Genomic DNA, 121,870 nt, shown 5'->3' with positions numbered 1-121,870 from the left:
GATCCCAGAAGAGAGGTCTGAGCGAGCCACATGGACTGCTGGGTACTGAGGTGGGCTATTTAAAAGGCCTGCCTCATGTGCTGAGGAAAATCATCGCCAAGGGTTAAAAAAACACAGCACACCAAAAACAGCTCTTAAGCCGTCATTCTCTCTCACCTTGTAGACACTCACTGGGTTCCATACACATCATCTCATTGTCCAGTATGCTAGGATATGCACACCCATCCACTCCTCAGGGACACCTGACCCCTGTACCAAACTAAAAATCCGAATCACCAACCCCCTCCCACCACCCCCACCCCCGTATCCACTTTACCAGGCTATGCCTACCATCCTTCCTCACCCCTCACATAGCCCCCAATGCTGCCCATACCAATATATGACATTTCCTGCCTTGCTTTTCTTTATTATTTCATGGGATATGGGCATCATTGATTTGGCCATCAATTGTTGTCCATCCCTGTTTTCCCATGAATGCTGAGTGGCTTGCTTGGCCATTGTAGAAGGCAGGTAAAAATCAATTCCATTTCAATGGGTCTGAAGTCACATGTAGGCCAGACCAGAGAAGGACTGCAGATTCCTTCCTTCTTCAGAAGATTCGTGAAGCAGATAAGTTTTTACAAAAATTGATAATAGTTTCATGACCACAGTTAGATAATCTAGCTTTATATTTCAGATTTATTAATTGAATTTAAATTCAATTAGCTGCCGTGGTGGGCCTTGAGTAATTATCCACAGAGCCTTAGTCTCTATTATTATTCAGTGACATTGCAACTACTGTCCCCCCACCTACCCACATTATACATGGTGCAGAACAAATGAATCCTGGCAATAATTGGATGTGTTTGAAGAAAGCTTTTAAAAAGTCATTCATTACTTGCAACAATGTTTAAAAATCTTTTTAAACATGTTAAACAATAAACCAACAAAGGTAACAATCATCTAAATTCTTTAAAGTATCAATAGTAAAAACTGGAAGGTTTGAAACCTCTCAAATGAAATTGACAACAGAGATTAGAAACCCAGAGCTGTCAATTAAGCAGGTGTTCAGGTAGTTCAATACTGCATGTCTGAACTTTCCATCAAGAATGTTCAATACGAATTGAGTCACTCCTGAGATGCACTGCCCAAAACTGAACACGGTACTCCTGATGAGATCTGACTGAGACTTATATACCGAAACTTGCCCTCCTTATTTTTGCATTCTACTTTTGCTGAGATAAAGGCAATATTGTGTTATTCTTTTAGATTACTTTTTATACCTGTTTAGAAACTTGTATGATGACATAACACCCCAATCTCTCCTTGGAGCAACACCTAATACAATGATAATAAAATGTGAGGCTGGATGAACACAGCAGGCCAAGCAGCATCTCAGGAGCACAAAAGCTGACGTTTCGGGCCTAGACCCTCTGATGAAGGGTCTAGGCCCGAAACGTCAGCTTTTGTGCTCCTGAGATGCTGCTTGGCCTGCTGTGTTCATCCAGCCTCACATTTTATTATCTTGGATTCTCCAGCATCTGCAGTTCCCATTATCACCTAATACAATGATATTAGTTTGTTTTTATTCAGAGCTTGAAAGACAGGTACATTTTGTTGTTTAAGAATTTTTCTAAATTTAATTGATCATCAATAAAAATCCTAGTGATGCATATCAATCTGTGAAATGGAAATTTGATAATAAAATGGTAAATGGTGGCACTTTTGTAAGAACACAACTCCTGTGTGAAACAATACATAGGGTATAACAATAACAATAAGAAATGTTCACAATCATTCTTAAGCAGTTTTCATTGCTCACTTCACCCATTTATGCCCATTTCAGGCTATGAATAAAACAGAGCTTGATGATAGTAACAGAGTAAAAGATAGTTTAGGTAAATCTACCTTTTTATTACAATTCGCTTCAGCAGTAATATTTTACATATGAATGTTCGAACAGATGCAGTTCATTTAGCTGCTTGAGCTTGTTCTTACTTTTAATGGCTACATAGCTGATCACTGACTTAACACCACACCATTCCTCCATATCCCAGAACATTACCTGGGTCTTTGGATTAATAGTCCAGGGATAATACCACAAGGCCTGGCCTCAATATGAAACAAAGTTTTAAAAAAGGCAAGTGTGAAAATTTGAATGTAAAGTTGAGGGCTATATCATCTGAAATGTGTGAATGATATTTAAACAAATAATGATGTGGCTGCAAGTTTGCATGAGTGTAATATGCAAGCCCTTTACTGTCTGAAACCAATCCAAGGTTGAAAGGGAAGTTATACAGGCAGTTCTCAACTGTATTATAAGTATCAATTAGAAGTAATTTATGTGCTCAAAATTAGATTTTAGTCACCTATTTCATAACAATAATGCAGATTACAGAATAGGGTGTAACCTTGTTATAGAATGGAGTGGACAAACAGGTCTAAGTAAAATTACAAATCCATGAACTAGGCACCATATCATGGAAACATAAAGTAACAAGATTTTGGCTTGTTTTGTGTTTGGTACTCTTGTTCTGCTTTCCCTTTTAGGTTTATGGTGAATGGTTTACTTCTTACATGCAGATACAATGTACACACTCTTAAATGATTTAACCTTTAAATTAATATATGATAGGCTACCATCTTTGTGATGTGTCATATTGAGTTCTGAGTATCTACCACCAGCAGCCTGTATAGGGAACAGGCCTGTGCTCCCAATCTCCCTTTATTTGCTGAGTCTAAGGGCCAACTAATTATCAGTGGTAGAAGATGAACAACTAGAGAGTCTCAACATGGAGCAGCGTTATCTTTCATAACAATGTATAGTTTATTTTCTGATAGCAGCAAGTTGAAATTGCATTACCTAGTTAGGCATAATTAAATACAGGGTGGAACAGGCAAACAAATATGTGGTGTGGAAAAAGAAGAAAATTACAAATGTAAATCGCCACAGTTCTCTCTCTCTCTCCATCTCTCTCTCTCTCTCTCTCTCTTTCTCTAATGAGAGACTAGCCCTATGGTCTGGCAAGACTATGGCGACTTTATTTTACTACAGTATACAAAGAATTTTCTAGGTTTCAAATAAGAATGTATGATATTAGTTACATGCTTATCTCTACTTATAGTTATGGATGGAGTGAATTGGAATTAGATTTTCTTTGGGATTTATGTTTTAAAATGCTAGGAACCCACATGCTGAATCCAAAGCCACACCGAGATCTTAAGTTTTCAATTGCTGCGAACACCAAACACAATGGGCAAGTAGAACATAGAATAGTACACTACAGGAACAGGCCCTTCAGCCCACCATGTCTGCGCTGACCATGATGCTATTCTAAACTAATCACATTTGCCTGTACAGTCTGTATCTCCCTATTCCCTGCCTATTCATGTGCGTGTCTAAAGGCCTCTTAAATGATGCTATCGTGTCTGCTTCTACCACTTCCCCTGGCAGCATGTTCCAGGCAGCTAGTATCCTCTGTGAGAAATACTTGCCTCACACATCTTTAAACTTTCACGCCTCAAGTTAAATTGATATTGCCCAGTATTTGACATTTCCACCCTCAAGAAAAGACTCTAGCTATTCACCCTATCCGTTCCTCTTGTAATTTTGCATACCTCTATCATGTTGCCCCTCAGCCTGTAACAATTAACTGATCACTTACCAGCTACACACAAGACAGTAACATGTCCTTTTGAGGTTGACATCTTAATAGATACACGTACATGGAAATGAGTGCAGGGTGAGGTTGAAAGTGCAGCACAAGGTATCACAGAAGCCCTTGTGATAAAGGTGTCGAAGTTATGGTATTAATAAGGGATATGGCCATGTTAAAGCATATCAAGTGCCCATCTGAGTTGTTTTCCTGTTTAACTCCTCTTGTGTTTGCTTTACAATAGAAGGTTTTGGAATCTAAACTCAATGCTGTGTGGTCACAGTGGCTTCAATTGATGAAGAGAATGGCAAAAAGCAGTTATATTGAGGAGGAATTTCAAGATCTGAGAGATTCATACAGATCAACAAACTGTAGGAGACGCTCTCCTGCGAAGTGATAAATGGATTAGCAGCATAGTAGCTGGTAGCTAAACTTCTCAGTAGCAGTTATGTACCATCAGGTAAGCATACAAAAGATAGAAAGTATCTGGTATCTATTTATATCCTTTAAATTGGTGATGACAGTTTAACATCTTCCTATTCAATAAACTTGCTAATACTAAGTCAAATGTGGTGTATCCAGACATCTCAGAATGATCCTCCTGCATTGAAATTAAAGTAAAGAGCAAAGGCCGGTGAAAATGATATCTATGATCCTTTCACAGTGGTAAGAGAGCCTGATTGGACAGTGTTAATGCAGGGCACCTATGCACAAGCAGTAAGTCTGTTCCTGTGGGAAATCAGGAGATATCCTGTATTTTTTTGTATCAACTCTGCAATATTGGCACTCTATTTTTCCTTCAACAATCTGAAAGGATATTACGTCCCTTCCTGAAACCAGTCAATTTCTGACCTTAATCATTGCTTTCTTAGAAATCAAACTAAATAAATCCAATGACAAAAAGCACCAAAATTACTAATTGTTTTGGAGATAGTAGGAACTGCAGATGCTGGAGAATCTGAGATAACAAGGTGTAGAGCTGGATGAACACAGCAGGCCAAGCAGCATCAGAGGAGCAGGAAAGCTGACATTTTGGGCCTGGACTCTTCTTCAGAAAAGAAAATGTACACAGAAATTTTTTTTCTGAAGAAGGGTCTAGGCCCGAAATGTCAGCTTTCCTGCTCCTCTGATGCTGCTTGGCCTGCTGTGTTCATCCAGCTCTACACCTTGCTATGTAAAATTACTAATTTCCTGAATTGGCTGTGCAATTACATTATTATCAAAGGTTTCTCACTAATGAGCTTCAAAAGAGAAAAGCAATATTTTTCTTACTTTTCATGACGTTGTAGATCTTTTTCTTGAAGGTGTATTTATGCTTGCAGCAAAGATACATTTGACAAATAAACTACCGGCACATGCGGGAACAGTCTACAATAATCATGCTAAAGATAGGTTCAGGTGATCAAATCCTGAATAGCCTACAATGACTGCGCTGTTGGGGGTAGGGAGTTGTATTTGAAGGCAACCAGACAGGATTTAATGAAGGATTTTGGGGATGGTTGAATATAAAGCAATTTCATTTCTTTCCTTTGGGGATCAGGGAACAGAGGTTTTTGTCAAGGGAGAGGTGTATAGAGCCAAAATGGGCTTGATTACAAAATAAGTAGATAGACCAAATATATGCTTGCTGTTTTATGATAATTTAGTCAGCTTTTCTCTGCTTAGAGGATTTCACATTGCCTTGATTTCCAAAGAAGCTGTAAAGTTTCTTCAACAGCAGGTCTACTATTTCCTGATCGTCAGATGGCTGGAACAAAAAACAAATCAGGAGTAAGATGATCAGATTTTTAAAAATGTGAAATGCTAACAATATATGTATAATGTAATGAAAATTTCAATTCTTCAGAAAATTATAAACTGGTATGATGGTAAATAATGCAGCCCATCCCTATTATATTGACAGATCTAAGGACCGTACAATACAAGTCAGCTTTTTCTATGCTATAATCAGAATCTTCCTAAATCCTCCAAGTAGAATATTGGTTGACTGATGGGAAACCACTTGCCATGTCTTCCCATGGATGTACCATGGCTACATTTATCATTACAAGCAACTGCATGAAATAACCACTAAATGTTCATTGCTGTCCTGGTCTTTTTTTATTTACTCAAAGGATGTGGGCATCAATGGCTAGCCAGCATTTATTACCAGGAAATATGTAAATGTTGAAAATCTGTGGTCATTCAAGATCATTCTCTACAGTTATGACCCTTACCATCAGACAAAGGCGTGACTTGCAGTATGTCTGTTCACAGTTCAGCTGTGTACATGGGTATGGGTACAGGCAGGGACTGCTTGTGGTGGCACACCCTCTCAGGGTGGGAATTTCTCTAGTCTAACTGAAGAGTCAGAAAAGGGAGACATTGTACCAACTAGTTGACTAGTGCATTGGAATCCCAAGGGTCTGCGCCTGACTTGTAGCTTATCCAATTATGAATTTTCTGTGATTTGCAGCTTTTCCCTCTGGAAGTTGGAAATCTGCCCCCACCTGGGCAATCTCTCATCTGGTTTAGTTATGTGATATCGACTGGAAAGGTTCAGTAGTATGAAAATTACTCAAAGATGGATCCTGTGAGGCTTTAAAGGGGTTTGAGGTTATTTGCAGCTTTTCCTCCCAACAGCTGGAATCAGTTCACTCAGATCCTTTGTGCTCTGTGTAGTCCTACTGTTGCCTCATCTATTCTCGTGGAACCAGTTTTGTTTGTGGCTTGAAAGGAATCCACTCACCCCCTTGTATTTATCTCAGTTTTTTTTTGCTGGAGTAAACCAAAGTAAATCCTACTGTCCTCTTCACCTTGTTACCCTAGCCAGCTGAGTCATAATGGGAATATGCAAAAGGAACTTCAAAGCCACTTGTATGCAGATACATTTAGCCAACTTATTGCAGAACATTTATTTTCTCTCAGGAAATGTGTACATACCATCGGAGAATTGCGCTCTTCTCTGAAGGTCACTAGAATTATTGATAGAAAGAGGTTTAAGATCACAAACGTCATACAGATGGTGGAGGAAGCAATAATAATTGCACCTGAAATGGGATAATGTTCTAATACCTGGGTGCAGATAAACATAAACACATAGTTAGTAAAGCAAGAGACTTCACAACATCATTTGTTCATATGAGCTGGCACCTTTATAACCAATGCAATAAACTAAGGGTCATTGTGAGATTCTGATTTCATTAAATTAACGGGAAACATTTCCTAAACTTAAGGCTACAATTGAAAATGAAGGAAATATCTATGAAAAAAGCTGCAATCTTTGTTCCTTGCAGACTGATTATCATTATCCACTCAGGGAGTAAGAGTAATCTAAGGTAAAAGGATTCCTGTTATGCTGTTGCATGATTGCTATAAATAAAAACTATTTCAAAATTAAACAGATGATATCTCTAAGGTGTGAGAAGTTATAATGAAGAAACATCAACTCAGTTAAACAGACTCTAATCTCTTTTGGAACCATAGTCCCCCACCATTTGAAGCAGCTTTGCATATCTTGGACAAATGGCATAAAATTAAAGTACAAAGCTGTTCCTTCTAACAATTAAAAATGCTGGAAATTTGTTGCATAGAAGGGTGGAGACTTTTCCATGTCATTGCTCACCAGCTGCACTGAATTCCATTTCATGATTTATATTAAGTCTGTAATAAAGACACACAATATTTACTGACTTACTCCACTATATCCAAGCAACAAATCAAAGCCACAGAAAATGCTAAAGTCTGAGCAAAAATCATTCAGAATAGTTGCAACTGGTGAACAGTTACAGCCTTTTTTTGTATGTACAGCAGGGCTAGGAACAGTCCTTATTCAAGGACAAACTAATGGTACATGAAAACTGGACTATTTTACATTGAGAGCTTTGACAAGAGACTGAACAGATGCTTGCAGACCATAGAGAAAGAAACATTAGCAGTTACATGGCGATGTGAAAGGTTCACAAATTACTTTATGGGACTGAAATTTCAGGTCAAGACAAGCCTTTAGTCACTTTATTAGGATTGAAAAGAATCTCGAATATACATCTACATGTTCAAAGATTTGGGTTTCAAGTGATGACATACAAAAATGCCATAATCTGTGTTCCATGCCATGTAAGAGCAGTAAGGGATGGAGGAAAAAATAAAAGATCTTATTCTTGCAGGCGAAGTGCAGTTTTATTCTGCAATTTCATCAGCAATTGAGAGCAAACTCTGACAAACCTGTGCAAGCTCAGAAATATGACAAGGGGTCCACAACTATTGAACTTCAAGGATGCTTGAAATATAGTTCAACAGGCCAAATACAGAAAAAGTACTACAAGCAAAAACAACACTTCACAATAGTAGAAGATTCAGTGTCATTTGTCAATAGAGTGACTTTGCCAAAATCAAAGAGAAATCCTATAGAAACTACACAGGTATCACAAAGAGCAGAGCAAGAGTAGAACAATCTGTGTGGAGGCCAGGTATTTTAAAAGACACAAGATTACATTTTCTCATGTCAAATATGTTCCATACACAGCCAGATACCTAGAGAGTCAATGGTTTAGTTGAAGGTGGTGATAATAGTGCTAATTGTAATACTGATGTTAATGAATACAAAGTCTATAAAAATAAGTAGAGGTAAACTACTAGAATAATGAGGACAAATTAGGGATGAACATGTGGAGAGATGCGGAATAATGGAATTCATGCAAATCATGATGATATCTGATCACATGATTGTGACTTACCAAACAAAAGGAAACCAGTCTAAAATGAGCATTAAAAGGGAGAGATGCTTGGCATTACGCAAGAGTACAGTATTTGATAACCTATGTACAAGGAACATTACAGTACATATGGAGTTGAAAAGCCTAGCTTAGAGAAAAGGAGCAGGAAGCCTCATATGTGCAGAAACCCACAGCCTGTGAAACTTCAGACCTCTATCTCAATGTGCAGCTAACAGTATAGAACAAGCTAAAACATTAAAAGTCCAGACTGTTAGTCTCACTCCACACACAGCTTGTTAAATTAGTTTATCCTTGTGTAAAATTCACTCATAAAATATAAAATGTTTCCCAACCTCGTCATAGTTAAAGCTCCCGAGCTGGAGAAGGAAGATTGTTGTCACAGCCTTGAAGAATGTACTGTAGGACGATAGATTCAGGCCCATAATCACATAGGTCTACAAAATTCAGAAATTACAGGTCATTTAGATAGTCTCCATATTTTGACAATAACTTCCTCTATTATTTACTTGACTAAGTCAAATTAATTAGAGTTTTAGCAATGAGGCATTCTTATGCACTCTGCTGAAATTTAGATAAATAGCTTTATTTGACTTTTTCCTGTTTGGAAGGTCTCTGAAAATGCTGATCTACATCTTTTAAATCTGAATCATAGATACCTCATTCAGCAGCATTGTTTCTCAATTTACGTTAAAACTTCACTCAACAACTGACCTAGAATTGGAACATTTAATTCTCTTTTCCCTTCTCAGGTATGATGAACTGTATTGTTTCTGTTTGTACTCTATTACGTCCATACCACATTGTGATCACTGCATGTATCAGTGATTCATTTTTTTCAACATCAGAAAATGTTGCAATCACTTCTGTAACATTCTACAAGGCCTTCACAGAATAAACTATCTATGTAGTGAACATTAGGTAAATTGTGCCAATCCCAACAACCTGGGTCAAGGTGAGTATTTGATGACTACGTGCACTGTACTGAACAGTATGACAGCTCCACTTCTAATGGTTTCAGAGTGAAGTAGGCCTATGTCCTGGCTCCCTCTCCCTTTGGCATCTTCTTTCTCAGGATTTTAACTTGCACACTAGATCAGACAGCAAGCTGTAAAATCTGTCTAGACTGAAAGCAAAGACAAAAAACACAATTCATTCTGATAAGGGAATTCCTGTACACTGATGATACAGTACTAGTCGCTCACATGGAAAGTACAGGGACTAAGGCTTGACAATCTCTTCCATGCCTGTAATTTAATGTTCCCTGATAAGCATTAAGCAAACCATAGTCATGTGGCAAGGTGTCTCATCTCCACCTCAATCACACTTCGCACACCGTCAAAATGTCAGTTGCACCAGATTCTAGAAGCTGTAATTTTTGCAAGGACATATATAGCAAGAATAATTGGATAAAAAGTGAAAGTTCACAACATATCAGTGTTTCATAACTGAATTCTGTTTATCAGGATTCCAGCAGCACACCCTGTGGAGTAGAGTGGAATGTCTAACAACAACATCCAGATTTCCTCATTTAACTGCTTGTGAGAAGATCAAAGTTGCTGTCAGTTTCACTGGGCAACACCAGTAAACACTTGCAGTTTCACGATTAAAAACGACAAAAATCAGACTCTTTATTTTGTTATCAACTGAAATATGACAGTCGATGACAAATCATTATGTTCTAAGTTAAATATCATGCAGTAGAAAGGTTGTTTCTTCCTTACCACACTGGAGTAGGACACAAGTAGCAGAATGAGGACAACAAATAAACCTCTGAGACACCCCCAGGCTCTCTGCATTGCAGATGTGAATAGATGCAGCTTTGGATCCAGGTGTAGCAGATACCAGAGTTTTATTGTGGTTAGTGCCACCAAAACAGCAATAATGGAGGTAAAAGCTGAGTTTATGCTCATCATCCCATGGAAACTAACAAATCTGTGGAGGTAGAACATAGAACAGTACAGGCCCTTCAGCCCACAATGTTGTGCCGACCTATTATCCTACTCTAAGATCAAACTATCTTGCATACCCTACATTTTACTATTAGCTAACAATATAGCCGAAAGCTTGATGGCTAGCATGGAGGTCTTCCGATGTCTTCTTTCTCATTGGGTGGCACAAGGCCATCTCAAACCAAAAGCATGGTCCCTACCACCTGGCAAAGTTGTCAGCAAGAAGATTTGGGAGAATCTTGTGATGGGAAGGGAGAGGTGTATTTGAGGCAAGGGGAAACCTGAATGCTTTCAGCTTCACCACAAGTAAAACAATGCATCTTATGAGTCATGACTGACACTGACTGCTCATCCCATTTGACTGGGCAACCCCCTGGTTTCTACACAGTCCTCTATTTTGAATTGACAATTGGATCTTAATGACATCAAGTAATTCCAATCAGCATATTTCAAGGAGGTTTCTGGCTGAAGAGTTTCTCTGAAGCAACCAGATTAAAATGAGAAACAGTTGGATCAGAGTAGGGGCTTGGTGCGTAGCTATCTGGGGCAGTTTCAATTACCTATCAGTTTTCTATCTGCTGAACCAGGTTTAAATCACTCAAAGAACTTTTGATAATCATCATTAGCTAGCCTTAGTGCCAGTTTATGTTCAGGTTGTGGAGTTATCAGGCAGAATAAAACACTACCCATACAATGAACCCTTAGCACAAAAACTAGATAGTTAGACCAAGGAAACAAATTTGGAAAGGTGTGGTAAAAGTTAGAGACAAGGGAAGAGAAAAATGAATATGGGAAATGATAAACAGACCATGACAGACAAGAATAGAGAACGTACAAATCCAAGAATTTATCAAAAGATAAGGATATAGATTACAAATATCATATAACATCAGAACTAAAGGTTCTGTATTTAATTACCTGTGGTGCTTGAAACAAAACAGATGAACAGATTGCAAAATAAAAACAAAGAAGTACAGTTGGACAGCTATTGCAGAGGCTGCTGAATAACTCAGATTGGAACATGAGATTAAAGACGAACAGCAAGTTATGAATAGGTGAAGGGATGGCTTTGCTAATTCATGATAGCATTACAATAATAAAGAGAGTTGACCAGGATGTAGAAGCAAGTTGGGAGAAGGTGTGAAATGATAAAGACATCACTTGTGGGTAAGGTTCACAGGTCCACAGAGACAGGAATAAAAGCTGGAAATGCTGGCCAGCTAGTTTAATATCTGTCATGGGGAAAATGTTTGAAGCTATTATGAGGGCACTTAGAAAAACACAAGGTAATTCAGCAATTTGATTTTGTGAAAGATAATCAAGTTAAACCAATATATTGGAGTCTCTAAAAACCTAATATGTACTGTGGATAAAGGGTTAGCAGTGAATGTACTGTAGTTAGATTCTCTGAAGGCTTTGGATAAGGTGCCACATCAAAGGTTATTGTTGAAAATAAAGACACAAGGTAGAGGAGGCAACATATGGCATGGATAATGGTTATTAGCTTATCTTAGTACCAGTTTATGTTCAGGTTGTGAAGTTATCAGGCAGAATAAAACACAACCCATACAATGAACCCTCAGCACAAAAACTAGATAGTTAGACCAAGGAAACAAATTTGGAAAGGTGTGGTAAAAGTTAGAGATAAGGGTTAGCTAAAGGGAAACAAAATAGGTTCACAAGTTATAACAAGTGGTGTGCCAAGGGATCACTGCTAGGGTCTCAACCTTTCACAATTTATATATATGACTCTGATGAAAGAACCAAAGGTATGATTACTAAATTTGTTGATAGTTAGGAAAAATAGTTGGGAAGACAATATTAGGAGGTTGTAAGTATATTGAATGAGTGTGCAAAAATCAGACAAATGGAATAACATGTGGGAAAATGTGAAATTGCCCATATTAGCAGCAAGATTATAACGAAGCATATTATCTAAATGGCGAGAGATGGCAGAACTCTGAGATGCAGAGTCATCTGCAAGTACAGCAAGAAATTAGGAAAACTAATAGAATTATATTGTTTATTGCCAGAGAATTGAGTACAAAAGTAAGGAGGGAACTTTTCAATTATTAAAGGCATTGGTATGACTGCATCTGGAATATTGTCACAGAGCATTGGTCACCTTATTTATGGAAGGACATAAATGCTTTGGAAGCAGTTCAAAAGGGCTTTACTATTCTAATACCTGGAATGGCTGAGCTGTGTTAGGAGGAAAGGCTGGTCACACTAGGCTTATATCTGCTGGAGTTAGAAAAATAAGAAATTGAAACGTATAAGATTCTAAGGGACCTTGACAGGACAGATTTGAAGAAGATGTTTCCTCTTGTGAGAGAATATAGAACAAGGGTCCCTGATTAGAAATAAATGGTCACTTATTTTAATAATGTGGAGAATTTTTTTCTCGCAGACAATCTGAGTTTTTGCAAATCGCATACTGTTGGAAGCACAATTTTTGAATAATGTTAAGGTAGAAGTCAACAAATATTTTAGAAGCGAGAGGGTGTTAGGCAGAACATGGGAACATATGAACTTCAGCAGGTCATTCAGCCTAGAGAGCCTGCTCCAGCATTCAAATAGATCATGCTTAATAGCCACCTCAGTTACTTTCCCATACCTTTGATGACATTAGTCCCCTGAAATCTATTGACTTTTGTCTTGAACATGCTCACTCATTGAACTTCCATAGCCTTCTGCAGCTGAGATTTCAGAAGTTTCACCATGCTCTGAGTGAAGCAATTCCTCCACAGGCTGGAATGTGGAGTAATCTGATCAACCATGATCTTACTGAAGGGTAGAGCAAAGTGAAGGTGCCAAGGGACATGCTAACATACCTAGCCTGCCTGATGCTATGTTTTTTATAACAGTCTATGTGAGGTCACCCCAAATTAGCAGGTTCCCCTACAGCTTTTTAATGATTATCTGGCCATGGATTGACTTGCGACAGGCCCTTCTACTCCCATTGGTCAGGAAGTTCTGCCTCGAAGGAACTGCTGACACACAAATGGCCAACAGCCGCCTTGTCCCAGCAGTGGCCTCATCGAGGATGATACAGCGAGAACTGGGGATGGACCTAACCTTCAAGAGAATCAAAAGTTTCACTGAACTCAGGCTGATGGATCCAGGCAAGGGCAGGGCTGAGCACCAGGGTCAACAGGGTAAAGGTAGGTGGGCACAGGGACAGGCACCTGGGCACAAATTGGATTGGTGAGTAAAGGGACACTGGTGGGCCAAAAAGGGCACAAGAAGGAAGCAGCCTTTTGCTTGCCAGAACTTCGATTTTATTTGACTGGCCCCAGATTGTCCTGGTGCTAAAATTTCATTGGGCCAGCAGGAGGGTGCAATGCCTAGGACTATTGGCATGATGCCCAAATTTACAGCTCTCCCTGCTGCCTGCCACTTCATCTCATTAGGTGGATGTGAGGATCCAGCTGGCCATTTTGTAACAATGTGATGGTGGTGTGTTGGAGTTCACTCAGAAATTCTGAGTTGCTGTGGCAACATGCATTTTTAAACGTACATTGCAACCTACTGCTATGGGTAGTGATGGTAGAGACTCCAATATTCTTTCCACCATGTGGCTGACCAGGTATCTCTCCTGCTCTTACTCCCCACTATTGGTGCATAATGCAAAGAAGCTGTTTGTACACATTATGATTCCTGGGGTGGGACCTGAACCTAGAACCTCCTGCTCTGAGGTAGACTCACTGCACCACAGATGTATGTGGGCTGAATTCATATTAATGTGGAGTTGGATATGTAGTTCAGCTTCTAAATGCACTGTCACAAAATGGGATGTGTTAGTGGGGTTTGGGAGAATGTGTGGTTTGCAGGAGAGACATGCATTGAAACAGGAATTTATCAGCAATTTGAGAAATTAAACACAGAGAAGTTTGCAACAATCGTATATAAAAATAACATCAGTAATAGTTTAAGAAGCAAAACACATGGATCATGTCATAAAATGTCAAGGCTACAGAAATGTCAGAGAAATTAAAGCTTTATCATATCAAAGAAGTACCTTTGAGGATTTTCAAGATAATAATGTAGAGTTCCTCTTTCCAGAGATAGCCGTTTAATAAACAGTACAAAAGCACACCAGCTGCACAGGATGATGCATGTTTCCATCAAGTTACACTTATCCTGGAAATATTTCCAATGCTGCTGTCTGAGGAGCTTTCCCTATGAAAGGAGATGCAACTAATATTATTTTCAGCATTTGATAAACATGCAAATTAACATATCCTTTACGCCTCACAGCGCCAGGGACCTGGGTTCGGTTCCAGCCTCCGGCAACTGTCTGTGAGAAGTTTGCACATTCTCCCTGTGTCTGGATGGGGTTCCTCCAGGCTCTCCAGTTTCCTCCCACAGTCCGAAGATGCACAGAATAGACCATGGGAAATGCAGGATTACAGGGATGGGATGGGTCTGGGTGGGATGCTCTTTGGAAGGATGTTGTGGACTCGATGGTCCAAATGGCCTGCTCCCACACTGTAGAGATTCAATCATTCTATGATTCCTTTGGTTAAGCAACAGTGCAACATCTTTGTCATATTTTCTCCAGTTATTAATTTAAATTTTAGAAAAAGTAATCAATACTCAAGCTAACAAATGATAAACTGTAGCAGATGTTTGGTTATTGTATATACATTATTATGTCCACCAAAAGATGAAAGGACTTTAGAATAAACATGAATTTGTTAACGTGTTGTCAAAAAATATTCCTGAGAAAATCATCCGATTACCTTATTGTGATAGTTTGGCTTTATTCTCAAGAATAATCCCACTGGATCAGAATAATTTGAAAAACTACAATGCGGCCACTTCTCTACATACGTTGTTTTAACACTTAACACTTTACACACTTAACTCCTTAATATGTATTAGAACACAGACTGATTTGACATAGTTGTTTCTGACCGTCGTGTTGTAGGATAGTACTACTGTATAACTATTTTGCACCTACCTGTAGCACCATATAATAAACAACAAAGACCAAATACGTAATCTTTACTGCAGCAAACAGAATTGTAATGTCTCTGTTATGAACCAGTTGTATGCTTTCCAGTTCTGTGGAGGTAATAAAGGCCCCTGTAGAATTAAATAAGGTATATTTGTATGAACACAGTTTGGATTTGATCATTAGATTTCTTTAGTTTGTGCAAAAGGGGAAACTTTCTCATGCAGAGAGCAGTGCACATATGGAATGAGCTGCCAGAGGTAGTGGTGGATAATAAAATGTGAGGCTGGATGAACACAGCAGGCCAAGCAGCATCTCAGGAGCACAAAAGGTGATGTTTCGGGCCTAGACCCTTCATCAGAGAGGGGGATGGGGAGAGGGAACTGGAATAATTGGGAGAGGGGGGAGGCGGAACGAAGATGGAGAGTAAAGAAGATAGGTGGAGAGAGTATAGGTGGGGAGGTAGGGAGGGGATAGGTCAGTCCAGGGAAGACGGACAGGTCAAGGAGGTGGGATGAGGTTAGTAGGTAGATGGGGGTGCGGCTTCGGGTGGGAGGAAGGGATGGGTGAGAGGAAGAACCGGTTAGGGAGGCAGAGACAGGTTGGACTGGTTTTGGGATGTAGTGGGTGGGGGGGAAGAGCTGGGCTGGTTGTGTGGTGCAGTGGGGGGAGGGGACGAACTGGGCTGGTTTAGGGATGCAGTAGGGGAAGGGGAGATTTTGGAACTGGTGAAGTCCACATTGATACCATTAGGCTGCAGGGTTCCCAGGCGGAATATGAGTTGCTGTTCCTGCAACCTTCGGGTGGCATCATTGTGGCACTGCAGGAGGCCCATGATGGACATGTCATCTAGAGAATGGGAGGGGGAGTGGAAATGGTTTGCGACTGGGAGGTGCAGTTGTTTGTTGCGAACTGAGCGGAGGTGTTCTGCAAAGCAGTCCCCAAGCCTCCGCTTGGTTTCCCCAATGTAGAGGAAGCCGCACCGGGTACAGTGGATGCAGTATACCACATTGGCAGATGTGCAGGTGAACCTCTGCTTAATGTGGAATGTCATCTTGGGGCCTGGGATAGGGGTGAGGGAGGAGGTGTGGGGGCAAGTGTAGCATTTCCTGCGGTTGCAGGGGAAGGTGCCGGGTGTGGTGGGGTTGGAGGGCAGTGTGGAGCGAACAAGGGAGTCACGGAGAGAGTGGTCTCTCCAGAAAGCAGACAGGGGTGGGGATGGAAAAATGTCTTGGGTGGTGGGGTCGGATTGTAAATGGCGGAAGTGTCGGAGGATGATGCGTTGTATCCGGAGGTTGGTAGGGTGGTGTGTGAGAACGAGGGGGATGGTGGGGGTACGAATAGGAGGATGGAGCAGAGTAATACCTGGCTGAGGAACTGGTCCAAGGGAGAAAGATTCACATTTTTGGATCATTGGAGTCTCGTCTGGGGTAGAAGTGACCTATATAAGAAGGATGGATTGCACCTGAATTGGAAGGGGACTAAAATACTGGTAGGGAGATTTGCTAGAACTGTTCAAGAAGATTTAAACTCGCAAAGGTGGGATGGTGGTGTGGGACTCAGGGAGACAGTGAGGAAAGATATTAGCCTGAAACTTGTACCGTTGAGGAAAGGAGAAAATCAAACGGTCAGGGCAGGCAAGAACAAAGCAGAGGACTAGGTAAGCCTGATAAATTAAACTGCATTTATTTCAATGTAAGAGGCCCAACAGGTAAGGTAGATGAACTCAGGCCTTGGTTGGGAATTTGGGACTGGGCCATAATAGCGATTATAGAGATATGGCTCAGAGATGGACAGGACTGGCAGCTTAAAGTTCCAGGGTATAGTTGCAATAGGAAGGATAGAAAGGGGGGACAAGAAAAGGGGGGAAGTGACATTTTGGTTTAGGGATAACATTACAACTGTACTTAGGGAGGATATTCCTGGCAATACGTCCAGGCAGGTTATTTGGGTGGAACTGAGAAACAAAAAGGAATAATCACCTTGTTGGGACTGTGCTATAGGTCCCACCAATAGTCAGCAGGAAATAGAGAAACTAATTCATAGGGAGATCTCAGCTAACTGTAAGAATAACAGGGTGGTCATGGTAGGGGATTTTAACTTTCCAAAAATAGACTTGGACTGTCCTAGTGTAAAAGGATTAGATGGGGAGGAATTTGCTAAGTGTGTGCAAGAAAATTTTCGGGCTGAGAATGTGAATGTACCTGCTAGAGAAAGTGCAAAACTTTACCCACTATAGGGAATAAGGCAGGGCAGGTGACTGAGGTGTCACTCAGGGGAGCACTTTGTGGTCCATGAACATAATTCTATTAGTTTTAAAATAGTAATAGAAAAGGATTGATCAGATCTAAAATTTAAAGTTCTTAATTGGAGGAAGGCCAATTTTGACGGTATTAGGCAAGAACTTTCAAAACTTGGTTGGGGTGGATGTTTTGCAGGTAAAGGGATGAGTACGAAGTGGGAAGCCTTCATAAATGAGATAACGAGAGTCCAGGGACAGAATGTAACTGTTAGGGTGAGGGGCAAGGCGTGGGGAATTCTGGATGACTAGAGAAATCAGGGTTTTGGTCAAGAAAAAGAAGGAAGCATATGTCAGGTATAGACAGCAGAGATTGAGTGAATCCTTAGAAGAGCACAAAGGCATTAGGAGTATACTTGAGAGGGAAATCAGGAGGGTAAAGGGGGACTTGAGATAGCCTTGCCAAATAGGGTTAAGGAGAATCCAAAGGGATTCTATAAATACATTAGGGACAGAAGGGTAACTAGGGAGTGAATAGGGCCCCTTAAAGATCAGCAAGGCCACCTACATGTGAAACCGCAGGAGACAGGGGAGATACTAAACGAGTATTTTGCATCATTATGGACTGTGCAGAAGGATATGGAGTATATAGAACATTGGGAAATAGATAGCAACATCTTGAAAAATGTCCATATTACAGAGGAGGTGGTGCTAGGTGCCTTAAAATGCATAAAGATGGATAAATCCGCAGGACCTGATCATGTGTACTCTAGGATTCTGTGGGAAGCTAGGTAAGTGATGTCTGCACCCCTTGCTGAGATATTTGTATCATCAATAGCCACAGTTATGGTGCAAAAAGACTGGAGGTTACCTAATGTGATGCCACTATTTAAGAAAGGTGATAAGGAAAAGCCAGGGATCTATAGACTGGTGAGCCTGACATCGGTGGTGGGCAAGTTGTTGGATGGAATCCTGAGGGACAGAATTTACGTGTACTTGGAAAGGCAAGGACTGATTAGGGATAGTCAATGTGGCTTTGTGCATTGGGAATTGTGTCTCACTAACTTGATTTGAGTTTTTTGAAGAAATAGCAAAGAGGACTGATGAGGACAGAACAGTGGACATGATCCATGTGGACGTCAGTAAGGTGTTCGACAAGGGTCCTCATGGTAGACTGGTTAGCAAGGTTAGATCACATGGAATAGAGGGAGAAGTAGCCATTTGAATACAGAACCGGCTCAAAAGTAGGAGACAGAGGGCGATAGTAGAAGGATCTTTTTCAGACAGGAGGCAGGCAACCAGCGGTGTGCCACAAGGATCAGTGCCAGGTCCACTACTTTTCATCATTTATATAAATGATTTGGATGTGAACATAGGAGGTATGGTTAGTAAGTTCGCAGATGACACCAAAATCAGAGGTGTAATGGACAGCGAAGAAGGTTACCTCAGAAGTCAAAGGGATCTTGATCAGATGGACCAATAGGCTGAGGACTGGCAGATGGAGCTTAATTTAGAAAAATGTGAAGTGCTGCATTTTGGAAAGGCAAATCAGGGCAGGACTAATACATTTAATGGTAAGGTCATTCGGAGTGTTGCTGAACAAAGAGACTTGGAGTGCAGGTTCATAGTTCCTTGAAAGTGGAGTTGCAGGATAGTGTTTGGTGGGCTTGCCAAGCTTGCCTTTATTGTCAGTGCATTGAGTATAGGAGTTGGGAGGTCATGTGGCAGCTGTACAGGACATTGGTTAGGCCACTTTTGAAATATGGCGTGCCCCACGTACCTAGTGCTTGTAGACGGTCAGGTTAACCAGTTAAGGTGTTGTGAGGAACCTTTGCAAATTGTTGCAAAGTATCCTGTAAGTAGCATGCCTTGGTACACTGATGAAAGAGGCAGTGAGTATTTTGGGTCATAAGTAAAGTATTGTGGTTGGAGTTAAACTTACTAAGACATGTTGTAATTGCACCAATCCACACAGATAACCTCAAGCTTTTAATAATAATTAGCAACAATGAAGCTGCATGCCATTTATTTGAAAACCTTTGGAACCCTCTTCAATAATCATGATTTTCAAAAATCATGGACAAGGGTGACAAGGTGTAAAATACAAACTTAACTTCAAAGGATTTTGAGTGAACTCCAGCTTCCTGAAAGACCAATACCTATTTCCCATTTAACATGTGAAATTATACATATGTCTCTGAAAGACCTTTTGAGGTGTATCAGAATGTATAACTGATATCAAAGCATGACCTGAAAGAGGGTCACAACTTGTGGTCAACACAACATTCAGAATATTACTTTCATCCTATTCCTGTTCTTTGTCTGGTTTGCCATAGCAAAAGCTGCAAACTTATGTAGAATATAAGTATAGGAGAAGGTCAATCAGTCCATCCTGCTCAGCCTATCATTCAGGCTTTGACCATAGAAAAAGCAATCGAACAAAGTGATCTCTTACCGATACCATTCGTCTCCAGTGTCAGTGTCGTTGCACAAAACAGATTTACATTTGCATTATAGACTGTGAACTCTACAAAGATTGCTCTGGTGTGGCTGTCTATCCAATTGCTTTCAGCTAAATATTTAACAATCCTGCAGGAAAAATGGGAGGAAATGCAATGTTGAATGAAAAAAAAGGAAATGCTAGAATATGTAATATTGTTATCAGAATGAAATGTGAATGGGCACAGTCATAAAAGCTATTTGACACCTGATAGAATAACTGACCTGGATGCATTCTCTTTTTCTGTTGTCAAGTCAGCCACATAGCCACTCCCTCTGTACAGAGCAAAATTTCTCCAAAAATAGCCCTGTAATCTTGGTTGGTATTGCCAGATGTAACTGAGATTTGAGGAATAATCCGATATGTTGTTTGTCCACTGCTCTCCATAGTTGGACATATCCTCCTCATCAAAAGAATAAGGGACTGCACAATGTTTAATATGTTCCTTTAACATCTTCATTGCAGGACAATCAATATTTTTCACTCTCAGTTGCCGAATGCGGGGGCTGCCAAGCAGCTTTGAGTACCCATCAGTAATGAATCCTAGTGACAAAGTCAGACTTATCATTATTCTAATGGTGTACCTTTGCCTTTTAGGAGCTATTTAAAGGAATAAGCAATTTTGTAAAATGACAATCTATGCCTATGGGACTGAAATCATATAATTAGTAGGGACTATCAGAGGCTACAGACAAGGAGCCATATTGAGCTCCGGCAAATGTCATAAAAGTTCAATATCGCAATCATGCATGTAGAAGCAAAAATTATGACTGAGAGGAAGAGAAAACTAAATTGTGATGACACTAGGCTGCTCCTAGGGACAAGTTCTGGCAGAACCGTAGGGCATTTGAAATCAGCTTCCTGACCTGACTTTCTTGCCATAGAATGAGACATCCATGAAAAATGACTGAAGAAAGTATCTTAAATAAAGGAATTTGTCATTAAAAAGGTAATATGTGCATTGTATCATACATATAAGATTAAATAAATGCATGCTGCTGTTGCATCAATTGTTTATTAATCTACCATTAAAAGAAAGTGCCTAAGTATGCTGTCACTTTGTACTTACAGATAATGTTGTATGTGATGTAATATTCTTTTGACATCTGTATCTGGTAAAAATGTTACTTCTCCAAATATGATATTTCTATTAAAGCCAGCATTTATTTCCCATCCCTGATGAATTTTCAGTGCTCCCTTCATTCTACAATAATTCTGAATGCTTGCTGAATATGGGAACTTGATCCCCAATATTCTCTGTCCTTGGAGATCTTCCTTCTAAAGATTCTAAAACCAAGGACCAGCTCCAATGTTACAGGAGCTTGCTTTCCTAATTTTCCGTGGATCAATAACAAACTCATGGAGTTACCAACTTGAAAAGCCACCTCAAAGTATTGCTAGAACCTATAACATCATCCCAGAACTGTCAGATCCCAGGGCTTTTCCCAATTCTGATAAGTTAATGCTTCAGATAATATCGCATCATTAAACATCCTCGTATTTATAAAACTTTCTCATTAACTGTGAGCATCATCATCTGGAGTGTTTTTTTTTGCTGTAGTTTAGAGAGCAATTGTGTTTCTTTTGTGGTAAGAGTTAAACAGAATGTGTTTACCTTTATGGCTTCCATATAGCTTGGGCAGTAAGAAATTGCTGGTCCAGGTGTAAAACTCCTCAGTACTTTGGATATCATTGAAAGAAGGAGTGAATGTCTGGTTAATGGCTCTATTGAGATAAAATGAGTTGGGATTTTGCTCTCCATAAGCAATGGTTAGCAGTAAGGAAAAAAATAGCAAATGAACTGAAAAAGAGAGAAAATAGGGCATCAGAAAATGAAAAAGTCGAAGTATATTTTCATTTTGTTTCTCAGCCAACAGAACACTCAATAAACTTAATCAAAATGACTATATTAGAAAGGGCATAGGTCCAAAATTAGTCACTGGGGCTGTATTAAGGTATTTATATATAAGTAAGCAAAATGAGATATCATTTACATACCCAGAATCTTCTGGATCTTTTCATGCATTTTCTTCTCTTTTCTTTTCTTCTCTTTCAATTGTTCTACAAATTGAACCGTTGGGGGTTGGTAAATTGTACTACTTCGGTCTATATGTGAAGAATTATCCAGTTTTCCTGGGGGTGATATGGTTTGTTGAAGGACGTAAATGGATTAGAAATGTAACAAAATGAGAAACGGACATTTGACATCAAATCTCTATTCTTTACAGATATGAAACAAAGGACTGCAAATGCTGGATATCTGAAACAAAACCAGAAATTGCTGGTGGAACTCAGCAGGCCTAGCAGCTTCTGTGGAATGAAAGCAGAGCTAACATTTTGAGTCTGATGACTCTTCATCAGAACTGATAGTAGCTGGGAAAAAATGATATTTATGATGTAGCAAAGAGAGAGAGAGATATAGTAGTTTTCAGCTACTGATGGCTAAAACTAAAACCTTGGTTCTGTGGGAGCTTGACTCCACCCATTCAGACTGCTTCTATTGTTCCAACATTAAAAAAAAACAGGCTTCACAAGCTGTTTATTATATTGGCTTGAAGCAGACTGCTCCACGCCTCTGTCTCAAATTCTCCTCATTAAAAAAAGACAAAATAAACCTTTTAAAGCCGTAGTATCATCACACCAAGAATTACTTAAGTGGAGAATGCTTGCAGAATTCCAAAGTGCAGAGGGATTTAAACGTTCGGGTGTGTGAGTCACAAATGTTAGTCTATAGTACATATGTAGCACATAATCAGTAGGCTAATGGGACACTACCTTTCATTACAAGAGGAATTGAATATAGATGTAAAGATATTATTTCTGATTTAAAAGGGCTTCAGCGACACCTTGTCTCAAATACTGTGTGCAGTTTTGTTCTTCTTGCACAAGGAAGGACATAAATGCATGGAAACTGGTTCAAAAGAAGTTTACTAGATTCTTGGAATGAGTGGTATTCCTTATGAGAATAGGCTGGACAGGCTGGGCTTGTTTCCATGAAAGTTTAGATGAGTGAGGGTGACTTAACTGAAGTGTCAAATATCCTGAATGGTCTTGACAAGGAGGACAAGGGAATGATGGAAATGTGGAATGCAAGCAAAAAACAGATCAGCCAGGAACTTAAGGAATGGTGGCGTAGGTGCCAGGACTCTAGATGTTGATGGATGTGAGTTTGCTCGCTGAGCTGGAAGGTTAGTTTTCAGACATTTCGTCACCATTTCTAGGTAACATCATCAGTGAGCCTCCGATGAAGCGCTGGTGTTATGTCCCGCTTTCTATTTATCTGTTTAGGTTTCCTTGGGTTGGTGATGTCATTTCCTGCGTTGGTAATGTCATTTTCTGTTCTTTTTCTCAGAGGATGGTAGATTGGCTCCAATTCCATAAACGTTACAACATTTAGCATGCCTGTCTTCATTGTTCAGACCTTTGAGTGTGGGAATTGGGACGTCATGTTGAGGTTATACAGGATGTTGGTGAGGCCACTTTTGGAGTACTGTATGCAGTTTTGGTTGCCCTGCTATAGGCAGCATATTATTAAGCTGGAGAAGGTTCAGAAAAAAATTACCAGGATGTTGCCGGGAATGGAAAGTTTGAGGTATAAACATAGACTGGAAAGGCTGGGACATCTTACGCTGGAGCATAGGAGGTTGAGGGGTGACCTTATTGAGGTTTATAACATCATGAAGGGCATAGATGAGGAGAATGACAAGGGTGTTTTCCCATGCGTGGGGGAGTGCAAAACTAGGGGGTGTATTTTTAAGGAAAGAGGAGGACGATTTAGAAAGGTCATGAGGGGCAACTTTTTTACATGGAGAGTGGTTTGTGTGTGGAATGAACTGTCAGAGAAAGTGATTGATGCAGGCACAGTAACATGATTTAAAAGACATTTGGATAAGACTTAGAATCCCTACTGTGCAGAAACAGGCCCTTCAGCCCAACAAGTCCACACCAATTCTCACAGCAACCCACCCAGCCCCCTCCCCCTGTAACCCACCTGATCTACATATCCCTGAACACTATGGGCAATTTAGCATCGCCAGTCCACCTAGCCTGCACATCTGTGGACAAGTGCCAAGGACAGGCAAGTGGGACTAATTTAGTTTGGGAGCATGGTCAGTGTGGACTGGTTAGGCCAAGATTTCTGTTTCTGTACCATGTGACTCTATGGAATCTACTCATTTATGACAAATCAATCTGTGGCAGTATTTACTGTCTGCACAGCCTTATAATACTAATCCCATGTATCCATTCAGTTCCCATATCATTTAATGCTTTGTTTCTTTTCTGCTTCAATCAAGTAACCCTAATATTTCAAATGCTCCTTCTACTCCTCTATGCTATTCAACATTTTTCATTCAATCTTCAATCAGATTTTTCATTCAATGTTCAATCATGATTTTTATATATTTAAGAAAAATGGACAAGCTGGCACCAAATTCCATTGGTCACTTTTTCACCAGTTTGACATTTCAGCAATATCAATTTCCAGAAAAAGTGATTTATGATGCGGTATTTGTACCTGAGAAGCTTCATTGAATGATCAGGATGAATATGGTGATATGTTTTGCCTTCTGGTTGCACTTACTGTGAAGTGAAACAGTTTAATAATTGATTTCTCCCCTCTGTTTTATCTCACACTTTTTCAGTCAGTCTTCAAATGAATTAAAATGAAGCACATGCTGAGAACAGATTAATCAGATTATAAGCCTTGGATTTCTCTTTTGTACAGTTAAATATTGGACAGAATGATCACATTTCTAAATGTGAAATACTTAGAGTGGCTGTGGGAGGAACTGATAAAAGTGCAAGCACAGCATTCTTAGGACAAGTTCCTAACAATCTAAAAATTACCAACATGGATTCGCCTCCTCCCTGCACCTTTATCTATAAAGATTGACTGAGAGAGTTAATCCTTTAGTAATAAAATAACTGATCATTCTATGCATGTACCTGCTGTCAGGTGGAAAGTCTGTTCGTCAACATGATGCTGATCGACTTTTTTCACAAACAAAGCGATAAAGGCAGCAGCACAAAAAACCTTCAAAAAAAGGCACAGCAGATGGAAAGAGATCAATACGAGAGAAATAAAACATCATTTGATTGGAAACTTGAATTTGTTCAGTCAATTACTTAATTTGCAATTTTACTTTTGAAACTAGTTGCTACAAATTTTCCAAGTGAAAGAACCTGCTTTCCTTCTCCACAGCGTCACACAAATAGATTGTAATATTATTTGAAACACATATTATACTGTCAAATCATCTGACATTCCTAGAGTAATCATTTCAAAGATTACAATCTGATGAATATAGGTTTAGCAAAAGAGCTGTGACAATTGATCGAGCATTGTTTCTAAAATCTAGCTAGGCTGCTTGTTGAAAGATAGTAGGAACTGCAGATGCTGGAGAATCTGAGATAACAAGGTGTAGAGCCGGATGAACACAGCAGGCCGAGCAGAATCAGAGGAACAGGAAAGCAAACGTTTCGGGTTTTCCCTTCTTCAGAAAAACCCGAAACGTCACCTTTCCTGCTCCTCCGATGCTGCTTGGCGTATTCATCCGGCTCTACACTTTGTTATCGAGGCTGTTGTTGTAATTGTTTACGAACACATAATCAATGACAGAATTTGTGTTATAATGACATAATTCACATTTTAAAATAGTGTTGTGTTGCTTACACGTGGCAGCATTGTAATGTAAATGTTCTCTAATTGCTCCGAACAGGAAAGATTCAACTTTCAGAACATCACAGAAATATAGAATTGTTATGGTGCAGCGGGTGACCTCAAAGCACACAGTGTCTGCTGTATTCCCTTCTCTGAACATTTTTAGATTAGTGCTAAGATCATACCCTTTCACTCTTAAATGCCTGAGGCTGTACATTCCACACCCTAGTTACTGTGGAAAAAGCTTTGATCTATCTCTTATTTGTTTTTTTTCTGCAGAGCACTTTAAATCTGTGCCCTCTGGCTTTCAATAGTGTTGGAAGGAGGAACAGTTTCTCCCTATTTAACCTGTCCAGACCTCTCAGTTTTGAAAGTTTCAAAAAGATCTCCTCTCTAAGGAAAACATTCCCAAATTCTGCAATCTAACCTCATAACTGAAGTGTCTCAATCCTTTAACTATTCTCACAAACTTGTTCTGCACTCTCGCCAATGCATTCACATTCTTCATGTAGTGTGGCATCCAGACTGTACACAATTCCCCAGCTGAGATCCAAGCATGATTAAAATAGAAAGTCCTGGAGAAACTCAGCAAGTCGGGTAGCATCTATGGAGTAACCTGTGATACATCAAACAGCACCCATCTCTGCCTCCAGTTGTCATCTTTACTAAACGCCAATTTGAGAATTGAAAAATGAGAAAACGAAAACCCTTTGGTCCTAACTTATCGTACACATCAGTTGGCTGTGTTACCAAGGCTTCGATTAATCAACTTGCTGCAGCTTGTTATCCAAATCTTGATGCAGTTTAAATTGTTATAGTTAAAGCATTTAATATCTGTGGTCCACATATTTTTCGTTCCATTGATGTTGTTGAGCTGCTGGTTGAGAAATCAGTAATAAAGATCTATATATTACCTTTACTGGCTGCAGAATAAACACACTTTGGAACAATGATGTTGCCATGGAAATTAACCACTTAATAGATTTTTCTTTGCCGTAGGACAGCCCATACAATGTGGTGAAGAAAGCAGATGTAGCACTTGTTAAAATCACCAGAAACCAAGCAATATACACAAACCACCAGGGGAGCCCCTTAAAGCACTGCTGTTGAGTCCTGTTCTGCTGGGGGTTGGTGTCAGCTGAAACTCTGTTCAGGTCCTTGGAGTCTACAGTAGTATTTCTGTGTGAAAAGAAATTGAATAAAAAAGTTAGATTTCATTCTTATTTTGTTCAGTAATAAAGACACAGCAAATGTAAACAAAATCATACGGTACTGTACTTGATAAGTTGAGGTTCTGATGTTTTGGTATCATTTTTATCTGGGTGAAAAAATATCAGCTCAAATCTGTTATAAGACATATTACTTTTGAAGCAAGAGTAAAATCAAGTGTCCTAAAATAGGAGCTAACAAGCTGATGAAGAGTCTAGGCCCAAAACGTCAGCCTTCCCTGCTCCTCTGATGCTGCTGGGCCTGCTGTGTTCATCCAGCTCTACACCTTGTTATCTCAGATTCTTCAGCATCTGTAGCTCCTACTTTTTCAGTCCTAAAATAGGAATATATTTCACATATATTTGAATAGGAAGCTATTCGGTCCCTCCAGCCAAAATATACAAGCATTTGAAATCCTATCCAAAAAGGGGGATGCCTTTCTGTTAGGCATCTTGCACAAGCAATTTCAGTTTCCTTTGCAGAATACTTCTGCCGAGCAAATGAGTAGCCAGTATCTGTCATTCTCCAGTCTTCTCCCTGTACTTAGGTCCAGGGACTGAAATCAAAGGCCACAGTGCTGCTCCTGGCCTGGCCTGGCCTGGGCCCCCAGCTCGAGCACAGCAACACAGCTACTTCCCTGACACTTGAATTTACTCTTGCTTCAAAAGTAATATGTCTTATAACAGATTTGAGCTGATATTTTTTCACCCAGATAAAAATGACACCAGAATATCAGAAACTCGACTTATTCATTACAGTACCATATGATTTTTGTTTACATTTGCTGTGACCAGTAACACATCCACCATTTGAGCCGAGTGGTTCCCATCCTGACCAATGTACATTGCCCTGACCTCTAGGCCCAGCAGCTCCGCCCCTGACCTGTGCACAATGGTCCCAACCTCAACCTGAACACTACAGCCTTGAGCTCCGACCTGTACAATCAAGCCCCATTCCTGATCTCTGATCTGAACACTCCGGCCCCAGCTTCTGACCTGATCACTTCAGCCCCCACCCCCTCCCCGAAATTGAACACTCCGCCCCCACCCACCTCCCCCCCATACCTGAACACACTGGCACCACCCCTGACCTCTGACCTGAACGCTCCGACCCCACTCCCGACTTGAACCACCCCACCCCACTCCCAACCAGAACACACCGTCACACTAGCCCATTTCCAACCCAGGTACAGTGGATCCCCTAGAACATTAGGCCCCAGTTATTAGACCCTGATGTAGCCCTCACCCCTACCAAGACTCTGCCTGTACCTTTGCACATTGATTTTATTCAAAGCATTATCTTCCAATACCACAACTGAAGCTACCTCCACTGCACTTCCAATTGATTTAAAATATTCAATTTTGTGTGTGCTCATGTGTATTTAAATTTCAGTACCTAACCAGCCAGTCGCCGGGTTTTTGAGCAGTCAGGAATTTAGATTTCAAAATATCCATGAGTAAGATCAGAGGAGATCAACTCATGACTATTTTGACATTGTTAAAAAGAGACACTCATTAGGACTGGGACAGCAAACTTAGAAAGGGAACAGCCGTTAATAAAACAGGAGATATTGTTAGTTAACTTTCTTGTTATAACAGTTGGATGATCAGATATCTTTCTTATAATTCATGATTCTTGATATTCATTGAGGTCTGCAGCAGTGGTTCTTTACAAATTTTAGAGTCAACATCTGATTGGTCTTACGATATAGTTTGGAATACGGTTTCCTCTATGTTGTCTTATATTCTGCCTTACATACTAGGTAAGATCTCCATTGATTATTATATCACTAGACAATTACATTTTCACTGTTTTCATCATGATCCTATAAGTTATGACCTTTCCACTACTTTGGTAGCTCCCACCATGATATTTTCTTTGGTGGATATAGACTTGTTGTTTTCTGTAAGATTTCTGTTTGCTTGAACTCTCTGATATTTAGGATTTCATGCCCCTGAAGTAGTTTCTTTGGTAGAATAGGAGCATTCTTCCTATCAGTAATTAGAGTGTTGCTAATCCACATTGTAATAAAATAGCTTTGTCAATCAACAGTGTTGTTTTGAGAACTTTGCTCTTTTTCAAGTGACTTGATTGTCCTGACTCCTTGTTCAGCTTCCTCATTGGGCTGAGGGTATATTTGTGAACTTGTAAGCTATACAAATCTACAAAATGTGTGAAATATTCATTTGCAATCATGCGTGTAGTATTGGCATTTTAGTCACATTCCTCATCTTGCAATCTGCATACGACGAATTTCTTTGTGTTACTCAATCTTGACAACCCTATGGTGCAGTAAACTGAATCTGTAACTTAATCTTTTCAATGACGTTAATGTCTTCTTGTTTCGGGTGATCAAGAGCTACAATAGAGAGTGCATCTGCTGCTGTTTGTAGTTTACCCTGTACTAGTACTGAAATGAATCTCATCATCTCAACAGGAATCTCTGTATCCTAGGAGATATTCTTGTTTGTTCCTCTCATCAGATAAGAAAGGATAATTGATAAGGAGGGGGAGGCAGTCTGGCAACCATCATGAGATCATGGGATGACTGATCATACAGTCACATGATTAATCTGACTGGATGCGTATGTAATCAATTAATAATTTGATTGGTTTATAACAACCAAAGTGGGATAATGAAAATGTTTAAAAGTGTGTGGTTCCCTTTGCTCATGGAGAAGTTCCTGGACTGTCCAGAGTTGTATCCCCACTGATATAAAACAATAAACTCTTTAATACTTGAAGTGGACTTCGGTGTCGAGTGATTCTTTTAGTTGTTCTGTCCCTACAGGAACTAAAGGTTTGTGGTCTGTCTCTATTCTTTTAAAGGAGACATTTGAACAGAAAAAAAACCAAGACCCCTCCCGACACTACCCCCGTTAGAAACTCCTGGGACAGATACAGTTCTGGGTGAAACACAGATCAAAGCCCACCCTGCTCTTTCAAACAGAAAATAAAGCTGCTTCGACTTTGTTAAACCAAAATAAAGTCCACAGTATTCTGAGGGAAAGCAAGAAAAAATAAACCAATAAAAAAATGGCTTCTCCTTGACTCCTTTCCCACAACCTCTTTTGGGCAGCGATCTCAAGGGGCCAAAGTAAAAATGAACTCAAGTAAAACTCAAGAAAACAAATAAATAAATAAACAAACAAATGCACAACAAAATAAATAAATCCCCTCCACTCCATCTCCATCAAACATTCCTGGGGCAGGGACAACAATAGTTTAAAATCCAGAGCAAGTTCCACTGCTCATTTCAACCAAACGTAGAAATCCCATTTCACTGATCCTCATCAATAAAATCTGAGACAGGGACAGGGCTAAAAGAAAACCCCTTTCAAGGGGTTCACAATTGGAACAAAAGAAAATAAAACAGCCACCTTTCTGTCTTTATAACCACTTTCAAACCAATGATCTAGTCTGAGAATTTTTTTGTAAGCCTAATGTGACTTTCTATGATTGCACATGTTGTCAACAGTACTTGATAGTGGTAGAGTCACTTAATAAACTGGTCTCTGACATCCATCTGTCTGTTCTTGAAAGAAGGAATATTCCTAAGCATAAGGTATTTATTGCAATGATGGTTGGTAATGAAGGATTATAATGTTAGATGCTAAGACATCTGGAAAAATCAGCAAATCAATATCTTCTTGATATTTTGACAAGTTAGCTCCAAACATGCATTCCTAGATCATGCTTGTCATTTCATGAGGCGGTATGTGACTTACTGAAAATTTGGTAGAAATTTTGCCAACCATTCCAAGAAGTTGTTAAAAAATATTAGACCTACACAAGAGTGTATTTGCAGATCTTCAATTCTGACCTTGCTACTGAAAATGTGTCCTAAGAAATGCTTTCAAGATTTTATACTTTTCAATAAGAATCATGCCTTTTTCCTGTTAATGACTGAAAACCCTCTAACACAGAAAGTATGATAATTGAGTTAAGTCTACACAAGCACAAAGAGTCTTGTTAGATTTAGGAATTGGAACCATGCCAGAGCACACTTGATCGGTTTCATGGCAAAAGTCATAATTTTCTTTCTTGTCATAGCTTCAAATCAAATTCAATTTGCTTCATTAGTGAGTGTGGTATTTTTCTAGGCTTCAAAAGATAAATAGTCCTAGCATTCTCTCTCAAAATAATGCCATATTCAATTTTTCAGACACTTGAAAACATTTGGGCAGTCCTTTTGGAAGTGACTCCTGGGCTCTTGATAAAAATTTATTCCAATTTCATGATAAAAACTGAAGTCCATCTCTGCTGCTTAAAAGAGACAACCCTTGATTGTGCCACATGTACAATGTGGTCAATGTCTGTTTTTCTCTGTACTGGAGAGTTGTTTGTAGCATTCTTTTGACTTTCAATTCAATTCTTCCTGGGCTATATAACTGGGTTTCTGTTAGTTGCAAGCCAATGCCACGAAAATTCCTGCCTTCTTGAACTCACCCCTCACCTGAGGTATGGTGAGCCTCAGGTTAAGTTCACAACCAGTTGTCCCTCTCTAATGAGACAGCAGACCTATGGTCCTCTGGGCTTATGGCAACTTTACCCTGTTGACAACCAGAATGCCTCTCAGACAATGCCATACGCTAGAACTTCCATTAATGTATATATCTATGTTCCAGAACGACAGATTAATATCACTGACTGCACCAAAGAGGTCGGGTTGTCTTCAGATGAAGATTGTTTACCTTTATTAATAGCTATGTGTGCAAAGAACTCTCCTTTAGGAATATAAAATGTACTTTGACACACCTTTCCAAAGTTCCCAACTATCTCAGAGTGAAGGCTTCTGTTGTGTTTACAGGACATTGTTTGCACCTGTGAATCTTTTTGGTGCCACAGCTTTGGAAAGGTTCAGTGACACCTTGTATAACCCCTCCTAGCTATGCTTTCTTTTGCTGAGTTTCTCTTACTCTCTTCTGTTTAAACAACTGTATTGACTGTTGATCTCTACCACCAAGAATTTTCTTCCCTCTAAATATTACTTTGTTCTACTTCCAAGCCTTTACGTGTCTCACCAAGTACATGCTTTTCCAAGGATGAGGTCTTCTGCAAACTGCAATAAGTTTGATAGCTATTCATCAGCAAAAATTACGACAATGTGGGTTCTGATTAAGAGATAGTAGGAACTGCTGATGCTGGAGTCTGAGATAAAAAGGTGTAGAGCTGGATGAACACAGCAGGCCAAGCAGCATCAGAGGAGCAGGAAAGCTGACGTTTCGGGCCTAGACCCTTCTTCAGAAATGGATTCTGATTAGTTCTGTTTTCAAATTTTAACACCTTAAATTTCCACTGTATTGATTCACTTGGATTCTGGGCTCTATCAAATCCACCTCTTTCTAACATTTTGTTGGTTCTTGGATTGAAGTGGTTATCAAAAGATTTTACAACTTCATCAACATAGTAATGAACATGTTGATACGTTTCAATACTTCCTTATCTGACGAACACCCAATCTATGCCAAGAATAAAGAAATGTATTAATTATTTCAGATTTTCAGTTTGATTTTGATTCAGTTCTATAGTCCATATCTGATCAATCTTCTGTCTCCATTTTCCTGAAGTGACATTTTCATGGGTTCTCTTTGGCTTAATTTTCTTGCTCCTGCTTCATGTTTCCCACATGTGATGGTGTTCTGAATTAGAGCTACAGAAAATTTTCATAGGAAGTTGTCCATTCAGCAAATTATTTTGTGCTAATTCGTAAGCTTTTCTCACCTAATTCTTAATATCTGTTCAGCTCACTAGCACAAAAATGGAACGGGCACTGTTCACAAGACAACCACCTCTTGCAATGCAGCCTGCACCCCCTGTAAGTAAAGCTTCTTGATCTCCACGGCTCACTTTTTTTACAAATCTGTTCTGCAGTTTTCAGTTTGCTGGTGCATCTCTTCAGGTCTGAAGCTGAATTTTTTTAAAGCCAATTTTTGAATTTTTCTCTAGATTCTTCACTGTTGCTTTCACCTTCCACTGGCAGCTACCATGTGTAAGGGTCGAAATGGAGATTGAACTCACTATTAGGCCCTAGCTAGTAGAGTTTAAACAGCCTTCTGAATGTAAACACAAGTTAGTTTATCTCATAAAATCTGAAAGGATGCTAGAAATTAGAAACAAAAAAACAGAAATTGTTGGAAAAACTCAGCAGGTGTAGCAGCACCCATGGAGAGAAATCAGAGTTAACCTTTCGGGTCCAGTGATCCTTCCTCAGAATTCAATGACTCAACAGTTGTGAAAAAAGGTCACTAGATCTGAAATGCTAACCCTGATTTCTCTTCGCAGATACTGCCAGACCTACTGAGATTTTTCAGCAATTTCTATTTTTGTTAGTTTATTGCATACTTGTATATTTTGTATAACATCACAATAATACATCTGAACCAAAGCAAGTCTATGCAAGGTCTCCTTTCCATATTATCACTGACATCATCCCAGTGGGTTGAATTACTAAGAATATTCCAGACATGAAACCTTCAAGAGCCCTTTCAGACATTTGGATTCTTGCGTCCTAATCCTGATGAGTGCAAAATGAAACTCTTTGACTTTGTGTCTTTTTCTTAGCAACGTTTAGGCTCTGTATTTACTAAGTAATTATTTTAATAACTTTTTCAGAGTGATATAATTTAGTGACTACAAGAAATTAAATATCAACTTTGCTGCTCTTTGTTACATACTAAAAGAATATTAATCAATTGACATTTTACATCTATTAACTTGAATAGATACTTCAGTATGTATACACAGATTACATACCAAGCATTTTTGCAGAAAAGTTATTGATAAAGTATTAATTAATAGGAAAAATGTGTCATCGGCCCTTGCTGCATTACAAAGTTTCTAATTATTAATTCTAATTAAACACAAAGCCCATTACATCTTACATTTATCTAATATGAATTAAAGATGCACATTTGGCTGTACTTCTAAAGCTTATAAATTCACAGGGTTCTAAAAGTGCAGCTGTACATATTAAACGTGTAAGTACAGTCATCACTGAATACCAAGCTTTCAGTGAACATTATGCAAATAACATCATGGCTACCTGTACCTTTCATAAACTGTATCGTTGAATTGTGGGGAGCTCCGCAAAAAACATTTCATTTTCTGTACCTGATCGACAGCATGTATTTGACTGTAGGGGTTCTGGAATGCACAAATACCCATCTGATTTAAATTTTCCTCCAGCTGTTCCAGTAACATGTATAAGCAGCATTGTTGCTGCTTAAACTTCTGATTCTTCAAATCTGGGGGATTCTCTGAAAAAATGAATTAAAAATTCTTTTTTTGTTGTTCTATTGAATATTTTGATCTGACAATGCCGTTGACATTAGAGACTAAATGGTGTACATCCAAGCATCCTTAAGCCAGGTCTCAGTGCATGTCCCTCTCAGCATTTAAGCATAAAAAAGACCTGGATCTTTTTAAGATTATAAAATGTGAAGCTGGATGAATACAGCAGGCCAAGCAGCATCTCAGGAGCACAAAAGCTGACGTTTCGGGCCTAGACCCTTCATCAGAGAGGGGGATGGGGAGAGGGAGCTGGAATAAATAGGGAGAGAGGGGGAGGCGGACCGAAGATGGAGAGTAAAGAAGATAGGTGGAGAGAGTATAGGTGGGGAGGTAGGGAGAGGATAGGTCAGTCCAGGGAAGACGGACAGGTCAAGGAGGTGGGATGAGGTTAGTAGGTAGCTGGGGGTGCGGCTTGGTGTGGGAGGAAGGGATGGGTGAGAGGAAGAACCGGTTAGGGAGGCAGAGACAGGTTGGACTGGTTTTGGGATGCAGTGAGTGGGGGGGAAGAGCTGGGCTGGTTGTGTGGTGCAGTAGGGGGAGGGGACGAACTAGGCTGGTTTAGGGATGCAGTGGGGGAAGGGGAGATTTTGAAACTGGTGAAGTCCACATTGATACCATATGGCTGCAGGGTTCCCAGGCGGAATATGAGTTGCTGTTCCTGCAACCTTCGGGTGGCATCATTGTGGCACTGCAGGAGGCCCATGATGGACATGTCATCTAGAGAATGGGAGGGGGAGTGGAAATGGTTTGTGGCTGGGAGGTGCAGTTGTTTGTTGCGAACTGAGCGGAGGCGTTCTGCAAAGCGGTCTCCAAGCCTCCGCTTGGTTTCCCCAATGTAGAGGGAGCCGCACCGGGTACAATGGATGCAGTATACCACATTGGCAGATGTGCAGGTGAACCTCTGCTTAATGTGGAATGTCATCTTGGGGCCTGCGATAGGGGTGAGGGAGGAGGTGTGGGGACAAGTGTAGCATTTCCTGCGGTTGCAGGGGAAGGTGCCGGGTGTGGTGAGGTTGGAGGGCAGTGTGGAGCGAACAAGGGAGTCACGGAGAGAGTGGTCTCTCCGGAAAGCAGACAGGGGAGGGGATGGAAAAATGTCTTGGGTGGTTGGGTCGGATTGTAAATGGCGGAAGTGTCGGAGGATGATGCATTGTATCCGAAGGTTGGTAGGGTGGTGTGTGAGAACGAGGGGGATCCTCTTAGGGCGGTTGTGGCGGGGGCGGGTTGTGAGGGATGTGTTGCCAGAAATACGGGAGACGCGGTCAAGGGCGTTCTCGATCACTGTGGGGGGAAAGTTGCGGTCCTTAAAGAACTTGGACATCTGGGATGTGCGGGAGTGGAATGTCTTATCGTGGGAGCAGATGCGGCGGAGGCGGAGGAATTGGGAATAGGGGATGGAATTTTTGCAGGAGGGTGGGTGGGAGGAGGTGTATTCAAGGTAGCTGTGGGAGTCGGTGGGCTTGAAATGGACATCAGTTACAAGCTGGTTGCCTGAGATGGAGACTGAGAGGTCCAGGAAGGTGAGGGATGTGCTGGAGATGGCCCAGGTGAACTGAAGGTTGGGGTGGAAGGTGTTGGTGAAGTGGATGAACTGTTCGAGCTCCTCTGGGGAGCAAGAGGCGGCACCGATACAGTCATCAATGTACCGGAGGAAGAGGTGGGGTTTGGGGCCTGTGTAGGTGCGGAAGAGGGACTGTTCCACGTAACCTACAAAGAGGCAGGCATAGCTGGGGCCCATGCGGGTGCCCATGGCCACCCCCTTAGTCTGTAGGAAGTGGGAGGAGTCAAAAGAGAAGTTGTTGAGTGTGAGGACGAGTTCAGCTAGGCGGATGAGAGTGTCAGTGGAGGGGGACTGGTCGGGCCTGCGGGACAGGAAGAAGCAGAGGGCCTTGAGGCCATCTCCATGCGGAATGCAGGTGTACAGGGACTGGACGTCCATGGTGAATATGAGGTGTTGGGGGCCAGGGAATTGGAAGTCCTGGAGGAGGTGGAGGGCGTGGGTGGTGTCACGGACGTAGGTGGGGAGTTCCTGGACCAAAGGGAAGAAAATGGAGTCCAGATAGGTGGAGATGAGTTCGGAGGGGCAGGAGCAGGCTGAGACGATGGGTCGACCATCATCCTCCGACACTTCCGCCATTTACAATCCGACCCCACCACCCAAGACATTTTTCCATCCCCACCCCTGTCTGCTTTCCGGAGAGACCACTCTCTCCGTGACTCCCTTGTTCGCTCCACACTGCCCTCCAACCCCACCACACCCGGCACCTTCCCCTGCAACCGCAGGAAATGCTACACTTGTCCCCACACCTCCTCCCTCACCCCTATCGCACGCCCCAAGATGACATTCCACATTAAGCAGAGGTTCACCTGCACATCTGCCAATGTGGTATACTGCATCCACTGTACCCGGTGTGGCTTCCTCTACAGTGGGGAAACCAAGCGGAGGCTTGGGGACCGCTTTGCAGAACACCTCCGCTCAGTTCGCAACAAACAACTGCACCTCCCAGTCGCAAACCATTTCCACTCCCCCTCCCATTCTCTAGATGACATGTCCATCATGGGCCTCCTGCACTGCCACAATGATGCCACCCGAAGGTTGCAGGAACAGCAACTCATATTCCGCCTGGGAACCCTGCAGCCATATGGTATCAATGTGGACTTCACCAGTTCCAAAATCTCCCCTTCCCCCACTGCATCCCTCAACCAGCCTAGTTCGTCCCCTCCCCCTACTGCACCACACAACCAGCCCAGCTCTTCCCCCCCACCCACTGCATCCCAAAACCAGTCCAACCTGTCTCTGCCTCCCTAACCGGTTCTTCCTCTCACCCATCCCTTCCTCCCACACCAAGCTGCACCCCCAGCTACCTACTAACCTCATCCCACCTCCTTGACCTGTCCGTCTTCCTTGGACTGACCTATCCCCTCCCTACCTCCCCACCTATACTCTTTCCACCTATCTTCTTTACTCTCCATCTTCGGTCCGCCTCCCCCTCTCTCCCTATTTATTCCAGTTCCCTCCCCCCATCCCCCTCTCTGATGAAGGGTCTAGGCCCGAAACGTCAGCTTTTGTGCTCCTGAGATGCTGCTTGGCCTGCTGTGTTCATCCAGCCTCACATTTTATTATCTTGGAATTCTCCAGCATCTGCAGTTCCCATTATCTCTTTTTAAGATTAGATTATATTCCCTACAGTGTGGAAACAGGCCCTTTGGCCCAACAAGTCCAAACTGCCCCTTGGAGCATCCCACCCAGACCCATCCCCCTATAACACACATTTATAGGTGGCATCTTTACCTTTGGCTGTGTCTTCATTGGTAGCGCTAAGGCTGTATGTATTTTTGACACCCAGTTCAAGACGGTGACAATCTCCTGTCTACTGTCAAGACTTCTCCGCACCATTATCCACCCTCCTCACCCCATGTTCCTGAGATCCTTATCCAATTCTTTGATGGCTTCTAATTCCCACTTTACTGACATTCTCCATGCAGACATGATGAGCCAAAGAGCCGCCTTCTGAGCTGTAACCCATTAATGAGTCACCCATCAGCCCTAACCTCAAAACCTGTCTACCATCTGAGGAGTTTATCATTTACCATGGGATTGTTGTTCCACTTGACAATTTCTCTCAGTCAATACAGCCCCACCTTCCATCCTGGACCTTCCCAACCTGACTGTATCATGTGCCCTTTGGAAAGCCCCTGCAAAGTAGATTAGAGTTGAAAGGATACCAGGACACAGCCAATACTAGCTCCTGTACAGTGAACTTAAATGTGCAGTTTGAATGTTATTGAATGGTGAGTGGATGAGTGAGTGAATGCGTGGGATAAGTGAGTAGATAGGTGTTGTAGCATGTGGATGACATGCCAGGTGAGATGGCAAGTAAATGGGATAGTAGTTGAATCAGGTGGCAGGTGGGTGAGATGGCAGGTGAGTATGGTCACAAGTGGGTGGATGAGACAGTAGCAGGTAGAGTGACAGCTAGTTGAGTATGGACGCAGTTGTTAGATGATACGTGGGTTAAATGGTAGGTGAGTGAGGTAGTATTCTAGTCTGGTGGGGTAGTCGGGTTGAATCTGGATAAGCAAGAGGTGAACAGTTGGTCAGGGCTAGTCGAATGGTTGTTAGGCAGCGCTCTGTCGAGGGTTATCTGGGTCAGGTCAGGTTGGGAGGAGGGCAGTCAGTTGGATGGTAGGTGAAGGTGTTGTCGGGAGGCTGGACATTAGCCTTGTGATTATTGGGTGGTTGAGGTTGGGGGGTGTAGTGAGAGGTGGGGTCAGATATTAGCATGAACAATTTGGGGATCAGTTATGTAATTACCAAGATGTTAGATGGTAAGCCAACATTTCCTGGGTGGCTAAGTAAACAAGTGCATCAAAACTGAGTGAAGACTTGAAACTATCACAGAAAGTCATGGGGAGCAAGGACCTTGCCTATCAGACTGTTAAACTCCCTGGACAATCCCCATGGACGTCATGGTATTGGAGTTTAGAACAGCTATTGCCATTGTACATCAGAAGTCTGACAATCCAGAAATCAGATAACTTGGGTTGAAGTATATTAATGAAACAAAACATGACCTTACTAGTCAGAGAAATAATTTCAACTTGACTTTTCACTCCTTAGTGAGAGTCAGCATTACAACTTTAGTCAAGTGGTGTGTAATTTACAGCCAACTCAGCCACACTGGCCAGATATCTTAAATAAATCTAGTCCCATTTGCCAGCATTTGTCTCATATCTCTCGAAAACCTTTCTATTCATATACCCATGCAGATACCTGTTAAATGCCTCCACCACTTCCTCTGGCAGCTCATCCCATACATGCACCACCCGCTGCGTCCCTTTTAAATCTTTCCCTTCTCACCTTTAACCTATGCCCTCCAATTTTGGACTCCCTCGCCTTGGGAAAAAGACCTTGCCAATCTACCCTTATGATTTTATAAACCTCTATAAGCTCATTCCTCAGCCTCTGATGTTCCAGGGAAAATAGCCCCAGTCTGTTCAGCCTCTCCCTACAGCTCAAAGCCTCCAACCCTGGCGACATCCTGGTAAATCTTTCCTGAACCTTTGAAGCTTCACAACATCCTTCCTACAGCAGGAAAACCAGAATTGCACACAGTATCCCAATAGTAGCCTAACCAATGCCCTGTACAGCCACAACATGACCTCCCACTCCTATACTCAATGTACTGACCAATAAAGGCAAGTGTAATAAATGCTTTCTTCACTATCCTTCTAACCTGTGACTCCACTTTCAAGAAACAATTTACCTGCATTCCAAGGTCTCTTTGTTCAACAACACTCCCCAGGACATTCCCATTAAGTTTACAAGTCCTGCCTTGATTTACCTTTCCAAAATGCAGCAGCTCTAAATTAAACTCTATCCGCCTGTCCTCAGCCCATTGGCCCATCTGATCAAGATCCTTTTGTAGTCTGAAGCAACCTTCTTTGCTGTCCATTACACCTCCAATTTTGGTGTCATCTGCAAACTTACTAACCATGCCTCCTATGTTCATGTCCAAATCATTTATATAAATGATGAAAAGCAGTGGACCCAGTACAAATCCTTGTGACACACTGCTGGTCACAGGCCTCCAGTCTGAAAAGGAACCCTCCACCACCCACCTCTGTCTTCCGCCTGATGTTATATGTCAGAATCAGGTGGAAGTCCCAACACAGCTAACTCTGCAGGAATTGTCTACGAAGTTGAAACCTCCAGTGGGCAATTTCTTGACATTTGGAACTTTCCAAGTAAGTCCCTGGCTCTAAGTTGGAGTCAAAGATTTTGGAGGATTCCAACTAACTTACCTTAATAGGAGTCAGAACAGGTTAGAGATTCAATAACTACTCTATCTCTTGGGAAGCTGATGCCCTCCAAGTTACCATAGAAAACACCGCATCCCCGTCTAATCTCCCACCAACCCTCCCCGCAGACATATCGTTGACCTCCACCCCTGACTCCCAACTGAACCTCCGTTCCGTGGAAACTAGAAACCACAAATCTCTGGACCCAGCCTGACTTCCCCCTATCCCCACAGACCTGATACCCCACTGAATTCCTCCTGCTCTGAATTTCCTCCCCACCCCTGACTTTCCGTTCTCCTGACCCACTCCTCACCCAGGCACAGAGCATTAAACCCCAACTTAAATCCCGGCTTCTGATGGATCAGGCTCACAATCCGATCTACCCTACCCCCACCCATGCATCTGTCAGTCTATCTAATTGCTGCTCTACATATCTGGTTCCCTTCCTGCTGCCACATTGCCTCCACCCAACCACTCACCTGTCACTCTTACCTCCCATATTTACCAGCCATCTGTACTGCCTGGATGCCACACTACCGTGACCATTTGTACCCCACCCACCTGGCACAATACTCAACTACCTGGCCACCCAGACTCCCACTCACCCATCTGCCATCTTAACCATTCACTCACCTTTACATACTGATCTTTCAGTCATTGTCAAAGTGATTTTTGAACTTTTAAATTGAGGAATACAACAAGCTACTACTTTAAAAGACAACATGGTTTCAGAGCTAACCTACTCTGTTGCTGCCGGTATGGATGCCTGGACAGATTGCTTCAGGAGGAGACCTGCTATATTCAGATCTGGGTTGGACATGAGGATCCCAACCAAACCTGAAAATTTGGACTGATGTATATTACTAACATGTTCAGTTTATAATTTGGTTAGTAGACATCATTTTTTGGCTGATCAAGAGGATAACATCGCATTTCAACAGAAGGTAAACAATGACGATGATCATTATAAACTTCTTACTTGGATGAAGTGTTGTACAAAATTCAATTCTAATAAATCAGTTTCAACCAATTTGGTTTGAATTTTGATTTTCAGATGAGCTCATCTGAATATTATTCCTAAACAAAATGCCCTAACATCTGAATAAAACCATTAGCTTACACACAACCAACCATGATATCAGTAAGATAACAATTTTTTGAAGGAAGTTAATGTCTTTACCCTCTGTAGTAACTGTTGCATTTATACTCTCAATCATATTGTGTTGTTCCATTCTAATGCGAAGAAAATTGGCCAAAAGAACTAAAATTTGATTGAGATCACTGGTATTATTCATTTCTTCTTCAAGCGTAGATACTCCATCAGACAGTGACCTGGAAATAAAGCTGATAATCTTCTTAATATCCTAGATGTAAAGGAAGGAACAAAAGAGCATTTAATGGTACATCTAACACATCAATGGAGAATTCCCTTCGGCACTTCAGTGTAAACAATCATGGGTGGAGCACATGGTGTAAAATCAGCCTCTGAGGGTTCTGGGCCCAAACTGTATCCAACCACACCTATTAGATTAAACTGGATGTGCAGGCTAGGTAGATTAGCCATGGGAGTTAGAGAGTCATGTAGTCATTAAAGCTGACAATACACTGAAAGAAATCCAAGCTAAAGCATAAAAGCTGAAGTTTAGGGAATGGTTTGAATGTTGTTTGACATTTTCCAACTATTTTATCAAAGAGCTCCCACATATATGTTTGAATTATTGTACTGTGCACTGAAAAATAATCAATTTTTTCAATAAAACATACAAGTTTGCAGTATAATTAATCCAATTACCCTACTGGAAGCAGGAAATGGGAGGCAGTTTTGATTTGTGTATCAGATTAACTCTAATTGCTAACTGGATATGATTGCTGTTTTCACCACCCAGGGAATGGGCGGGAGGTGAGTTATTGCCTAAGGTGCCTGAGTCAGTTGTCCAATTAACTGGATGCTGGAACTGAGGTGAGTAAACGAAATAACAACAGACCATGTTGTGTCAGAGATAATGGGAACTGCAGATGCTGGAGAATCTGAGATTACAAAGTGTGGAGGTGGATGAACACAGCAGGCCAAGCAGCATCAGAGGAGCATAAAAGCTGATGTTTTGGGCCTAGGCCTTTCATTAGAAAAGCTTTTCTGATGAAGGGTCTAGGCCCAAAATGTCAGCTTTTGTGCTCCTAAGATGCTGCTTGGCCTGCTCAGTTCATCCAGCTCTGCACTTTGTTATCTCAGACCATGTTGTGATTCACCTATCACTGTGGCTGCCATTTCCATATTCATGTTTAGAGCAGGAGTTAAAAATTTCCTGCATTTTGGAGGGCAGCCAGGCTCCAGGACAGAGAATAGGTTGATGAAATGTTTTAAAAATCAGTGACATTTTATATGGTATTGGTCTTTTCTGTAATGCTCACCCTCTTCAATGCCACTTTAAACCTTAGCTTCTCAAATAGGAGAAGCTAAAATCCACCTGCCTTCTTGCAAATGATGAATTCTTAATGAGCCCAGAACAATGTCAACACCTCATTTAATATTATTGGGCCTATTGTGATGTGAAATAAAGTGTCTGATTTGTGTATATGTTAATTTCACTTATTTTGGATTTCTGAATTTGAACTCGTGGAATACATGGATTATCTGTGTGTCTAGTGAGGTTGAATGATTACCTTCTATATATTGTCACAATACTATGGCTTTAAGAGTGTATTTTGTCCTGTTTTATTTTATGAGGAGAAGTTGAGACAGAGGTGAGAGCAGTCTGCTGAAAGCCATTAAAGTAAACAGCTTGTAGGACCTCAGGGTTTTTTAAAACTTGGGAACAATAGAAGCAGTATGAAGTGGTGGGGCCAAGCCCCCACAGAACGAGGATTTTTAGTTTTAGCTTTCTGTAGTTGTGGGGGTCTTGAGGCTAGAAGCTCATATTCCTCTCTCTGTTACAGCCAAAAGTTGCCGTTCTCTTTCTGCTGTTAGAATTGCATCTGAGGCAATTTTTTTTTCTGAATTTGCCTTTGTCAAGGATGTGTTTATGCGATGGTACACTCTATTCATTTGGATTAAAATGTTCCCTCATGTTACCTCTGTTTATTACCTTTGTTATTTGCTAATGATTTAAAAAGCAGCCTGGCACTGCCCATTATCTTTAGTATGTATGAAGTTTCATCTTCCTTTCTCTCATTTTAATTTACTTCCTGTATTTGATTTGACATTGAAGTCACTATGCTGACACCTTCTGGTTCAGAACCAGCAATGTTCATTATCAATTCTTCAATCCAGTTGGCTAGGGTGATACTTTAATATTTTCCCTGTTTTCACACTCACCAGATGCTCTGTAGAGGATGCAGTGCTTTTTGGATAATTGGCTTGCATAGGAAAGCCTACAGAGAGTGTACAGGTGAGTGGAAGTTCACCTCTGACCACAACGTTCAACCCATTATTATTTAAAAGAACAAATGTACTTACTTTGGGAAAACCTTTAAAACATTCCTTTCAATATTATCATTGTTATAAAGCTCAAGAATGATAGAGAATTCAAGCATTTCCATTTGCTAATCAACCTGTTCAGTGATGTATTACACACCCCTGGATCAGATGGGACTTGAACCCAGGCCTCCTGGCTCAAATGTTGAGATACTACCACCTCACCACAAGAGCCTTGATCATTTTATTATATTATGAACTCAAATTTCACAGCCTGCTCTTGTGGGATTTGAATTTGTTACATCAAAGAATTTTTTGGGGCTCCTGGATTATTGGCCCAGCAACAGTAACTTGTGCTACCATCTCCAGAAGAGCCCTTGTAACACATACTTTCTAACTAGCCTGTTGAGACGTGTTATTACACACACCCCTAGGGCAAGGGGATGCAAACCTGGTCCTTCTATCCCAGAGGTAGGGACACTACCACTGTGCCACAAGACCCCAAAGGATTTAAGCATCTTTCTTTTTATGTCTAGAAGTGCTATCACACACAACCAACTATCTTTTCCCATCACCAAAATACCTGTGCAATTTAAACCTACTAATCACAGAAGGGTTCAAGCATCAGTTCAGAAGATAAACTAGGTTCATTTGTGCCCCTTGTTAGCTTTGATACAATTGAGGTTGTTTCAAAAGCTTGGAAACATGGGATTACAAACACACTGATGTAGATTACAAGCATTAGGTTTTCAGCTGATTACTTGATTAAGTGTCTGCATTTTATTGAGTAGACACTAATCATAAAAAAGTGGTCCATTTAAATACCTTAGGTGTATGCTAATATGTGTTTCAAAGGCTCTTGTGGTATAGTAGTCCCTTTCTCCAGATCAGGAGACCCAATTTCAAGTCCCACCTATTCCAAAGATACTTAATAACTTCCCCGAACAGGGGAAATATATCTATGTTAACATGTGGAAACTGTACTTCATTTAGATAAGGATGAAGTATCAGCTGTGCTCTTCAATCTCCTGCACAGGCCAACAAACAGTACTGATTCCCTGAGGCCTAGATTTTTAAACATGGTCATCTACAGAGGAAACAATATAATTCATACCGAAGGAAGTATACTTGAAATATTTGATAAAGTCTCTATATAATTTCTCCTGGGAAACTGGCATGGATTCAGCCAATAAGCAGACGACCACTGAACTGCTGAAAAGCTACCTCTTACCAATCACACATTACGCTAGTAATAAGAATTTTGTTTGGATCTTGATTTTTCCGAAACTTACTCTATGATAAATAATGTTACATAATTCTTTGAATGACATTTATTACACATCAATAATTTAATGTCCTCTATCAAATGTCTACATTTTAGCCATGGCTTGTTTATGCAAAAAAGTTCAAAATTTATTCTCAAGGAATATGAAAGCTGATGCTGACCTGTAGTAGAGACTCTGGACTATGAGCATTGAAGCTGGTAGATGATAACTTCTGAACACTTTCACTTTCCAATACTTTTGTCTCATTTGGTCGATGGCGAATGGACCTGAATATCTGCACTATTCCCACATTGATAGGGAACATGATCAATGCACTCTCGATCCCAATCATCAACTCCTGTATGAAGGAACTGAAACTTCCTGGAGTAAAGCATGAATTAAATCAGTTCCCAGGAATAAATGGCACTGTTCAAATTCACACTCGTAAATACAATTCTTTAATTGAAAAGTAACAATTATTGCTCATATAATTAGCCCTACATTTTCAAAATGCAGACAACAATGTGACTTTTTATAGGCTACATTTGTTTAAAACAACTTCCTTCTTATCGCTGATCCTTGTTATCTCAGACTCCAGCATTGGCAGTTCCTACTATCTCTTCCTTCTTCCTACGCTGTGTTCTATTTATTTTTGTGGGTTCTCTCAAACCCAAAGTGAACTAGCCCAGATGAGGAGCCCATCTTTCTGGTCTACCTAAAAGAGCCTTGTTGAATAAATCATCATTCAATTACTGTTACCAAATTATTCAATTATGACTGACATTAATTCAGAAACTGTTAGGTACACATTAGCCTAGGCCCATCTTGAATAAACTCTTTTCTTTGGCCAAGTCCCAATGACAAAATCTCAATAGAGATTACTTGCTTTTCTCATCTGTGTATTAACATTTCAAGCCCATATAAAACATATTCCCCGAGCCATATTTTCTCCTAGTTATTACATGATTAAAGATTTGTCTATGTATTTACACGTACACTGCCCAATCTCCTTTACAAACCCAGGCAATCTGGAAGTTTTACTCTTCTCCCCAAACATATTCCCTTCAGACTAGGAAGAATGATAGTTTGGTGGTTAGAGGTGTGTAATTCTTCTTTGTTCCAGTTATATCATTCATTTCATCCTAATACATAATAGGGAAGGCAATGGCTTAGCAGTATTAATGCTACACTGTTAATCCAGAGACCCTGATAATGTTCTGGGGACCTAGGTTTGAATCCTGCCATTGCAAATGGTGAAATTTGCATTCTGTACTTTTATTTTTGTTTTTAAAAAAAACCTTGATTTAAAAGTCTAATGATAACCATGAAACTGTGGTCAATTGTTGGGGGAAAGATCATGTCATTCATTAGGGAAGAAAGCTGCTGTCCTTATCCAGACTGGCCTAGTTATGACTCCAGACCACAGCTCTGTGACTGAGGCAAATCAGGGCAGGACTTATATACCTTTAATGGTAAGGTCCTGAGGGGGGGGGTGTTGCTTAAAAAAAAGAGACCTCGGAGTGCAGGTTCATCATTCCTTGAAAGTGGAATCACCGGTTGATAGGATAGAGAAGAAGGCATTTGATATGCTTGCCTTTATTGGCCAGTGCATTGAGTATAGGAGTTAAAGGTCATGTTGTAGGTGAACAGGACGTTGGTTGGGCCCCTTTTGGAATACTGCGTGCAGATCTGGTCTCCCTCCTATAGGAAGGATGTTGCGAAACTTGAAAGGGTTCAGGAAAGATTTACAAGGATGTTGCCAGGATTCAAGGGTTTGAGCTACAGGGTGAGGCCAAGGAGGCTGGGGTTATTTTCCCTGGAGTTACGGAGGCTGAGGGCTGACCTTATCAAGGTTTATAAAATCATGAGGGGCATGGCTAGGGTAAATAGACAAGGTCTTTTCCCTAGGTTGGGGGAATCCAAAACCAGAGGGCCTACGTTTAAGTTGCGAGAGGGGATAGATTTAAACGGGACCTAAGGGCCAACTTTTTAAAGCACAAACTGTCAGAAGAATTGCTTGAGGCTGGTAAAATTACAACAGTTAAAAGGCATCTGAATGGGTTTATGAATAGGAAGGGTCTAGGGGCATTTGGGCCAAATGCTGGTAAATGGGGCTAGATTTATTTAGGATCTCTGGCAAGGACAAGTTGGACTGAAGGGTCCATTTCCATGCTGTATATCACTACTATTCTATTTCTATATGATATTGATCAACAAATGCTTGCCTAGCCAGTGATTACCACATCTCTGAATGTATAAAAATAAAGTAATCTGTGGTTGGCTCAACCAATGCAACTCCTTCATATGGTCCTTTCAGCAATGGATAATGTCCAAGCTCCTACAGTTTAAACGTCTATGGATGATTGCATCTTTCCTGTTTAGATCCCTCACCCACCAAATCTTTTTCCTAAGCCCAAGCTTTGGAAGATCCCTTGCACCATAACATGTAATGTGAAGAGGAGTGTTCCAGCTCTATCAGGAGGACAGTATTGGCAGTTAAACTCTACTACTCAATAAGTTGTTCCAAATGTAGAAGTGACCGATTAAATCGCCAAGATGGTCAACTGACTTGACTTGAACTTTTGGGCTCCTGAGATGCTGCTTGGCCTGCTGTGTTCATCCAGCTTCACACTTTGTTATCTTGGATTCTCCAGCATCTGCAGTTCCCATTATCTCTTGACTCGAACTACTGTTTAGAACACAGACTCTTCCAATAGGTTTCACCAATTGTGAATAAAAATTTGTTAACAAGTGACAAATTGATGATCAGTTACTACCACACAAACTTAAATTATATACAGCTTAAAACTAACAGATACACATTCAGATGCACAGCACATTGAGACCTACAGCTCTGCAGAGAGATTGCGGATGAAATAAATATCGGAAAAAAGGAAAAATCTTGTGAATTGAGAGTGTAAAACATAAGGATTCAATAAGGTGACTTTCTCACAATTCTTTCATTTCCTGTCAATGAGATTTCATTGCTGTTGGTCACAGAATGATGGCAGACATTCATTCAGTTTTGGTAACCAATCAGTCTTTAACCGAGTTAGCAGCTCATCTTTCTGAGTGTTATTTACTCAGACAGAAGAGGGAGAGAGAGAGAGAGAGAGAGAGAGAGAGAGAGCTTCCTCACAACCTCTCCATAACTGCAAGGGTTTTGTTATTCCTTTTCCAGGAGACAGCGACCTATCTTTGCTGTAGCTCCTTGGAGGCTTTCCTTCAACTTTCCAGGGTTTTCCTTTTCAGGAGAAAGAAGACCTGCCTTTTGCTGCAGGCTTCTTTCCAATGGCCACATTCTCAGGTCTGTAACAAATGCAAACTAAAATTCATAGCTGTTGCCAGACAGTTTGAGCACAAGGCTGTCTCCACAGGTTGGTCTCGTAAAGCTATCAATCTCTCTTATTTCTCTCCATTCAGCTTTGCTTTGCAAAATGTCACTTGGTCTTTTCTAAACTGTAAGCGAAGCACATCACAGCTTCACCTTTAACATTCGAGTCCAAAAAAGCTAAATGTTAATATTCTGCAAAACAGACAATGTTCCAAAACTTCGCTTTTTCCAGTTTATAACCCAAAAAAGAAATGTAACCTGCTGTATGTGATAGGATTGCTTGTTATCACGCCCTGCTTGGTAACTATGAAGGGATTGAGTGTAGAACAAACTTCTTCGGCAGGATAGGGAGCTGAGCCTTCTGCTTTCTGCCCATTAATAACTCTGGTGCAAGACTACACTGGAGTGGGATGGGCATATGATTCGACAGTACTGTGCAAAAGTCAGCATGTTGTGACTGTTCAGACCCTCTGTTCGGCTTCCTCATTCATTTGGGGTTACACAATGAGCTTATGACATGCTCAGATCCAGAAACATCTGCAAGCTGGCTGCAGCACACTTTCCTGGATTGTGGCCTATTGTCTTCACAATATCAAATGTGTTGCAGAAATCTCATGGAAGGCATTGCTGACAGTGCTTTCCTCAGCTCACTGACAATCAGTTTGGGCTTCATCAGGGCCACCCAATTCCTGACGTTATTATAGCCTTGAATCAGCGATGGACAGAAGAGGTGAACTCCAGAGGAGACGTGAGACTGACTGCCCGTGATATCAAAAGCTGCATTTGGTTGTGGCCCTAGTAAAACTGAAGCTAATGGGAATCAATGGAAATCTAGCTGGAATTATATTTGGAGCCAAAGAAGATGATTGTGGCTGTTAGAGGTCAATCATCTCAGTCTCATGACATTGCTGCAGGAATTCCTCAGGGAAGATTTTTTTAAAATCAACCTGAGATGTTTTAACACATTGCTGGAGCAAATGGGAATTGAGCCCAGGCCTCTGAGCTGAGAGGTCAGGACAGAGCCACTGTGTTACAACAGCCTCATTCCTTGCTGTAGTGTCCTAGGCCCAACTTTATTCAGGTACTTTATCATTGACATTCTCTTCATCATATAGGTCAGAAGTGGAGACGTTTGTTGATGATTACAGAATGTAATTTGCACTATTTGTGACTCCTCATGCAGTTAGTGTCCATATGCAACAAGAACTGGACAACATTTCAGTTTAAAATGATAAATAGTAAGCACCGTTCATGCCACACTAGTGGCAGAGAATGACCATCTTCAACGAGAAGGAGTCCAACAGCCCCCTTTGATAATCAGTGTTATTACTACCATTGTTCAATCTCCCACTATCAACATCCTGGGGATTAATGATGATTAGAAACTGAACTGCACCAGACATATAAACACTGACTACCACTCCAGAACCAGAGACCAGGAATTCTGAGATAAGTAACTCACTCGTCTTCCCAAAAATTATAAGGTTCAGGACTGTACTGAATGTTCTCCACTTGTCAGGAAATGTGCAGCTCCAACAAAGCTTGAACTCAAAACCATCCTGGATAACATCACTTGCTTGACTGGCACCCCTTCTACCTCCTTAAATATTCACACCCTCCACCTCTGATTCACAATGCTACAGCATGTACAAGATGCATTGCAGCAAAACTCTTGTTACAAAACAGAAAGTACAAATACATGGGGAACCCCAACTGCCTGCAAGTTCTCTTCCAAAATACATACCAACCTGACTTGGGGCACTATTGTTGGTCCTTCACTGTTACTGGGACAGAATCTGGAAAATCCCTTCCTGACTGCACTGTGGGTGTAATTGCATTAGATGGCTCACCATCACCTTCCTGTAGGCAATTAGGGATGGGAAATCACAAATCCCTAGCCATGTCATCACATCCCAGGAGTGAATAAACGAAAAAAAGAATTCCTTTCCATAGGGAAATGATGAAATGTTGGCCCTTGCAAACAGGTCGCACGTCACTTCCTGGATATACGTATCTATGCATATGTACACTGTAGAGGTATCCTGAATTTTCTTGACCAGCTGGGGCTTTTCTTTTATTATTCCTTGAAGGGATTTGGGCTTCATTGGCAAGACCAACATTTCTTACCCTATTTTCCCTTGAATGGCATGACTTGCCATCCAGAGGACAGTTAAAAGTCAATCACAATTATGTGGACCATAGAGTCATATCTCGGCCAGATTGGGTAAAGATGGAGGACCCCAAGTCATTTTTGGATTTAAGTCTGATAAGCCTGGCCAAGGCAAGCTGCACTGTCTAACAGGATCTCCTTAAGCTGACTGGTTGGCAAATGGATGACTCCAGTTGCTTTGTATGCTGCATTAGCCACAGCAACAAAATGCAAGGGTTCAATGGACAAGTTCACTCCAAAAAGTATCCAAAAATTCCAGGAAGATTCAATGCTAGGAATGGTCAATTATTAAAGGTCACTCTTGTAAGTAGAACAGATGGAATCTTTAAGGGGTTGCTCTTCCAGTCACTAGTAAGCCTGAACTTAGCAGCAGTAAAAGCTGAAACAGAAGGGTCTGTGTCTGGAGTAACAGTGAGCAATGGGAAAGCAATTTGAAGTGAAGGCATTGAGTATGTCGCTCACTGGGGGGCTTTGATCGAGGCTGAGGAGAGCTTTGGCCAAGGCCACGAGGGGGGAGCTTTGGTCAAGGCCACAAAGGGGGAGCTTTAGTCAAGGCCCTGGGGAAATTTAGCCAAGGCCAGGGAAAAGCTACGGTCAAGGTAGGGAAGTTGCCATTTGCTGAAACCAAACCAACATTCAAAAAGATAACTTTTGTTGAACGGTGGATGGGCGGGGCAATGGTTGGCTGAACCCAATACAGCAATAGCTGTGGTATCTTTGTGGACCCTAATGTTTTACTCACCCCTCCAGTGCCTACAATGATGAAATCACAATAGATCCAGTGGCATATTTTGACTTCTAAACAAGCTTAATCCCACAAAAAAAATGGGTGCATAGGTGTTCATCAAACAGTTCCTCAGGTAAACCGGCTTAAATCTTGAGCCTGCAAAATCCATTAAATGATGACAATTTTTCTTTAAATATTAGAAGATTCAATTAGATAAGAAGGATTTGTTATATTTTGAAGTTGAAGTTGACCACGCTGGTTTCTAGGAGTATTGTTTTCATTTAGAAATGTAATAATTTATAAACCAACGTACATAATAATCATATAATCCTAATCCTTTCTCAAGATTACTGTTACCCAGTGTTGTGGCCTGTGCTGATTCTTCGGGTGATGTGCCCCAGAACATGATGTTGGTCAGCATTGAACCAAGCAGCAGTGAAAAGCAGCAGGAAACACGTTGAACTCGGGTGAATAAACTTCTTGGGGGGCATTCAACAACTGAAAACCAGATATGTCCATCTGTAAAGCTTTCAGCTGTCTTCATAAAGAATACATTTCTGAAATATAAAAACAAGGATAAGTTCATTACAATCTAATTATTTATTAAAATGCAACATTATCTAGAAATGGAGACTTCCAGTAAAAGAATAGTTTAACTCTCATCAATGTGTTGAAGCAATACCACTGTTAGGAGGTGGCTGCGCAAATACAGATGTGTCAGGTTATTGGTGCAGTGGAGGATGAAAGGGATAATGAGAATGAGGCTTTCGGAGGCCTAAACAATGCCCAAATCAAACAACCTCGTATTTGGTTAGCTAACAACAAACTGTTAGAGAGGTAATGCACTTTGCTTTCTTTTTTAGAAGAAAAACAAAAATACTTAACAAGATTACTCACTAAATGTAGAGGAGTCTGTAAAGGTAAACAGGGGCGTACAACTTTAGCCATGTATGATGTGGATGCAGGGGAACAGCTTCTTCCTGGCCGTTATTAGACTGATGAATTGACTCTCTCGACTCAAAGAATGCTGGTCTTGGTAACCGTGATCTCACTTAAAGAATGCCCTGTGCAATGTATCCTGTATGCCTCTGTCTAAATGTTTGTGATCTGTACATCCGTTACTTACTATCATCTGCCTGTATTTTTTGTAAACAAAGCTTTTCACTGTACTTCGGTACAAGTGACAATCAATCAATCAATTAATTCTCTCCTATAAAACATCGGCCCAGAGAAACAGGCACAGGTAAAAGCAGATGTCTGAGTTTTCGAACCTATATTAGACAAAGCAGCTGGAGTTCCCCTATAGTGTTTATGTCTAACTATAATGGTTTAATCAGATCCCGTGCTGACTACAGAAAGATTAATGGAATAAAAAGGGCACACTCCTTTCCAATTGCTTGCTTAGAAAAAATGAAATCAACACCAAATAAGACACTCCGCAGTGGATAAAGAAACTCTGAGATTGTTACAGGACCTTAAACACTTTGAAATAGGTGTTCTTCATAGCATAACAGCAACAGATAGACATTGATATTTACTGACAATTATCCCCCAGCCTTTAGCCATTTAAAGACCAAACTGCCAGCCTGTTTTGATGTAGGTTGCTATTACAGCCCTATCTTTAAAAGACTGTGACATTGAGAGAAAAGACAACATGATTGCTTTGTCAAGAATGTATGCAACTTTCTTGGAGTTAGAGGAAAGCTTGCAAAGAACAAGCTTCACAGCTGTTCTCTCCCATTCCTGAAAAGAAAACTCTATATCAGCTCAGGATGAAACCCACTAGTTTTACTGAATGAATGATTTACAGAATAGCATGAGTGTATTTTTGAGCAAGACATCAGAGACCACTGTCAGCATTTAGTGATGACCACTCATGCCAGAACATCGGAGCAATAGACTCCAGAGCACCCAAAGCTTTATCTTTTTACCTTTAAGAATAAACCATTCACTAATGAGTTGTTTTCTTTTAGAAAGCAAATCTCTGCAGGGAATTTGTATGTGTGTGTGTGTGTGTGTGTGTGTGTGTGTGTGTGTGTGTGTGTGTGTGTGTGTGTGTGTGTGTGTGTGTGTGTGTGTTTATGTGTGTGATCTTTAGATTCCATATGACCTGTGTATGTTAAGTTTTTATTTTTAATAAGCCCACAAATGTGTTTATTAAGATGCTGGTTAGTAGATCTTTCTTGTTTAAAACCTTTCATGGACAAGGTATTTATTTGGTTATCTTGGGGGTGGGTAAATGTATTGTTAGTTTTTGTTGTGCCCTGTGGAATTGTGTAACTAGAACCATGATGCCCTCCTTCAGCTTCATTGATACTACATCTTGTAACATTTACTCTGAATCAAAACTGGTACCACAAATTACATACACAACACACAATGATGGGCTCACTTGGGTGTCATCCTTAAACTTCAGCAATCTTCGGAATCTGACCACTTGGCAGAGCCTTTGGGTTTAATTCATGCATAGCCTCCTTTTGAGAAGAAAAGTGATAAAGGTATTGCTGCTTGCTAAAGATATGAGAATACATAATAGGAGCAGAAGTTGACCATTTAACGTTTGAGCCTGATTCACCAATCAATAATTTGTTTGTGTTTCAAATCCCCTACTCCTTTTTAACCCTTGTCTAACAAGTATTGACAGACATCTGCCTTAAAAATATTAACAATCTTACTTTCACCACCTGACAAGATGGAGAGTAAGCAAAGTTGCATTACCCTCTGAAAGAAAAAAAAAGTCACTTCATCTGTTATAAAACTGTACCTTTTGTGTGTTTTTTATTAACTCATTTGTCTAGTCAACCTGTTCGATGATGTTATTACACACCTCTGGAACAGGTGGGACTTGAGCCCAGCCTCCTGGTCCAGGGGTTATGGACATTTCCACTGCATCCCAACAGGGCCCATCCCTGCAGCATTCACCCTGAGGCAGAATCATTCATTCACCTTGTCAAGTCCATTCACGATCGTGTTTTTTTTATTATTCATTTGTGGGATGCGGGCATCACTGGCTGGCCAGCATTTGTTGCCCCTCCCTGGTTGCCCTTGAGAAGGTGGTGGTGAGCTGCCTTCTTGAACTGCTGCAGCCCTCCTACTGTGGGTTGACCCACAATGCTATTAAGGAGAGAATTCCAGGATTTTGATCCAGCGACAGTGAAGGTATGGTGATATATTTCCAAGTCAGGAATGTGAGTGACTTGGAGGGGAACTTGGAGGTGGTGGTGTTCCCACATATCTGTTGCCCTTGTCCTTCTAGATGGAGGTGGTCATGGGTTTGGAAGGTGCTGTCTGAGGTTCTTTGGTGAATTTCTGCAGTGCATCTTGTAGATGGTACACACTGTTGCTACTGAGCATCGGTGGAGGAGGGAGTGGATGCTTGTGAATGTAGTGCCAATCAGGCAGGCTCCTTTGACCTGATGGTGTCCAGCTTCTTGAGTGTTGTTGGGGCTGCACTCATTCAGACAAGTGGGGATTCCATCACAGTCCTAACTTGTGCCTTGTAGATGGTGGACAGGTTTTGAGGAGTCAGGAGGTGAGTTACTTGCCGCAGGATTCCTAGCCTATACTTCAAACAAGTCCACCCTCTGTCTCTCTCTCTCTCTCTTCTAAACTCTTGTGCAATCAAGCCTAGCCTGTCCAATCTGTCCTCATAAGATAACCCATTCATTCCAGATATCAATCAGGTGCATTCACATCCTTGCCTAAGTAAGGACCTTTACTCTGAGGTTATTAATTAATCCCGTCACATTGCATAATTCTAAGTTGAAGATAGCTTGCTGTCAGATCAGTTTTAGAATGTACCCTTCTTAGAAACTATCTGGAAAACATTCTACTTACTCCATATCCAGTCCATTTCTGTCAATCTGAGTTTTCCAGTTTATATATAGATTAATACTATCAATGATTTTTGTCCACCCTTTTACCACAAACAGCCAATATTTCTTCTTCGTAGAATTCCCATAAATTCCACTTGGCACATTGAGTCCATACCAATTCCCTGAAGAGCATCACACCTAGACCCACCTCCCTACCCGGTAACCCTGCAAATCTTTGAACTCTGGGAGGAAACTGCAGCACCCAATGGAAAGCTATGTAGACACGGGGAAAACGTGCAAACTCCACACTTACAATCCCCCAAGGGTGGAATCAAACCTGCGTCCCTGGCACTGGAAGGCAGCAGTGCTAGCCATTGAGCCACCATGCCAGCCCACAGTGCATACATTGTCCAACATTGTGGTTCCTGTCAGAAGGCTTCTTTACCTACTATTCCTCATCTCCATACAAACCATATCAAATCCCAATCTCCTGACCCATGGATCTTTAACTATTGCACATATGCCATCTTTGGTTAACAGTACTACCTCTCCATCTTCAGCTGGTCTCCTGTATAAGTATAATGTACTCCCCGTTATTCATTGCCCAATCTTTGTCAATCCTCAGACACCAGAACCTCCATAATGGTTATCAGATCATATTTATTTGAATTTGTGCAACCAGATTGATGATGTTGTTCTGAACGTTATGCACAGTGCCTTTCATTTTGTCTTTTTTTTGTTATCTTTGTGACAAATAGTTTTGATTGTTGATGTATGCCTGGGTTCTTTTCTCTCTATCACTTCCTGTTGTTCTGTCTCTCACATCCCATATTACTATTTACCTCTCTTACTTATATTTAACTCTAATCTGTGATTTACCACATTCGATCTCTTGTAGCCACAATTTTTAGTTTATATCTGTTTCTAATTCACTAATTATGCAATTCACAAGAACATTGGTTACAGCATGATTCAGATACAGATCGTCTCAGCCCTACAGACTCCACTTCCTCCATTACTGGGCCATTGCTCCATGAACTGGAACCCATTACCCTAACCCCAGTCTTTGGGCCATGTATTCATATCGTTAATGTTATGTACCCTAATCCAATTTGCATGCAGCTCAGGTGAAAATCCAAAGATTATAACCTTGAAAGTTCTGTTTTTAATTTAGTGCCTAAGCGCTTCATAGTCTTCATGCAAGGCCTCTTCCCCAATTCTGCCTATTTCATTGGTGCCTAGGGACCATGACCACTGGATCCTACCCCTCCCATGTGTATGTTCCTTCCCAGCTGATGTCCTAAACCCTGGCATAGCCTTTTAGACTCTTGCTTTTCTCTACAGAGAACAGTGCCAATCCCTCTCACCTTACTATCCCTGACAACTGTTCCAGTCCTTATTGCTTTCCTTGCTGGAATGGCTTCCTGTACAATGCGCCATGGTCAACTCATACATCCACTCTGCAGCTCCTGCTCTTGTCTTTAACTATTGCACATATACCATCTTTGGTTAACAGTACTACCTCTCCATCTTCAGCTGGCTTCTTATTCTTCTTGAGTGCAACATACTCCTCATTATTCATTGCCCAATCCTTCACAATCCTCAGACACCAGAACTTCCATAATGGTTATCAGATCACATTTAGCTCAATTTGTGCTATCAGATTGTTTGTTTATTTTGTTATTAACGTTATGTACATCCAGGTACAGAGCCCTTCATTTTGTCTATAATTTGTTATCTTTGTAACCTACTGGACAATTGCAAAGGATGACATGCATGCATTCCTCCCTCTGCATCCCCTTACTTACACACACACACAGTCATGTCCTATTGTCCTCGCCACTGACCAGATCTATCTTCCCCCTTAAAAAATCCGAGCTGAAACTGCTCAAACTTCAAGTATTTACTGAAAAAAAGGTTTGTCTTAGATCACATTTGGTCTCCAGGTGCTCCCACAAGCTGCAGACTTGACACATACCTGTTCTGCCAAACTTAATGAGTTTGATTAATCATTTATTCACTTACCTATGCTGCTTTTATACACTTTATTAACTTTACCACCAATTCGTATACTATGTTCAAACTTAAGGAAAGAGAAGATCTCAGCCATTTACCAGAGACTCACCATACAGCTCTCTCCTTTCCTTGGAGTAGAGTATCACATGTCACCTGCTTGTAGCTGAGATGTATCCACTTGCAAAGAAGTTACATTCTGTGTGACTTTTACAGTTATGATTTGAATAAGTTGTCAGTAACAAATACTGTAGGTGTGATCTATTATTCTTTTTCTATCTTTCAATCTATCCTTTAGATTAATACTGCTACTAGTATAGTTTTCCTAAGCATTATAGGGCTGTTTTCTAGGTCAGTCAGCTGGGTATCTGGTCTTGTAATGATTTGTGTATTATCAACAGTGTGGCTTCAATCCCCACAGCAGCTGAAGATATTATGAAGGATTCTCCTTCCCTCTGCATGATGTGTGGTGACACTCAGGTTAAACCACTACCAATTATGCCTCTGCAATGAGAGAGCAGTCCTATAATCTGATAGGACTATAGTGGCTTAAAGCTTTCTCTACAGATGTCAGATATAGAATAAAGTATATGTCTGCTAATACAAACGTTCCTATTTTAAATGTGGTTGCATACGAGAGCCTTGATTTTGACACTTAAAAATGTTCTTTGTTTAACCCTTTCCTCCTTGTTGCCAACACCTGGTTTTATTTTTTAAGTCTTTTTTTCTTCTGAACTTACATATATTTGAGAGATTTTGCTGCTAGTGCACGTGCTCATGGATGTTGGCAAGAACAGCCTAAAATAGAGAGATCCATTATCTACATTTCTTTAATAAACACAAATTTATTGATTTATTATTAATTTATCAAAATGAAGACGGTCTGTAAAAATGTAGAAATATTTATCCGCAAACATACAAACGATTCACACGAGAATGAGGAAGTAAATTGATTTCTCTGCAGAGCTGGACTTGGAGAAAAATAACACTTTTGACCTATGAATGTTAGACCTCAAATGCAAATAAAAATGTTTGGAATGTTCACATGTCCATCAGTTTTACAGTCTGGCAAGTGTAGATGGGTGTCACCAGCATAGGCACTTATCTCTGGGATTTTGGTAGACCCAGCTTACTCAGGAACACAGTGTTGAGAAGTTTTCCAGTCAGATTTCAAAAGGCCAATGAGATTTCACACTGGATTTATCACAAAGGTGCTTCAGAAACAGCAGACATGAGCCCAGCAACCCTTTTCTTTTAGAACACTTCCCCAGTTGAAAATCAAAGACTTCTTCTAGAATGCAAAATGGAGCAGCTGTAAAACCTAAATCATCAAATCAGTCCCATTATCAAATCAGTCATCTGGGTTTCTCTAAAGTGAGTGCAAGCAATCAAGGTCAGCAACTATCTGGAATTACTAGCAATTGTGGTTTCCTTGTTAAAAGAAACTATTCCACTGTCCTCTTGATCTCCTTAATTTAAAAAAAATCTGATCCATGTGTCTGCACAATCCTTCGAAGTCAGGTTCACACAAATATGAAGTTATGAAACTATCCGTCCATTAAAGTGCTTACATATATCTTCTAAGGCACTATTTGCTCCTTATCCTAGATTAAAGTTCTTCTATTCATTTTTTAACTGCAATACTTTTATTTATGCCTGACTATTACAAGTTACTATGCACAACTCTCTAGTGTCACGTCGAAGACAACACTGTATTTCGGTCATCTTCCAGTCTGCTCTGCATATTATTGTTTGGTACATTATTATGCCATACATCACATTTCTCATCAGAAATCTCAAAAGTTAATCTGCTTTGTTAATAATTTTTACCTGCTGATCAATTTTTAAGATGTATATTTTAGCCATGCAATCAACGATGAGACAGCAAAGAAAAGCACTGCTAATTAAGAAGAGTAGAGGAAAAATACCAATGCAAAGTATTTGATAGATTACTTGAAACTCTTCAGCTCCATGTCAGAGGCTGTCAGGAAGATTTTGTCGACCGTGTTTTCATCTATGTCAATTGCCAGCCATGAATTGCAGATGAAGTGCCATTGTTTGCCTGCTTCAACATCCAGAACAGTTACATGATTCACGTACCTGCAGATTTAAGTAGAGCCGAGAGTCAGGAACTGGAGAAATCAGTAGAGAAGAAAACAGTTGGGAAAATTGAAAACTACATAAAAAAAATACATACATGAATGATTTGGATGTGAACATAGGAGGTACGATTACTAAATCTGCAGATGATACTAAAATCGGAGGTGTAGCGGACAGTGAAGAAGATCACCTCAGTACAACAGGATCTTGATCAGATGGACCAATGGGCTGAGGAGTGGCAGATGGAGTTTAATTTAGATAAATATGAAGTACTGCATTTTGGAAAGGCAGATCAGGGCAGGGTTTATTTCCTTAATGGCAAAGCCCTGGGGAGTGTTACTGAACAAAGATACCTTGAAGTGCAGGTTCATAGTTCCTTGAAAGTGGAGTCGCAGGTAGATAGAACACCTTCTTTACTATATTCTTGTCTTTATTGATTAGTACATTGAGTATAGTAGTTGGAAGGTCATATTAAGCCTGTATAGTACATTGATTAGGCCACTTTTGGAGTATTGCAGGCAATTCTGGTCTCCCTCTTTTAGGAAGGACGTTGTGAAACTTGAAAAAGTTCAGAAAAGATTTGTGAGGATGTTGCTGGAGTTGGAGGGTTTGAGTTATAGGGAGAGGCTGAACAGGCTGGTATTATTATCCCTGGAACGTTGGAGCGGACAGATGACCTTACAAAGGTTTATAAAATCATGGAGGAGCATGGATAGGGTAAATAGGCAAGGTGGGAGGAGTCCAAAACTGGAGGGCTTTTGGTTTAAGGTGAGAGGGGAAAGATTTAAGAGAGCTAAAGGTCAACTTTTTCACACAGAGGATGGTGTGTGTATTGAAATGAACTGCCAGAGGACATGGTGGAGACCGGTAAAATCACAACATTTAAAAGGCATCTGAATGGGTACATGAATAGGAAAAGTTCATAGGGATATAGGCCAATTGGGACTAGGTTTATTTAGGATATCTGGTCAACATGGATAGTTGGATTGTAAAATCCGTTTCTGTGTTGCATATCTCTACACCTCTATAACACTACATTTATGATGAGAAAATGTAACTCACAGAAATATACAACCTACTGAAATAAGTAGCCCTCTAAAAAGGATTCCATCTTAAAACAATGAGGGATTTGAAGCAACAAATCCAACATCCAGATTAGTGAACACAACTCTATCCATTTTAAATAAGGACTAAATTATGGCTTATAATCATTTTCAGTCAACCATTGGATGCTAACAGTTAAATTTTTAATGTGTTCTTGACATGCAACATTGCTACTGTGGGCAGTGTTTTTTGTCAAAATGTAAAACTATCACTGCAGAGTAGTCAATTTTATCTTTAAAAGCCTGATTCTCACAATACCAAGTAAAATGTAAGAAAACTTCAGAACTGGAATAACTAGAATCAGAAATATTACCATTCAACTAGTCTGTTTTGTAAAGCAAAAATAAATACTGTATTGCTTTAAAAACATGTTGGAAGATGTTATAGAAACAGAAACAAAGAAAATAGGTGCAGGAGTAGGCCATTCAGCCCTTTGAGCCTGCACCACCATTCAATATGATCATAGCTGATCATGTAATCTCAGTATCCCACTCCCGGTTTCTCTCCATACCCCTTCAGCCCTTTAACTACAAGGGCTACGTCCAGCTCTCTCCTGAAGATATCTAACAAACTGGCCCCAATAGCTTTCTATGAAGGAAAATTCCACAGGTTCACAACTGAGTGAAGAAAATATTCCTCATCTCAGTCCTGAATGGCTTACCGCTTATTTAGACACTGACCCCTAGTTCTGGACTTCCCCAACATCAGGAACATTCTTTCTGTATCTAACCTGTCCAGCTGCATCAGGTTTTTACGTTTCTCTGAGAACCCCACTCATTCTTTTAAATTCCAGTGAGTACAAGCCCAGTCTTTCCTCATATGTTAATCCTGTTATCCCAGCAGTCTGCTTAGTCAACTTTCGCTGGACTTCCACTGATTAGGAGACCAAAACTGCACTGAATACTCAAGGTATGGCCTCATCAAGACCCTGTATGAGGGCAACAAGGCATTCCTACTCCGATACTCAAATCGTCTCACTGTGAAGGCCAGCGTGCCATTAATTTTCTTCGCTGCTTGCTGCACTTGCATGCCAACCTTCAGCAATTGTTTCACCATGGCACCCAGGTCTTATTGCACCTCACCTTTTCCTAAACTGCCAACATTCAGATAATAATCTGTTTTTGCCACCAAAACTTCGTATATACCCACATTATATTGCATTTGCCAAGCATCAGCCAGCCCGTCCATGTCACCCTGCAGCCTCTTAGCATTCTCCTCACAGCACACACTGCTTAGCATCATCTGCAAATTCAGAGATATTGTATTCAATTCCTTTGTCCAAACGTTAATATATATTGTGAACAGCTAGGGTCCCAGCACCGAACCCTGCAGCATCCCACTCATCACTGCATGCTAACTTCCTGCATCCTGTCTGGCAACCAGTTTTTATGTATTTGCTGCCTGTACGGTATCAAGCAATTTCTTATCCATTTAGATATCCCTTAATCAATGTAAGTATCCAAAATCGTCTTGGCTTATGCCACACTTCTCAAATTCACAGGATCTCAAAAGCACCTGAAACCAATCCATATGCATGTTCTTGTCTTATCAAGTCCCTTCTGGTAATTGATATGTCAATTATTCAGTTCAGTTTTAGTTCTTGTTTAATTTCCATTTGTGTTCCATTTTATGATGATCAATGCTTCCCCTTTTGTAGCCTAACGAATGATGTCAGTTTAGTTAACAAGTAGATTTGCTGATCTTGGGCTGAAAATATCTTGTGACATTTAAATTCCTTTAGTTTACTGATAAATTATAATGATAAATGGCACTCACCAAGAAGGACTGGATCCTGAATTGTCATGCCATAACCTTATGGACTGAAGGTCCCCCAGTGAAAAGAATGTAGTAAGAAGGAATTCATCGACTGCGCCTCTCTCAAAGACATGTTTCTCTGAATCAGTCAGGAAATGAGGGTCACTATGTCCCTTAGAGCCAATGAGCATAATTACTACCTGTTTTACCACAACAAAGAAAAATCAAAGATCAATTCATCTTTAAACATTTACAAATATACAAAAAAGGGTCCAGACCCAAAATGTCAGCTTTCCTGCTCCACTGATGCTGCCTGGCCTGCTGTGTTCATCCAGCTCTACACCTTGTTTTCTCAGATTCCAGCATCAGCAGTTCCTAATATCTTGGCGTATAATAATTTCTTACATTTGTATGGTGCCGGTCACATCCTCAATGTCTGCAGTGCTTCACAGTTAATGAATTCCTTTTTGAAAAGTGGTCATTGTTATAATATAGTGAGACCAAGTTGGGTGTAACAAAGTCCCATAGGCAACAATAGGACAAATGGTCAGATAACTTAATTTGTTAACATGCTCAAGGGATAAATGATGACCAGACACCAGAGGAATTTGTGCTTAAAAATCCTCGACACACTTTGGACTTGATTTAATACCCCATCTGACAGATAGCACTTCAATGAAGCTCTCCTTCATTACTGCACTTAAGTGTTCGCCTATTCATCCACGTTTTATACAATGTTTCACCAAACTGTCCATGTTAAATGATTGTGCGTTGATTAAATATCCAGAATTGTGGTATCTTTATTCAACAGTAAAGTAACAAAAAAGAAATCTGGAGATTGCAACAGATTTTGCTTAATCATTATTCTCTGAAAGTGTGCCTCAGTCATATACTGAAAATATATTCCATAGCCAGTCGTTTGGGAAAATCCAAATTGCTAATTTGCAGTGAACTACTTATGAAGTTTTTAGTGTTTTCTGTTACTTTGGAAACCTTTATAAATGCTAAGAAAACCTAAAAGTTCCTTATTACTTTTACATTTATATGATATGTCTACCAACAAACGCAAATAATTGTCAGGGCCTGCACAAATAAAATTGTAATGCAAGTGATTGCAATTAGACTTTAATTGAATGATCAATACTAAACTCAGAGGGAATCATTTTCATCAATAAATTTTCATACATAAAAATATGAGAATGTTTATGAGAAAGAGAAATGATAAAAGCCCAGGGTATATCAGGAAAGGTCAGTCGAGCCATAATTTTTTTAGATTTAATGATTGGACACAGGAATACATTACCCTACAACAGCAAAGACTCATATTTTATGGTGTCTTTAAAGTAAAATAAATCATGCCACACTTTGAAGGATGCAAGAAAAAGGTTTGTTTTTGTTAATTTACCATTCAACTGACAGCATAAATTACAACTGAAGGGAAGAGATAAAAACAAGTCTTCACATTTCATAATTCAATTTCAAAGACATCAGCTAACCTTAGCTGTGGTAGCCGCCCCTTTGCGGTGACCAGTTTGAATTCTTATCAGGTAACGATGTTGTGCAAGAGGGTCATTATCAAATAGGACTGTTACCTTTGCCTGAAGAATGAAAACCATATGAATGTAAAGGAACAAAATAGAGAGAGAAAGGAAATGGGAGCTTCCATAATACAGAAATTCATTTGTAAACATTTTCTCATAAAGATTTAACAGTTTGGCAATTAACATTTGACATTGATTATAACTGAATTCTACAACTGCCACAAGGCAGCTCACTCAATAGTGCTATTACAAAGATATGATGGAAAGCTACACTTAAAATTAGAAATACATGCAATAAGTTCAATATTTAGGCCATGATTTTTCTGTTTTTTTTAAACTCTGTCTCTTTCGCTCCACTCTCAATGTTTATTTATTTTATTTCCAGTAAAGTTGCATGACTTTTTCATTCATCACATTTACCTCTATAAATAGTTTTTAAACAAAATCATTGCCCTATTATTAATAACCACACCCACAATAAAACAAAATGCCTGTCCGTGATGCCAACACAAGAACTCTTGTTGGAGGCTCTTGTTGCAACTGTAGATATGGCAAGTTGAGACAGCCACTAACTGAGCCACAAATTTCACAGCCTATGGTTTTCGCAATGTTCCCACAATGGAGCATTTCGTTGGTTCAGCAGGTTTATAAAAAGGCAGCTTAGAACATAGAACATAGAACAGTACAGCACAGAACAGGCCCTTCAGCCCACAATGTTGTGCCGACCATTGATCCTCATGTATGCACCCTCAAATTTCTGTGACCATATACATGTCCAGCAGTCTCTTAAATGACCCCAATGACCTTGCTTCCACAACTGCTGCTGGCAACGCATTCCATGCTCCCACAACTCTCTGCGTAAAGAACCTGCCTCTGACATCCCCTCTATACTTTCCTCCAAACAGCTTAAAACTATGACCCCTCGTGCTAGCCATTTCTGCCCTGGGAAATAGTCTCTGGCTATCAACTCTATCTATGCCTCTCATTATCTTGTATACCTCAATTAGGTCCCCTCTCCTCCTCCTTTTCTCCAATGAAAAGAGACCGAGCTCAGTCAACCTCTCTTCATAAGATAAGCCCTCCAGTCCAGGCAGCATCCTGATAAACCTCCTCTGAACCCTCTCCAAAGCATCCACATCTTTCCTATAATAGGGCGCCCAGAACTGGATGCAGTATTCCAAGTGCGGTCTAACCAAAGTTTTATAGAGCTGCAACAAGATCTCACGACTCTTAAACTCAATCCCCCTGTTAATGAAAGCCAAAACACCATATGCTTTCTTAACAACCCTGTCCACTTGGGTGGCCATTTTAAGGGATCTATGTATCTGCACACCAAGATCCCTCTGTTCCTCCACGCTGCCAAGAATCCTATCCTTAATCCTGTACTCAGCTTTCAAATTCGACCTTCCAAAATGCATCACCTCGCATTTATCCAGGTTGAACTCCATCTGCCACCTCTCAGCCCATCTCTGCATCCTGTCAATGTCCCGCTGCAGCCTACAACAGCCCTCTACACTGTCAACGACACCTCCGACCTTTGTGTCGTCTGCAAACTTGCTGACCCATCCTTCAATCCCCTCGTCCAAGTTGGAAGCGTAGAGTGACCCAAAGTAGTAAAACAATAAACTACCATTACCATTTAGATTGTAGGCTGACCTCCAAGAGATGGTATGATAATGCAACAACTGAAATAAATGCTCTGTGAAGCAAAACTTCTAAGGACATGCTGAGGGAGTATGTCTAAATTATTAAGTATAAATTCCGGGGAGTGGCTTTTTTGTAGACATTATATAAGAGCAACTTTTAGTTCTCTCAAAAACTCCTACTCCTTCAAACTTGGGATGTCTATGAAAATGCTTAAATCAAGTGTCACCCTGATCATTGTGCTTGCTGCAAATAAAACAGCAGCTGGAAGCAAGCTGGATGAAAGAAACAGATTCTGAAATAAAATTCAAGTGATTAAACTGCAACAATAAAATAACCAACTATTGCTGGGACCTGGTCGCCTTCATCCAATGATTTTAAAGGCACTGGTTGCAGAGATAGTGGAAACATTGTCTGAAATATTCCAGAGCTCCTTGGATTCTGAAAGGGTTCTAGGTGATTGTAAAACTTCTAATGTAATGCTCTGTTCAAGAAGGGATGAAGACAGAATGCAGGAGACTATAGGCTACTTAACCTAACATCTGTCATTGGGAAAATGCTAGAGTTCATTATTAGGGAAGAAATAGCGGGTCATTTAGAAAAGCCCAACACAACCAGAGACAATATGGTTTGTGAAAGGGAAATTATGATTGACAAATTTGCTAGAGTTCTTCGAAAATGTAACAAGCAGAGTTGATGTTTCCACTATTGGGGAACCTTAAATCAGGAGACATAAGTACACAATATGGGGACATTAGTTTAAAACTGAGATGTGAAAGAATTTCTTCTCCCAGAAGACAGTGAATGTTTAGAATTCTCTACAATTGCAGAAGCTAGATCACTGAAGGCATTTTACGAGGAGGTAGACAGATTTTTTTAAAAATATTAAAGAGTTGAGGACGAGTTAGCATGAAAGAGGAGTTGAGGCCTGGTGTAGATATCCAGGGCCTTACATTAATGGCAGCGCAGGCTTGAGGGGCTGAATTGCTTACTCCTGCTCCTGTTTCCTGTGTTCTTTTAACTGTAATGGGAAACATGCAGAATGATAAATGAAAATAAATTAACTTCCTGCCGTATTTATAAGTGAAGTGTGATACTCTCTTTAAAGTTAAAGTCAGCCATATACTCTGACATCTTATAAACCAACACTCAGAGCAGTGGGTCAGAAAGCTACAGTATTCAGCTGGGCTCTCATGCACAACTTTAAATTTGAAACATGCACTGCCCAATTCTGCATTCAAAACATCGTCTAAGAACAAAAAGACAGATCAGGCATTTAGTTTCAGTCCCAGAGCTCTAAATAGTCAACACAGATTCATGAAACCAGCCCTTGTGTCTGCTCTACAAACGTAAGTTCAGCTAGTCTTTTCCTGCTACGAATCCTTTACATTGACCTCTCCTGTATTGATATCGATTAGCTCCACCTTAACGATACTTCATTAGGCTCAAAAGAAGAGAAATGAGATTTAACAGTTGTTATCCTCGTTTGCTTGGCTCTTTGTGAAGTATAAACTAAATTAACAGAAATATTTTCAGGGAGAAAAAATAATAAGCAAACAACATCCTCACCTTGATTAAGTCGCTTCTATCCTTTACTCGAGCCCAAACTAGAACAATGATGTAAACACCAAAGACAGCAGCTACAAGTGACACCACCACAGGGTTTTGACTAGTTTGAGCAAACAGTTGTGGTGTTTGTGCCAAATCCAGTGTGTTGGGCATAACAAAAAAGGTACTGCCGAAAAATGTTAGATGGTTACAAAGGCAATGGCTTTCATCAGGAGTCGTCTGTGGTCCAACCTAACAAGGGAATAAAGATACAATGGGTGATGCTCAGAGAAATACGTAGAAACTCTAAACAGTAAATGCTCTGTACGACCAGGGTCTGTCACCTTAGCAAAAATAATAATTGTACATAAACAGAAATTGTTGGAAAAACTCAGCATATCTGGCTGTATCTGTGGATGCAGCATTTTCAGATGCTGTGACTTCTTCAGTTCTGAAGTCACTTATCCTGAAATGTTTCCTCCGCTTGCTTTCCACAGATGCTGCCAATCCTGCTGAGTTGTTTCAGCATTTTCTGTTTTTGCTTCAGATTTCCAGCATCTGCATTTCATTTTTTTTTGGTTGCTTATTTGTACATGTTGTGGCATATTATGAGTACAGTACATGGTCCACATTTCATTTAGTTAAATATTACATGTTGATTACAGTAATGTAAAAAAAATGAATATATAGAAGTATACCGCATATGCGTAGCACTGGCTGAATGGATTAGCATTCCTCCTTAAGTGATCAAGGTCCAACATATTAAGACTTATGGTGCAATGCGGATAAAGTTTAATTCGTTTGGCAGGGGGAGAGTTGAAGGAGAGGGCTGATGGAAGGAGTCAACATTTCTCAGAAGTTGTTTCCTCTGGCCAGATAATGTGTAAAAATGCAATCTGATATTCAAGCACGTAGCACATAGTGATCACAGAACTGAGGGCTTCATTAACAGACCTGCTCAACTGCAGAATTCAGTGTGGCTAGGAATTCAGCAAGGGGTTAGGAGGTGCTGTTTTATCCTTTTTTTAAAAGTTGGTAGCTTAGTGAATGTTCCCTGCTATTAGTTTAGTTTCTCATAAATAAAGAAGTAATTAAACAAAAATAATTGATTCCATTAAACAAACACCAATTAACACAGTAAATGACTGAATAAGGTTAGATAGACTTGGTGGGACAGAAGGTGTGTTGTTATTGCAACCTTTGGGAGTTTACAGTGAGCCATATCAGTGCTAGATGTCTTCGGCTTGAGAAACTTTGGCTCAGAGGCTTTTAACTGGAATCTGAGTTACAGACAGATTATGACTACAACATTCATTTTTAACAACCCCATTTGAATGGCATAGATATTGTTTCCTAAACCCATTCCTCATCAAAATACTTTATTTGATTCTCAAAAATAATCAACTCAGGTCAAGAGTTTTAACATGCTGTCTTGGCACTACAAACATTAAAGGTTTCAATTTACCAGAACCTCCCAACTGTAATAAAACATGGAACAAAATCCTTCCAAAACTCCTGCAAGCTTTGTGTCACATCTGCTGCAATCACACTACCACCCAGTGTTTGTACTACCGACAGGCTCTTATCATTAGGAGCTGTTACATATGAATCTTCTTTGAGAAAAAAAACTAACCTGACATAGATTGTGTGACCATTTCTCTCCTGTCCAAAATAAGCATTGTGTTGTAAATACACTGACGTTATAGTTCAAAACCTCTGCCTGTGACATGTTTGATGGTTCAATCATCACATAGTAAACTCCTTCTCCATGCTGTAGCATTCTAGGAGTCAGAATCCAGGTACATATGTGATCTTAGGGAATGAAAAAAAAATTACATACACCATAGTGGAAGGAGACAAAATTGGAAGTCACGAGCATTACCCAAGTCAGAATTTATCAGCACAATGCAGGACTGAAGCCCAGCGCTGTCTCTGCACCTTCTGGTACCCTTGACTGCATTCTTGGGGTTCCTCTCCTTTGAAATGATGGCCTCCCACTTCCACGTATAAGTCTGGTTGCTTAATAGTACCACCAGAAGTGTTGCCTCTGCTAGAAGTGTGCCTAGCAGAGAATGCCAAATGGGGTATGAGGGTAGGGTTGGCAAGGGATTGGTGGGAGTAGGAGATGGTTGCTAAAGGAGGCCACCTCTACAAGGTCCCCCCTTGGGCCATAGTGGATACCATTCCAAGGAAACCCCAAGTAAACTCAGACAGAAGCCACCACAATTCACCAGCTGGTGTTCACAGGAGCTCCATCTGGAAATAATGCACTAATTATTGAATTACTGAAAAACGCAAGCAGTGACAGGGAAGAAGCTCTTAATTGACCTCTGGTTCGAAGGTCCAGTCTCAACTTTCCTTGTCCCTGACAAATTACCATGGTATCAGGAAGACAATTGGCTGTTCATCCTCACCATTTTATAGCCAACCCCCCAACCACTGCACCCCGCCCCCATACACACATCAGTCTGTCGATGCTAAACTGAAGTGATTGGCCCTAATGTTAGCATACAAGACCCCAAACTGCCCACAACATGGTGACTATGTGCAAAACATTGATGTTGGGGTAGAATTTAACTGGGAGGAGGTGGCAAGCTTCTTCCCTCCCATCTACCCCCAGAAGGAAAGTTGGCAGCCAGAAACCGACAAGAATCCTGCCCCAGAACCGTAGCACATGCTGTGGGTGAGCTACACTCCACCCCTCAGTGGGAGAAAGTTCTATCTTCTGAAGCTGCCAGCCTTTCTAATCATTGTGGGGATGAGTTTGGGGGGTGATTGGGGAAAATGAGCTGAGCACCTGCCCTATATTACTTGCCCCACCCCATTGAAAACACACCGGAGAGAATGTGTAAAATTCATCCCAATGCTTCTAATCATCAGGAGAGATAACGAACAACCAGCTGCTTGGAACTCAAAGCATTGTCATACAGTATAGTGACAAAAAACAGTTGAGATTAGCCAATTAAGTTTCAGTTGTGCCTGAAATTGAATTAATTTCATTCATTTTATTTAATTCATTGAATAAGTCATGGGATACATTTTTAACTTAATATTTTAAAATTAGGACAGAAAAACCTTTGTAATTTGGCACATGACAGCCAAATTGTTGCAAATTTTAAAATCATTTAAGAGTGAAAGAACATTACCACTGAACAATGATTCTGTCAGGTGCAGTGTGCATTTAGAATTAATATTAGAAACATAGATAGGCAACATAAAATGTTTTATCCATGTTCTCAAAAAAGTCATCTTTACATTTACAGTTGAATATTGTCAATTAAGGGTTATGAGACAGCTCTTCTAATATTTTGTAAATTGGTCATCCAGTCTGTTGTATGATTTTACTTGATAAACACAAGCTACAACATCTCAGCTTAATGTTTAGGGATGACATTGAACTTTTTTTTCCTTTATTCATAAAAGGGATGAAGATATCACTGCGAGGCAGCATTTATTGCCCATCCCTAATTGCCCTAAGTGTAGAGTCACATGTAGGTCAGACCAGTTGAGGATGTGAGTTTTCCTCCCGAAAGGACATTAGTGGACCAAATGGGTTTTTTCAACAATTGACAATGAATTCATGGTCATCATTAAATTCTTAATTCCAGACATTTTATTGAATTCAAATTCAACCATCTGCTGTGGCAGGATTCAAACCCAGGACCCCAGAACGTTATCTGGGTCTCTTGATTAACAGGCTATCATCTCCCCCTATATCTTGACTTACTTGTAACATCATGACTTCTAAGTCACTTTAGCTGAGTCTAGACATTACCCATGACTCTTCTGTTAATACTGGAGAAGTTGGAGGTGCAAGACAACATTGGAAGATGTGGATTTTAAGTGAGTTAGGGTTGTCTATCATGTTTACACAAGGTTACAGCTCTCTAATTTTCTTTCAGAACTAACATTTGAAATTAAACACACTCATCCATATCAGGGCAGAGTTATTGAAATGATATTCAAATATCTGAAAGATATTATTGAATACTTTTGTTCATTATTTGTGCCATTACAACCCCAGAGATACACAATTGTCTTGGAAATTCAGCATTGCTCCTGTTTTGTTTTAACCATTTTGGAGGTACTTTGCAATCTAACTTGTTTGAAAATTGGAATGAGTACATAGATGAATATTTAATAAGCAATGAGGTGCTATGAGAACCTGCAATTACTGTATGCTAGGAGTCAAATAATCCCAGGATGTAAAATGTTCAGGCTTTATAATAACAAGAGTGAAAAGGATAGCAACAAATTCAATTTACCTCCATTGGTATTTATAATTGGAAGCACTGTTTGAAGCTGAAACATTGTTTCATTGGGCATATATTGGAAACCAAGGAACATCTGTAGGGAGCAACGCTCTTCTGAATTTATTTGAATTACGATAGAATCCTCATCTGAAGTGACATTTAGCTCCATGCTCAAGCGACGTCCAGATGACCTGTATTCTTTCATGAACATGTCGCTCACATTATCCCTGAAAAGCACAATCTAAAAAGTAAAAGGTGACCATCATAATTATCATTCATGAGGATTGAAGGGGCTGTTTTTGAAGTTGCAATTTTATCCCCATTTTAATTCCAATTAATCTGACTCAAATTCTATCGATACCACTCATTGCTTTGAAAATGTCAATTAAATCACCTCAACGCTTTTTCTTGTAAGGAAAATAGTTGCAGAATCTCAAGACTGTCATAATTAGAAGTTGTCCTTCCTGGCAATATAACTTACTCATGATGTTTTTGCTCTGATCATTTCTTCTTCCAACTGACCTCTTGCATATCTCTTTCCCCATGTTTCAGCTCTGGCAACTCTTATAGCAGCCCTTTTATTGAAGGTAAGAGCCTCGTTATTCCTTTGGTCTTTCAATGTATTGTGGCTATCCACAAAAATGTCAGCTTTTAATACTTGAGACAGAGGTGAAAACTGCATTCTCAATCTTCTGCCCATCAGTAACTTTGGGTGGTGGTAACCAATGTAAACGTGAAACCTAGGAGCAGGAGTAGGCCTTTCAGCCATTTGAGCCTGCTTCACCACTCAATATGATCATCGATGTCATATTCCCACACCCCTTAATGCCTTTAACGTCTAAAAATGTATCTAACTCATTTTGTCGTGGTAAACATTAATAACTTTATCGTGCAAGATTCAAAGCTTGATTCATCAGTCATCCAGTTTTTGTCCATGCTCCTCTTTTGGCTTCTTTGGAATCTCATGCTTTGAATAGATTCCTTTGAGTGCTTTTAGAATCATGGTGTCTAAGTGATACTGAGCAGACATTTGTTCAATCCATTTTGGGTAATTGTCTATGACAATAATGAAGATCCTGCCTTTAGATTTGAATAAACCCATTCCCAGTCCTTCCTATGGCCTTAAGGAAAAAAGGGAAGGTTAGTGTTTTTTTTGGTCTTGGCTATTTACAATGCATGGGAACACACTTGGCAGTCATTTCTTACATAGAGTGAATCCTACTTGGTTACCAGGTTAACCATCACAAACCCACAAGACACTGGGTCCTTGATGAATTATTTGAAGAATCACAGAGCAAAGTGCTCTCTCATTAAAGACGAGCAAGTCATCACTGATAAGATACTAAATAAAGATCTGCAGATGGTGTAAATCAGGAACAAAAACAAAGTTGCTAGAAAAGCTCAGCAAGTCTGGCAGCATCTGTGAAGGAAAAAACAGAGTTAAAATTTCGGGTCCAGTTCTGAGGAAGGGTCACCAGACCCGAAATGGAAATAGAGGGTTTTTTTCAGGATGGCAGTCAGTGGCTGGTGGGGTTTACAGGGGTCAGTGTGGGGACCACAACTATTCACATTAGGCATTGACGATCTCAATGAAGGAACTGAGGCCATTGTTGCTAAGTTTGCAGATGACACGATGATAGACAGATGGATAGGTTGTCTTGAGTAAATGGGGAGGCTGCAGAAGGACTTTTATTTGGTTTGGTAGTTGGGAAGACAAATGCAATATTAATATTCATTTTGAGAGGGCGAGAATACAAGAGCAGTGATGTACTGCTGAGGCTGTTTAAGGGTCTGGTCAGACTGTATTTGAATCATTGAGAGTAGATTTGGGAGTTGTAGCTAAAGAAGAATATGCTAGCATTGGAGGGAACCGGAGAAGCTGTACAAGAATGATTCCGGGGTTGACAGTGTTGACGTGAGGACTCTTGGTCTGTACTGGATGGAGTTTCAAAGGAACTTATTGAAGCTTATGGAATACTGAGAAACCTGAAAAGAATGGATATGGACACGATGTTTCCACTAGTAGAAAGACTGGGACCAACCAGCACAGCCTTAGAGTGAAGGGACGGCTCTTTACAACTGGGATGAGGAGAAATTTCTTTAGCCAGAGGGTGGGGAATCTGTGGAACTTATTGCCACAAAAGACTATGGCGGCCAAGCCATTGAGTGCATACAAGACAGAGATAGATAGGTTCTTGATTAGTAAGGGGATCAAAGGTTACATGCAAAGTCAGGAGAATGAGGTTGAGAATCAGATCAGCCATGATTGAATGACAGAGGAAATGTGATGGGCTGCATGGTCTAATTCTGCTCCTATATCTCATCATCTTATGGTCTTAATGCTATTAAGCAGCTTCTAGACTGACAGGAGGTGCATCTCATCTGGTTTCTAGCGTCGTATTAATGGTTAGCATAAATGTTAGCCTGTGATAGACATGGGCGTGGATTTAGTTCACAGGAAAATAATCAACATATAATAATCACATCTTGCACTGAGGAACATGATAAAGGTTTGGGTAACAATCCAAACAATAATAGAAATTACCTCAATATTCTCTGACAGATTGTAGGCTGCAACTTCAGTGTGGTTAGAGGACAGCAGAGACAAACCAGCGACACCACCAGTGATGGCTTTCCCTCCAAATGATCCGAATGGATTGAAATCAAAACTGAGCATCTGTGAAACATTCAGAAATGATCATATATTTAACTTGTCTTGACTAACTATTAAGATAAGTAATTCAGAAACCTCCAAAGCATCCAATGCAAAAATCAGAGTTAAGACTTTTTCAGATGGCACCAGGTGATTGTCCATCAGAAATGTAAACTTTCTGGACAATTCCCACATCATCAGCTGTCATGAGATTTTCAACATGGTTGTTATGCACAAATTCAGTCAATACTGCTGCTCTGATTGTTCTTCTATCAGAAGATCTGGACCAGAGTGTAAAATGTACCTGCAGAGTAAAGTGTTGGAACATTGACGATGATCTACATATTTTCGATGATATCTACGCTATATGTTATTTAACCAAGAACACCAAATAAAATGGTTTCCACGTACATATTGGCAATTTCTGAACTTATAATCCACCAGTTTTGGCAGATTTCTACTTATCCTAAGCTACAAATCAGTTATATAGAACAGATTTCAATTCCAAGCCTCAAAAATCTATAAAAATAAGAGACAATCATCTCAGAAACTTCACTAATTGCAATTCCAAGACCAAATGTGATCTTTCCCATGACTTAATTCTTTTGTCAATGCAGTGGTGAATTTGAAAGGAACGTACAAATTAAAAGAAGTAGGCCATTCAGTTCTTTGGTCCTGTTTCAAAATTTAATAGGATTATGTCTGAGATGATTATTCCACAATCATAGACCTCTAGCATCTTTTCATTCATTGGTAATCGAGAATCTATTTATACCGACCTTAGCAACAATGAAGGAATCTACTTCAACCACCTTTTGAGAAATTAAGTTCCAAAGGCTCACCCCACTCTTGTGGGGAAAACACTTTTACTCTTTTTCTTAAATGGAGTCACTTTAAATTTAAACAATAACCGAGTTCTAGATTCTCCACCAACAGGCAAATTCCTTTTCTTATTCATACCGTTAAGATCCCTCAGGATCTTAGATGTTTCACAAAAATTGCTCTTATTCATCTAAATTCTAGTGGATACAAACCCAACTGATCCAATTTCTCTTTATAAAACCTCCTACTCCGTGTATTGCGCTTTGCATTAGTTAAAGATGGAGACCAATACTGTATACAGCACTCCAGATTCAATTTCAGTGATACTTTATCTAAATAATGAATAACCTCCCTTCCTTTGGCTCACTTCCCTTCATCACAAATGATAGCATTGAATTGCTTGCTGGACCTGCATATTACCTTTTGTGATTCATACAGTAGACACACAGTTCCCTCTGCATCTCAAACCCTGCAATCTGTCACCACTTAGATAACGTGCTTCCTTTTTATTCTTCCTGCCAATATAGGCAATTCCATATTTTCCCACATTGTTCTACATTTGCCAAATCTTTGCCCACTTACTTAACCTATCTGCTTCCCTTTGTATCCTCCTTCTGTCTTCTGCGTAACTTACTTTTCCTCCTAAATTTGTGCAAATTTGACAAGTATACCTTTAGTTCCTCCATCCAATTTATTTATATAGGTTGTAAAAAAAAAGATGTCAGCACTGATCCCTGTGGCACACTACTCATTATATTTTGCCAGTCAGAAAATGACCATTTCTGACTGCTTTCCGAGGTTGTAGACATGCTCACCGAGCCGGTGGGTTCGGTTGCAAACATTTCATCACCCTGCTAGGTAACATCGTCAATGCACCTCTGGTGAAGCATTGGTGTTCTGTCCCATTTGTTATTTATATGCCTCGGTTTGCTGGGGTGGTTGGCAACGCTTCTGTTTCTGTTTCTTAGTGGTTTGTACCCGAGGTCTGATTGAATGTGTTTGTTGATGACTAGTGTATATGGAAAGACCACACATATGGACCAGATACTCAATCACACCAACCATCCCACTGCCCACAAATGGAGCTGCATCAGGACACTATTTAAAATGAGCCACAACACATTGCAGCAACCTGGAACTATGCAAAGCAGAACAGGAGCATCTATACGGAGTCTTCAAAAGAAATGGATACTCAAAAAGCACAATCTGCCATGACCTCCAACCCAACACGACCAGACTCACTGATCACCCTGTTGTACATCAAGGACATTTCAGAGATGACCACAAGGCTGCTCAGGCCCCTAGGTTTCACAGTAGCCCACAAACCAACAACCACCCTATGACAGCTACGGACAAATAAAAAGGATCTCATACCTAAAACCAGCAAAATTGGTGTAATATACAAAATACCGTGCAAGGACTGTGAGAAACACTACATTGGCCAAATTGGAAGAAAACTGACAATACAGATACGTGAACACCAACTAGCAACTGAGAGACATGACCAGTTCTCGCTTATTTCACTACATACGGACAACAAGGGACACAGGTTTGACTGGGACAACACATCGATAATCGCACAAGCGAAAGAGAGACACACCAGGGAATTCCTGGAAGCTCAGTATTCCAACCAGAACGCCATCGATACACACATTGAATTATAAACCACTGTGAAACAGAACCGGAAGTAATACCAAACAGCCCAGCAAACTGAAGCATATAAATAACAAGCAGGACAGAACACTAACGCTTCTCCGGAGATGCACTGACTACGTTACCTAGCAGGGTGACGAAACGTTTGCAACCAGACCCACTGGCTCAACGAGCAGATCTACAACCTCATCCACAACCCGAGCTGCAAATCTTCTCTCAAACTTTAAATGTCTGCTTTCTGTTTCCTATTAACTCGCCAATTTTTTCTTCATGCCAATATGATATCCCTACATCACAAGTCTTTTTCTTCGATAACTTGGATTTGGTGCTTTATCAAATGTCTTCTTGAAATCTAAGAACAGGACATCCGCTGGTTCTCCTTTACTAACAGCACAAGTTACGTCAAAGAAAGCTGTGTTCTGTAAGGTTACAGTCCTCCTTTGATATGATGGTTGATCAGGTGGAGCTCTCAGGTGGAGCTAAGTCTTTTCTTTTCTGAGGGCTTTCTTTTAAGCTTATTGATTTTTCTGCATTTTTCCCCACATAAAGAGAGATAAAGAAAAAAAGAGAGCAATGGATGCTTTCTGTATAAAAGCTCCAGGTCTTTTTATTACTCTGTTGTTCTAGGCACTTAAAGCTTTTTAATAATCAGTAAGCAGAGTTAAAAATCACTCAGCACAGCTTAATCAATGACAGGGCTGGTATCAGGCAATAACTAGCTTAATTTAAAAGCTTCTTTGTGCCATTCAGTTTCAAATTCTCCCGTTTACTATTTCAGAAAAGCAGCATTGTATGCGCAGCTAAAGAATATGCAACTCTTCATTTGCAAGTTGCAAAATCTTCATGGTATTCCAGATATTGCAGTCCAACTTTTCTTTCAGTTTGTAGTCCAAAAAAAAGGAAATACGTGGTCTGTTACAGTGTAATCTCCATGGTAACACTTGTATCAACTAGGGTCCACTTGCTGACCAACCAACATGCAGTTGGTCTTTCCGTTAACTGGTATTCTTGTGATGAATGTAAGATCAAAAGTTTCAAAAGAGTATGTTTTCTTTTAACAATAATACTCAAATCCTATCACAATGTACCAGACCACGTCCAGTATAGTTTGTTCACTGGTTGGCTTCAAAACATTCTGGTCCAAGAAAATATTCTAGTCAATGAACCTCTAAACTTTGCTACATTTGCCCATCTGATTTTTAAAGTCTTTATGTAGGTTAAATTTTCCATATTATCACTGTTACTTTCTGACAAGATCCCATTATTTCTTTATTTATGTGCATTCTCTTACATCATTACCATTCAGGGATCTGTATGCCACTCCCACAAGTGGCTTTTTTCCTTTATCATTTTTTTTCCCCCTCTCTTCCCAAACTGCTTCTACACACTGGTTTCCTGAATTCTGATCATCCCCCTCTAAAGAGTTAATATCAAAGTTAATTAATAGAGGTACATGTTCCTGGCTTTCTGCCCTTCCTAAATATCATGTACTGCTCAGTATTCAGGTCCCAATCTAGGTCATCATGCAGTAATATCTCTGTAATGGTGATCAATGTGCACTTGGTCATTTCTGTTTAGGTCGACAGGTAGTCTATTGTGTTTGGAACGCAATGTTACTTCAGATACAGAGCTTATAGTTTTGTCCTTTTCTTATTTTTGAAATCTTTAACATTATCTGTTGATTTACTGTTGGGCATGCAGTCGCCATCCCTTCTGTCAGGGTCCGCTTATCATTTCCCACCTTAAGACATTTGCTTCTTGCCTTGACTCTAGTCTTTACCACATCTTTCCAACTTTGATCCTTTGCCCCGCCTCCCCCACAACTATTTACTTTACTGCCACACGAGTCTTTGTGGTATGCATTTATTTCTCTAACCTCATTTGCACTATGATAAATTGGACATGACTCATAATTATCCAGAGGTTATTATATTCACAGTTTCACTTAATTTTTCTGTGAAGTACAGACGAAGGGGTGGTATGAAGTCCATTAAAAATTAAGGTGTACGTATTCTTAGCTGTAGATATGCTTGACTTCAGTGGTAACAATTAACTAGGGCAATGCAGACTGAGCTAATATGGAAAACTGAAGGTTTGGCTGCCATAGAAACCAGCAGACCCAAGGCTGAGATTGAGAAAAGCAGAGACCCCATATCGTGTTGAGAATCATAAACTGTGCTGAAACCTTTGCATTTCTGAAAAGTTATTTTGGGTAACCAGGAGCAACCTGTGCCTAACATAGGCTTGAATAAATCTATGCTTGTTGAACCTCAAAAGCCAAAACATTTAGCGCTTCATTATGATCATCTTTCTTTGCTCTGTCTGTGATGTTGGTACCTGCATGGACAGTGATGGCTGGAACATTATAAATTCCTCTCCAGCTATAAGCTGATACCCCAAACCCTGGCACCAGGCAGGTAACAAAACCCTCTGGACTCTCTTTTGCTGCACTAAATACTATTCTGTCTCTAATATTATTATATTTCTATTAGCTCCCCCTGCTTGAATGGCTTTCAACAATGCCATGGTGGTTAATCCACCAACCCTGCATCCCTCACCTCTACTCCATGCAAGCTGAAAGAGCTTCAAACTTGTTGAACAATTGCAAAATCTGAGGTTCCTGCATTCTTGGCATCTTGGTCTCCTTATTTTCCTCAGCTGCAACCACACTCCCCTGTCCCTGACCAGTCACCAAATACAAATATCCAGTTAACTTTCCCCTCCCTGCTGTATTGTATACAGCTCAACTTCCAGCTCACAAACACAGTTGGAGCTGCTTGAGCTGCAAAATGTCTAATAGGGTCTAGGCCCAAAACATCAGCTTTCCTGCTCCTCCGATGCTGCTTGGCCTGCTGTGTTCATCCAGCTCTACACCTTGTTATCTCTAGTAGATGTGTTTGCTTTGGGTCATACTGGCATCCAGGGAATTCTACACGCTATGGCCATGATACATCATCTTTCCTCCCTCCTAAATTTGATTTAATTATCTATTTAATTAGTTCATCCAGTTAATTATGTTCCCTCTTTCAAATATATTTTCTTAGCCTTATCCTTGTTCCTTGAATATTTTAAATCTTAGGCATCAGATAGACCCCAACCACTTTCCAGACAGTCATCAAACAGATAGATAGCTTCTTCTCCTACAGTAGATTAAGAACCAATTCCTACAGGATGAAGAGATTAAAAAAGCAAAGCAAATTCCTTCCACTTTAAACTAAGTCCCGTATATACACACACAATTACCGGTACCTTATTCAATCATATTCCGTGAAGATTTAGAAGACTAATTTGAGCATGAATCAGAGAATCACGATCTGCCATTTTTACCATGCCTTAACAAATCAGGCCCAACTAAATCCACAATATAGTCAACCAATGGAATCTACCGTGATTATTTGGATCCTTAAACCAACTTGCTTTGTAGCTAATTTTAGGTTATAATCTGTGTCATTCTAGCGAGTTTTGAGAAGATTTGTAGCTCAGGTTGAGGTTCTGGATGAGAGATTGCTCACTGAACTGGAAGGTTAGTTTTCAAACATTTCATCACTTTTTTTTTTACCATTTGAAAAAATATACTTTATTCATAAGATGTACAAAAAATAAAACATATTTATACACCTACCCAGTCATGCAAGCCGCTCCAGGTTACCCAGGGGGTACGTACACCAACTAAAGGAAAAAAAAAGAAAAAAAACAAAGCAAAGAAAATACCTCGGCAGACGTCAGCCCGCACAGTCCCATTTGGCCCCCTGACCAGTTGGGGAGGGCACCTGTTAGGCCCAGTTACCAGAAAGGTCCTTTTTTCCTATTCTGGATGAGGGGTTTCATACTATGGTCTTTCCCCACCGCGCCTTGGCAGCAGCTGCCCCAAGCTTTAGCGCATCCCTCAGCACGTAGTCCTGGACCTTGGAGTGCGCCAGTCTGCAACATTCGGTTGGGGTCAGTTCTTTCAGCTGGCAGACCAGCAAGTTGCAGGCAGACCAAAGAGCATCTTTCACCGCATTGATGGTCCTCCAGATGCAGTTGATGTTGGTCTCGGTGTGCATCCCGGGAAACACGGAGTCCTGCGTCACGGAGCTGCTCAGGACGAACCTCGACAAATACCACTGCATCCCCCTCCAGACCTCCTGCACATAGGCACACTCCAGAAGGAGGTGATCAACAGTCTCATCCCCCCCCGGCTGCCGCCTCAAGGGCAGCGTGCGGTGGCGCAGAGATTCCAGGCATGCATAAAGGATCACACTGGCAGAGCCCCTCTCACCACCAGCCAAACAATGTCAGACATTTCATCACCATTCTAGGTAACATCACTAGTGAGCCTCCAAAAAAGCACTGGTGCTATGTCCCGCTTTCTATTTATCTGGTTAGGCTTCCTTGGGTTGGTGATGTCATTTCCTGCATTGGTGATGTCATTTCCTGTTCTTTTTCTCATGCCCCACTATCACTCATATCCTTACATATAGATGAGGAAGGACACCACTTTGATTGGGACAACACATCCATCCAAGGACAAGCCAAACAGAGACAGGCATGAGAATTCTTAGAAGCATGGCATTCTAACCGGAACTCCATCAACAGACACATTGATTTGGAGCCAATCTACCATCCCCTGAGAAAAAGAACAGGAAATGACATCACCAACGCAGGAAATGACATCACCAACCCAAGAAACCTAACCAGGTAAATAGAAAGCGGGACATAACACCAGTGCTTTGTTGGATGATGTTACCTGGAATGGTGACAAAACATTGGGGAACAAACCTTCAAGATCAGTGAACCAGCTTGCATCTGGAACAAAATAAAGACCCACTCTCTTGTGGACCAAGGCGGGGGGGGAGTGCTGTCTTGGAGGTGAAAGGAGGACGTCAGGTTGGCTGTGCACCCTTGCAACCAGTGGATATTAATGCTGGCTTCGGCCTAACGCCGGTTCAGGGGAACAGCCAACCTGCAACGATGGCTGCGGCAAGTGCTCGTGCCCCAGGTCAGGGGGTCCGGAACACCATCCGTGTTTCTGTAAAGAAGGTGGAGGAAGGTGCACCTGTGGACCGCACCTTCTTTGTGAAGAGGGTCCTGTTGGGCTGTTGTGGGTTCACTGCTGCGGACATTTACTGCCTGTAGGATTTCCCCGGAGGAGGTTTTTACGATGTGACCTTCAGGAGTGCCAAGCTTTGCGAGCGCTTCCTGGAGGTTTTCAAGGAGAAAGGAGGTGAGGGCCCCCTCTCTGTATTGACCGTTATCCCACTGTTTGTGATGCCAGCGCAGAGGAGCCGTATGGTGACTGTACACATGTACAACCCGCATGTGCCAGCAGTTGATGTCCTGACCTTCCTCAGAAGGTACGTGAAGGTGGAAGGGGGCCTAACTGACGTCATGGACCCCTTTGGCATCTGGACCAGTAAGAGGCAGGTCAAGGTGACGCTGAGGATGGGCGCGGACGGGAATGTCGTATACCCACCATCCAGCTTCGCGATCGGCGGGAGCAAAGGCTACCTGACCTATGCAGGGCAACCTAAAGTCTGCCATGCCTGTGGTAGGTCAGGTCACGTGGCGGCCGACTGCAAAGCCACCATCTGCAGGGAGGAGGGACACCTTGCCAAGGATTGCCCATTAGAGAAAAGCTGCAACCTTTGCGGGGAAGTGGGCCACCTCTATAGGGCATGCCCGCAGCGGGGGACCACCTATGCCCAGGTTGCCAGCAGGGGCAATGCGGGGCCAGCCCCCCCGGAGGAGAGGAAGGCACCAGGGCACTGCAAGGACCCCACTAATGAGCAGGAGGGCCAGGCTGCACAGGAGGGCCCAGCCCCGCAGGATGGGCCCGAGGCCGGCAAAGCACGCCTGCAGGCTCCGCTCCCCCCCCCCCCCAACAACCCGGAGTCGAGGGAGGCGGCGACAGGCGACCCAGGGGAGTAGGGGAGTGGACAACGGTCCGGAAAGCGAGGAGGAAGGTGCGTGGACGGGCCCAAGAACCGCAACCATCAGGCGGGAAGAGGCAGCTACAGGGGAGCTATAAGAGCTCCTCTGATGAGGGGGATTCAGAGAGGGCCCACCCGAAGCAGAGGTTAAAGATCTCGAGGGAGAAGGAAAGCAGCACCCCGCTTCCAGGTGAGGAGAGGTGTCCTGATGCTCCCTCCGACACCCAGTCAAGTGCCGCTGGGGCACTGGAGGGCCCCCTGGAACTTCCAGGTGGGCAGGAGGAAACAGCGCGTCCCCAGCCTGACCCGGAGCCGGACACTCCTGCGTCCGCACCCCTGACGGGGGGATGCCACCCGGAAGGCAGCACGGACGGTTTCCTGAGCCCGGACAGCGTCCAGCAGTTAGCCCAGGCAATGGGCATGAAGGGACAGATGCAGGGGCTGGACCTTGGACTTGGGGAGGGTACTGCGGTCACTGCCCACAATGGGGGTACGAGTTGCGAGCATTAATGTGCGCAGCGTCAAGTCAGCCGCGAGATGTGTGTCCACGTTGGCCTACCTGACCACCGTCAAGGCGGACCTCCTGTTTCCGCAGGAGTGCGGGATACCGCACCCCGGCAGGTACGGGAAATGGTCCGGCGCCTGGACCTGTGGGCCTTCGATCTGGTCGGGGGGTAACGACTGTCGCTCCTCGGGCCTGGCTATTCTGCTGCAGGGGTGCGACTTCACCATCTCTCAAGTTCAGGAGGTGGTGGGGGGGGCGCCTCCTAGTGGCTGACGTCACCTACAGGAATGCTCCCCTGAGGGTGATCAACGTGTACGCCCCAGCGGTACGGAGTGAGCGGTTGGACGTCCTGCAGCGGCTTCCACCCCTGCTGGCTACGTCCAGGCCGGTCATCCTAGGCGGAGACTTCAACTGCATCATTGATGCAGATGGAAGATCCGGCGTGGGGACAGCGGGTGGGGGGAGTCAACTGGACGTCACGTCCAGATTCCTGATGGGCACGGTGAAGGACGCCAAGCTGCTCGACATCTTCAGCACCCCTGCAGATGGAGCGCAGCGGAGGTACACCTGGTCGCGGCCAGACAGGTCTATCTGCGCAAGGATAGACTTCCTGTTTGTGTCACGGGCGTTCTCGGTCAGGTCCACCGGCGTTGAGCCGGTGTTCTTCTCTGACCACTGCCTCCTGCTGGCCGACTGTCACTTACAGGACGACCAGCCGGCCGGTAAGGGGATGTGGAAGCTCAACACGACTCTGTTGACCCCAGAGAACATCGGGGAGCTTAAGACGGAGTACGCCAGTTGGAGAACCATGAAAATGAAACCCCTCTTTGAGTCTCCGGGCGACTGGTGGGAGACGGTGAAGGAGAACATCAAGAGGTTCTTTGTCCTCAAGGGTGTTCGGAAGGCGAGAGAGAGGCGGGGAAAGCTGTCGCGACTCCAGAAAAGGGTGCAGAACCTGCTCCTTCTGCAGTTGATGGGGGTTGATGTCACGGAGGACCTCTGCAAGGTGAGGGGCCAGCAAGCCTCGCTCTTTGCCACGGAGGCCTCCAGGATAATCTTCCGGTCCAGGGTCCACTCTGTGGAGCAGGACGAGACGTGCTCGCGTTTCTTCTTTCAGAAGGTGCACAAAGAGCTCTGTGCTTAGCCGGCTGAAGGAGGACGATGGCTCAGTGACATCGTCTCGGCCTGACGTTTTGAGGATCAGCAGATCCTTCTATGCCGGACTGTACGACATGAAGCCCACGGACAGCACGGCCTCCGAGTCGTTCCTGTCATCTATCACGGAGGTCTTAGACGACGGCACGAGGGAGTGGCTGGACCGGCCGATATCCCTGGACGAGCTGACCAGAGCCCTCAAGTCCTTGGAGAGGAATAGGACTCCCGGAAGCGACGGCTTACCGGTCGAGCTGTATTCCGCTCTGTGGGACCTGGTCGGCCAGGACCTGCTGGAGATGTACGATAGTGCGCTTCGGGCAGGGGAAATGTGCAAGTCCATGAGGAAGGGCATCATCACCCTCATTTACAAGAGGCAGGGGGAGAGGGAAGAAATTAAGAATTGGCGTCCCATTTCACTTTTGAATGTGGACTACAAAATGCTGGCCAAGGTCATGGCCAACCGGGTCAGGTCTGTCCTGGAGTCGGTGATTCACCCTGACCAAACCTGTGCTGTGCCGGGCAGGAAGATCGCTGAGAGCCTCGCGCTCATCAGGGATACGATCGCCTACGTACAGGACAGGCGGGTGGACACCTGCCTCGTCAGCCTGGACCAGGAGAAGGCCTTCGACAGGGTCTCTCATGCTTACATGAGGGACATCCTCTCCAAATTGGGGTTCGGGGAGGGCATCCGCAATTGGATCCGGCTGCTCTACGCCAACATCGTTAGCGCAGTCTCGATCAACGGGTGGGAATCAGACAGTTTTCCTGTTAGATCTGGAGTCAGGCAGGGCTGCCCACTCTCTCCTGCCTTGCTCATGTGCTGTGTGGAGCCCTTCGCCGCATCCATCAGAAAGGACGTGAGCCTGAAGGGCATGACTATTCCAGGCAGCGGAGGCCTTCAGGTCAAGAACTCCCTGTACATGGACGATGTCGCCGTCTTCTGCACCGATCGTCGGTCGGTGAGTAGACTATTGGACATCTGCGGCCAGTTTGAACTGGCTTCGGGTGCCAAAGTCAATAGGGGTAAGAGCGAGGTCATGTTCTTCGGGAACTGGGACGACCGCTCCTTCATCCCCTTCACCGTCAGGACAGACTACCTGAAGGTGCTAGGTGTTTGGTTTGGTGGAGCTGGGGCGTGCACTAAGACTTGGGAGGAGCGTATCACCAAATTTGAAGCAGAAGCTGGGCAGGGGCACGCTCCGGTCCCCCTCGATCGCGGGTAAGAACCTGGTTGTCAGGTTTGAGGGGCTTTCGGTACTGTTGTATGTGGCACAGGCCTGGCCTATTCCCTGGACCTGTGCTGCTGCGGTCACCCGGGCCATCTTCCACTTCATCTGGGGGTCGAGGATGGACCGGGTCCGCAGGGACACCATGTACAAAGACCTGGAAAATGGGGGAAAGGGCGTACCGAACGACACCCTCACCCTGATGGCTACCTTTGTGTACGGCTGCATCAAGCTGTGCGTAGATCCTCAGTACGCAAACACCAAGTGTCACTACTTACTAAGGTTCTACCTGTCCCCGGTGTTGCGAAGGATGGGCCTGGCCTCGTTGCCGCGGAACACTCTGAGTAGTTGGACTGTTCCGTACCACCTGTCCTTCGTGGAGAAATTTTTGAAAGGAAACACCTTTGACCACAAGGCCATCAGGCAGTGGTCAGCACGTAGTATCCCCGAGACCCTTCGGGAAAAGGAGAGGGTGGATCCCGTCGTGTGGTTCCCCACGCAGACTGTCAAAGTCGTTTGGCAGAATGCCTCATCGCCAGAACTTTCAAACAAGCACAAGGACATTGCTTGGCTGGCGGTGAGAGGGGCTCTGCCAGTGAAATCCTTTATGCATGCCCGGAATCTCTGCGCCACCGCACGCTGCCCTCGAGGTGGCTGCGGGGCGGACGAGACTGTCAATCACCTCCTTCTGGAGTGTGCCTATACGCAGGAGGTCTGAAGGGGGATGCAGTGGTATTTGTCAAGGTTCGTCCCAAGCAGCTCCGTGACGCGGGACTCCGTGCTCTACGGGCTGTTTCCTGGGACGCACACCGAAACCAACATCAACTACGCCTGGAGGACCATCAATGCGGTGAAAGATGCTCTTTGGCCTGCCCGCAACTTGCTGGTGTGCCAGCTGAAAGAACTGACCCCGACCGAGTGTTGCAGACTGGCGCACTCCAAGGTCCAGGACTACGTGCTGAGGGACGCGCTAAAGCTCGGGGCAGCCGCCGCCGAGGCGGGGTGGGGAAAGACCACCGTATGAACCCCCTCGTCCAGAATACGAAAAAGAACCCTATCTGGTAACTGGGCCCAGCTGGCGCCTTCCCCAATTGGTCAGGGGGCCAACTGGGACTGTGTGGGGTGACGGCTGCCGGGGGATTTGCTTTGTTTTTTTCTTCTTTGTTTGTTATTTTCCTTTAGTTGGTGTACGTACCCCCGGGTAACCCAGAGCGGCTTGCATGACTGGGTGGGTGTATAAATATGTTTTTTTTGTACATCTTATGAATAAAGTATATTTTTTTCAAATAAAAAGGTGACGTAAACGTCTGAAAACTAACCTTCCAGCTGAGCGAGCAAACTCCCATCCTGTGTCATTCTATTAATATGATTAATGCTTGTTCAGTATATCATGATGTGAAGAAAATTTTGTTACTCACTTTTACTTGTATCACTGGATGCTTCTCAATGATGTTGTTTAAAGCACTTTTAGAAGGGAAAGTGAAATAAGCATGGACAGGTTCTGGGGTAGAAATGGTGCTTCCAGACAAGTTACTTGATCTGATCCTGTGGTGAAAACATAGGTTACCTTGCAGATTATACAGTACTAATCCAACAGTTACTCTTAAAATCACAGATCACTGGAAAGGCTGGCATTTACTACTAATTACACTTGAGAAGGTAGTGGTGAACTTCTTAAATTGCTCCAGTTCTTGGGGGGGATAGGGAAACCCACAGTACTGTTAAGAGCTGTGTTCCAGGAGTTTGACCTACAACAGTGAAGGAATGGTGGTATGTTTCTAGTACAGGATGTTATGTTACTTGTGTCTGCTACCCTTGTCCTTCGAGGTGATAAAGCTCATGTATTTGGAGGGTGCTGCTGGAAGTGCCTGGAGATTGTAATGAGGTCAGCCAGGTGGAAATCATAGAATGAGTTTCTAGATCTGGGTAGATCCAGTTGCGGAGCCCTGGCTGACAGATATAAACACGAGTGTCAGAGATTCTGTTCACTCTGACAGCTGGGGCTGAGAGAGCTGGATCAGTGTCAAGGACTTACCATGTGTAAATGTGATGGGACACCAGCCTCTGAGTCATTTCAGTGCTCTGGCGAGTCACCTGGCATAAAAAAAATGCTCAAAACTGATACATACTGCTGCCACTCACCACCAGTGGTGAAGAGAGTGAATGCTGAATATGGTGGGTGGTTTAATTGGGTTAATTTGTCTGGATAATGGGGAGTATTCTATCACATTCCTGACTTGTGCACTTGCAGATGGTAGATGGACATCAGAGAAACAGAATACCTAACTCTGGCCTGTTCGTGTAGCCACTGTATTCATATGATTCAGACTTGTTCAAAATGTATTTTTGCATGGAATGGTGGCATTTCTGCTAAGGTTCAGGTTTGTTGCCTACGCCTAGCTGCACTTGAACTGATTGATTCTCATGGCTATTTAAAAGTTAAGCTTCACATTCCAGCTCGACCTTCCATTAGTTGTGCTTTTTCCGAAATGATAATGGTTACACTAGCTTTTGAGTCCAGATTTTATGAAATACAAATTGTGCCATCTGCTATTGTGGGATTCAAATCCATGCCCCCACAATACTAGCCTACAGCTCTGGGTTATCAGTGACTTTACCACTTTGCTACTGCCAACTTCTTGTGGTCTATAATAATCTTTTTTTAGAGATGGTCATTGCCTGGCACTCGTGTGGCACAAATATTACTTGCCACTTAACAGTTCAACACTGAACAAAGTCCACGTCCAGCTGTATTTGAACAGGGATTGCCTCAGTGTCTGACGAGTTGCAAATGGTGCTGAACATTGTGCAATCATCAGTGAACATGCCCACTTCTGACCTTAAGATGGAGGGAAAGTCATTGACGAAGCAGCTGAAGGTTGTTGGGTAAAGGACACTATCCCGAGGAACTCAGCCAGTGCATAGCGATATGGGCCTGAGATGACTGATGTCTAACAACTAAAATCATCCTCCTAGGTGCTAGCTATAACTCCATTCTGCAGGGTTTCCAATCAATTCCCACTCATTCTGGCTTTGCAATGGGTCTTTGTTATCATACTCAAGATCATTCACACACTTTACTTCTGGAATTCAGCTCTTTTGTCTATGTTGAAAGCAAGGCTGTAATGTGATCAGTTGCTGAGTAGCCCTGGTGAAACCCCAACTGTGTGTCTGAGAAGCTTATTCCTTTGCAAGTGACACTTAATAGCATTATTGATGACCCCCTCCATCCCTTAGTTGAGTCAGAGGAGACTGAGCTTGTAATTAGCTGTTTTGATTTGTCCTGCATTTATTGCACAGCATAGGCTTGGGTATTTCCACATTGTTGGGCAGATGCCAATGTCATAGCTGTACTGAAATAGCTTGGTTAGGGGTGTTACATATTCTGGAGTGCATATATTCAGTATTATTGTCAAAATGTTGTTACGGCCCAATGTCTTAGAGCATCCAATGTCTTTAGTGACATACCAGAAACGGTAGTGGTGATGTGTGGGACAATATCTGTAAGGCATGATTCTGCAGATTTGACTGTGTTGCATGATGGGTCCATGGGACAGTTCTCTCAATTTTGGTATAAGCTCACAGATGTTGGTAAAGTAAAGTAGAGTTGACAGGGTTGCATTTGCCATTGTTGTTTCCAGTATCTAGCTCAATGCCAGATGGTCCTTTCAGTTTCATTACAGTATAGCCTATGACTGGATTTTCAAAAAAGCCCCAAGAATCCAAAAATAATACAAAACTCTATATTTATATTGATAACATTCAGAGAAAAACTTTTACAATGTTAGCATGACATTGTTCTATTTAATATTTTAATGGTCATGTTCACATCTTAACATCTCTGCTACAATGACATACAGAAGGATGTAGTGTATTAAATATTTGTCTATCATTCCAGCTTAAGAATAAAGATAACAAAGTGTGGAGCTGGATGAACACAGCAGGCCAAGCAGCATCTTAGGAGCACAAAAGCTGACGTTTCAGGCCTAGACACTTCATCAGAAGACCCTCTGATGAAGGTCTAGGCCCGAAACGTCAACTTTTGTGCTCCTAAGATGCTGCTCAGCCTGCTGTGTTCATCCAGCTCCACACTTTGTTCTATTTAATATTTTAATGGTCATGTTCACATCTTAACATCTCTGCTACAATGACATACAGAAGGATGTAGTGTATTAAACATTTATGTCATTGTAGCAGAGATGTTAAGATGTGAACATGACCATTAAAATATTAAATAGAACAAAGTGTGGAGCTGGATGAACACAGCAGGCTGAGCAGCATCTTAGGAGCACAAAAGTTGACGTTTCGGGCCTAGACCTTCATCAGAGGGTCTTCTGATGAAGTGTCTAGGCCTGAAACATCAGCTTTTGTGCTCCTGAGATGCTGCTTGGCCTGCTGTGTTCATCCAGCTCCACACTTTGTTATCTCGGATTCTCCAGCATCTGCAGTTCCCATTATCTATAAAAAGAACAAACATTGGTTTCTGAAATAAGGAGCCTTACAAAATCAAACTCAAAACTTCAGTTTGTGGTAAACATTTTGTTTAGAGCTTTAATGTCAGTATTAATAGCAATGAATTACCTCCTCAGGTACATGTTAACTTTCTGTCCTTGTTTGATAATTGGTTTGTCTCCTTCCTTTAACATGGTCAAGAGCACAGTTTGTATTTTCTCTAGAGACTCTATTGTACTGCTGGCTCTCCTCATCATCTAATAAAAATATTGAGAATAATCATTATTTCTTACAACATTTTCAGGTCACATTTCCTCATCTTCTCTATGTCACTCAATGGAGAAGAGCTGATGAGAGTGTAACAAAAGGTTCTGGCCCAATTTTTGGTTACATTCTCATCAACTCTACCCAATTGAGTACTATAGATAAAACAGCATTAGGATCACTATGTTGGGAATGTGCTTTGTTGTAGTCTGCTAAATAACTGAATTGTGTTATTCTAATCCAGGAGACACTGTAATTAATCGCGATAGCATATAACAGAAATCTTGGAAATCCAAACCCTGGCACTTATCCTTTTCTGAACAGGAATAATTGAGCCTTGTCCCTTCAAGGGATTCAGAGAAGCTCATTCTGATTACTCTCGTGTATTTTCAGCAGGCATCCCATTGTCAGAATGCAGATGATGCTTGTGTAACTGAACTAAAACAACTCTTCACCTGAAGAAGGAGATATGCTCCGAAAGCTTGTGATTTCAAATAAATCTGTTGGACTATAACTTGGTGTCATGTGACCTCTGACTTTGAACGAAAGCAGCTCCCATAAAAAAGGATATTGTACATCATGAGAAGCTTTTAGTTTCTTGGTAACAAAACCATCCCCAAAATCAATTAGAAATAACAAAGTAATGAAATGTTTTATTGGCTTTTGTCTGCAGAAAAATGCGTAGAAGCCCTGATTAGTGAATCAGAGGCTGTAATCTCAGTTTACCAGCAGAAACTGCCCACATCAACAGGCTTGAATAAAGGAGAATTTAAGAAATTTATATTAAATCTGACAATGAATTCATAATTAATTGATGCCTTGTTTGGAGGTTGTGCAATTTATTAAAATATTTTTTGTATATCTTGAAGGGGGTTAATAATATAGATACAAATTAGAAAAGAAAATTAAAACAAACTTTGTAATTCAGGAGATCTGCTGTGATGTGCTGTTGTCTATCAATTTCCCTATTTTTGAGAGAGCTTCATCAACCAGTTCAGGTCAAATTGCCAGAAGTGTGTATTTGTTGATTTTAATTACACAAAATGTAAATGAGTGGCGTGGTGGTTCAGTGGTCAGCTCTCGGGACGCAGATTCAATTCCAGTCTTGGGTGTTGGTCTGTGTGGAATTTGTATGTTCCTCCCTCTCTACTTTTTCCCGTGCAGGTTAGGTGGATTGGCCAAACTAAATAAAAACTGAAAGAACTCATTGGAATTCAGAAGAATGAGGGGAGATTTTATAGAAACACATAAGAGTATGAAGGGAACAGATAAAGTGGAGGCAGGGTGGCTGTTTCTGTTAACAGATAGAACTAGGGCTAGAGGGCATCGCCTCAAAATAAAGAGAAGCAGATTTAGGATTGGGGTAAGGAGGAACTTCTTCACCCAAAGGGTTGTGAATCTGTGGAATTCCCTGCTCAGTGAAGCAGTTGAAGCTACCTTACTGAATGGTTTTTAAGGCAAGGCTAGATAAATTTTTGAACAGTAAAGGAATTAAGGGTTATGGTGAGTAGGCGGGTAAGTGGAGCTGAGTTTCAAAAAGATCAGCCATGATCTTATTAAATGGCAGAGTAGGCTCTAGGGGACGGATGGTCTATTCCTGCTTCTAGTTCTTATGTTCTTATTATGTTCTTAACTGCTGTAAATCAGGAGCAAAAACAAAGTTGCTGGAAAAGCTGAGGAGGGGTCACCGGACCCGAAACGTTAACTCTGTTTTCTTTCTTCAAAGATGCTGCCAGACCTGCAGAACTTTTCCAGAAACTTTGCTTTTGTGGCCATACTAAATTGTCTAATGACTAGAGATGCACAGGTTAGGTCGATCAGTGATTTTTAAATGCAGGGATAGGGTAGGGAGCCTGGGTGGGAAGACCCTGTCAAGAGTCACTGCAGACTTGACAGGCCAAATGGCCTCCTTCTGTACTATGGGGGTTCTATGATTCTACAAAAGGTTGCTGAGTTCAATCAATTAACCTGCCAGAAGCAAAATCTTCGCCGAAATTCAACACTCAAAATTTCCTTCATTATGCATGCTGCTGGGTCAGAGGTGTTCCAGTGTATGGATTAGGGTAACAGTTAGGGTATATCACAATTCTGGTGTAATGATTATATAGGAACAGTTAGTTGGGTGCTTGACAGTATGACATAGTGCATTTTGTGAAACAAAAATAAATATTTTGGAATGTTAATTCTAACTACTTATTGTGTAAATCACACTTTCATTTTGTGGTTTGTTATCACTAACAATGTTCAAAAGTAGAGAATTTGGTCAGGGTCTCTTTGAATTGTACGTTCATTAATATGCTACGGAGAGGAGAAGGTGGTTTCATATTAACATACTTTATTCTGTTACTTATCTGTCCCTGAATTTCAAAAACTGGTTCTGTGTGAAATCTTGGGATATTTTAGCATGATAAATGATTTTAGGTGGTCCATCTTTCATTTATTATGTGTTTGTATTCCTCCATACATGTTCCATCTCTAACCATAGCCGCAGACTGTGAACAGTATTGATACAGATATTTTACCATCTCATTGATGCTGGCAATGTCCATAGCATCCAGCAAATGATCAGCTGCATGAAACAGAGAATTGGCAGCCGAGACTATTCTTTCTGAAGAGTTATCACCTTTAGCCTGAAGGTACGACAACTGTGAGCACAGCAACGAAAGCACCTCACTGGCTTTTACCTGCAAAGAAAATATCCTTTTATTTTCTTGACATTCAGGAAGGCACATACCTATTCCTGTACGTTAAACAGCCATAATGATAGCACCAAAGAACACCAATAAATGTGAAGACAAAATCAAGGAGCAAATAAGACTTCAATTGTTGTAACATTCTGACTAATGTTCTCCTATGCCAGCTGAGTGTCTCTATACCCTTAACCATCACCTTCCTTCACACTTATCATGTCCTGACTTGGTGCTCCTCTTTTGGTCATGTGGTTTCTTCCAATATTCCAGCCAGATTCTTTCAGCCATTGAAATCATGAGCGGAGTTTCATCAAAGTGACTGGAAACAGGATCCTGGTTGGATTTGGGGTCACGAGCCTGCTTCTGATATAAAGTTCAGGCGTTAGGAGGAGTGAGCCCCTAATGGGTCTGAAGAGAAATCTTTTGTCCACTTTGCCTGACTGGGAATGGGAATGAAGGTGGGATGATGAAGAGTGGGACTCATTTCGATACCCTACAATGGTCTCACTGTGGCTGCCAATTATCCTGAAGAAGAGATCCGCTGATTGTATCAAAACATTCCAGGGCACCAGAGTCACTCAGGTTGTCCTTCATTTTATCGATGCCTGCCGGGTTTTAATGTTTGAGACTGAGGGAGAGGAGTAACGTCCTCTTCTAGGATGAGGCCACCTCATCATTCAGGAGAGTTAGCTCTGCTTCAAGATATCTTCCTCCACCAAGATCAGCACCTTGAAGTTAGCATGATGATATTTTCAGAACAGCACCCCCTCCCCTCTCCTCCCACCACTGTGGCTGACTTCAGGGTGTCCCGAAAATTCATCCTAGTATTCACTCTATGTTACCTGGCTGACAGAATTATTACCTCCACTGTTAATTTAAGTGCTTCACCTAAGTACTAAAGGAGTTACATATTGTTCCATTACAAGCATTTGAAAAGCATTATTGTTGTATCAGCCTCTTCTCCTTTGTCCTTCAAGCATTTCCATCAAATGCTGCAAATACTACAACTGTGTAATTAACTCATTGACACTGATACTGGTTGGAGTAGCTTGTCATTTGCTACAGGATGAAACAGCATTGTAAAATAGCCAGGATTTTTGTTATTATTATTTTTGATTATTATTTTTAATATGTATTATATTAATGATTTGGATGAGGAAATAAAATGTAACATCTCAAAGTTTGGAAATGATACCAAGTTGGGTGGGAGGGAAAACTGTGATGAGGATGCAGAGATCCTTCAGCATGATCTCGACAGGTTGGGTGTATGGGCAAATCAATGGCAGATGCAGTACAATTTGGATAAATGTGAGGTTATTCACTTTGGAAGCAAAAACAAGAAGGCAGATTGTTGGGCTGATTGGTCAGTTTCCACACTGTGGGGACTCTATGTAATATTGAACTTTAATAAATTCACATTTAAATTTGGCAGATATAATTGAGTATGCTGAATCCTGCTTACCTGAATTGTATATGTCATATTACTGCGGATACTAGTCAGATGATCCAGAAATACTGATGCTTGCTCCAATTTTATCATGTCATCAACATTTTTTACTGCATAGGAGAAGTTCACCATTAACTCTTCTGTCACCTCCTCAAGATCCAAATGATTCCAGGATAAACATAAAACACATTAATGAGAAATCATGTCATTTTCCCCAGATTTCTACCATTCTCCCTTGTCTCTTGTTAACATTTTTCTACTGTTTGGAGAAGAAGGAAACCTATTGTTACCCTTCTTGATTTTCAACTCTGGTTTTATAGTATTGGAATACAGAGGAGGAGATCAGCAGCTGGATAAAATGGATTATGGCCTTGTCTTTGTGCTGCATGCAAGTCAACATTAACTCAAAGACAGATATATTTACACTCATGCAGCTGATGCAACACTACAGAAAAAATGTTCACTTTCCTGTCATTGGTATTACTCCTCATATGCAATTCATTCTTAATAATCTAAATTCAATTCTAAAATACTGTAATCGTATAAAAGCATGTATATGTGTGAACTTGAGCATGAACTGTATTGCTATTAATTCAGTTTTTGACATTTGTTTCCGGGTTGATGTAAACTCCAAGAAAAAGGCATCTGGATCGGTATATAAATAGGAAGGGTTCAGAGGAATATGGGCCAAATGCTGGCAAATAAGACCAGATTTATTTAGATATCTGGTCGGTGCTGACAAGTTAGACTGAAGGATCTATTTCCATGGGTTATGAGCAACATTGGTTATGCCAACATTTGTTCCTCAACCTTCTTGAGGATGAATAGGTATTAGAACTGCAGCAGTCCTTTTTGTGTAGGGATATACCATGTACTGTCAGGAGGTGAGTTCCAGGATTTTGACCCAGTAACAATCTAGAAATAGTGATATAGTTCCAAGTCAGGATGATATGTGGCTTGAAGAGAAACTAGGTGTTTCCATGCCTTTGTTGCCCTTGTCCTTCCAGATGGTAGAGGTTGTTGTTTGAATGTATTGCTGCAGGAGCCTTGGTGAATTGTCACAGTGCATTGTGTACATAGTATGCACTATTACCATTGTATATTGGTGATGAGGAGAGTGTATGTTTATTGCAGCAGATAGGATGCTGATTAAGCGAGCTGCTTACCTAACTCACCTCATTTACTATCTACCCATCCCACGTCATTCCTCATGTCCTATTTCAGCACAATCCTACCAAGCACTGTTCCAGAACAACTAGCCATTGTCAGGGTATCCCAGAAATGGTCAGCAGTGTTTACATCCATGCCATCTTCAATGTCTGTTGCGTACCCAGATAGTCACTGCTTGTCTGGAACTATCCCGTGCATAGCTTCTTGACATTTGCCTCTGATACAGCAGACGGGGAAATCTGTGCCCCACTTTGTGGGCAGGAACCTGGCGGTCCTGTTGGATGGGGTGGTCCAGGCATGGGACGTCCTCCATCCTGGGTGCCAGCCACTACACCAGACCTTGCCAAACTGGTCCAATGTTGGCACCCAGGTTAAAGCAGTCTCGGCTATTTGGAGGAATGTGCAACTCAATTACACTCTCACTCCACCAGCCTAAGTGTCACCATCTAATCTCTGATACCTCATGCTCAGTCTAGCTCTGCTACTGTACCCACCGCCCACTGAGACCCATGTTCTAACCCACTTGCTATTGCCCTCTACATCTTCCCTCATGTGGTCTCACCCACCCCCAACCCCCAAAGCACCAGCTCTGCATGCCCTATGCACTGCCTACTCACACATTCAGAACACCTCCTCATCTTGACCAAAAGTAGTAGCTGTTCCATTCACTCCCACCTCCCTTACTATCTACCTGTCTCTCAGGTTAGAAGGTAAATAGACCCCAGTATAGCAGGAACAATCAAGACATGTAGTGGGCTGCTTGACACTCAGTTCCTCACCCCTTTATAGGGAGAGTACCCCGAGACTGCTTGGAGTGGCTGACTGACCATGTCCAAGCCCTGGGCTGGTATGGGAGGCTGCCCTTGACATACTGTACTGGGAACCTTGACTTGACTGCACTAAACAGTACAGGAAGACTGATATGGTAGCGAAGCTGGGTAGAGTTCTTTTGGAGTGAGGCAGGAAGTCAGAATTTGGTGTTTATAAAATGCTGGGGGGTGGAGGGGGAAACAAAGCATTATGCGGTGTCTTTAAATGATCATGTGCTTTTCCGTGCTTAGAGATTTAAAATGGTTGTCCGTGAGCAGCAGCTTGAAAGTCTGCAAGTTCACAGAGAGAATCAGAATTGAAACATTTGCCTTGAAAGGCCATACAGTTAGCAGGCCAAGCAGCAGTATTTGTTTTACCAAGACAATAAGCTTTTGAATTAAGCCAATCACTTTGAACCAGGCACTTAGATACCAAAAAGCAATTAAATTTAAATCTGATGGTTTTGACAACACAGGACAAATCCTATTGTAAGAGATATTGATATGTCATCAAGAATACAAAAGACGGGGACAGTTGGACTAAACTGCAGACAGAGCTAATTGCCATCTGCCACAGTTAACAGGCCTCAGTTCTCAAAAGAGAATCACTGGCTGTCACAGACTCCTCTATGTCTTACAGAAAGTACCATCTAAATACAACAGTACCAAAGGCACAATTAGTTAATATTCCTGACCGAAGAATCATCAGAGTAGGTACATCGGACTTTGGGCACTAACATCTCCATGAGCAACAGTTACATGCACCTCAAATCCACAGATATTGGCATCCAACATGTGCCAACCTTTAAGAATCCTCATGGCGCAACTCGGATCCATGTGCAGGACACTTCTGTACTTCAGTGCTGCACCTCGGGTTGTGCTGGCGGTTATCAGTGTAATGCTGCAGCAAGGACACTGTGCACTCTGGGACAGAGAAGAACATTCTGGAAGACATATCACCTGGCTGTAATTTTCAGAGACTAGATTCTATTTTTCATTTTATACAAGTGGGATTTGTACTTATTGGAACAGCATACTGTTAGAATTTTGTTTTATTCAGGAATATTTAGCAGTTAGAAGGGATTTATTCAGTTTGTTAACAATTTTGTTAATTTGTTCACTGTTAAAGTTAGATAAATTGATATTTGTTGATTTGTAAAGTCTGGATTTATTTTTAATCACCAGAAGTTGCTAAAAGGCAGGTTACACCATTTTTCACATTTCTTTTACAGATTATAGGGTGAGGTGCTCCTGTTTGGGTGTTTCAGTTTTAGTTCTCAACCTCCACTTTGTAACAATGAGCCTGTATCTCTGGCTGAGCAGCCAAAGCGCATAAAGGCAAGGCAAAGCCATGCAAGACAGGATGCTGTGAACAACCAGGTAGGCTTAGAGTGGGTGAGTGCGATGACAGTGAGTGAATAGCTCAGAGATACATTCAGGTCCAGGCCATGAGCTAGGTACATGTCCCAGAGTGCACAGTGTCCTTGCTGCAGCATTACACTGATAACTGCCAGCACAGTCTGAGGTGCAGCACTGAAGTGCAGATCCATGGATCCAAGTTGCTCCACAAGGATTCTTAGAAGTTGGCATGTGTTGGATGCCAATGCCTGTGGATGTGGCTGGTGTGCACGGAGATGTTAGTACCTGAAGTCCAATGTCATGATCCTTCAGCAAGTGGAAGGCTGAAGTTATCAGGTACTTGCTCTGACCTCCAATATCTAGATAAAGTGGCACATTTGTTATGAGAAAGTTGGAATATTAAATAGGTGAACTTAGCTGTTAATAAGGTGTTTAACAAGCAATAACATCCCTTCAATTGGAAACTTCTCACTGCCTAGTGAGAAACTCACTGCACCCACGTCAAAAGCATAAATGATGGCTCCCAATGTCTAGATGGGCATTACCAGACTTACACATCATTCTACTACAAATCCTGCCTGAGCCCATATCACTCAAACCTGTAAGATTCTCTCCTGTGCTTTGCTTCTCGCAGATGCTATCTGACCTGCTGAGTTTCTCTGCCACATGCTTACTTCACATCCACAGTACTTTGCTTTAAAATCCTTTAAATGCACGATAGTGTCAAGTTTAAATGGGACTTATAATCATGTGATTCAGGGGCAAGTCAACTATCAACTGAGCTGTGGCTGCCACTTGTATGATCATTGACAACATGGTGAAAGCATCTGGTCAGTTTGAACCAGTTATTTCAGATTTTGAATGTCACTAGTACTTCGCTCTCTTTCTGAGAATGCCATTAGTGTATGCTTTTACGAATTACAATTTAAACTGATATTATACACAACAAAGTTGAGACCAATTTTGGATGTGTCATACAGTTTAGGTCACTCATTTTTTAAGAAATGTTGTGTAATAGAATAGAGACAAGGGACCAAATGATTTCAGTCCCTTTGTCTCCTTGAGTTAATTCTCCAACTTAACTTATTTTTGCTGGAGAAACACAAATTAAATGAAAAGTATTGCTGAGACATCAAGCTACTTAATAGAAACAGCAAGAAAAGATTTGCTGCCACAAGTACAAAATTCACAAGCTTTGAGCAAGAAATGCAATTGAGAGAAAAGTTCTTCATAAAAGAGTAACTATTTGGAACAACTCCCAGAAATCAGGAGAATTAGAGAGAAACTACAATCTCTTAAAAAGAAGGGATGAGAAATGGTGAATGAGGGTTGTTTGTCATAGAATAGTTGCTTGAACTCTGGATGGAGTAGGCTTGATGGATTGAAAGGTCTTTTGTAGGTTCTTAGGTCCGACAACCAATACTATCTGGAAGGACAAGGGCAGCAGATACATGGGAACGCAACTGCCAGCATGTCCCCCTCAAAACCACCCACCATTCTGACTTAGATATATATCGTCATTCTTTCACTGTCGTTGGGTCAAAAATCCTGAAATTCCCTCCCTAAGAGCATTGTGTGTCAATGTACAGCATGTGAACTGCAGAGATTCAAGAAGGCAGCTCACTACCACCTTCTCCAGGGCAACTAGGGGCAGGCAATAAATGTTGGCTCAACCTACGATTTGCATATCCCATGAATTAATAGTTTTAAAAGTGTGGCATTCCTCTGAGTAACAAATTCAAAAAACTTGATTTTGGCATTGCTTATGAAAACAGATTGTACAAGATGAAGCTGGCACACTTACTTTAAAAGAGTGTGTAAATGTCCAAAATAGGAAGCCATCTTTGTTGCTGTTATCGTCCTTCTTTTCTTCGCTGCCTTTATCATCCTTCTTTTCTTCGCTGCCTTTATCGTCCTTCTTTTCTTCGCTGCCTTTATCATCCTTCTTTTCTTCGCTGCCTTTATCGCCCTTCTTTTCTTCGCTGCCTTTATCGCCCTTCTTTTCTTTGCTGCCTTTATCGCCCTTCTTTTCTTCGCTGCCTCTATTGTCCTTCTTTTCTTCGTTCCCGTTATCGTCCTTCTTTTCTTCGCTGCCTTTATCGCCCTTCTTTTCTTCGCTGCCTCTATTGTCCTTCTTTTCTTCGTTCCCGTTATCGTCCTTCTTTTCTTCGCTGCCTTTATCGCCCTTCTTTTCTTCGCTGCCTTTATCGCCCTTCTTTTCTTTGCTGCCTTTATCGCCCTTCTTTTCTTCGTTCCCGTTATCGCCCTTCTTTTCTTCACTGCCTCTATTGTCCTTCTTTTCTTCGCTCCCGTTATCGTCCTTCTTTTCTTCGCTGCCTTTATCGTCCTTCTTTTCTTCGCTCCCGTTATCGTCCTTCTTTTCTTCGCTCCCGTTATCATCCTTCTTTTCTTCGCTCCCGTTATCGTCCTTCTTTTCTTCGCTCCCGTTATCGCTCTTCTTTTCTTCGCTCCCAATATCACACTTCTTTTCTTTGCTCCCGCTATCTTCCTTCTTTTCTTCGCTCCTGCTATCTTCCTTCTTTTCTTCGCTGTCCTCATTGCCCTCGTTTTCCTTGCTGCCACCATTTTCGTTGCTGTCCTTGCCTCCATTTCTTTCGAACTGTGCGTAAGCAAATATAATTATCTGCCACAATGGCAAAAAAATGCAGTGACCAAACACACAATATGATCCATAAGAATTTCATCTGATTGCTATTATTCTTTTTCCTTCTAGATTGCTTGAGCTCATGATAATATCCAATAGCACAGATTACATTAAGTGAGGATAACATAACAGTTTTGAAGAGAATTGGAATATGTCAAATTAAAGTTTAAATGCTCAATGTTTTATTTAATATGAGTTAGATTATTCATTTTTGTCTTCTCTCTCTCAAATAATTGGGACATCTTGCCAATGTAGCTATAATTTACAGGTTAAGCACACACTATACAATCATGTAGACTGTCAAAACTTCCACAACACTATTGCAAGTAGGTTACTGATGTTAATTCCAGAGAAAATCTCCAATCTATATGATTTATAAAATCACATACATTTATGTAAAAAACAACTTACCCTCATTAACTTTCTCATGAGAGAACCTGACAAAGTACATGGAGAAGATGTTAGAAAACACATGCTGTCCAACAAGAAAAGCAAAATATACATTCAAAATGCCAAATATTTAGCATTAATCTTTCACTGAAATCATTTTCACAAAATGTCAGCGAGAAACTCTGCCTTTATGCCTGTAGATATTTTTAATCAACATGTTCAGAAGTGCTATGGCACCCCTCTGCAATGGGAGGGTTTAAACCCACTGCTTTAGTTGGAGTGATAAGGACACTACCATTTCACCACAAGAATCCCCAACCTTACAGCTGTACATATTGGCTATTAAACAAAAACACTTTGTCGTGAAATATGACTTTGTTGTGGACGGGGGATATCCACCACCTAATACAGAGCTTCAGCGTGAATTTTTCTGTCAGTGCTACAGTTCATGTTAGAAGCCTTCTATAAGACCATAAAATATAGGAGCAGAATTAGACCATTTGATCATGTCTGATACGTTTTTCAACCCCATCATCCTGCCGACTCCCCTTGATCTCCCTACGTAATCAAGAATCAATCTTACTCAGTCTTAAATACACTCAATGACATGACCTCCACAGCCTTCTGCTGCAATGAGTTCCACAGATTCACCCTCTAGCTGATGAAATTCTTCCTCATCTCAGTTCCTGAGAACCTTAAGAGAACCGTGAGCTAGGACTCCCAAGCTTCAAATTTCCAAAGCCTTTCCCAATTTAGAAAATAGCCTACACTACTATTCTTTCTACCAGAGTGCATAACCTCACACACTCCCTGATTGTATTCCATCTTCAACTTGTTTGCCACCCTCTTAGCCTGTTCCAAGTCCTTTTGCAGCCTCTATTCTTCCTCAACACTGCCTGTCCTTCCATCTATCTTGGGGTCATCTGCAAACTTAGCTACAATTCCTTCGGTTGATTTGTCCAGATCGTAAATGTATAATGTGCATAGTTGTGTCCCAACACTGACACATGTGGCATTCCACTAGTCACTGGCTGTCATCCTGAAAAAGACCCTTTCTGCCAGTCAGCCAATCCTCTAACCATGCCAGTACCTTGTCACTAATGCCATGGGCTCTTATCTTATTTAGAAGCTTCCTGTGCAGCACCTTATCGAAGGCCTTCTGGAAATCCAAAGAGATCATGTCCACTGGCTCTCCTCCATCTAACTAGCTTGCAACATCCTCAAAGAATTCCAAAAATTTGTCAGGCATGAACTCCCCTTGATGAAGCTGTGCTGGCTCTGCCCCATTTTACTGTGCACTTCCAAGTAATCTGCAAACTCGTTCTTAGTAATGGACTCTTAAAATCTTACCGACAACTGAGGTCTGGCTAACTGGCCTATATTTTCCTGGCTTCGGCCTCCCTCCCTTCTTAAACAGGGGTGTTACATAAACAATTTTCCAGTCCTCTGGAACGCTCCGTGACACTAGAGATTACTGAAAGATCACCACCAATGTCTTCACAAGCTCCTCTGCTATCTCCCTCAGAACCCTGCGGGGTGGTCAGTCAGTCCAGGTGATTTAACCACATTCAGGTCTTTCAGCTTCCCTAGCACCTTCTTAGTAATGGGCACTACCCTCATGTCTGCCACCTGACTTACCTGAAGTCTTATACACTACATGTCCCTCAACCAACCATCTCAGACTCAGTCTGTGGCCTAACTCCATATACCTGTCTTTGCCACATATCCCTGAACTCCTTTGCTTATCTGACTCAGATTCAGAATTACTAACAGATCCAGCATCCACTACCATTTGTGGAAGAGAGTTCCAAACCTCTTCCACCCTTCTGGTGTAGACGTGCTTCCAAAGATCTTGCCTGAATAGTCTGACCCGAATTCTCAGACCCACCTGTGGAAATGATTTCTTTCAATCTACCCTGTCTTTTCCTGCCAATATTTGAAGACTTTGCTCAGTTCACCCCCTTAAGTTTTAGAGAAAACAAGCCTATTTTGTGTACTCTCTCCTCATAACATCACCTGTGAAGTCCAGTTATCATTCTTGTAAACCTACATTGTACTCCATCCAAAGCCAATATATCTTTCCCAGATCTGCTCAGACCTCTCCAAGTGGAATCTACCCAGGGTTTTGTGTAACTCCAGCATTATGTCTGCATCCTTATACTTTAGTCCTTTCGATATTAAGGCCTTGCATTCCATTAGCTTTCTCGATTATATTTTGCACCTGTTCATGACGTTTTAAAAATCTATGCACCTGAACCTCCAAGTATCTTTGAATATTCATTGTACATAACTTCATACCATCTTGAAAGTAGCCTGATCTATATTTTTGGGGTCCAAAATGGACAACCTCATGTCTGCTTACATTGAACTCCACATCCATAGTTTTATGCATTCACCTTAGTTTGTCAATACGCCTTTGCAATTTTAAGCTGTCATCTATACTGTCTATAATGCCACCTGACTTTGTTTACTCAACAAATTTTGGACATGTGACTTTCTATGCCATTAATAGATCATAATTGAGGCCCTAATACAGATCCTTGTAAGGGACTACAGGTGACATCCTGCTGATGGACAATTTGATCCTGGGAGCAATTACAGCAGAATCCAATACTCAGTTTCAGTGGCAGTACATCTTCCAGCCACGTTCAGTATATAACAATGAATGGGTTTCGAGTGACTTTCCCCAACTCCCGTAATCCAGTGGTGTTGAGGTTAATTGTAAATCCAGCCTGGGTACAAACAACACAGGTCAGCAGAGAAAATCAAACATGAATCTACCTGTTGACATGGCTCACTTCTGCACTTGACAGTGCAGTTTCTTGCTAAATCTTCAGAGAAGCTGTGAAAATTTTTGACATTGATTTCTATTTGCTTTTTCATTTGAAGTCTTTAATTTTAATTTTAAATTAATTTTGCCTGTACCTAAACCTATACCCATTATTCTTACTAATACACCCCTTTGCCTGTATGTACAGATAACATTATCTTTTATTTTAAACAACAGGTTACCTATTATTCCTCTCAATCCTTTGTACCTAATTGGTGCAACTACAAATAATTTGACTGTAATAATTTGAAAGATTGACATATTATATATACATATATGCTAATAATCTTAACATTTAATACAAGTTTTATGATTTTTATAAGTCTCCAAAGAGTTTCTTACCTTTAGAATTCTTCAGAATGCTCCAATTGACTTTTGAATGACTCGCTGCAGCATTAATATTTAGATTCATGGGGAATTCTTCAAATTGTCTCCGTACTGGGCTACCATCTAAAACTGCGATACTTAGTGGAAGATCATTCAATGGTGTCAGAATAATTGAACCTAATGTGGTCTCTAAAGCAACAAGTGGCTCCATTAAATGAAGACTAATATCCCAAGATGTCTCTTCCAATGTTAAGTTATTCAGAACATGAATGGTCATTTTATGAACACCCGGACCAAAAAGGTGCTGAGTGGCATTGTCAACAGAGATCATTCCTGGTTGTGCAGAGGACGCATAGAGGGTAATGTTTCCAATTGACGCCATGTAGATCAGGTGGGCCCCTGCAAAGAATTTAAACTTAATTTTGAGATGATCATCTGTGGTCAGAAATCAGACTCTTGTTTTAATTTAATCCATATTGCACCCCAAAACCAGCCCAGTCCTTCGCCTCCTCCCACTGCATCACCAAACCAGCCCAGCTCGTCCCCTCCACCCACTGCATCCCAAAACCAGCCCAGCCTGTCTCCGCTTCCCTAACCTGTTCCTCCTCTCACCCATCCCTTCCTCCCACCTCAAGCCACACCTCCATTTCCGACCTACTACCTCATCCCGCCTCCTTGACCTATCCGTCTTCCCTGGACTAACCTATCCCCTCCCCATCTCCCCACCTATACTCTCCTCTCCACCTATCTTCTTTTCTCTCCATCTTTGGTCCGCCTCCCCCTCTCTCCCTATTTATTCCAGAACCCTCTCCCCATCCCCCTTTCTGATGAAGGGTCTAGGCCCGAAACGTCAGCTTTTGTGCTCCTGAGATGCTGCTGGGCCTGCTGTGTTCATCCAGCCTCACGTTTTATTATCTTGGATTCTCCAGCATCTGCAGTTCCCATTATCACTGGTAATTAAAGTGTGACAGGGTGCTGACTCTAGCCTGCCAATTTCTGCTTGTAACTGAAGTACATTCACCTGCATGCAAGTAAATCCCTCAGAAGAAGCGGCTTATCAATTTCAACATGCTAATCACTAAACTATTGCAATATTCACTTTTTTTTGGAATTTAACAAGGGAGGTGCAGAGATTTCATGGAATTCACCAGGGGGAGCAAAAAGAGCTAACGCCAACAATGTCAGGGACTGAAGAAATGACCAGAAAATATATCAATAAGTACTGAAATCTCACAGACAATCTCCCTCCCATTTGCGTGGAAGGTTTGTGTGTTTGAACCCCACATTACATTTGTGATCTGTATCCATGCTGCTTACGCTGTACTAGCTTAGAGTGAAGTGAGTTTGAAGATGAGCAGCAGAACCACCCGCTGCAGGAAAACACCTGTGGGATCACCACCAGCAACATTAGAACCAACAGCCTGCCCTTCAGTGACATTTGTTTCGATGGTGTAAGCCTCAACATGGGGTAGAGCAGCAGGGAGCATCCTCCTCAACACATCTCCAGTGTTTCTGGAAGCTCAGGAGCTGACAGCAGGTGGTAGCAGCCATTGGCAGCCTGCTGGAAACAATACATGGTGCCCAGGCGTCCTGGCAGCCAAAACCACAACTACCTCAAATTCTTTGCCTTTGGCTCCTTCCAGGGTTTCGTCTAAGATATCTTCAGGATCTTGCAGTCAACAATTCACAAGATGACTTTTGATAAGTTTGCCAGAGTCAGCAGTGTTGTTCTCATTTCCACTGACGATGCCTGTCAGGGTGAGTGGCTACTCAGGTTGGCTTCCTTCAGGCACATGATATCAGCAACTTTACAAATGTTGGCAATTCAGGGCCCCCGAGAATCACTCACTAGTATATGGCAACCAAAAGGGCTGCCATTCCATCAATGTACACAAGATGTACTGCCACAAAAAAATTCATTGGAGGTCTGCACAGAATTCCCAGGCACTGTTGTGATAGATCCTCACCACAGCTCATCTTGGTGAAAGATACATCTGGTAGCTTTGCTGCTACATCCTTTCTCCTGATAGGGTCTTGATTGGTCTCATTTGGTGGAAGAAAATCACTTGGTGGTCTGATGAGAAGAGGCTCTTGTCTCAAACAAGCTGTACCTCATTGTATGTTAGCAACTGCTTACAAATTACATTGGTACAATACACATTGTTACAGAGACTATGAGGAAGATCTCGAATGTTAGGTCTTACTCTTTCCAGGTCTAAAACTGTTCCTCTTACCCAAACCTCTATGACATCATCACATTGTGTGCTGTTAAATGCATTCCCCAGCATTATCCCTTTCAGATCCTTATACCACAGGCAGCTGTCATGAGTCTGTCATCCGGTGGTACTTCAGCTTCCCTGAATCTTTAAACACATTCAAAAACTGACTGAGTTCATGATGAAAGTGTTCATCATGAGAGGAGGGATACACAGTTAAAACGTGGTTGGTGATATCCATGTGGCACTGAACCAAGTGCAATGCAATACAAGCCATTCATCATCCACATGTGTCGTTGAGTAAGCCATCTGCATAATAAAGATGTACAAATAGGTCCTGGACAGATCTGGAGGTATTCTTCAGTATGCACCAGCCAGAATTCAGAAGATTTCCACATGTAGGCGCAAAGCACGAAGTCTCATCAGACAAACTACCAAAGAGGAGGAGATAGACATGTTGCAGTACAGATATCAAATGTGGTGTACATTCACAACAGGGATGCTCTCAGTGTTCTAATGTGGAGAGGTATATGTCGGTGTGAGGGGGAAGATAGAGGGGAGATGTATGGGAGAGAATCAGGGCAGTGGGGCAAGAGAGAGAGTGAAAAGAGGGTTAGCAGAGTCAGATATGAGAAATGAACAGGATAGCAGGTTGTAGGCATGCATCAAACAAATCACCAAATGTTCAAGGCATTACACATAGTAACTGCACTGAATGATGAAATACTGAGTTTTGTTAATTTCTTCCTGTGTTATACATATATTACTTTCTTAGGCTACACAACAATTATTACCACAAAGTCAGATCGTTTGGTTGTAAAAGTTCTAAAAATTCAGTCACAGGGAAAACCGCTATATGTAAAACATTCGGAATAATGGCCCTCTGGCCACATCAAATTTCATTTATTACCTAAAAAAACCATCTTGCAAAGTACGTTTCATTATTATTTTGTACCCAGATTAAATGCAATATTTTGCACGTGCTTACTTTTGAAGAAACACTGTTCTTATTGGAATTTATTTTGGATAGGCTAGAGACATTATATTGGTTGTGATACTTATATTGAAATCTTTCATCATGAATGATAGTAAGCTTTGTGTAATATTAAGATTACTATTAAATTTACTATCAAATGTCATGTCACTAATGTCAGAAAATTTCTGACCAGAATGTAGACAATATTCTCTAACTACAGTTAATTTAATTGTTAAATTAACTGTTAACCCTTTTCCCCAAGGCTGCAGCTCAGAGCCAAGCTGTGGCAGATTGATTTAAACAGGCATATTCCTCCGGTAACAATGCAATTTGTTGCATTTCATGACTATTATTTAGTCATGAAATGCAACAAATGCTTCTTCAATTTCCATGTTATAAATGGACTAATTTACATCTTAATTCATGTCAGCTTTGTACACTATAGTGAGCTAAAGAGAAAGATATGTTTCCAGCTGTCACGTTTTATAAAATGTGCCTATTGTTACTCGATCTTGACTTGATAAAAACTGATCTTGTTACAATTCTGAAACCTAGATTTGAACATGACAGCTGCTGCTAACAAAAACCATAACGGAAAATAATCAGAAGCAACAAGTTACAAAAATTATGATAGATATCAAACATTACCTTTACCAGCTGCAACATTAATCAACAATGTACGTCCATAATGAACTTTGCAGGTGGCAAACTCTTTGGATAGGCCTGAGCTGGAACACTGGATACCACTGAAATCATTGGATGGCTCTTGAATGAAAATAGCTTTTTCAGCTTTGAGGTTGCCATTCTTCGAATGACACTCAACGTGAATATGGAAAAGTCCAGATCCTCTGTATATGTGCAAGATCCTGAATGATCTAATATACACAGCAATCAACAGATACACCACTGGTAATTACAGATACAATACATTTTGTAATGTTGACTAAGAACATTTCAAGATTAACCACTTACATGTATATTGCACCATTATAGATTTTAAATATATTATTTCTTGGGATGTAGGCATCCTTGATTGTTCTCAAACTCAGCAGCTTCAAAGGGCCATTGAGTGTCAACCAAGTTGCTGTGGGTCCAGTCACATATAAGACAAATGTAGACGGCAGATTGCCTTTTTCAAACCAAAGTTAGGAGACCAGGTGAATTTTTGGATAATTGATAATTTCACAGTTGACAGTTCTGAGACTAGCTTTCAACTCCAGATTTATTATTGGTAGATACATGGTAGGATGCTGGGGGAAACAGCATGTTTATGGGCAACATTGACTGAAATTATATAAATGGCACAACATGCAAGTCAGGTAATGTTGTGCCATAACATGTGTTCTAGCAATATTGCCACACAACATACACGATTATGTTGCTTATAACATTACAAATTGTTCTTAAAATCAGTGAAACCCAATGAAACTAACTTGCTGCACTTCCAAAAGGGCAATGGAAACAATTCAAAATCAAAATATTTTATATCCCAATGAATGTTTATGCTACTAAAATTGACATTAAATTTACATTCAACACTTCTACTGTGAAGTATATCTACTCACTGCTCTGGAATTTCAGTATTAATCATGTGGCCATCTCCAGTGTCAATGGAGCAAATGATTTCCAAAGATGTGTAATATGACCTCTCGGAACAAACAGTGAGGATATTCAAACTTGAAGAGGTTACTCCCTGTGACAGCTGCAGACCTGAACCAACAGAACATTGTATTGAACAGCCTAAATGAATGAGAAGCATTTCAATATAATTTCATATCCTGGGAGATGACTATTATTGTGTTCTCATAATTATTGGGTAAAGTACTTAAACAATATGACAATCTGAAAGTAAATTAAATTTAACAAACCATAAAGGTTCCATTTCATTCTTCAGGAACCTGATAAGGTACTCAGTTTGTTAATATTTACTGATCATTATTATTCTTTATTAACAAACATTCATTTTCAGGAAGATAGTGGAATGTGTTTGAATGATTAATTGGCTTGCAGTAGATAAATATACTATGATAAATTATACTGTGTAACTGCCATTAAGAACCACTTACAAATGAACAAAAGCATCAGAAATGCAATTTATTATTTATGGATGGTAACCTGAGAGTCTTCTGTTTTGGACAGTAATTAACCATCTCTATGTATGATGTACATCACTTTCCTTCCTATTCATTTGAGCTATTGTGATTAAAAAGCACATTCGTAAACTTGATTCGTAAAAAAGGGCTATATTCAGAACAGCTGCATTTTTGTATTATTGTGTAAATGTACTCAATTGTCCAGAGGTAGCTTGTAAGATTTAATTGTTAAATTAACTGTTAACCCTTTTCCCCAAGGCTGCAGCTCAGAGCCAAGCTGTGGCAGATTGATTTAAACAGGCATATTCCTCCGGTAAATTAAAAGCTATTTCCATAGCAAGTTTCTTTAAATTAGCAGCTGTTTGGTATTCCTCCTTTGAAAGTTGAAATGTTACTCTTGTAATGCAGTGGCAGTGTCCCAACCTCAGGGCTACAAGAGCTGGATTCAGGTCCAACCTGCCACAGAGGTGCATCATAACATCCCTGAACAGGTTTATGAAAAACTACCTCCAATAATAGGCTTACATGGTATAGAAGGCTGAAGACCTCCGGTGGGATTGACTGAAGTACCCATCAACAGGTCCAGGTAGTGGATTGTGGAAGGGGCATCATAATTCATGACTGCCTGCCTCTCTCATATAGCTATGTTTGTGCCTGGTATCCTGAGAGAGGGAGCTTGTGGTAACCACTGATATCCTCAAAGCTTGAAATGTTACATCATGCTCAAAACTGGAGGAAATTATTGGGATTTCTCTTTCTTTTTGTTCAGTATTCTAAGGTTGTTCCTTTGATTTATCGTTTTCTAAAAAATGTGTTTTTTATATGTGGGGAACGTGGGCAATTCTCACTGATACTTTATGATGAGAGGATATCATGGATATGTTTGTATAAGCTACATCATGTCAACAGCACAGAAACAGTTAAGTGAGACCAGTAAACCAAAGCTGGTGACTGAACCTGAAACAACATCCTCCTCCCCAAATCCTGCCCCACTATTTAAGCTTACCGGTGTTCCTTCTATCCTTTATCCATTATACAATAATCTAGTCTCCCCTTAAGTGTATCTATGCCATTTGCTCAACTGCTCCTTCCAGGGCCACATTTCACGGTCTCTCAAATGTTGAGTTAAAGATGTTTCTCCTGAATTCCCTAACAAATCTATATTGACAAACTTATATTTATGATCTTGCGTTTTGGATTGCCTCATAATTAATCTAAAACAAAAACAAAAATTGCTGGAAAATCTCAGCACGCCTGGTATCATCCATTGAGAGAAATCAGGTTTAACATTTTGGGTTGAGTGACCCTTCCTCAGAACTGATGATAGATCGTAAATGTCTGTTTATAATCAGAAGATATTGTAAGGAGTAAATGATAGGTGGGGATATTGCCCAAAGAGAGAGAATAACAGTTGGACAGACAAAGGAGTGGATAATGATCAAGCTAGAAAGGTGAATAGCTATTAAAGGGGACTGTAAATAGCTAACAATGGGTTGCATGTAATAGCCAACTATGTGATCATGAAGCCTGATGTGTGGAGGTTGGGTTAAGGACATGGGAGAGCTCAAGCCCTAAAATTATTGAACTTGATATTGAGTCCGAAGGGCTGCAGTGTACCCAATGAGATGGTGTTCTTCCAGCTTGCGCAGTGATTCACTGGAATACTGCAGCCAACCTGAGACAGATATTGGCGAGAGAACAGGGTGGTGTGTTGAAGTGTCAGGTAACTGGGAGCTCATGATCTTTTTTTGTGGACAGAACACAGATGTTCTATGAAGCAGTCACCCAGTCTATGTTTCATTTGCCCAGTGTAGAGGAGGCCACATTGTGAGCTGCGAATACAGTAGACTCGATTGCATGAAGTGAAGGTAAAGCACTGCTTCACCTGGAACGTTTAAAAGCTTGGACCTTGAGGAGGGGTGAAATAAACAGACAGGTGTTCACCTTTTGTGGTTGCAGTGAAAGATGCTGTGAGGCTATCGGGGGTCAGTGGTGTTGGGAGGGGAAGAAGTGTGGACCAAAGTTTCCTGGTGGGAACGGTCCCTGCAGAAGGCTGGCAAGGGAGGGGAAGGGTATATATGTCTGTTGGTGGCATCTTGCTGGAGGTGGCGCAAATGGTGGCTAATGATCCTCTGGATATGGATGCTGGTGGAATGGTAGGTAAGGTCAAGGGACCCTATCACCGTTAGGGGAAGGAAAAGAGGGGGTAAGGGTGGAAGAGCAGGAGATGGGTTGCACCTGATTGAGGGCCCTGTCAACAATGGTGCTGGGAAGTCCTCGGTTGAGGAAGAAGGTAGACATTTCAGAAGCTCCCTTGACAAAGTTGGCATCATCAGAACAGATGCCCCTCCAGGACACCCTGGTCCACTCTTCTTCCACTATTATATCCATGTACCTGTCCAAATGGTTTTTATTTGACAAAATTGTACTCGCCTGCACTACTACCTCTGGCAGCCCATTCCAGACACTCACCACTGTCCAAGTGAAAAAAGTTGCCCCTTTAGGCCCTTTTGTATTTCTCCCCTCTCATATTAAACCTATGTATAAAAGATTTCAGGAAGGAAATAGCAGAGACATTGTTACACATATATTAAAAATCATTAGAAAAGAGAACAAGACCAGCAAAAATCTAATAGTATTCCAATCTCTAGAGAAAGAACTGGAACAAACCCAGGTAGCAACTTCAGCTGGCATTGTTGGCTACCGTTTGGTAGGTTAAAAATGATATCAATGCATTACTTGATCATAAGACTCTATCCTCAAAAGGTAAAAGATTATTGAACTGACCAGCAATGTGAATGGGGTATGATACATTTACAGTACTTTATCCAGTGTATAAAGACCTGTTCTATATTAACTACTGATGGAAAATGAGATATTAATTGTATAAAGGAGTCCATGAGTTAATTTTCACATTAATGTTCTGACAGCTGTTAACCCTTTGATTCATTTTTCCGGTACTAAAGCAAAAAGCCATGTAATAATACTGCCAAGTCTTTGAAATGCTTACAACACTAAAAATATCAGTCAAACTTTTAAACTCCACTTGACACATTTGGCTTTGGGTCGAGGGGTGAGGGTCAGCGTTTCTAACAATCATGAAGAGACTGAGCCAATAGTCCAGTAAATGGAGGCAGAATTTCAGGAGGCAGAGACCTAGTCTCCATCTGCCCAGGTTGGAGCCCAAAACTGTTAGTAAACAGGCAGACACTGGGATTGTGGCATTAGGAAATGGCTTGACTTGCACAGTCTGAACCAAAGATGAAAATTTAGTCTGATATATCTGTGAATCAACTACCAAAATAAATCAAAGTGTCTTTTTCAATTCAGTTTTTTGGTAGCTGTTCCCACCTCCCAAAACACCAAATGCGGCAAAATTATCAATGGGTAAGATGAATATGAGAAAGCAGAAAACAATATATGGCCTTGATATTATGCTGTGGTTCCTGTTTTATGGTTGCTTGAAATTCCTCTTTTTCTCTAGAAGCCAGTGGTTTTACCCCGTTTATAATAAACATTTCTAAATATTGTAAATAATAAAGCAATATAAGGGGAATTTTGAGGACAGGCACACAGCTTGAGAGCCCATGCATCAACCATGAATAGGATCATTCGGTTAGTCAGTGTTAGTAATATGATGCATTATTCACTGTTTATTTTCTGACAAATGATAGTAAAAGGCAGTTTGCAATAATAGTGACGATGAAACCATTGAATTGTCATCAAGAATTGCAGAATTGTTATGGTGCAGCAGACATTCAGCCCATTATGATAACACGGTGTAGAGCTGGATGAACACAGCAGGCCAAGCAGCATCAGAGGAGCAGGAATACTGATGTTTCGTGCCTAGACCCTTCATCAGAAATGGAGGAGGGGTAGGGGGTTCGGATATAAATAGGGAGAGATGGGGAGGTGGGTAGAAGATGGATAGAGGAGAAGATAAGTGGAGAGGAGACAGACTGGTCAAAGAGGTGGGGATGGAGCCAGTAAAGGTGAGCGTAGGTGGGGAATTAGGAAGGGGATAGGTCAGTCCAGGGAGGACAGACAGGTCAAGGGGGCGGGATGAGGCTAGTAAGTAGGAGATGGGGGTGGGGCATGAGGTGGAAGGGTTCCTTTCCCATATTTCGCTTAGGAGCCCTGCAGCCCAATGGTATCAACATGGACTTCACAAGCTTCAAATTCTCCCCTCCCCCTACGGCATCCCAAAACTAGCCCAGCTCATCCCCGCCTCCCCAGTCTGTCCTTCCTCCCACCTATCCCCTCCTCCCACCTCATGCCCCACCCCCATTTCCTACCTACCAGCCTCATCCCGCCCCCTTGACCTGTCTGTCCTCCCTGGACTGACCTATCCCCTTCCTAATTCCCCACCTACGCTCACCTTTACTGGCTCCATCCCCACCTCTTTGACCAGTCTGTATCCTCTCCACTATCTTCTCCTCTATCCATCTTCTACCCACCTCCTCCTCTCTCCCTATTTATTTCCATACCACCTTCCCCTCCCCCTTTTCTGATGAAGGGTCTAGGCCCGAAACGTCAGCTTTCCTGCTCCTCTGATGCTGCTTGGCCTGCTGTGTTCATCCAGCCCCACACTTTGTTATCTTGGATTTTCCACCATCTGCAGTTCCTACTCGCTCTCATTCAGCCCACTATGTTTGTACTAGTCCTGTGAGCATTTAACAGCGCTAATTTCCTGCCTTTTCCACATAACACTGCACATCAACTCTATTTAAATAGTTAAATCCAATGACTTCTTGAACTTGCCTCCACCACACTTCCAGATGAGACTGCAATGCACTAACCACATGCAGTGTGAATATGTTTTCCCTCACGTTACATTTCTTTCTTTGCAAAACACTTTAAAACTGCTGCCTGGCTCTTGATCCATCTGAGTGACAATAGTTTCACTGTATCCACTCTGTCCAGATACCTCTTGATTTCGAAAACTTCGATCAAATCTCCTCTGAGCCTTCTTCTCTTCAAGGTAAACAGACCCAAGTTCTCCAATCTAATCTCATCTTGTCTCTGGTTCTAACCTCATAAACTTCATTTGGATTCTCTCCATTGTATTTACATCCTTCCTATATTGTAGTCTCTAGAACTCAAATGGAGGTCCAACCTGTGTTCTTCATAAGTTCATCATAACCTCTCTGTTCTTATACTCCACACCCCTATTTATAAAGCCTAAAGGAGTTTATGCTTTATTAGCTGCTCTCTTCACCCATCCTGCCACTATCAATGACTTCTGTACTCACACACCCAGTCCCTCAGATCCTGTGCACCTTTCTGAATTTATGCCCTTTGTTTTATACTGACTCTTCATGTATTTTCTTCCAAAGTGCATCACCTCACACTTCTCCTCATCGAACTCCATCTGCCCCCCAGCCTCCAACTCCACCAACATGTCAGTGTCCTTTTGAATTTCTACACTGTCCTCCTCACAGTTTACAACTCTCCCAAATTTTGAACTAAAAACCAAAATGATCCATTGGTGTCCTTTAGGGCAAGAAATCTACCATTTTCTTCCTACTCTAGCCTTTATGTCCGAAGGAAAAACACAATAACACTTCATCAGAGGCTGCACTGATGATGTTACCTGGCAGGGTAATGAAGCGTCTGCGAAACAATGAGCCAGCTCGGTGAGCCCACCAACCACAATTAACCTAAATCTGTTTAGTTTCTATGAAATCACAACCCCTTCATGTCAGGTATAATCCAGGTGAAGAGACAATGAAGAGAATCCGACAAAAATGGAGTTTATCACAGCATGACCTCTTGCCTCTAGCCTTGTTGGCATCTCAGACACACCAGTCATTTCCCATTCATCTCCCGTTGTGTTTATCTTAACAACAACATCAACATCAGCCACTTTGGGAACTTAAAAATAATGTTAATGATAACTACTTTTGAGAGGAAGATCACAAAGTTAAATTTGAAGATATCATTGTACAAGATTATCACTAAGAGTTTAATCAAAATGGGAGATGTTTTATTTTCTACTATAACCAATTTTTGATTTATATTTGTAAGATTGCCTATTTTTAAAATGGAGTTTATCACAACATGACCTCTGCCTCTAGCCTTGTCTGCATCTCAGACACACCAGTCATTTCCCCTCCACCTCCAAGACACCAGGAACACTATACCACTAGTGCTCCTTAACTCCAGCTTTCTGCTATATTCAAATTTCACCACCCACCCTGGTGGGATTCATACCCAAACAATTACCTGGGGGCCTCAATTGTTAGTCCTGTTACATTACCACTAGGTCACCAGCAACCCTTCATTCCAGTTTTCTAGTTTGTTTTAATCACCCTGTTCAAAGATGTTATTATGCCCACGTTCAAGTCCAACCTGCTCCAAAGGTAGGGACACTAGCACTGTATCACAAATGTCCTATTTCATCTTCCTAGATATTATGAATAAACCTGTTCAGGGATGTTACTACACAGTACCGGAGCAGGCAGGTTTGAACCAGGCTACCCAGCTCCAAGGAAGGGCCAACACCACAGCGCCACAAGAGCCCATTACTGCAGATTTCATTTTTCTCAAACAATCAACTTGTCCAGATACACAACTGGAGCAGGTTCAGCCTTGAACACAGACCTGCTGGTCCAGAAGTAGGGATCTGACTTTGCGCCATTACAACCACAATCACCCTCACTTTTTAAAGCTCTATGAAAAGCATCTGTTCAATCACTGTGAAGCAGGATCTACTGGAAATCCAAAACAAACCAGAAATTGTTGGAGAAACTGAGTCAGAATCTGTGGCGAGACAACAGGGTTAACATTTTAGGTCCAGAGTCCCTTCTTCAGAACTAGATAGTAGCTCGGAAAAGGTGAGTATATATGCTGAAGACAGGAAGTGGGGTAAAAAAAATGATAAGTAGAGTTGGAGCCCAAACAGATGGAGAAAGACAACTGGCAGACAAAAGAATGAGTAATGGTAAGCCAGGGAGATAGAAAGATGGGTTGACTATTAGCGTTTCTGTCTCCCTGGTTTACCATTATCCATCCCTTTTTCTGCCTGTCTTTCTCTTCATTTGGACTCCATCTACACCTATTATTTACTTTTATTCCCCCCACCACCACTCTCTCCCTTTAGCATGTACATCACCTTTTCCTAGATACTGCCTCATTCTGATAAGGTCTCTGGATTTGAAACATTAACTCTTTTTCTCTCTCCACAGATGCTGCCTGAGTTTCTCCAGCAATTTATGTTTTTGTTTCCAATTTTCAGCATCCCCCATTCTTTGTTTAATACTAATGGGAGTCTACCAAACATGTGTAGCTCCTAAAGAATGGAATTACATTTTTCCAAAGCATATTTATATTGTACTTCAAACCAATAGATTATTATACATTTCTACAGACCGTTCAATTTTGAGAGGAATTTAAAAGTGTAACTTACCAAATTCACAGATAAATGAATTAGCTTTGCTGCAGCTTGTGGTGTCCCAATGTTGGTATCTACTGTTCCATGAAAGATAACCACACTTGGGTGATAGACCTGTCCCGTGTTCAGAAATCCCACCATTGGGAAGCCTCAATGATCCACCCAGCCAGGATAGAACTGCGAATATCAAAAAATGTAAATATTAGAACACAGAAGGACAGATTATTTAGCTATGCATGTTTCAACTAACAGTTACAATTCATTAGCTGCTCGAGCATGGAAAATTAATTGTTGGCAGCATAACATTGAATTCAATAATATTTATTTAAAATACACAAGAGAATAGTGAAATTATTCCTATTGCACTGGTCAGGAGGAGCTGTCAATATGAATTTTAATTTCATTTTTGTAAAATATGAGATAATTTACAAAATATTCTCTCAAGCCTTTAGCAGTTGTCAGAAATGAGTAAATCTTATTCTTTTACTTGTTCTAGTGCTATGATTATCAAAGTTTTGAGAGAATATGCAAAGGCAAAAATGTTAAATTGTTGGTCTTTTTGTGTTATTGCCTCTGCTGCTTCATAACAGTGGGTTCCCTAATCTTTGTAATAGTTCCACCAAAGTCTGAACATGTTTGTCTGATCTCAAATGAGGCTCATGGTTTTGACAGTTTTCCGAGACCAATCTGCCACTGCTCATGTGTTTGGGTCTTACCTGGGACACGGTGTTTTCGACTTGATTCTTCTTCCAATAAAACTAAGTCAATCCACCACGTCATATTGTCTGGTATATGAATGATATGATTCTGCAGAAAGTTGTGCACTTTTTCATTCTGGATATTGACAAGATGCCCACCTCCTTGCTCACACCATTTCTGCGCATCCCCAAAGTTCAGTTGTTGTTCCATAAATTCATAACATAAGTTTTGAAATTCTTTCTGATGTTCTAAGCAGGGCATTGCCATAATATGCAAAACAAAATAAGATGCAAGAAACAGTTGCAAATTCATCTCAAACAAAGTCAGGAAAGAGCAGAAAGCAATGACTTTCATTGTGATTTGATTCTTCAACTAAGTCCAAAGGACACAAGGCAGGACTTTTATAATGTGCACTTATTAGTTGATGCAGAATTAAATTTCCAAATCAACAATGGAAGTACTTACCAGAGAAGATTGGGTATCAACTGATATATACAGAGTATCTTTAGGATTAATTACATGAGTAATTGCATTAAGTGCTTCAGATGGCACTGTAAACAAGTCACCTTTTCTTCCCATTGGTTAACAGCCATTGGCAAACACTGGTGCATAATCATTATATTTGCCATTGTTATGAAGCAGAGATGATGTTGACCCCTCTCTGATAATTAAAACTGAAACACCGAGATAAGCTTGCCCTACCTCGTAATCTGTTAAAGGAAATATGAAAAGTGGTATACCTGTCTCTCACCTCTTAATCTGTTATTAAGGAGAGATGAAATAAAATGAACTCCTGACAGTCACTCTACAGCAACAAGTAACGATTTATTTATCTAACTCTAACAGTTAACAAATTAACATACCAAACAATTCCCGCTTAACTATTCCTAACTAAAACAAAATTCTAATGGTATGCTGTTTCAATAGATACAAGTCCTACATATATAAACAGAATTAATAAAAAAATTAAAACTTAATTTCTCAATTACAGTCGGGAAATGTCTTCCAGAATGTTCTTTGCCTTCTCTGCTGTTCTCCAGTCCGGAACACCTTCCTCCATCAAATACTTGTGTCAGGAAAATTAGAAAGAGTGCCATAATACCGTTATTTGGATGGTGTTTACTCTGAGAGCTTAGAGATTTCTGTGAGAGCCAGCGAGTTTCTCTGCAGATGGCAGTTTGTTCTCATACCAATTTAATTGGGTTTTGGTATCTGGGGCCTGGTTTAAATTCATTAGCTAAATTCAAAAACCTGTTGTCTTGGTAAAAATGCTGCTTTGCCTGATGATACAACGTTTCAATTTTGAGAACTCTCTGCACATTTGCTGCTGCCTGCTGACATTTGTTTAATCTCCAAGCCTAAAAGATCACATCATCTTTTAAAGGGACCACACACTCTTCCTCCATATCATTTTACAAAACACCAAATACTCTACCCAACTTCGCAACGCTATGTATTTGTCCATATATTTTAGCAGCACACTCAGGAAGTTAAGACAACTTACAATCAAGCTGGTTGAAAGGTTTGTTTTAAAATATGCATTCAGGGAATGTGAGTTTTGTTAGCTGAGTCAGCTTTTATTAAACATCTCTAGTTGCGCTTGAAAATGCGGTGGTGAGATTCCGTCTGCAGTTCATGTGGTGAAGGGACACTCACAATACTCTTAGAGAGCAAATTGCAGAATTTTGACTCAGTGATGATATATTTCCCAGTCAAGGCAATGAATGGCTTGGAGGGGACTGTGCATGTGGTGGTGCTCCCCTGTATTCTGTATTTATTGACCTTGCCTTTTTCAATGGTAGAGGTCATTAGCAACGTGCTATCCAAAGAGCTTTCTACAGTGCATCTTGTAGATGGTATACACCGATGTTACTGAGTGTTAGTGGTGGACTGAGTGATGGTGATCTCACTGACTGTCAAGGTGCACTGGTTAAATTCTCTCTTTTTGAGATGGCAGATGGAGTTTAATTCAGATAAATGCAAGTTGTTGCCTTTTGGTAAGACAAACCTGGGCAGCATTTATACAGCTAATGGTAGGGCCCTGGGGAGTGTTGTCGAACAGAGAGACCTAGGGGTGCAGGTATGTGCGCCTTGAAAGTAGCATCACTGGTAGACAGGGTGGTGAAGAAGGCATTTGACACACTTGCCTTCATTGGTTACAACACTGAGTGCAGGAGTTGGGAAATCATGTTAAGGCTGTACAAGACATTGATAAGGCCACATTTGGAATACTGTGCACAATTCCAGTCGACTGCTATAGAAAGGATATTATTAAACTGGAAAGGATACTAGAAAAAGATTTACAGGGATGTTGCCAAGACTGGAAGGTTTGAGTTATGAGGAGAGGCTGGACAGACTGGAGTGTGGGAGGCTGAAAGGTGACCTTATAGAGGTTTATAAAATCATGAGGGGCATGGATAAGGTAAATAGTCAAAGTCTTTTCCTGAGGGAAGGAGACTCCAAGCTTAAGTTTAAGGTGAGAAGGGAAAGATTTAAAAGGGACCTGAGGGGCAGCGTTTCACATTGAGGGCGGTGCTTATATGGAACAAGATGCAGAGGAAGTGGGAAATGCAGATACAATTACAACATTTAAAAGACATTTGGACAGGTACATGGATAGGAAAGGTTTAGAGGGAGATGGGCGAAAAGCAGGCAACTGGACTAGCTCAGTTTAGGAAACCTGGTCAGCATGGACAGGCTGGGCCAAAGGGTCTATTTTCATGCTGTTTGGCTCTATGATTCTATGGTCATTGCCTCCAGTTGTTTGTTGCAAATATTACTTGTCACTTATCGCTGTAAGCCTAAATATTGTCCAGCCTCACATTTGATCATGGACTGTTTCAATATCTGAGGAGTTCACAAATGGTGACAAACTTTATGCAATTATCAGTGAGCATCTCCACTTCTGACTTCATGATGGAGGGAAGGTCATTGATGAGGCGCCTGAAGATGGTTGGGATAAGAAAATGACCCTGAAGAATTCCTGTACATGTGTCCTGGAACTGACATGACTGACCTCCAATAAAAACAACCATACTCCTTTGTGCTAGATATGGCTCTAACCAGCAGAAGGTTTTGCTCCCTGATTCCCACTGACTTAAGTTTTGTTAGGGCTCCTTGTCACACTTGATGTCAAATGCAGCCTTGACATCAGGTCAGTCACAATCACCTCGCCTCTGGGGCTTTTGTCCATATTTGAACCAAGATCGAGGAGTTGAGTCGCTTTGACAATTCCAAAATGAGAGGCAGTGTGCAGTTTATTATCAAATAAACAGTGGCATGGACATAAATTGGGCACCCTGGTGCTACTCCTGACAAGGGCGTATGGTCCTCCTCCCGACATGGCCCCCAACCCAAGTACATGCCCCTTTTTTTAAAGCTGTGAGGTATCCCTCTATCTCATAATAATCACTGCTGCTTCTGAATAAGGACCAGTTTAAAATGCCTTGTTCTCTGATCGATTGTTTCCTTTATATCTTGTGTTTTATCTTGAGCTGACCAGAAGGGCACATATTGCTCGGAAACTCTACTGAACGTCAAAACTGAGAGGATGACTATAATTATCAACTCTCAACCCCACCAAACTTATCTTGAGCTACAATTGCCAGATTTTCAGGAAAAAAATACTAAATTAGCAAACTTGTTTAAACATGTCACTTGAAGGAACCACAACCATCAGACTTTTGAAAAAGGTCCCTTGAATGTTACTTAATGGAAGTGCTGATGTCACTGCACTGGTAATCCAAAAATGTCAAGCTATTCCTCTGGAAACCCAGGTTCAAATCCCACATGGGCTTATGGTGAAATTTGAATTGAAATTTAAAAAACCCCGAAAACTGGCCTAGTGGTAGCCGAGTATCTACAGTCGATTACTGGTTCAATGAAGTCATTTAGGGAAGGACAACTTACCTAGTCTGACCTACATGTTAGTCTAGAACCTCAGCAATGTGGTTGACTCTTATCTGTCCTCTGGGCAATAAGGGATTGTGAGTCCTGGTCTAATCAGTAATGACTATATCCTATGAACGAATGACCAAAAAAGGTTTAACATCAAATTGATTAAAATATTCCGCTTTGAGTCAATATAAGACAGGTGTCTCGTGATGCAGTGGAAGTATCCATAAGGAAGAGCCAGAAAGCTTGGGTTTAAACCCTGAGATAACACGATGTGAAGCTGGATGAACACAGCCGGCCAAGCAGCATCAGAGAAGCAGGAAAGCTGACGTTTCGCGTCGAGACCCTTCTTGGGTTTAAATCTCACCGATTGTAGGGGTGTGCCGCAACTCATATTTCAAAAAGAATCTGAAAGCCACATAAAGTTAAGCCGGGTATGGCAAAGAACAAATGATTCTCCCAGTAGTTCAGCTTTTTAAAAAACTGATATCAGCGTGAATGAATATTTATTGGAACCAACCAGCAGAGCTGTAACTTATCAGACAAGGGGCTGCTGTGTGAGGAGACTTTTAACCACTGCAGTACTTCCCGTCCGCCTGATGTCTCCGCCTGTTCCGGCAGCACAGGAAACCCGGAGCGGCTGCTTCGGATTTCAGAATGGCCAGCAGCATACTGAAGGTAGGAAGATGATTGATTGGAGGGTCGACACTTTGTTACAATGTCCCCTTCACGTAATTCGGGCTGTGCAGCCTGTACTTTCACTCGCTGACGGCTCCCCTGATGGGACTGAGCTACAACAAATAAAATCGGGGGGGATATGGGGGAAAGAGGGTACCGCTGCTGCCTATGCAGTAGGTAACAAAGTAAATGTATACAAACTTTACCCAATTAACCTTTTATTTTTGGTTAAATTTTCAGAGCAGCTGATAAAAATGCCCACACGAGATCATACAGTAATTCCTCATTAAGTCAGATTTTATTGTGTGAATCAAAAAAAAACACGAATACGTGTGGCTGAATTTAAAGTTCACGTTGCATTTGTATCTTTTGTTGGACGCAACTTCAGCAAAATGCATTTAGAATTTTTAAAATTGTAACAATGTGATTCTGAATCTTGGATTTCCGGCTTTAAAATTGTGACATATCAGAATACGTGCAGGGCGCGATTTTAAGAACAATTCGGTAGGCTTTGAATGGATTAAAAGTTGCGTCCTGTTGTCCAATCAGCCTGAGCCTTGCCTCGTGTTTGCTATTTTTCTTCAATGACACATTTCCCCAAAGGCTGTGAAATGTGAATTTTCTAAGACACTTCTGGACACCTCAAAATCCAAAGTTTTAAACACTGGAAATCCCTGAACGTATTATAGAACCCTGACAGGAAGCAGGCCATTTGGCCCATTGAGTTCACACCCATCCTCTGAAGAGCATCCCACCCAGACTTCCTACCGACCCCCACCCCAAATCTCTGCAACCCTGCATTTCCCATGACCAATCCACCTAACCTGCACGTTGTTTGGATTGTGGGAGAGAACTGGAGCACCCAGAAGAAACCCATGCAAACTCCACACTTCGAACCTGGATCCCTGGCATTGTGAGGCAGCAGTGTGAGCCACTGTCATGTTCCC

General features: G+C 41.4%; 2 protein-coding genes and 1 long non-coding RNA gene across 3 annotated transcripts in view; 1 reads left to right on the top strand and 2 right to left on the bottom strand.

The window, feature by feature from the left end:
• Positions 1 to 5,277: 5,277 nt before the first annotated feature.
• On the bottom strand, positions 5,278 to 99,162 carry LOC125459953 (polycystin-1-like protein 2). Its single transcript, XM_059651535.1, has 30 exons — positions 99,100 to 99,162; positions 98,567 to 99,058; positions 96,142 to 96,327; positions 93,440 to 93,571; positions 91,810 to 91,971; positions 89,153 to 89,280; positions 85,990 to 86,116; positions 73,191 to 73,322; positions 70,658 to 70,886; positions 68,026 to 68,204; positions 66,414 to 66,644; positions 63,156 to 63,257; positions 61,681 to 61,859; positions 58,654 to 58,800; positions 51,230 to 51,429; positions 44,823 to 45,022; positions 41,145 to 41,328; positions 33,921 to 34,128; positions 26,575 to 26,839; positions 24,946 to 25,033; positions 21,997 to 22,131; positions 21,614 to 21,799; positions 20,223 to 20,541; positions 19,954 to 20,087; positions 15,266 to 15,390; positions 14,321 to 14,481; positions 10,072 to 10,282; positions 8,683 to 8,784; positions 6,558 to 6,689; positions 5,278 to 5,382 (listed from the first exon to the last, which is right to left on the bottom strand). The coding sequence occupies exons 1-30, from the start codon at positions 99,160 to 99,162 to the stop codon at positions 5,278 to 5,280; spliced, it is 5,244 nt and encodes a 1,747-aa protein (XP_059507518.1).
• A 144-nt stretch (positions 99,163 to 99,306) lies between these two features.
• Positions 99,307 to 103,071, bottom strand: LOC125460018 (uncharacterized). Its single transcript, XR_007249158.1, has 3 exons — positions 102,990 to 103,071; positions 99,839 to 99,864; positions 99,307 to 99,382 (listed from the first exon to the last, which is right to left on the bottom strand). It is a non-coding gene; the product is annotated as an uncharacterized LOC125460018 (long non-coding RNA).
• A 17,780-nt stretch (positions 103,072 to 120,851) lies between these two features.
• dhodh (dihydroorotate dehydrogenase) overlaps positions 120,852 to 121,870 on the top strand; it is a 17,805-nt gene continuing 16,786 nt past the window's right edge. Inside the window, exon 1 of the mRNA XM_048546505.1 lies at positions 120,852 to 120,923. Within this exon, the coding sequence (XP_048402462.1) occupies positions 120,903 to 120,923 (21 nt within the window). The 5' untranslated portion in view covers positions 120,852 to 120,902. The remainder of the gene's footprint in view (positions 120,924 to 121,870) is intronic.

Source organism: Stegostoma tigrinum, chromosome 16 (genome assembly GCF_030684315.1).
Source record: "Stegostoma tigrinum isolate sSteTig4 chromosome 16, sSteTig4.hap1, whole genome shotgun sequence".
NCBI classification, from domain to species: domain Eukaryota; kingdom Metazoa; phylum Chordata; class Chondrichthyes; order Orectolobiformes; family Stegostomatidae; genus Stegostoma; species Stegostoma tigrinum.
Note: the sequence above shows the minus strand (reverse complement) of the source record. Positions and strands in the feature narration are given on the sequence as shown.

What these genes read in the sequence shown, in the direction of transcription:
- LOC125459953 (XM_059651535.1), bottom strand. Translation starts at nt 99,162, where the DNA reads ATGATAACGGGAGCGAAGAAAAGAAGGACGATAACGGGAGCGAAGAAA. An exon ending in ATCCAGTGATACAAGTAAAA is followed by an intron (nt 73,323 to 85,989) that starts GTGAGTAACAAA and finishes AATGTTTCACAG; the next exon opens with ATGCTCAGTTTTGATTTCAA. An exon ending in AAGAGCGCAATTCTCCGATG is followed by an intron (nt 5,383 to 6,557) that starts GTATGTACACAT and finishes TTTTTGTTCCAG; the next exon opens with CCATCTGACGATCAGGAAAT.